Source organism: Geotrypetes seraphini, chromosome 6, assembly GCF_902459505.1.
Source record: "Geotrypetes seraphini chromosome 6, aGeoSer1.1, whole genome shotgun sequence".
Taxonomy (NCBI): Eukaryota; Metazoa; Chordata; class Amphibia; order Gymnophiona; family Dermophiidae; genus Geotrypetes; species Geotrypetes seraphini.
Genome location: NC_047089.1, coordinates 2,579,642 through 2,701,537, shown reverse-complemented (window position 1 = coordinate 2,701,537; position 121,896 = coordinate 2,579,642). Strand labels below are relative to the sequence as shown.

The 121,896-nt window shown below is 44.3% G+C and overlaps 1 protein-coding gene across 1 annotated transcript; it reads left to right on the top strand.

Annotated features, from left to right (window-relative positions):
* The first annotated feature begins 5,630 nt into the window (after positions 1–5,630).
* Positions 5,631–73,122, top strand: CCKBR (cholecystokinin B receptor). Its single transcript, XM_033947760.1, has 5 exons — positions 5,631–6,211; positions 47,604–47,855; positions 62,762–63,026; positions 68,526–68,653; positions 69,475–73,122. Exons 1-5 carry the CDS (start codon positions 6,037–6,039, stop codon positions 69,999–70,001), a joined length of 1,347 nt encoding a protein of 448 aa, XP_033803651.1. The 5' UTR covers positions 5,631–6,036; the 3' UTR covers positions 70,002–73,122.
* The last annotated feature ends 48,774 nt before the right edge of the window (positions 73,123–121,896 follow it).

Below are 121,896 nucleotides of genomic sequence, written 5' to 3'. Positions count from 1 at the left end.
AAACGAGAGCCGGTGTAGTTAAAAGGTGAAATGAAAGAGGCTATTAGAGCCAAAAAAACCCCATCTTTTAAAGAATGGAAAAAGGATCCAAATGAAGAAAATAAAAAGAGACACAGGCACTGGCAAGTTAGATGCAAAGCATTGATAAAAAAGGGGAAAATTAAAAGGGAATGGGGACTTGTAGACCATCTTTTTGTCGTTTTGGCATTTCTAAGCTGACATTCAAAGTGGTGGTTATTGGAGGATTAAGTGTCTTGCCCAGGGTCACAAGGAGCAGCGCCGGGATTTGATCTTACGACCTCTGGGTGCAGAGACAACAGATAAAGAAAGCTAAGAAAGAATATGAAGAGAAACTAGCCAAAGAGGCAAAAACTCATAGTAACTATTTTTTCAGGTACTTCAGAAGCAGAAAACTTGTGAAGGAATCTGTGGGACCGTTGGATGATCAAGGAGCAAAAGGGGTGCTCAGGGAGGATTAGGCCATAGCGGAGAGACTGAATTAATTCTTTGCTTCAGTCTTTACGGAAAATGAAAAAGATCTACCTGAACTGGAAATGGCTCCAAATCATTGAAAATACAGCAATAAAACTCATTACAATGCAAAAAATTTTGATCACATAGAAACATGATGGCAGATAAAGGCCAAATGGCCCATCCATTCTGCCCATCCGCAGTAACCATTATCTTTTTCTCTCTCCGAGAGATCCCACCATGCCTATCCCATGCCCTCTTGAATTCAGACACAGTCTTCGTCTCCACCACCTCCTCTGGGAGACTGTTCCACGCATCTACCACCCTTTCCGTAAAAAAGTATTTCCTCAGATTACTCCGGAGTCTATCACCTCTTAACTTCCTCCTATGCCCTCTCATTGCAGAGTTTCCTTTACATTACGTAGGTATTTAAGCATCTGCCCATCCGCAGTAACCATTATCGCTTTCTCCTTCTGAGAGATCCCACGTGCCTATCCCATGCCCTCTTGAATTCAGACACAGTCTTCGTCTCCACCACCTCCTCTGGGAGACTGTTCCATGCATCTACCACCCTTTCTGTAAAAAAGCATTTCCTTAGATTACTCCGGAGCCTATCACCTCTTAACTTCATCCTATGCCCTCTCATTGCAGAGTTTCCTTTCAAATGAAAGAGACTCGACTCATGAACATTTATATTACATAGGTATTTAAACGACTATCATATCTCTCCTCTCCCGCCTTTCCTCCACAGTATACAGACTGAGATCTTTAAGTCCGTCCCACTACACCTTATCACGAAGACCACACACCATTTCAGTAGCCTTCCTCTGGACCAACTCCATCTGTTTATATCTTTTTGAAGGTAAGGCCTCCAGAATTGTATACAATATTCTAAATGAGGTTTCACCAAAGTCTTATACAGGCAGGGCAGGATTAATTTGTCAAGGGCCCCTAGGTACACAAGTCCACTGGGCCCCCCTGCCCCATACCACCATGCACCACCCCATTCCACACCCCTGCTCTGCCCCATTTATTTACCCATTTTCTTCTTTATTTCCACTTTATTTCTTTTATTTTAAAATTCAAAACAAAGATTACCATACCAGTGCCAGTGTTGTTTTTCTTCCATGTAACCTCCAAACATCTCTGACCAAATCCCCCCTTCCTTCCTGGAGGAAGAGATCTTCAGCTGGCAGGCTTTGGGAAGCCCACCAATTTATATTTTGCATTTGGGTAGGAGGCATGGGGCATAGCAGGAAGAAAATTTAGTGCCATTTTATTGGACTAATACATTTCTCAATTAGCTTTCAGAGGTTAAAACCTCTTGCTTCAGGTCAGTAAACTATACTGCTGTTACAGTATCCCTGTCCTGACCTGAGGAAAGGAGTTATGGTCTCTGAATTAGTAAAAAATATATTAAAATTAGTCCAATAAACAGGATCACCTTATTTCCATTTTCTATTAATAAATGATTATCAACACAGCTGCAATAATACTTTATCCTAAAGCAAAAAGAAAGAAATAAAACAATAGGTCAGCAATTTCATGTTTGAGTTCTTTTAGTACCCTGGGATGTAAACCATCCAGTCCAGGTGATTTATCACTTTTTAACTTGTTGATTTGGCTTAGTACATCTTCCAAATTCACCGAGATTTCTTTCAGTTTCTCAAGTTTCAAGTGAAAAAAAAAACTAGGCAGTGTACAGTAAAATGTTTAAACGTAATTTAACAGGTTCAAAAAAGAGCGACCAAGATGATAAAGGGGATGGAACTCCTCTCATATGAGAAAAGACTAAAAAGGTTAGGGCTCTTCAGTTTGGAAAAGAGACGGCTGGGGGGGAGCTATGATTGAAGTCTACAAAATCCTGAGTGGCGTAGAACGGGTACAAGTGGATCGATTTTTCACTCCATTGTCTGACCCAGTGAGGATATTCTTATGTTCTTAACAATACAGAGAGTCTAGCAAACTGTGTGCCTCCTGAGATTCCAAGTGTGTCGTGGCTCACTGAGGAGGAAGACAGGCGCCTGCTAGCTGACTTCCCTATGCGGTACAGCGCCAGCGCTGCCTGATCCGCCGAAGGTCTACATGTTTCCCCCTTCTCTCTAGCATTCCCCTGGCCTCCCGATTTCACCTTTAAAGCTAATTACAGCAGCCTGCAGAGGATCGCCAGTAGGTAAAATGATTTTATTTTCAATATAGTGATTGAAATTTGTCAGTTCTGAGAATTTATATCAGCTGTGTATTTGAAAAATGAATGGAGAAAATTGCATTACAATTAGTAAAGGGGGTGGGCTCTGGGGCAGAGCTTGGATGGGCATAGGGAGGTCTGTGGTTGGGGTACTTAGTTCATATTTGTTAGACTGAAGTAGGTGAGAAACCCTGCTGTAGGCAATCAGATGGCACCAGTGCCTCTCCTTCTCTCCGGCCCTCTTTCCTGATGGCACCCCCTACTGGCGTCTCAGGACCCATCTGGAGGGCCTCTGCACATGTGCGGATGTCTACATGATGATGTCATGCAAATGCGTGATGTCATCACGGTGACATCCGCGCACTTCTGGGTGCCTCAAGCCGCGGCCACTACCTATACTGTGCCGTGGCTCGAGAAAGTTTGAGAGCCACTGAATTAGTAGTACTAAAGGTGTAAACCTGATGGGGGAACAGTGTTCTCTTGAGCCATGCGGCTGCCGAATATGGAGTCTGCCCCATGGAGAATAATACAGAGGCAACCAGAAGAGCATCCCAAAATATATAGGGGGCGCCAGAGGACTCCTTCTTAAAGGCAGGGAAGAAATAAAAGAATATTAAAACATACTTCAATACAGCCAGCCTGCTCCAATGAATAAGGGGGCGAAGCAATCACCGTAACTATGTGCCAGCTGGTATTGAACCCCCCCCTCCCCCGGAAACAGCTGAAGCAGCGAGCAGCCAAAGCGCTGCCCACCACCAGCCAAATAGTGAGAGGGGACTATGTCTAGTTGTGAGCAGTCGATCCAGCATCACCCCTTCCCTCGTGGATTCTGTCACTGTTTATCTGCTTTGTTTCAAGTTTTATTTTAAATTTGATTAATCGCTTAATCTTACTTCTAAGCGATGTACAAAAATTAAAAGATTTAAAAACATTCAGGGAGGTACAATATATGAGACATGGGGAAGGGAGGTGAAAAAATGCAATACGGAATAGGAAAAAAACCAATATGGGAAACACATTAGAGCACAGGTGTCAAAGTCGGTCCTCGAGGGCCGGAATCCAGTCGGGTTTTCAGGATTTCCCCAATGAATATGCATGAGATCTATGTGCATGCACTGCTTTCAATGCATATTCATTGGGGAAATCCTGAAAACCCAACTGGATTACGGCCCTCGAGGAGGGATTTTGACACCCCTGCATTAGAGAAAAGAAAAGGGCTGTGAAATTGAGTTAAGATCGGAAAGGAACTTCTAGCTTAGAGAGTCAGAGGTCGAAGAAAACATTTAAGATTGCTCTTGAACCTGTGGAGAAGACATTCCTCTCTTACCTAAGTGGGAAGAGAGCTCCATGTTTGAGGTGCAGTGACTGAAAAAACATTGGCTTTGAGGGAGGGGACTGTTAATAAATGTTGATCACTTGATCTGAGCGATCGAATGGAGGTCTCAGAAGTCTGTCAATGAAAGGTGGGGCCTTGGCGAGACGTAGGATGGGATGTTCAAATCCACATTGGACAGTAATAGCACCTTCCTTGCATTCCAAGCTTATGGAGATCTTCGAGCACATTCCTGGGTCTGGAGATAACAGGACGATCCATATAGCTTCTTCTTTCCTCATCTCAGCCACTCTTCCATCCTAAAAAGATTGTAGCCTGGTACAGTTGCACCCCCCAATGGGAATTATTCAACCACGTCCCGGTAACAATTTCCAGGGCTTGCAAATGCTGACTCTTTGACTTTGCTCATCATTTTCCAGCTACGTTTTATTGGTATTCTCGTTGTATGATTAATTTTTTGCCTGATGAGGGATTTGAGAAGATTAAGAACGTTATCTTCCCTACTGCTGTTGTGCGTTTGCTTCCACGCAGTGACTTCCCAAATGCCCTGCTTACTTTGTCACCCCCACCCTCTCTTTCCTGCCATCAGTACAGAATAGTCCTTTGTTTTTCTTCCAGCCACCTATTCAGCTTGTCTGCATGACATAGTCTTTCCTGGCCCTTTCCACAGGTAGGCAGTACTTCAGGAAAGGCGTCCATCTGTACCAAAGACTTTCGCCCCCTATCCCAGCTTCTGGAGGGCTTTCTACATTACAAAGGCCAAATGGCCATTATCTCTTCTTCTCTCTGAGAGATCCCACGCTTTCTCAAATTCAGACACAGCCTCTTCCGGGAGGCTGTTCCACACATCTACCACCCTTTCTGGAAAAAAGTATTTCCTATCACCTCTTAACTTCATCCTATGCCCTTCAACTTGGAGAAGACATAGTTGAGGGGAGATCTATAAAATCCAATGTGGACAGTTTATTCTTTTGAAAAGTAATAAAACCAGGGGCCATCCATGAAGTTACATTGTAGCACCTGTGTTTTTGCATATAGCTAAGCTTTGGAAGTCATTGCTGGATTATGTGACAAAAACAGGTGATGTCTGCCAAGGGTTGCAAGTTTCAAAGATTTCATCAGCACCTTCTGTCCTTTCAAGCGGCACGATGGGATTGGAATCATTTAATTATGTCTTCTGACACTTACCAACATAACTTTTTATTAAATCTTTTGGAAATTAAGTAATCTTGCTCGCCTTGTAAATTCTTAATCTTTTGTGAACCACATAGAACATAGCGGTTTTGCAGTATAAAAGTGAGTTTTATGTGATGTCATGTTTTTTTTTAAGTTCATAAACCACTGCTTATCCCTAGGGTCTTGCAGTTCGGACCTTTGCCCTACGGACTGCTTTACCCACAGCTTCTAGACTTTACCATGTGATGAATGCAAACAAATGTCTCTCTATTTGTTTTAAATGCTCTTTGTAACTTCAGTTTGTGTTGCTTGCTCCACTCCTCTCAGCAGGAAATCATGCTACATTTTGGGATCCTCTCAGAAACGTGGTCACTCTTTGGAAACAGAGGTTTAGGCTTAAGGGAGCTTTGCTCTGACCCAAGGAGCAGCTGGCTTTGTTGCAGTGCTGCTCATTGCAGGTAGAGGGAGCTGTGGCTCTGCTCATTCATTCTCCCTGGTCTCTGGGCTGTGTGATGGAATATATACTGTATCTCCCTCCACACATATCTCCCAGGGCTTATGTTGCAGACTCTTCACACTCTCACTCTCCTACCCATTGCAGAGGGGAATGAGCACCTAACAGAGGCAGAAGCAAAAGCACCACCACCCTGGAGCAAGAGAAGAGACAGCCTGCACTGTGAGAGGGCAAGCTTTCTGGACTTTACAGCTGTCTCTTTCCAATAGCAAAGACAACAGCTAAGCTAAAGTTTAGAAGTGTGTGAACCAGAGTCCAGAGCTCATCACAGACACAAAGAGAAATATTAAGGGAATTTTGCTCACAGATATTGAGAAGAAAAACCATTCTTGACCACCTCCAAACTATCCCCCTATGGGTAAAAGCATGGATATCTTGAAACTGACAGAAAATGCCACCATCTTGCAGGATCTGCTGTGCCGTCAGGGGAACTACTCGGTAAACTTCACAGGCAACCTGAGCACCTGGAACTTGACCTGTGACCACCTGCTCCAGAGGAAGAACTCCATCCTGCCCCCCGGATCCAAAGGTGAGTCACTGCCCTGGAGAATACGCAGGCCATATATTAAACCAAGAACGGGCACAACTAAGGCAAAATAGAGCCTCTCAGTGCAGTGTGTGCTGCTCTGATAAATCAGTTGCTTTTCAGTGTTATCACTGCAGTGTGTAATTCTCTGGTAAAACAGTTGCTTGTCAGTGTTGTGTGCGCTCCTCTTTGAAATCAGTTCTTGCTCAGTGTTATCAGTGCAGTATGTGCCTTTCTGGTAAATCAGTTGCTTTTCAGTGTTATCAGTGCAGTGTGCGCTCCTCTGTGAAATTAGTTCATGCTCAGTGTTATCAGTGCAGTGTGTGCTTTCTTTTGGGAAATCAGTTCCTGCTCAGTGTTATCAGTGCAGTGTTCGCTGTTCTGAGTTCCTGTTCAGTGTTATTAGTGCATTGTGCACTGTGTGCTCCTCTGAGCAAAGAGTTCCTATTCAGTGTTATCAGTGCAGTGTTTGTTGCTCTGGGAAATCTGTTCCTGTTCAGTGTTATCAGTGCAGTGTTCGCTCCTCCGGGAAATCAGTTCCTGTTCAGTGTTATCAGTGCAGTGTGCGCTGCTCTAGGAAATCAGTTCCTGTTCAGTGTTATCAGTTCAGTGTTCGCTGCTCTGGGAAATCTGTTCCTGTTCAGTGTTATCAGTGCAGTGTTCGCTCCTCCGGGAAATCAGTTCCTGTTCAGTGTTATCAGTGCAGTGTGCGCTGCTCTGGGAAATCTGTTCCTGTTCATTGTTATCAGTGCAGTGTGCGCTCCTCTGGGAAATGAGTTCCTGTTCAGTGTTATCAGTGCAGTGTGCGCTGCTCTGGGAAATGAGTTCCTGTTCAGTGTTATCAGTTCAGTGTTCGCTGCTCTGGGAAATTTGTTCCTGTTCAGTGTTATCAGTTCAGTGTTCGCTGTTCTGGGAAATGAGTTCCTGTTCAGTGTTATCAGTGCAGTGTTTGCTGCTCTAGGAAATCTGTTCCTGTTCTGTGTTATCAGTGCAGTGTGCGCTGCTCTGGGAAATTTGTTCCTGTTCAGTGTTATCAGTGCAGTGTGCGCTGCTCTAGGAAATGAGTTCCTGTTCAGTGTTATCAGTGCAGTGTTCGCTGTTCTGGGAAATCAGTTCCTGTTCAGTGTTATCAGTGCAGTGTTCGCTGCTCTGGGAAATCTGTTCCTGTTCTGTGTTATCAGTGCAGTGTGCGCTGCTCTGGGAAATGAGTTCCTGTTCAGTGTTATCAGTGCAGTGTTCGCTGCTCTGGGAAATGAGTTCCTGTTCAGTGTTATCAGTGCAGTGTTCGCTGTTCTAGGAAATGAGTTCCTATTCAGTGTTATCAGTGCAGTGTTCGCTGTTCTGGGAAATCAGTTCCTGTTCAGTGTTATCAGTGCAGTGTTCGCTGCTCTGGGAAATCTGTTCCTGTTCTGTGTTATCAGTGCAGTGTGCGCTGCTCTGAGTTCTTGTTCAGTGTTATTAGTGTACTGTGTGCTCCTCTGAGAAATGAGTTCCTGTTCATTGTTATTAGTGCAGTGTGCGCTGCTCTGGGAAATGAGTTCCTGTTCATTGTTATCAGTGCAGTGTGCGCTGCTCTGGGAAATCAGTTCCTGTTCAGTGTTATCAGTGCAGTGTGCGCTGCTCTGGGAAATTAGTTCCTGTTCATTGTTATCAGTGCAGTGTGCGCTGCTCTGGGAAATGAGTTCCTGTTCATTGTTATCAGTGCAGTGTGCGCTGCTCTGGGAAATCAGTTCCTGTTCATTGTTATCAGTGCAGTGTGCGCTGCTCTGGGAAATCTGTTCCTGTTCATTGTTATCAGTGCAGTGTGCGCTGCTCTGGGAAATCAGTTCCTGTTCAGTGTTATTAGTGCAGTGTGCGCTGCTCTGGGAAATGAGTTCCTGTTCAGTGTTATCAGTGCAGTGTGCGCTGCTCTGGGAAATCTGTTCCTGTTCATTGTTATCAGTGCAGTGTGCGCTGCTCTGGGAAATCTGTTCCTGTTCAGTGTTATCAGTGCAGTGTGTGCTGCTCTGGGAAATGAGTTCCTGTTCAGTGTTATCAGTGCATTGTTCGCTGCTCTGGGAAATCTGTTCCTGTTCAGTGTTATCAGTGCAATGTTCGCTGCTCTGGGAAACGAGTTTCTGTTCAGTGTTATCAGTGCAGTGTGCGCTCCTCCGGGAAATCAGTTCCTGTTCAGTGTTATCAGTGCAGTGTGCGCTGCTCTGGGAAATATGTTCCTGTTCATTGTTATCAGTGCAGTGTTCGCTCCTCCGGGAAATCAGTTCCTGTTCAGTGTTATCAGTGCAGTGTGCGCTGCTCTGGGAAATGAGTTCCTGTTCAGTGTTATCAGTTCAGTGTTCGCTGCTCTGGGAAATTTGTTCCTGTTCAGTGTTATCAATGCAGTGTTCGCTGTTCTGGAAAATGAGTTCCTATTCAGTGTTATCAGTGCAGTGTTCGCTGTTCTGGGAAATGAGTTCCTGTTCAGTGTTATCAGTTCAGTGTTCGCTGCTCTGGGAAATGAGTTCCTGTTCAGTGTTATCAGTGCAGTGTTCGCTGTTCTGGAAAATGAGTTCCTGTTCAGTGTTATCTGTGCAGTGTTCGCTGTTCTGGGAAATCAGTTCCTGTTCAGTGTTATCAGTGCAGTGTTCGCTGTTCTGGGAAATCAGTTCCTGTTCTGTGTTATCAGTGCAGTGTGTGCTGCTCTGGGAAATTAGTTCCTGTTCAGTGTTATCAGTGCAGTGTTCGCTGCTCTGGGAAATGAGTTCCTGTTCAGTGTTATCAGTGCAGTGTTCGCTGTTCTAGGAAATGAGTTCCTATTCAGTGTTATCAGTGCAGTGTTCGCTGTTCTGGGAAATGAGTTCCTGTTCAGTGTTATCAGTGCAGTGTTCGCTGTTCTGGGAAATGAGTTCCTGTTCAGTGTTATCAGTGCAGTGTTCGCTGCTCTGGGAAATCTGTTCCTGTTCTGTGTTATCAGTGCAGTGTGCGCTGCTCTGGAAAATCTGTTCCTGTTCATTGTTATCAGTGCAGTGTTCGCTGCTCTGGGAAATGAGTTCCTGTTCAGTGTTATCAGTGCAGTGTTCGCTGTTCTAGGAAATGAGTTCCTATTCAGTGTTATCAGTGCAGTGTTCGCTGTTCTGGGAAATGAGTTCCTGTTCAGTGTTATCAGTGCAGTGTTCGCTGTTCTGGGAAATCAGTTCCTGTTCAGTGTTATCAGTGCAGTGTTCGCTGCTCTGGGAAATCTGTTCCTGTTCTGTGTTATCAGTGCAGTGTTCACTGCTCTGGGAAATCTGTTCCTGTTCTGTGTTATCAGTGCAGTGTGCGCTGCTCTGAGTTCTTGTTCAGTGTTATTAGTGTACTGTGTGCTCCTCTGAGAAATGAGTTCCTGTTCATTGTTATTAGTGCAGTGTGTGCTGCTCTGGGAAATGAGTTCCTGTTCATTGTTATCAGTGCAGTGTGCGCTGCTCTGGGAAATCAGTTCCTGTTCAGTGTTATCAGTGCAGTGTGCGCTGCTCTGGGAAATGAGTTCCTGTTCAGTGTTATCAGTGCAGTGTGCGCTCCTCTGGGAAATCAGTTCCTGGTCAGTGTTATCAGTGCAGTGTGTGCTTCTTTGGGAAATCAATTCCTGTGCGGTGTGTGCTCCTCTGGTAAACCATCCACTTTTCAGTGTTATCAGTGCAGTATGTAATTCTCTGGTAAATTAGTTCTTTACTGCTTTCGATGCAGTGTGAACTCCTCTTGTAAATTGGTCTACTTTTGTAATCACTGCTGTGTGTGCTTCTGTTGTAAATCACCCCCTCTTCAGTGTTATCAGTGCAGTGTGTGTTGCTTTGATATTATGCACCCTTTTCAGCATTATCAGTATGGTGTGTGTTCTTCTGGTTTCAGTGCTTTTTGTGCAGTGTGCTCTTTGTGTTTGCAGTGTTTTTGGTGTGTTGTTCTTTTTTGCATTTTCTGTGCTCTGTAGTATTGTTTGTAAAATTTGTCCCTTTGGCAAATCAGGAACATAACATAAGACTTTATTTTCTATTTCGCAGCAAGTCTTACAATTGTATGTGAATAAGGAAAACAGAAACTGATCGTAATCGGGACTGATAACAGTCATGAAAGCACATTTTAATATCAAGTACAATGCCGCAGAGGTTGGACTTTGGGAAATAAGATGGTGCTTGTTTTTATAAGTCTGATGCAATGAATAATTTCCCAAACAAATATGTTTTAATCTGAGACCTAAAATTCTGGTAGTCTTTAGCAAACACTAATTAACAGCCTTCTGCTTTCTTTCTCCCCCCACCGCTACTCCTGGACTTCTGTTTCTTGCACCTGCTTTGCATGCAGGGCAAACACTGGTGGAACTGGTAAAGGCTGAGAGAGGGCCTGGCAAGGGGAGGCAGGCCGTCTGTTGAGGAAGTCCTCCAGGAAGAGAGGGACAGGGTGATGCACTGAAGCGGTGAATGGGTTATGAGAAGTGCTTATAAGCAGAATTATCCTTTGTTTTCTTTTTAATTTACATTGAACCGCATCTCCTTCCTGCAGTCCGGCATCTCTCTCTCCCCTCCTTCCCTTCCATTCTGTGGTCTGTCATCTCTCTCTCCCCTCCTTCCCTTCCATTCTGTGGTCTGTCATCTCTCTCTCCCCTCCTTCCCTTCCATTCTGTGGTCTGTCATCTCTCTCTCCCCTCCTTCCCTTCCATTCTGTGGTCTGGCATCTCTCTCTTCCCCCCTTTAATCACCCTTCTCTGGAATCTGACATCTCTCCTCTCCAGCACTAACAATTCTCCCTCTTCCCCATGTATACCATCTCTCTTTCCCTCCCTTCCTAACCCCAGTCCGTGCAGCCTCTGTCCTTCCCAAACCCCTCCCAACCTGTGTAGCATCTGTTCTTCTTGCTTTCCCAAACCCCCTCCCCATGCAGCATGTACTTCCCTCCTTCCCAACTCCAGCCCTCCTCTCTCAGCTGGATCCTACGGTATGACAGTCTCCAGTTTCTGACTCCCCTACCTACTACTTCCCCACTGCTGAAATTTTAAATCTTCAGGCAGCCGACGTAAAGCCGGTCTCCTGAAGTTGCCGTGCCCTAGAAGAGTTCTTTCTGCAGCATCTTCCTATGCAGGAAAAGGAAGAGCTACAGAAAGAACATTTCCGGGGTAGGGCGATGGCAGGAGGCAGGAGGTCTAGTAGCACAATATCTCGCCAATTACCTAGAAGACCACCACATCCTACACCTTACTCAATCCGGATTCAGAACCAATCACAGTACTGAAACACTTCTGGTTTCCCTACTAGACATAGCCCGTCAGCACCTCAGCAAAGGAAATAAGTTACTAATCATCCAACTCGATCTTTCAGCAGCATTCGACTTAGTTGACCATTCCATACTACTCCAGATACTAGATGCCATAGGAATATCAGGTAATGTTCTCAACTGGTTCCAAGGATTCCTCAAAACAAGATCATACAGAGTCAAGTCAAATGATCTTCTATCCGACTCATGGTCAAACCCCTGTGGAGTTCCACAAGGATCCCCTCTATCGCCCATACTTTTCAACCTCTTCATAGCATCCCTAGGCACGGCCCTAGACGCCCTAAACACTACATCCTTCAGCTACGTGGATGATATAACCATCCTCCTCCCCTTCGACATCCAAGACCCCACCTCCAATGGACGCCGCCTGAAAACAACATTGGAAACTGTAGAAAAATGGATGACGAACCACAAGTTAAAACTGAATGCGGAGAAAACCAAATTCCTACTACTAGAGAAGGAACAAAAACCATCCCTAACAGAACTAGATGTAAACACAATCAAATATCCAATACAGAATACTCTCAAAATTCTGGGAACACACCTAGACAGAGGCTGCACAATGCAAACACAAATACACAAAACCATAAAAAAAGCATTCTTCACCATGCGAAACCTAAGAAAATTCTTTTCCAAAGAACACTTCAAGATCATTGTACAATCCCTCATACTCAGCTCCTTAGATTACTGCAACAGCCTCTACCTACCTTGCCCAAATACTATGATAAAACAACTACAGACCGTTCAGAACACAGCTATCAGACTCATCTACTCGCTCAGCAAATTCGACCACGTCACACCCGCCTATGTAGACTCTCACTGGCTTCCGATAAAAGCAAGAACTCAATTCAAACTCTACTGCTTACTTTTCAAAGTAACCCATGGTATGGCCCCCAATTACCTGAACAACCGTCTTTGCCGCTACCGACTACCCAGATCAAGAAGAACTCAGAATCTTTTCAACTTCCCCCCTCATAATGGTACCCGACGTAAGAAACTTTACGACAGCCTTCTAGCAACTCAGGCAGCGAAAATTGACCCCCACCATCACCAAACTCATGATCAAAACAACAGACATCAAAGTGTTTCGGAAAGAAATCAAAACATTTCTTTTCAAAAAACACGTCCTTACTTAATATTCCCCTCCCCAATCGCACATGCACTCTCCCCAGCAAATAACACACTAGTCATCCCCTTGAACCTCATTTACGAAAAATATCCAAACTCTTAAATAAGCATCTCCGTTAGGTATCCATTTAACCTTCTCCTAAATAAGCATCTCCCTTAGGTATCCACTCAACTGATTCCTTCAAAGTTAGGTATCTTTCTTCAGTTGCCTATATTGTTTTCCCCACTGAACCTTGTAACTACTTGAACCCTGTCAAGTTATTCTATCGATAAATCCAGCTATCTTATACTTGTATTTCTATACCACAACATGTAATTTACTTAAATCGTTGTAATGTAATTCTCTCGGTAATGTCCTGATCTCTTTTAACTGTAATCCGCTTAGAACCGCAAGGCACAGGTGGAATAGAAATCACAAATGTAATGTAATGTAATGTTAGCCTTGAAGACGTATACAAGCAGATAAATAGATTAAAAACAGACAAATCTCCGGTCCCGGATGGAATCCACCCTAGGGTATTGAAAGAACCAAAGGAGGAAATAGTGGAACTACTACAGCAGGTTTGTAATCTATCCCTGAAAACAGGCGTCATACCGGAGGATTGGAAGATAGCTAATATTAGGCCCATCTTTAAAAAAGGATCGAGAAGAGACCCGGGGAACTACAGACCGGTGAGTTTGACTTCGGTTCCGGGGAAGATGGCAGAAGCGCTGATAAAAGACAGCATCTAGAAAGGAATAAATTGTTGAAAACAAGTCAACATGGCTTCTGCAAGGGAAGATCGTGCCAAACGAATTTATTACAATTCTTCGAAGGAATAAACAAACAAATGGACAAAGGGGACCCCATAGACATCGTATACTTAGATTTCCAAAAAGCCTTTGACAAGGTACCCCATGAACGCCTACTACGGAAACTAAAGAACCATGAGGTGGAAGGAGACGTACATAGATGGATCAAAAATTGTTTGGCGGGTAGGAAGCAAAGGGTAGGAGTGAAGGGCCACTACTCGGACTGGAGGAGGGTCACGAGCAGTGTTTCCAGAGGTCGGTACTCGGACTGCTGCTGTTCAATGTATTTATAAATGATCTAGAAACAGGGATGAAGTGCAAAGTAATAAAATTCGTGGACGACACCAAACTATTTAGTGGAGTTAGGACTAAAGAGGACTGCGAAGATTTACAAAGGGACCTGAACAAACTAGAAGAATGGGAGACGAGATGGCAGATGAAGTTTAATGTAGAGAAATGTAAAGTCTTGCATGTAGGAAACAGAAACCCGAAGTACAGCTATATGATGGGAGGCCTGGTAATGGGTGAAAGTACCCAAGAAAAGGACTTGGGGGTAATAGTGGACAAGACAATGAAGCCTTCGGCACAGTGAGCAGCAGCCGCTAAGAGGGCAAATAGAATGCTAGGTATTATCAAGAAAGGCATTACAACCAGATCGAAAGAAGTTATCCTGCTGCTGTATTGGGCAATGGTGCACCCGCACCTGGAGTACTGCGTCCAGTATTGGTCGCCGTACCTTAAGAAGGATATGGCGATACTCGAGAGGGTTCAGAAAAGAGCGACACGATTGATTAAAGGTATGGAAAACCTTTCATATGCTGAAAGATTAGAGAAACTGGGGCTCTATTCCCTGGAAAAGCGGACACTTAGAGGGGACATGATAGAGACTTACAAGATCATGAAGGGCATAGAGAAAGTGGAGAGGGACAGAAAGAGAGAGATAGAAAGAAAGAGAGAGAGAAAGGGAGAGAGACAGAAATAGAGAGAGAGAGACAGAGATAGAAAGAGAGAGAGAAATAGAGAGAGAGAGGCAGAGATAGAAAGAAAGAGAGAGAGACAGAGGGAGAGAGACAGAAAGAGAGAGAGAAAGAGAGATATAGAAAGAGAGAGAGAAATAGAGAGAGAGAGGCAGAGATAGAAAGAAAGAGAGAGAGAAAGGGAGAGAGACAGAAAGAGAGAGATATAGAAAGAGAGAGAGAGAGAGAGAGAGAGAAAAATTGAAGAAACTGGGGCTCTTTTCCCTGGAAAAGCGGAGACTTAGAGGGGACATGATAGAGACTTACAAGATCATGAAGGGCATAGAGAAAGTGGAGAGGGACAGATTCTTCAAACTTTTGAAAACTACAAGAACGAGAGGGAATTCGGAAAAATTAAGAGAGAACAGATTCAGAACCAATGCTAGGAAGTTCTTCTTCACCCAAAGGGTGGTGGACACCTGGAATGCGCTTCCAGAGGGTGTAATAGGAGAGAGTACAGTATTGGGGGTTCAAGAAGGGATTAGATGATTTCCTGAAGGAAAAAGGGATAGATGGGTATAGATAGAGGGTTACTATACAGGTCCTGGACCTGTTGGGCCGCCGGGTGAGTGGACTGCTGGGTGTGATGGACCTCTGGTCTGACCCAACAGAGGCACTTCTTATGTCTTATTTGAAAGGAAGCTCTGGAATGAGAGGGCATAGGATGAAGTTAAGAGGTGATAGGCTCCGGAGTAATCTAAGGAAATGCTTTTTTAAAGATGCATGGAACAGTCTCCCAGAAGAGGTGGTGGAGACATGATTACCATGCAGGGCTTTTGCTTTCAATGCACCTTGATAACATTTCTGCATGGGAAAAGGGCAATAACGATACTAGTCTCAAGCAAGTGTCTAGACAATGGCACAGGGACAAAGTTTGTCCCCGCTTCGCAGTTCTCGAGTGTGAATCTGACAATGGGACCCTGACAGTTGGAGATAGGACATTTCGGGGGTCCCTGCATCAGAAAACTGTCAATCTAATCTGAAGAGCGGAGTGGGTGGGGGGGGGGGGTCTGTTCTGGAAAGTGGCTCAATGGCAGACTGCAGGGGCAGAGACAGAGTGAACGCAAAAGGTAAAAAGTGTGTGTGTGGGGGGGCAGAACAGGACTAAACGTGATACAGCAGTTGATAAAGGAAAAATGCAAACAGTGAGGGGGGTAGAGGCACATGTGGATGATATTGGAGGGAGGTGAATGACGCATTTTTTCCTTTTGCAAACATCTTAAGTTCTCTGCATGGACTCCTTTTGTAAATCCATTAATGATGAAAGACAAGTCTTTATTTCAATGTTATACCAGTTTCTAGCTTTTTCTACCTTTAATTTCCACTCACTAATGTACTAGTGTGTGTGCGCTGAGAGGGAAGGCTGGGGGTGGGGAAGGAGGGTATTTATGGCCACAGTTACTCTGGGACCTTCTCATCCCCAAATCCCTTGCATTTTCATTTGATAGAACTTAATTGCAGCGGCCTGATCTGTGTTCCTAGTGAGGGATCTCCCCAGCCTGCTCCCTGACCAGAGGTTTGAGGAAGTCCCCTTTTGGGCGCCTTGGGGAAGGGGTGCATAAGAACATAAGAACATAAGAAATGCCTCTGCTGGATCAGACCCGAGGTCCATCGTGCCCAGCAGTCCGCTCACGCGGCGGCCCAACAGGTCCAGGACCTGTGCAGTAATCTTCTATCTATACCCCTCTATCCCCATTTCCAGTAGGAATTTGTCCAATCCTTTCTTGAACCCCAGTACCGTACTCTGCCCTATTACGCCCTCTGGAAGCGCATTCCAGGTGTCCACCACACGTTGGGTAAAGAAGAACTTCCTAGCATTTGTTTTGAATCTGTCCCCTTTCAACTTTTCCGAATGCCCTCTTGTTCTCTTATTTTTTGAAAGTTCGAAGAATCTGTCCCTCTCTACTCTCTCTATGCCCTTCATGATCATCTCATTCCTCAACTCAGGCAGCACCTGGTGGTACATTACACCCACATGGTTTCAACATTCACACTCCAACCCACAGCTTGCTCATGGTGTGCTATTCATTTGCTTTGGAGTGCAGATAATGGCAATCGAGTGATAAGTCTTGCTGATAAGCCTCTGCATGTGATCTGAGCGTGTAAGAACCAGGGCGACATGTTGTCCTTTCTGAAGTCTGATTACCCCGAGCCCTCTGACTGTAAATATAGCAGCGGGAGTTAGTAATATTTCCACAGCTGGTAGGGAAGTGATGAGAGATGTGACAGAAGGCAAACAGACTACGGACACATTCAGTCTTATTATGGAGAGTCTCTAATGCATGAGAGGCTCCGAAATGAGCCATCCAGCATCCAGCCCTCTGCTCCACTTAGGACTGCTTTTACCACTGAAGAGGTCCTGGGCAAACCTTTCCTCATTTCTTTTATGTGGTTAAACACATTTATGTTCTGCTATCCAAATCAATCAAAGTGGCTCGCACAAGTTATTGTACCATGTTCATGTCAGATAAAATACGGCAGCCTCCGCCTTCCGTTGGCCCCTGTTATGTTCTCCTTCCTCTCTCTCCTGAGCTCAAAGGGCTGCTCCCTCCATTAATCTGCTGCCGCGTTCATCCAATGCACGGACTCACACGAGGTCTATTGCAAGTTGCTTAAGTAAACCGCTTTGGTTGTATATCAAATCCACAACCCTTTACTTTTTCATTTATTTTAAGCATTTATATACTCAGGGCAGGATTAATTCTTTATCCATAGACCTCAGAAGTCCACCCGGTACTATCCTTGGGTTACAACTACTGGAGCTGCCTTTCCTAACCATCTCCTTTGCTGGATTCAGACCATAAAAGTTTGCCATTCATATTCTAGTTGAAGATCCTTTGTGTTCATCCCGTCACTGTTTTCCTCTCCACCACCATCTCCATGAAAAAGAATTTCCTGACATTACTCCTAAGTCTACCTCTTCACAACCTCAATATATGTCCTCTAGTTTTATCAATTTCCCTTCTCTGGAAAAGATTTGGTTCTATATTTAAATGTCCCTGACCCTCCTCTCCTCTGGAGGACACATATCTTCTCAGATGTCTTTTAGCTCAAACCCCCTTCCATTTTAATTGCTTCCTCTGGACCGCTTCAAGTCTTCTTACATTCTTGGCCAGATGCGGCCTCCAAAACTGAACCCAATACCCCAAGTGGTGCCTTATCATTGTCCTGTACAGAGATATCAACACCTTTCTTCTGCTGGTTACGCCTAGCATCTTCCGCCTTGTCACACAGCTTTGTCGCCTTCAGATCTTCAGACACTCAGCCCAAGGCCCCTCTCCCTGTCAGCACATACATCTCCTCCAGCTTCAGGACTCTGCTAACAGTAGAGAGGAGTTGTGTCCCCTTCTGCTACATCAGAGGTGGGAACCGTGGACTGGGCGGGACAAATGAGCCTCACCTTTGCTTTTTATGTGGGCCATAAGACCATGGGAAGTATACACCGAAAATATCATTAACCAGAGTTTTGGCAATTTTAAATACTGTATTTTAAAGATATGTTCAGAAAAGTCACTCTAGCACTTTGTTTCTAGTTAAATCTTTAATTATTTATTTATTACAGGAAGTCTGTGGAGCTCTGTGCAAGGCCTCCATGTATATTGGCTGACACCTCTGTGTAGGGTTACCATATGGCTCCGGAAAAAGGAGGATGGATTGAGACATCAATGGAAGTAAAACCCAGATGTCTCAATCTGTCCTTTTTTCTGGAGCCATATGGTAACCCGTCCCCTGCTGCAATGATTCTCCTAAGTCCATGTAAGGATCCCTAGAGAATGTGTGGTGGACTTTTAGTGGTGGAATCAGTAATTATTGGGAGAAAATAGGGTCAGTTTTTAGATCTAGCAAATTAATGTCCAATTTCACTGCTCCCTGGAGTTTAGTATCGTATATGAAGTACATGTTAGAGGGTTTTCCCCCCTTCAGCCACCTGACTTCAAAGTAGACGGAACTTAAGAGCTTCAGCTACACCAAATCAGTACTAGATCAAAGGCAGAAGGATGCTTGGGTGCAGGGGAAAGGAATGACCAGTAGGAAAAAGGAGGTATTGATGCCACTCTATAAGACTGTGGTGAGACCTCATTTAGAATATTGTGTACCTTCAAAAAGATATTAAAAAGGATGGAGTCAGTCCAGAGGAAGGCTACCAAAATGGTCGGTGGTCTATGTCAGAAGGCATACAGGGTTAACGATCTCAATATGTATACCTTGGTGGAAAGGCGGGAGAGGGGAGATATGATAGAGACGTTTAAATAGCTATGTGGCATAAATGCACATGAGGCAAGTCTCCTTCAACTGAAAGGAAATGTTGGAATGAGCTGACATAGGATGAAGACTAGGGGAACACTCGATGAAGTTGCAGAGTAATACTTTTAAAACCAATAGGAGGAAATATTTTATCACTCAGAGAATAGTTAAGCTCTGGAATGTGTTGCCAGAGGATGTGGTAAGAGCAGTTAATGAAAGTTATGGGCAAGTTCCTGGAGGAAAAGTCCATAGTCTGCTGTTGAGACAGACATGGGCCAGTAGCATGGAATGCTGCTACTATTTGGGTTTTTGCCAGGTACTTGTGGCTTGGTTTGGCCTCCGCGAAGACGGGATACTGGGCTAGATGGACCACTGGTCTGACCCAGCCAGGCTGAGAAATACTTCTTCACAGAAAGGGTAGTGGTCTCCTAGTGGAGGTGGTAGAGATGAAGATTTTATCTGAGTTCAAGAAAGATTAGGACAAGCAGATGATCTTGAGGGAGAGGAAGGGATTGTAGAGCTTGGTAGCTGGTATGAATGGGCTGAGTGGTAGGTCGTATGGACTTTATAATAATAATAATAATAACAGTTTATATACCGCAATACCGTTAAGTTCTATGCGGTTTACAATAGATTAAGTGAGGTACAAATTGACTGAATTTAAGAGGGGGGAAGAGGAGAATTAATAGGACCGGAAATGCGTTGTTGAGGAGAAAGAGATTAATAGGACAGAGGAATCACTATGGAGGAGAAAGAAGATGAGTGGGTCAGTTGTCTAGATACTTTAGACGTTTTCTGAATTCCTCATAAGTAGTGGGCGAAAGCAGTTGATCTAGGTCTTTATCTGCCATTAGTGTATATAAATTTCAATTAAAATAAATACTCCTTTCCCCAACCAGCACCTTTCTAACACAATCCTATGTAGTGGACCTTTGAAGGACATCCTGAGGCCAGTACACAATTGGTTTAAGGTTGGTGGCCAATGTGCTGTCCAGTTCTCCTAAAACTCTCTCTGCACAAGGTCCCGCATGAACGTCTACTTTGAAAAATTGTGAGCCATGGACTCGAGGGTGATATACTCACATGGATTAAAAACTGGTTGGCGGATAGGAAACAGAGAGTGGGGGTAAATGGACAATACTCAGACTGGAGAAGCGTCATGAGTGGAGTGCCGCAGGGTTCAGTGCTCAGGCCTGTGCTCTTCAACATATTTATAAACGACCTGGAAATTGGTACGATGAGTGAGGTGATTAAATTTGTGGACGATACAAAGTTATTCAGAAAATTGAGGACACAGAAAGATCGCGAAGACCTACAACAAGACATAAAGACACTCAAGGAATGGGCCGCAAAATGGCAAATGAGGTTCAACATGGATAAGTGCAAGGTGATGCATGTCGGTAACAAAAATCATATGCACGAATACAGGATGTCCAGTGCTGTAGTCAGAGAGAGCCCCCAGGAAAGAGACTTAAGAGAGCTTGTAGATAAGTCAATGAAGCCATCCGCATAATGCATGCTGGGGGCGAAAAGGGCAAACAGAATGCTAGGAATGATTAAGAAGGGGATCACAAACAGATCTGAGAAGATTATCGTGCCACTGTACTGGGCCATGGTGCGCCCTCACCTGGAATACTGCGTCCAACACTGGTTGCCGTATATGAAAAAGGACACGGTACTACTTGAAAGGGTCCAGCGAAGAGTGACAAAAATGGTTAAGGGACCGGAGGAGTTGGCGTACAGTGAGAGATTAGAGAAACTGGGCCTCTTCTCCCTTGAACAGAGGAGACTGAGAGGGGACATGATCGAAACGTTCAAGATAATGAAGGGAATAGACTTAGTAGATAAGGACAGGTTGTTCACCCTCTCCAAGGTGGAGAGAACGAGAGGGCACTCTCTAAAGTTAAAAGGGGATAGATTCCGTACAAACGTAAGGAAGTTCTTCTTTACCCAGAGAGTGGTAGAAATCTGGAACGCTCTTCCGGGGTCTGTTATAAGGGAAAACACCCTCCAGGGATTCAAGACAAAGTTAGACAAGTTCCTGCTGAAGCAGAACATACGCAGGTAAGGCTAGACTCAGTTAGGGTACTGGTCTTTGACCTAAGGGCCGCCGCGGGAGCGGACTGATGGGCACGATGGACCACTGGTCTGACCCAGCAGCGGCAATTCTTATGTTATTAATATGGGTCACCTATTAATAACATAAGACGCTGCGTGCGTCTGGTAGCACTATAGAAGTAATTCATAGTAGTGGTGTGAAGAGTTTCCGTCTTTGGGAGGCAGAGCTGAGATTGTGATGTCATAATGCCTCATTCCACCAATAAGAGCCAACCTCATCAGTGATGTCACAATGGCTTATTGTCCTGTGCTCCCCTCTGCCCCCTTAACTGTATCCATGACATCCTGTTTGTCTGTTTAGACTGTAAGCTCTTTGGGGCAGGGACTGTCTTCTTCTTTGTGACTCTGTACAGCGCTGCGTGCGTAGTGGTGGGAAGAGTTTCCGTCTTTGGGAGGCAGAGCTGAGATTGTGATGTCATAATGCCTCATTCCACCAATAAGAGCCAACCTCATCAGTGATGTCACAATGGCTTATTGTCCTGTGCTCCCCTCTGCCCCCTTAACTGTATCCATGACATCCTGTTTGTCTGTTTAGACTGTAAGCTCTTTGGGGCAGGGACTGTCTTCTTCTTTGTGACTCTGTACAGCGCTGCGTGCGTAGTGGTGGGAAGAGTTTCCGTCTTTGGGAGGCAGAGCTGAGATTGTGATGTCATAATGCCTCATTCCACCAATAAGAGCCAACCTCATCAGTGATGTCACAATGGCTTATTGTCCTGTGCTCCCCTCTGCCCCCTTAACTGTATCCATGACATCCTGTTTGTCTGTTTAGATTGTAAGCTCTTTGGAGCAGGGACTGTCTTCTTTGTGACTCTGTACAGCGCTGTAGAAATCATTCCTAGTAGTAGTACATAGAGCAGTGATTTCCATTTGTACAGTCATTTCTTTGCTCTTTTACTGTTAATCCTAGTTGTTAGTAAGCTCTAAGTGACTAAATGAAACCTGTGTTGAAATCACAAGTCTTCTTATTAGCCCACATTGTCTTACTTGCATTTGAGTTAATCTGGGCATCGCACCAAACTCAGGGGTGTAGATTTCAGTTTGAATTAGATCAACCTCCTCTTCTTTCTACAAAACAGCCCATAATTTTTGATATCGTACTGAAATCCAGGGAGAAACAGTAGCCAGAGCTATTACCCAAATGTGCTTTCTAGGGTGCAGAGGTAGAGGCCACTAAAATTTGGGGTCACACAGAGCTTTCAGGCAGCATTTGACTGGCTACTTGTTCCAAACGTTGGGATCTGGGACTTGCACTGGATGCATTTAAATGTTCCCTTGCCCAGACGTATCCGGGGGACCTGGCCGTACCTTGCTTAATAGTGTAGGACATTGGGACAGCATTTTATTCTGAGGAGAAGACGCAGAGGTTTTGTCTCGCTGTCCCAAATTTCTCTCCATAGCTTTTATTTGCTCTTGAAAAAGAAAATCAAGAAATGCTGTTGAAAGAGGTTAATGAAAAATTAGGGACATTATATAAGTGGTTTGGAGAGCATGATTTAGTGCTGAATGCGAACAAAATCAGTAGTAATGTAAGTATCACATCAGAGTAGACCATCATGGTCTATGCCTAAGATTAATGAGATGCATTTGATACCAGTAGAAAGGTTTGTTGTGATATGAGAGTGAATCAAAAATGTATTTATTTATTTATTCCGTTTTTTAGTCCATCCTCTCAAAAGAGCCCAGAACGGGTTACAAAGTACAGCCATAATAATCGGGACAGGACAGAGATGACATAATTTACATAAATTACAATATAGACATGCCAATAAAACATATGCACTGAGTAGCATCTGGTGAGATTAGGTGGCATAGGTGCGTTGACTGAGTGGCATCTGGTGAGATTAGGTGGCATAGGTGCGTTGACTGAGTAGCATCTGATGAGATTAGGTGGCGTAGGTGCATTGACTGAGTAGCATCTGATGAGATTAGGTGGCATAGGTGCATTGACTGAGAAGCATCTAGTGAGATTAGGTGGCATAGGTGCGTTGACTGAGAAGCATCTGGTGAGATTAGTTGGCATAGGTGCATTGACTGAGAAACATTTGGTGAGATTAGGTGGCATAGGTGCGTTGACTGAGAAGCATCTGGTGAGATTAGGTGGCGTAGGTGCGTTGACTGAGTAGCATCTGATGAGATTAGGTGGCGTAGGTGCATTGACTGAGAAGCATCTGGTGAGATTAGATGGCATAGGTGCATTGACTGAGAAACATTTGGTGAGATTAGGTGGCATAGGTGCATTGACTGAGAAGCATCTGGTGAGATTAGATGGCATAGGTGCATTGACTGAGAAACATCTGGTGAGATTAGGTGGCATAGGTGCGTTGACTGAGAAGCATCTGGTGAGATTAGATGGCATAGGTGCATTGACTGAGAAACATCTGGTGAGATTAGGTGGCATAGGTGCGTTGACTGAGTAGCATCTGGTGAGATTAGGTGGCATAGGTGCGTTGACTGAGAAGCATCTGGTGAGATTAGATGGCATAGGTGCGTTGACTGAGTAGTATCTGATAAGATTAGGTGGCATAGGTGCGTTGACTGAGTAGCATCTGATGAGATTAGGTGGCATAGGTGCGTTGACTGAGAAGCATCTGGTGAGATTAGGTGGCATAGGTGCGTTGACTGAGAAACATCTGGTGAGATTAGGTGGCATAGGTGCGTTGACTGAGAAGCATCTGGTGAGATTAGGTGGCATAGGTGCGTTGACTGAGAAACATCTGGTGAGATTAGGTGGCATAGGTGCGTTGACTGAGAAACATCTGGTGAGATTAGGTGGCATAGGTGCGTTGACTGAGAAGCATCTGGTGAGATTAGATGGCATAGGTGCATTGACTGAGAAACATTTGATGAGATTAGGTGGCATAGGTGCATTGACTGAGAAGCATCTGGTGAGATTAGGTGGCATAGGTGCGTTGACTGAGAAGCATCTGGTGAGATTAGATGGCATAGGTGCGTTGACTGAGAAACATTTGGTGAGATTAGGTGGCATAGGTGCGTTGACTGAGAAGCATCTGGTGAGATTAGGTGGCATAGGTGCGTTGACTGAGTAGCATCTGATGAGATTAGGTGGCGTAGGTGCATTGACTGAGAAGCATCTGGTGAGATTAGATGGCATAGGTGCATTGACTGAGAAACATTTGGTGAGATTAGGTGGCATAGGTGCATTGACTGAGAAGCATCTGGTGAGATTAGATGGCATAGGTGCATTGACTGAGAAACATCTGGTGAGATTAGGTGGCATAGGTGCGTTGACTGAGTAGCATCTGATGAGATTAGGTGGCATAGGTGCGTTGACTGAGAAGCATCTGGTGAGATTAGATGGCATAGGTGCATTGACTGAGAAACATCTGGTGAGATTAGGTGGCATAGGTGCGTTGACTGAGAAGCATCTGGTGAGATTAGGTGGCATAGGTGCGTTGACTGAGAAGCATCTGGTGAGATTAGATGGCATAGGTGCGTTGACTGAGAAACATCTGGTGAGATTAGGTGGCATAGGTGCGTTGACTGAGAAGCATCTGGTGAGATTAGGTGGCATAGGTGCGTTGACTGAGTAGCATCTGATGAGATTAGGTGGCATAGGTGCGTTGACTGAGTAGCATCTGGTGAGATTATTAGGCGTAGGTGCGTTGACTGAGTAGCATCTGGTGAGATTAGGTGGCGTAGGTGCGTTGACTGAGAAGCATCTGATGAGATTAGGTGGCATAGGTGGCATAGGAGGCGACACATTGGCCTCCAGTGACCACAACATGGTATGGTTCAATCTTAGGAAAGGTTTCACTAAATCTAACACGCTGAACAAGGTCCTCAAATTCAAGGACACAAACTTCCAAGACATGGGTTCCTTTGTTCACCAGGCGCTACAAAGCCAAGCAAAAACCGATAGCGTGGAAGAAATGTGGTCGACTTTGAAAGCCACCATACAAGAAGCGACAAACCGCTATGTTAAATTAGTAAGTAAGTGGCGAAGAAACAACAAGCCGCAATGGTTCACTGCGGAGATCTCGGACCTCATCAAGGAAAAAAAAAAAGCATTCATCTCTTACAAACAATCGGGGAAACAGGACTCTAGAGCAGACTACCTGACCAAGTCAAAAGCAGTCAAAACAGCAGTCAGGGAGGCTAAATTCCACATGGAGGAGTCTCTGGCAAAGAACATCCAGAAGAGAGATAAATCCTTCTTCAGGTATATCAGTGATAGAAGTAAAAACTCTGGCGGGATTGTACGTTTTAGGAAACCAAACGGAGACTATGTGGAAAAGGATTCCGAAAAAGCCCAGCTAATAAATGAATACTTCAGCTCAGTCTTCACCCGTGAAGCGCCGGGGCTTGGCCCTCAACTACAGACAAGGGCTGACTCAGTTGACCCATTTAGTAACTTCGAATTCACGCCCAGCAGTGTCTACGATGAGCTGTCAAAACTCAAGATTAACAAGGCAATGGGGCCTGACAACCTACACCCCAGGGTGCTTAGGGAGTTGAGTGATGTCTTGGCAGAGCCACTGTCGGCACTCTTCAACCTCTCCCTTAGTACAGGAAGCGTCCCGTTGGACTGGAGGACGGCTAACGTCATTCCACTCCACAAGAAAGGCTCAAAGATGGAGACAGCAAACTACAGACCAGTGAGTCTAACATCTATAGTGAGCAAACTTATGGAAACTCTGATCAAACGACAATTGGATAAGATCCTGGATGAGGAAAATCTACGGGACCCCCATCAACATGGATTTACTAAGGGGAGATCATGTCAATCCAACCTGATCAGCTTCTTTGACTGGGTGACAAGGAAGCTGGATGTTGGGGAGTCCCTGGACATCGTGTACCTGGACTTTAGCAAAGCATTCGATAGCGTACCACACCGCAGGTTGCTGAACAAGATGAGTTCTATAGGATTAGGTGACACATTGACGAAATGGGTTAGGAACTGGCTTGGTGGTAGGCTTCAAAGGGTAGTGGTGAACGGCACCCCCTCAGAAATGACGGAGGTGATCAGTGGAGTGCCACAGGGTTCGGTCTTGGGACCGACCCTATTCAACATCTTTATAAGAGACTTGGCAGAAGGGCTTCGAGGTAAAATAGCATTATTCGCCGATGACGCCAAACTAAGTAATGTAGTGGGAAAATGCACAACGGATGAAGATTCAATGCCCGACAACATGATGCACGACCTACTCCTACTGGAGCGCTGGTCTAGGACCTGGCAACTCAACTTCAATGCCAAAAAATGCAAAGTCATGCACCTAGGCAACCATAATCCATACAAGACTTATACTCTTAATGGTGAGATCCTAACAAGAACGGTAGCAGAACGGGACTTGGGGGTGATCGTCAGTGAGGACATGAAGGCTGCCAGTCAGGTAGAGCAGGCCTCATCCAAGGCAAGACAGATCCTAGGCTGCATACGCAGGGGTTTCGTCAGCCGTAAGCCGGAAGTCATTATGCCATTGTATAGATCCATGGTGAGGCCCCACCTGGAATACTGTGTGCAATTCTGGAGACCACATTATCGCAAAGATGTGCTGAGAATGGAGTCGGTTCAGAGAATGGCCACCCGGATGGTCTCGGGACTCAAAGATCTCGCGTACGAAGAAAGGTTAGACAAACTGCAGCTATACTCGCTTGAGGAGCGCAGAGAGAGGGAGGACATGATCGAGACGTTCAAGTATCTCAAGGGCCGCATCGAAGCGGAAGAAGATATCTTTTTTTTCAAGGGACCCACGGCAACAAGAGGGCATCCGTGGAAAATCAGAGGCGGGAAACTACAAGGTGACACCAGGAAATTCTTTTTCACTAAAAGGGTGGTTGATCGCTGGAATAGTCTTCCACTGCAGGTGATTGAGGCCAGCAGCGTGCCTGATTTTAAGGCCAAATGGGATCGACACGTGGGCTCTATTCACTAGGCAAAGGTAGGGGAGGGTCATTAGGGTGGGCAGACTAGATGGGTCGTGGCCCTTATCTGCCGTCTATTTCTATGTTTCTATAGGTGCGTTGACTGAGTAGCATCTGATTAGATTAGGTGGCATAGGTGCGTTGACTGAGAAGCATCTGGTGAGATTAGGTGGCATAGGTGCATTGACTGAGAAGCATCTGGTGAGATTAGGTGGCATAGGTGCGTTGACTGAGTAGCATCTGGTGAGATTAGGAGGCGTAGGAGCGTTGACTGAGAAGCATCTGGTGAGATTAGGTGGCGTAGGTGCGTTGACTGAGTAGCATCTAATGAGATTAGGAGGCGTAGGTGCGTTGACTGAGTAGCATCTGGTGAGATTAGGTGGCGTAGGTGCGTTGACTGAGAAGCATCTGGTAAGATTAGGTGGCATAGGTGCATTGACTGAGAAGCATCTGGTGAGATTAGGTGGCATAGGTGTGTTGACTGAGTAGCATCTGGTGAGATTAGGTGGCATAGGTGCGTTGACTGAGTAGCATCTGGTGAGATTAGGTGGCATAGGTGCATTGACTGAGAAGCATCTGGTGAGATTAGGTGGCATAGGTGTGTTGACTGAGTAGCATCTGGTGAGATTAGGTGGCATAGGTGCGTTGACTGAGAAGCATCTGGTGAGATTAGATGGCATAGGTGCGTTGACTGAGTAGCATCTGATGAGATTAGATGGCATAGGTGCATTGACTGAGAAACATTTGATGAGATTAGGTGGCATAGGTGTGTTGACTGAGTAGCATCTGGTGAGATTAGGTGGCGTAGGTGCGTTGACTGAGTAGCATCTGATGAGATTAGATGGCATAGGTGCATTGACTGAGAAACATTTGATGAGATTAGGTGGCATAGGTGTGTTGACTGAGTAGCATCTGGTGAGATTAGGTGGCGTAGGTGTGTTGACTGAGTAGCATCTGATGAGATTAGATGGCATAGGTGCATTGACTGAGAAACATTTGATGAGATTAGGTGGCATAGGTGTGTTGACTGAGTAGCATCTGGTGAGATTAGGTGGCATAGGTGCATTGACTGAGAAGCATCTGGTGAGATTAGGTGGCATAGGTGTGTTGACTGAGTAGCATCTGGTGAGATTAGGTGGCATAGGTGCATTGACTGAGAAGCATCTGGTGAGATTAGGTGGCATAGGTGTGTTGACTGAGTAGCATCTGGTGAGATTAGGTGGCATAGGTGCATTGACTGAGAAGCATCTGGTGAGATTAGGTGGCATAGGTGTGTTGACTGAGTAGCATCTGGTGAGATTAGGTGGCATAGGTGCATTGACTGAGAAGCATCTGGTGAGATTAGGTGGCATAGGTGTGTTGACTGAGTAGCATCTGATGAGATTAGATGGCATAGGTGCATTGACTGAGAAACATTTGATGAGATTAGGTGGCATAGGTGTGTTGACTGAGTAGCATCTGGTGAGATTAGGTGGCATAGGTGCATTGACTGAGAAGCATCTGGTGAGATTAGGTGGCATAGGTGTGTTGACTGAGTAGCATCTGGTGAGATTAGGTGGCATAGGTGCATTGACTGAGAAGCATCTGGTGAGATTAGGTGGCATAGGTGTGTTGACTGAGTAGCATCTGATGAGATTAGATGGCATAGGTGCATTGACTGAGAAACATTTGATGAGATTAGGTGGCATAGGTGTGTTGACTGAGTAGCATCTGGTGAGATTAGGTGGCATAGGTGCATTGACTGAGAAGCATCTGGTGAGATTAGGTGGCATAGGTGTGTTGACTGAGTAGCATCTGGTGAGATTAGGTGGCGTAGGTGCGTTGACTGAGAAGCATCTGGTGAGATTAGATGGCATAGGTGCATTGACTGAGAAACATTTGATGAGATTAGGTGGCATAGGTGCATTGACTGAGAAACATTTGATGAGATTAGGTGGCATAGGTGCATTGACTGAGAAGCATCTGGTGAGATTAGGTGGCGTAGGTGCGTTGACTGAGTGGCATTTCTGGGTGAATTAAAGGCAATTGTGAGCTAGTGAAGTGCAATATTTTTACTCGTACATTGCCCATTGGATAGTTTGTTCATGCACAGTGCAAGGCTTGGCCTTTAGTCATGTGGCAACCACAAGGTCAGAAACATGGACACTCCATTGCAAGATTGCACCATCGAAGAACGTGAGGTCTCTTTGGGCAGAAATTTACCGTTTGAGATTGACTCAGTATCGACATAGTACCATGAATCAATGAAAGGTTTACGAGTGGGTAAAAAGGTTTAACTGACAAAGGTCGTTCTGGTTGCCCATCATCATTACGAACGTAAGAGTACTTGGACAGGGCAGATGCCTCGATTAGAGAAGACCAACGGATAATGGTGTCTGGGCTATGGATCTGCATTTGCCATAATGAATGATGACTTGGGATCAGGAGATCTGCGCACGATGGGCTCCCAAACAGCTTACTGATCTGCGCAAGCAACAGCGTGTGGAAGTTGCGACCCAGTTCCTGAGACGGTATGAAGAAGATCTGAGTAGTCTGGAGAGAATTGCCACCAGTGATGAGACATGGGTGCATCGCTGCGACCCAAAGAGCAAAAGACAAAGCATGATGAAGTAAAGGAAGCGGTGCTCACCTGGCTTTGGGAGCAGCCGTAAAACTTCTTCTCTGCAGGAGAAATGCGTCGTCTTACATGAGAACTCTGTGGAAAAGTCATGTGTTCAGTTGCTCACTGTTACTTCTGTTGAAGCTGTTAGAATGTAGTTTGCCTTTACTTTTTGATTTACCCTCGTAGTTCTTTGGATTTTAAATCTCCAATAGGTATGGAGGTCAAGGGTCAACAACTAAGACCATTTTTGATGAATCTAATGTAGTAAAGATTGTGCATGCTTTAATAAGTAGTCAATTAGATTACTGCAATTCTTTGTACAATGGATTAAGTAAGAATTGTTTAGCATGACTGAAGTTAACGCAAAATACTGCTGCTAAACTGATAACAGCGGGATCTGGATAGCCCCTACTGTCTTCACCCCAACCACCCCATCCCCTTATCCTAGACCAAATAACTGAAACCACACACCATCTTGGAATATAGCCGCAGCTCAATTTATTAATAAAATATCAACAAATTTATTTGTATAAATTAACATCTTTAACCCAGTAACTTCATATAACAAAATCTGCCAGCTCCTCCCGAGCTACCCGGTGTGACCATCAATAAATGGCCCCCAACCCCGCCATAAACAGCAAGAGTCTAATCAGGTCAATATCCCCCAAGACACGGCTCCCCGCCGGCCCTCCGCTCATCGCCGGATGAGCCCCAGCACCCAGTAGCTCGGGAGATCCGCCTACCCAAGCCACTAAGGCCACTGAAAGAGGGTGGGTGGGCGGGAAAAAAGCCGCCCTGGAGGACCAGAAAAACCCTCAGTCCTCCAGGGTCCCGGCTTTTAAGACCTCCTCCGCAGCCACCCCCACTTCCTCCTCCAATCGTGCATCGTTTTTCCTCGCGCGCTCCTAGCAACCCCCTAACCTTGCTCTCTCTCCTCCCCCTAACCCCCCCCCCCCACTCGAAGGCGACACGGGGCTCCCAGCCCCGTGTTATCATTCGCCCTTCGAGACGGGCTCTCGGGCTACTCTTAACTGGAGAGAAGAAATCAGACCAAAGTAGTTCAGTTGCATTTTAAACTTTTATGCTTTGAAGCGGAAGGTCAGAGAGGATTTGTCAGAAAAACTTGCTTCAATTACCATCACTGGAGCATGGAAAGAGCATTCTGCTATGCTGGTCCTAACTTATGGACTGAATTGCAATCGATGGAAAGTTACTTGGGTTCTCGTTCTGGAGCTGATACTCATGTTTACAACAATTATATTGGTTTGGAGTGAGGCTGAGACTCAAATCTTTATTTCATTCAGATTTCTAGATGGATGTTTCCACAGGCATCCAAAGTAAGGATGAAAATTATTCTCCAGCTCTGCTGATTAATTGAATGGGGGCTGGTTGGATTTAGACTCCCCTATGAAGAAAGCTGGGCCTACCCAGTGGAATTCTTGAACTTTTTCCTTGAAGCACATGGTGAATGAATTTATGTTTGCCCTAATCCGGGAGATTTCTCAAGGCAGGATTGTGGAGTGCAACTATGGTTCCTTTGACCTATCCTATTTTGATTACATTTTCTTTACTGATTTTTCTTTAAAACATTATTATATATTGCATTGCATTTGACTGGCAAATAAAGTGAAACTTGGCTTGGAGAAGAGATGTCTGGGGAGGGGAGGGGGATGTGATAGAGCTCTAGAAAATCCAGAGTGGCTTGGAACAAGTATCATGAATCGCCTGCTTATGCTTTCGAAAGCTACAAAGACAAAGGGGAGAAGAATTGACATCACCAAGTTGAACATTTAAAACAAAGTGAAGAAAGCATTCATGGATTTCTTCCTGGAAGATATAGTAAAAGGAATTAGCATAGCTGGATTTGAAAAAAAGGTTTGAACACATTCCTAGCCAAAGGTGGAGGTGCAAATTAGGGATGGGAAGTCCATTCCCATAGATGTAATTTCTAGCTATCTGCATAGGAGATGTTTCTATAACAGGGATTCCAACATTTAAGCTCAATATTTCTATGGATGGTGAAGAGTTCTTATTACCACCCCAGCCCCGCCCCCTGCTGCCTGCTCTCATTGGGCAGGAGGGCGTCCATGCATGCACAGATGCCATGCGATGACATCACACACATGCATGCATGAAGTCATTGCATAGCATCTGCACATACACAGATACCCTCCTGGCCAACGCAATTTTGAGGAAGCTTTTGCTGGGTTTGGAAAAGCCATCTGGACCCCCGAACATGTCCTCAAAAAGGAGGAGCTATCCGGGACAATCCAGATTAGAGAATGACACGGTGACAAAATTCATCACCGTTCCCGTCCCCGCGGATAACCGCGGGAAATCATCTTCATGTCATTCTTTAAGGAGAGAGGGAAGAATCAGAGTATGAATGGCCACAACCACTGACCCACAAGCTTTGCTTTGAAGAATGCTGGTGTAGAAGGACCGAGGTTGAAACAGACACTACAGAATGACAGTCTCTGGTATCCAGAGCAGATATTGTGATGTCATAATGCCTAAGAGCCAATCACATCAGTGATGTCACAATGGCTTCATTATCCTTGGCTCCCATAAGAATCAGAGTATGAATGGCCACAACCACTGACCCACAAGCTTTGCTTTGAAGAATGCTGGTGTAGAAGGACTGAGGTTGAAACAGACACTACAGAATGACAGTCTCTGGTATCCAGAGCAGATATTGTGATGTCATAATGCCTCATTCCACCAGTGCCTAAGAGCCAATCACATCAGTGATGTCACAATGGCTTCATTATCCTTGGCTCACATAAGAATCAGAGTATGAATGGCCACAACCACTGACCCGCAAGCTTTGTTTTGAAGAATGCTGGTGTAGAAGGACTGAGGTTGAAACAGACACTACAGAATGACAGTCTCTGGTATCCAGAGCAGATATTGTGATGTCATAATGCCTCATTCCACCAGTGCCTAAGAGCCAATCACATCAGTGATGTCACAATGGCTTCATTATCCTTGGCTCACATAAGAATCAGAGTATGAATGGCCACAACCACTGACCCGCAAGCTTTGCTTTGAAGAATGCTGGTGTAGAAGGACTGAGGTTGAGATAGACACTACAGAATGACAGTCTCTGGTATCCAGAGCAGATATTGTGATGTCATAATGCCTCATTCCACCAGTGCCTAAGAGCCAATCACATCAGTTGAAACAGACACTACAGAATGACAGTCTCTGGTATCCAGAGCAGATATTGTGATGTCATAATGCCTCATTCCACCAGTGCCTAAGAGCCAATCACATCAGTGATGTCACAATGGCTTCATTATCCTTGGCTCCCATAAGAATCAGAGTATGAATGGCCACAACCACTGACCCACAAGCTTTGCTTTGAAGAATGCTGGTGTAGAAGGACCGAGGTTGAAACAGACACTACAGAATGACAGTCTCTGGTATCCAGAGCAGATATTGTGATGTCATAATGCCTAAGAGCCAATCACATCAGTGATGTCACAATGGCTTCATTATCCTTGGCTCCCATAAGAATCAGAGTATGAATGGCCACAACCACTGACCCACAAGCTTTGCTTTGAAGAATGCTGGTGTAGAAGGACTGAGGTTGAAACAGACACTACAGAATGACAGTCTCTGGTATCCAGAGCAGATATTGTGATGTCATAATGCCTCATTCCACCAGTGCCTAAGAGCCAATCACATCAGTGATGTCACAATGGCTTCATTATCCTTGGCTCACATAAGAATCAGAGTATGAATGGCCACAACCACTGACCCGCAAGCTTTGTTTTGAAGAATGCTGGTGTAGAAGGACTGAGGTTGAAACAGACACTACAGAATGACAGTCTCTGGTATCCAGAGCAGATATTGTGATGTCATAATGCCTCATTCCACCAGTGCCTAAGAGCCAATCACATCAGTGATGTCACAATGGCTTCATTATCCTTGGCTCACATAAGAATCAGAGTATGAATGGCCACAACCACTGACCCGCAAGCTTTGTTTTGAAGAATGCTGGTGTAGAAGGACTGAGGTTGAAACAGACACTACAGAATGACAGTCTCTGGTATCCAGAGCAGATATTGTGATGTCATAATGCCTCATTCCACCAGTGCCTAAGAGCCAATCACATCAGAGATGTCACAATGGCTTCATTATCCTTGGCTCACATAAGAATCAGAGTATGAATGGCCACAACCACTGACCCGCAAGCTTTGCTTTGAAGAATGCTGGTGTAGAAGGACTGAGGTTGAGATAGACACTACAGAATGACAGTCTCTGGTATCCAGAGCAGATATTGTGATGTCATAATGCCTCATTCCACCAGTGCCTAAGAGCCAATCACATCAGTGATGTCACAATGGCTTCATTATCCTTGGCTCACATAAGAATCAGATTATGAATGGCCACAGCCACTGACCCGCAAGCTTTGCTTTGAAGAATGCTGGTGTAGAAGGACTGAGGTTGAGATAGACACTAAAGAATGACAGTCTCTGGTATCCAGAGCAGATATTGTGATGTCATAATGCCTCATTCCACCAGTGCCTAAGAGCCAATCACATCAGTGATGTCACAATGGCTTCATTATCCTTGGCTCCCATAAGACTCAGAGTATGAATGGCCACAACCACTGATCCGCAAGCTTTGCTTTGAAGAATGCTGGTGTAGAAGAACTGAGGTTGAAATAGACACTAGAAAATGACATGGGATTATTTCCCGCGGTTATCCGCAGGGACGGGAACGGTGATGAATTTTGTCACTGTGTCATTCTCTAATCCAGATGTCTGGTAACCCTATATAGACAGTGAATCTCGGTCTGACTCAGCGTTCATTTTCCTGTGTTCTTATGTCCCCTTCTAAACTGCGTGTGCTGGGGGTTTTATACATATATACAGCAGCTTTACCAAATAGCAATTAACACTTGTGAAAGCTGTGTTAGCCATAGTTTCATAGGCCTGAGATTTCCAGCAGGAGCCCGCGGGTGACGAATTTTGATTTCTGCTAACTTAATGGAAAATGGTTTCATTTTAGTTGCTTATGACCCTGGTAAGATTGCACAAGCTATATCCAGAGTTAGATTGAACGATGGGGACAGATATGAATCTACAGAAGTACAATACTGTCGGAATGAATTTTTCAAATTGATACAGGAAATAACTGAAATTCTTCTACCAAGGGACCCTGGGCTTCTCTTGATGGAGAAATTAATTATATATTGTGTTACTGCTACACAGATGGATTCAGCCAGTTTTTCCTTCTGCAGAAAGTCTATTACGGTACATTTGGACTCTCTTTCTGCTCACTGAAATGTTGATCTGGGAACCATTTCTTTTCTGTTCTGGAAAGGAATGAGAGGGTTTTTATTTGCTATTACACGATGAGGGTTTTTTTTCTCTTATCCTACTGCACAGAATTTGCAATCTAGGTCCAAATCCATGCAAGCGCAGCTAGCGAAAGAGAATTCTTTGCAAAGCAAGAGTGTTGCCAACTGTAGTTACAAATTGGTTTTACTTTTCATGCGTACAACTCAATCAATAAAATCTAAATGTCAAGACCTCTAAGATTTCCACATGGCACAGACCCCCTAGTCTCTGTGGTGCTATGGCTCACTGGTAGAGCTGCTGCGGCACCCAGAGGTTAGAACATAAGAATTGCTGCTGCTGGGTCAGACCAGTGGTCCATCGTGTCCAGCAGTCTGCTCACGCGGGGGCCCCTAGGTCAAAGACCAGCGCCCTACCTGCGTACGATCTGGTTCAGCAAGAACTTGTCTAACTTTGTCTTGAATCCCTGGAGGGTGTTTTCCCCTATGACAGAAGGTTATGAGATCAAATCCCGGTGCTGCTCCTTATGACTCTGGGCAAGTCACATAATCCTCCAGTGCCCAAGCCACAAAAAGAATTGCATTGTGATCACTTTGAGCTAGATCCACTAAAAACAGTCACTGTGGGCCAATTTCTAAACAGCTTCCCGTGCAAATGTGTTTGTGGAAGGCAGCCGTAATCCCAACCAGATCTCACAGTAGGGGAAACCCCAAAGCAGCATCCTGTCACTCAGCTGATCAGGGCTTTTTTTTTTAATGGCACAGATGTGCAAGTGTTACATGTGCACAATATCTGCCCCATAAAAAGGGCAAGTTGAGCCACCCCCCAATGATGGCCCCCCTCTGACAATCCCTGGAAGAAAATTAAAGAGAGCTCCCCCCCCCCACCAAACCAACCCCCTCTGCTAGTACCCAAATTGACCCCCCTGGCATGACCCCCCTCTTCCCCTCCACTTCCCCACTTCAAAATGGCGGAACTTCCCCTTCCCAGTGCGTCCTGGGATGCACAGGGAGGGGCTTAAGGCCCTGATTGGCTCAGGGAGCGTTTGATTGGCCCAGGGGGCATCTGAGCCAATCAAAGCCTTAGGCCCCCTGCCCGGTGCATCCTGGGATACACTGGGTGGAGCCTAAGGCCCTGATTGGCTCAGATGCCTAAGGTCGATCGGGACCTTTGTACCCTGGCAATTCCTAGAACAAGGAAGGACTCTTCTGACCAGTGAGATATTGGTGTGAAGAGGCCTTCCTTGAAAGGAAACTGTACCAAAACGTTATCTGGGTCTCCTGTACCATCAAGGTACTTGTCTGGGGCTGTCGAATCTTTGACTGGATAAGCCAGGGCACTACTGCTAATGAAAAAGTAAAATCTCCGGAACAGAGGACGGCCCTGGATCTTACACAAGAGGGTTAGGAGCTGCCACAGGGCCTCACCCATGACCACATCTGAGTTCAGACTCCAGCTCAGCAGGAAAAGGAGTTAAGAGAGTGGAGCTTCACCACCTTGATGGGACAGACAGACATGCACAAGGTCACGTTACATTTCTTATATGTTTCTACTCTACCCCTCCCCCCAAAGACTTCCAATAACGCCTTGGTTCAGAACAGTATCTGACCTGGACTGATTTTCTGGGGAGGGGGATGGTGTAGAGAGAGGGGATTTTGGTGCCAACGATCTCCCAATTTTACTGGTCCCAACCTGGAACCCAGAATAAATTCCCAGTAAGTGAAATCTGCAGATCAGTGATACCTTCCTGAAGATGGAAATGAAACTCTTCTCACAATATTTCATGAATTAAAGAATAAATGAAAAATCTCAAGTGCTCATAAATAGTTCACAAGGCCCCATGCAGTCAAAATCTTTCACCAGTGCTGCGTATCATATTCAAATCATCGCACATGAACGTTTCACAAGTGCGCTTGAGGTAAGAAATGAAAACATCTCAGATACTTAGCTTGCAAAGACTATCACAGGGTTTCGCATTCAGTGCCTCAGAAAGCCGAGCAAGAACGTTTTCTCTAAAGTCAATAACAGCATAAAAAATAATCATATAACTCAACCTAAAAAAATAAATATTTGTTGTAAATAACTGAAAGAACAGCAAACTGGATGGTACCTTAATCCTTGAATGAATGAAAAGTCAGCTAACCGTGTTTTGGTGCTGGTTTCGTGGGGCCTTTTCATTCATTCATTCCTACAAAACTCAACAACGTAGAAGCAGACCAAATAAAGTCATCGGTGTGAATCCTTCACGGAGACTTAAAAGAGTCAAACCCCAACCAAAAGAGACCCAGCCCAGCACTCCAGCGTCAAAAGTTCAATAGAGAACTTCGAGCCCTATGGCACAGACCCTCCCAAACAAGAGCCCAGATATCCTTAAATTTCCTCCACTGGTTTATATATGTTTTGGAATATCCAGCAGAATTTCACAGCTGTAAGGTAGGACTTAACAGATTGTAAATATACAAAAATATTCTCAATAGACTCTAAATGATTGTTTGCTGGTAGTGAAATCTCAGCTAACAGAGTCTGGCTGTAGGCAAAAGACTGCGGTTTCAGGCCATGGAATTAAGGCATTTACAGGATCCAGTTGATGCAAAATTTCACAGTGAACGGTCTTCCATCAAAACTCTGGCAGAGTGACAGCAGTGTCCAAGCATTACATCCTGACAACATGCTGCTGAGTGTCTTGGAAATACTTAGCTTTCAGACTCCCAGTTGTCAGGTACTTCCAGTACACTTCTCCCTCTGTATTCGGGCTTCAGCAATTGCAGTTTCGATTATTCAGTTTTTAGTTTGCTGGCTTCTCCCCCCAAATTACATCAGCTTGCATAGAGAAATCGCTGATTCCCAGCACTTTCTCCGCTGTGTTTTGCCTCTCCTTCAGGAACAGGCCAGGAACCCACCATTTGCGGTTTCATGATGGTTTTTTAATAGAAAACAGCGAATAACATATGAAAAAGTTATTTGCGGTTCTGTTAATCCCCTATCACAGCGAATATGGAGGGAGAAGTGTATTGCAAAGCCCTGGGTAGAGGTGCACAGATTATACCAGTGCTGCCCGATTCAGGGAAACATTTTTCGATTCGATTCACTTTTCCTGCCCAATTGAGCGTTGGGTTTATTTTGTAGCCTCTTCACCCACCACACCCCCCTTTGCCCTCTCCAACTCCATGCCAGCACTGTAGTGCAAACAAAATAAACTAAAAAGAACATAAGAACATAAGAAACGCCCTCACCGGATCAGACCGAGGTCCATCAAGTCCGGCGATCCGCACACGCGGCGGCCCATTTAGGTACTCCTTTTTGGAGACCCGGATTTACCGTATCCCTCAATATGATATGCAAGAAGGTGTGCATCCAACTTGTGTTTGAATCCCAGAATAGTAGTCTCCTCCACAACCTCCTCCGGGAGTGCATTCCAAGCACCCACCACTCGCTGTGTGAAACAGAATTTACTGACATTTGTCCTAAACCTGCTGCCACTCAGTTTCAGTCTATGTCCTCTTGTCCTCGTCACATCAGAATATTTCAGTAATGCTTCTTTTTGGTCTATTTTATCAAATCCTTTTAATATTTTAAAAGTCTCTATCAAATCCCCTCTCACTCTTCTCTTCTCAAGGGTAAACAGCCCCAGCTTCCTGAGTAGATCTTTCCCTTTGTCTGTTAGGTCCTAGCTCACACTCGCTGTCTGGCAGAATACACCTTCCAAATCTGAGATATTGTACTCACAAAATAGAAAATCAAATTATTTTGTTTCTTTCCTGATATCTACCATCTATCTCTCTCTCTCTCTCTCTCCCTGCCTTGTGCCCTGGGTCAAACCTCTCTATTCCCCTCCATGCAGCATCTCTCCCTTCCTCCACCATATGTCCAACATTTCTCCCTCTCTCTTCCCATGCATGTCTCCCTCCCCTCCACCATATGCAGAATTTATCATAAGAACATAAGAATTGCTGCTGCTGGGTCAGACCAGTGGTCCATCCTGCCCAGCAGTCCGCTCCCATGGCAGCCCTTAGGTCAAAGACCAGTGCCCTAACTGAGACCAACCCTACCTGCGTACCTTCTGGTTCAGCAGGAACTTGTCTAACTTTGTCTTGAATCCCTGGAGGGTGTTTTCCCCTATAACAGACTCCAGAAGGGCATTCCAGTTTTCTACCACTCTCTGGGTGAAGAAGAACTTCCTTACGTTTGTACGGAATCTATCCCCTTTTAACTCTAGAGAGTACCCTCTCGTTCTCTTTACCTTAGAGAGGGTGAACAACCTGTCTTTATCTACTAAGTCTATTCCTTTCATTATCTTGAATGTTTCGATCATGCCCCCTCTCAGTCTCCTCTTTTCAAGGGAGAAGAGGCCCAGTCAGTGGCGTACCAAGGGGGTGGGGGGGGGGGGGGCGGGCAGTCTGCCCCGGGTCCACGGCTTGGGGGGTGCACAGCCGGCCAGGTCCGGGTCTTCCTGCCCTTCCTTTCCCGATCCTACCTCCCCCGCCGACAAGAAGTCTTTCCAACGTCAATTCTGACATTGGGGAGGACGTTCTGGGCCAGCCAGGCAGTGATTGGCTGGACCGGAACGTCCTCTTCAACGTCAGAATTGAGGGTGGAGGTAGGATCGTAGCGCGCGGGCTGGGGGAAAGGAAGGGGAGAGGCGCTTATTTTTTTTCTGCAGCAGGGAGGGCAGGAGGTAGGCAGGCAAGCTGGCTGGCTTTAGCGAGGGAGGGAGATAGGTAGACAGGCAGGCTGGCTTTGGGGTGCCCAAAATCTGGAAGGTAGTGGGGGGGACATAAGGAGACATTAGGGGCACCATGGACACGAGACAGAGGCACTGGGGGCACCATGGACATGGGACGGAGGCACTGGGTGTACCATGGACATGGGACGGAGGCACTGGGGGCACTATGGACACGGGAAGAAGGCACTGGGGGCACTAAGGACACAAGTCGGGGGCACTGGGGGCACTATGGACACAGGACGGAGGCACTGGGGGCACTAAGGACATGGGAAGGAAGGAGGGAGGGAATAGAAAGGGACAATTGTTGGGCCTGAGTGCAGAAAGAAAGAAATGAAAGAAAGGATACACAGTCAATTAATAGATGTCATCTTTTGATGAAAAAAATAAATGGTCACGTTACCTCTGACTTACTTTCGCTGCAGCAGAGTCGGCAGCCGTGCTGAGGTGCAGGATGGTCCCGCGCTGACTCGTCTGCCAGCTCTGCTCCGGAAGAAGTAAGTTACGTCTGAGGGGGTGGACCCGGCAGACACAGTTATTGCTGGACTTTACCACAACTCCCTGCATCTGCTGGGTTCACCACCTCCGACGTAACTTACTTCTTCTGGAGCAGAGTCAGAAGACGAGTCATCGTGGGACCTTCCAGCATGCGGCTGCTGAGTCCGCTCCAGAGCAAGTACGTCGGAGTGGCAGCCGGCAGCTACAATCATCGTGGGACCTTGCTGCATGAAGGGAGAGAAAGGAGCAGGATTGCTGGAATGGAAGAGTGGTGGAGGGAAAGAAAGGTATGGAAGGGTGGTGCTGATAGTATTGATGTACAGAGAAAGGGGAAAGACATAAGGGGGAAAGATATTGGAGGGAGAGAAAGGGGGCAGATGCTGATTGAAGAGGGGTGGATGGCGAGAGAAAGGACAGACATTGGATGGTAGTGGAGAGCCTATGCTGGATGGAAGTGCAGATGGGAGAGATAAGGGAGCAAATGCAGGAAGGAAATGGGAGGAGAGAAAGAGGGGAGCAGACGCTGGATGGAAGTGGACAGAGAGAGGAGAAGGTACTAGATGGAAGGGTTGGAGAAAGAGGGTACATGATGGAAGGAGGGAATAAATAAAAGGAGGGCACATGATAGGGAGAAAAGGATTGAGTTAGGGAAATACTGGAGGGGTGAGGGAAAGAGGTGGCAAGCTTTAGGTAGACAGTAAAAAAGAACATTGATGAGAGGGTAGTAAGAATGTAATCTAGACAGATGCAGAAAAGGAAAATGAGGGAAAAAAGGGAAAGGGATTGCAGAGGAGAGGTGTGGGAGAGGGAAGGAGAGGAGAGAGATGCCAGACCAATGGGGGTGAAAGGAGAGATGGAAGGGGGAGGCATACAATTTCTAGAAGGGGCATAGAAGGAGAGAAGATGCCATATAGGGGAAGAGAGATGGCAGACGATGGAAGGAAGAGAGTTATAAGAAGATGAGGAAAGCAGAAACCACAGAAGACAAAGGTAGGAAAAAATTTTGTATTTATTTATTGATTTAGGAGACATGTTACATTACATTACATTACATTAGAGATTTTTATTCCGCCTGTGCCTTTCGGTTCTAAGCGGATTACAAAATTGGAAGAGAACTGGACATTTCCAGGAAGTTTACATATCAGGAATATAACAAGTTTACATATCAGGAATATAATATGTTTACATATCAGGTTTAAATCACAGGTAAGGATAGCAGTACATTCAAGTTAAGGAGATTATTACATAGCGCTGAGGAAGAAATATTGGTTACATATGGAGGTTGCTTACATGGCGTTGAGGGATGTTGTAGGAATGATGAATATGAAGGAGTAATTGTGTGTGTGTAGGCAGGAGGTTAGAGTGATGGTAGGTGTTTTTTAAATAGAAGCGTTTTGATTTCTTTTCGGAGAACTTTGATGTCTGATGTTTTGGTCAGCAGTTTGGAGACTGTTGGGTCAATTTTCGCTGCCTGTGTCGCTAGAAGGTTATCGTAGAGTTTCTTTCATCTGGTACCATTGAAAGGGGGTATGTGAATAGGCTTTGAGCTTTCCTTGTTCTGTGTGTGAGGTTGCGGTATAGGCGGTTGTTTAGGTAACTTGGTGCAGCTCCGTGGGTTACTTTGAATAGAAGACAGTAGAATTTGAATTGTGATCTTGCTTTTATTGGAAGCCAGTGAGAGTCTAAGTAAGCATTTGTGATGTGGTCGAATTTGCTAAGCGAGTAGATGAGTCTGAGGGCTGTGTTCTGAACGGTTTGTAGTTGTTTTATCATGTAGTTTGGGCATGATAGGTAGAGGCTGTTGCAGTAGTCTAAAATACTAAGTACCAGGGATTGGACAATGATTCTGTATTGGTCTCTGTCGAAGAATTTTCTTATTTTTCTAAGGTTTCGCATGGTGTAGAAAGCTTTTTGGATGATTTTGTGAATTTGTGTCTGCATTGTACAGCGTCTGTCTAGTTGTATTCCCAGGATTTTGAGAGTGGTCTGTATAGGGTATTTGATTGCATTTATTTCCAGTTCTGTAACGGATTGTAGTTTTTCCTTCTCTAGTAATAGGAATTTTGTTTTATCCGCGTTTAGCTTCAGCTTATGGGTGGTCATCCAGTTTTCTACTGTTACCAGTGTTGTTTTCAGGCGTTCTGTGGAGCTGGGGTCTTGGATGTCGAAGGGAAGGAGGATGGTTATGTCGTCCGCTTAACTGAATGAGGTTATATTTAGGGTATCTAGGGTTGTGCCTAAGGAAGCTATGAAGAGGTTGAATAGTATGGGCGATAGTGGTGATCCTTGTGGTACTCCGCAGGGGTTGGACCATGAGTCTGATATAAGCTCTTTTGACTTAACTCTGTATGTTCTTGTTTTAAGGAAACCTTGAAACCAGTTATGAACTCTACCTGAAATTCCTATGGCGTCCAGTATCTGGAGTAGTATGGGGTGGTCTACTAGATCGAAAGCTGCTGAAAGATCAAGTTGGATGATTAGTAGTTTGTTTCCTTTGCTGAGCTGTTGTCGGGCTATATCAATTAAGGATACCAGTAGTGTTTCTGTGCTATGATTAGTTCTGAATCCTGATTGCGATGGGTGAAGAATGCGGTGGTCCTCTAGGTAGTTGGAGAGATATTGTGCTACAAGACCTTCTATTAGTTTAACGTATAGTGGGATAGAAGCGATTGGTCTATAATTTGTTGGATTGTCTATTGGTCCTTTGAGGTCTTTCGGTATTGGAGTAATTATAATTTCGCCTAGTTCTGTTGGGAACTGACCTTCATTGAGAGTGGTTTGCAACCATAATGTGAGATTAGCTTTGAATTTTGTGGATGCTGTAGCTAGTAGGTAAGATGGACAGTTGTTCAAATCGCATGAGGATTTGCTGTATTTTTTGTAAAGTCGATCTAGGTCTGACCATTGTATTGTTGGGAAGTTGGTCCAGATCCTATCTGCTGAGATGGCATCGTCTGTTGTGGAATTTATTAGTATTTCTTCTATGATGTTTTGTGAGTTATTGAATGTGGATCTGATTGTGTTGATTTTGTGTTTGAAGTGATCCGCTAATTGGTGAGCTGTTGGAGGCTGGTTTCCTTGGATGGCTAGGAAAGGGTTGGTATCAGTGAGATTTCGTACCAGGTTGAAAAGTTTTTTTGTGTCTGGTTTCTCGGTGCCAATGAGTTTGGAATAGTATTCTTTCCGTTTTTCCTTCAGTTTGATTTTATATTGTTTGATTTGAATTCTCCATTCTGTTTTGGTGTTGTCTTGTTTATGTTTTTTCCATGACCTTTCTAGTTGTCTGCATTGCCTTTTTATGTGTAGGAACTTGGTGTCAAACCATTTGTCAGATGGCCTACATATTTTATTTTTTGTTTTTATTGGAGCTAGATTATTTAAGGTAGATTCACTTAGGGACCGCCAGCTGTTTATGAATTCTATAGGGTTATTGGATTCTAATGCGGGGTCTACTGTGTCCCAGAATTTGGTTGGTTCAATTTTCTGTCTAGTCTTGATGCTTGTTTTATGTGGAGTGTTTTATGTGGGTTTGTTTTTACTTTGCATCCAGTTGATATAGAAGGTATATATGTAATGGTCTGACCAGAGGGTAGGATGCCAAGAGCCCTTGGTGATGTGGATGTTTTGTGTGTTGAGGTCGAGATACGCGTACGCAGCAATGTCAAGCTGATGACCCTTTTCGTGTGTGGGATCAGGGTTGAGGATTTGGTAAGATAGGGAATTGAGGTATGATATAAATTCCGCTACTTGTTTGGAGGAGTGGTCTTCTAGGTGGAGATTTACGTCTCCTAGGATCAGGTTATGTGTGGAGGAGAGGGAATTCTGGAATATGAATTCTTCGAGTTTTTGTTTTGAGGTGTTCCAGTTTCCTGGTGTAACGTAGCAGAGAAGGCAGTTCAGGTTTCCTGTGAGCGTGTTGTCGGAGAGTTGGCAAGCTAGCAAGTCTAGGTGAGGGGTGGAATGCTTGGCTAGGATTTTAATGTTGAGATTGTTTTTTACTATGATTGCTAGGCCGCCTCCTCTTCTGTTTTCTCGACATACTAGCTCTAGTTTGTATCCTTTGGGGCAGAATTCAGTAATGTGTGGGTCTGCGTCGGAAGTGAGCCAGGTTTCGCTTAAGAAGAGGCAGCTTAAATGATCTTTAATCAGCCAGTCCTTGATTAGTTCAGTTTTTGGGCTGATAGATCTAATGTTCATATATGCGCATGTTAATGATGAGTATTTTGTGTGAGATAGGGGAGTAGTGACTATGTTGATTGTTCTTGGTAGTGTTTGATGTTTTTGTGTGTTAGTCTTGGGTTTTGGTGGAGGTAGTGGGTATGCTTTCGTAGTCGTATGTAGGGCAGGGGATCAGGGTTCTGTGTGTTTGGAGTTTCCTGGATGGTAAGACTGGTCTGTGTGATGTTGTGTGGATGGGTATGGAGTGTGTATGGTATCCTGCTATTTTCCGTTTACTTATGAATAAGGAGAGCAGTAGTAGGACAAGGATGAGTTTAAGTGTGCGTGTTGCCATTTTTGTAAGTAGTAAGGACGTTGGTTCACTCACCACTTTGTTGTATGGGTTGCCGCTTTGGTTGGGTCCGGGTCTTTGATAGCAGTGCTTAGCGGGCATCGGATTCCCTGCGGTTTTTACTGCAGACGCTGGATTGGAGATCGACAGGAGATTGGGGATTCGGTAGAACCGGAGGTCCAAGTGTCGTTGTAGAATTGGGGTTGTAGGCCTTTCATGTTGGCTTTTCACGAAGGCGCAGGCGCCTTTGTCGTGCGCCGAACGGCAGTGCGCCGTTGGCGCTGGGCCTTTTTAAATGTGTCCTCTGTGTCTGTGTCCCGGCTGGATCGGGGGGGGGGGGGCGGAGCAGGGCTCCCACGCTGGACCCGATCTGGCTGGCTGGCTAGGTGCAGGCGCTGGGCCTTTTTAAATGTGTCCTCTGTGTCTGTGTCCCGGCTGGATCGGGGGGGGGGGGGGGCGGAGCAGGGCTCCCACGCTGGACCCGATCTGGCTGGCTGGCTAGGTGCAGGCGCTGGGCCTTTTTAAATGTGTCCTCTGTGTCTGTGTCCCGGCTGGATCGGGGGGGGGGGGGGCGGAGCAGGGCTCCCACGCTGGACCCGATCTGGCTGGCTGGCTAGGTGCAGGCGCTGGGCCTTTTTAAATGTGTCCTCTGTGTCTGTGTCCCGGCTGGATCGGGGGGGGGCGGAGCAGGGCTCCCACGCTGGACCCGATCTGGCTGGCTGGCTAGGTGCAGGCGCTGGGCCTTTTTAAATGTGTCCTCTGTGTCTGTGTCCCGGCTGGATCGGGGGGGGGGGGGGGGCGGAGTAGGGCTCCCACGCTGGACCCGATCTGGCTGGCTGGCTAGGTGCAGGCGCTGGGCCTTTTTAAATGTGTCCTCTGTGTCTGTGTCCCGGCTGGATCGGGGGGGGGGCGGAGCAGGGCTCCCACGCTGGACCCGTGTCACTGTTTCTGTGGTGTTGCATTGTATGCAGAGTCCAGCTTCTTACTGGTTCAATTTAACCTTTGTCTATGTATTTCTATTTTATCCCCTCTTTTACAAAACTGTGGAGTGTTTTTTAGCGCCAGCCGTGGTGGTAGCAGCTCTGATGTTCAGAATTCTATGAGCGTCAGAGCTGTTACCACCGTGGCTAAAATCCACACTACAGTTTTGTAAAAGAGGGAGGGGTTAGTTTGTGATGACATATTCCATACTAAGCAAAGGTGTTTTCTGTGTTCTGTGTGTTCGAAAGACATGGTTTTCTGTTAGGATTGACGGTGTAGGATTGATCTGTACTAGTAATGTAATGTAATGTAATGTAATTTATTTCTTATATACCGCTACATCCGTTAGGTTCTAAGCGGTTTACAGAAAATATACATTAAGATTAGAAATAAGAAAGGTACTTGAAAAATTCCCTTACTGTCCCGAAGGCTCACAATAGTCTGGCTTATTTAGTTTTACAATGGGTGTATTGATGTTGTACTGCTCACTGCAGCATGTAAGATGCTGCCTTTTCCTATGTACTCATGTGTGACTTGTGGCTTGTTACTAAAAATCATGTTTTTCGTACAGATGGGGGGGGGGGGTATCAAAAAATGATGGGCCCCGGGTGTCACATATGCTAGGTACGCCACTGGGCCCAGTTTGTCTAATCTCTCACTGTACTGCAACTCCTCCAGCCCCTTAACCATTTTAGTCGTACCATGTCCTTCTTCATGTGCTCCCTCTCACCCTTTCTACCTCTTCTCTCCCTTCCTCTCCTCCACCCCAACAGTTCTTTCTCTATTCTCTCACCCCCCATGTACAGTAGCTTTCCTTCCCTCTAATCCCCCTGAGCAGCAGCTTTCCTTTCCTCCCACCCATTCCCTGTGTAGCAGCTTTCCATCCATCCCTCTCTCCCGCACCCCACTGACTCTCCCACCGTGAGGCATGACATACCAACGAGGTCTCCTAAAGCAGCAGCAGAAGCAGTGGGCGGTCAGCAGCGGCATCACTCTGAATGGGCTACTCATGGCCTGCCCCGCTAGGGCTTCCCTCTGCCACATTATTAGTGATGTGGCAGAGGAAAGGCCCCAGTGGGGCAGGCCGTAAACAGCTCTTTCAGAATGATGTCGCTGCTGACCGTCCATTGTCATGGCTGCTTTAGGAGGCTTCAGAGGTATGTCAGGTCTCACTGGGGGGTGGGGGGGGGAGAAGTTGGGGTTTGGGGGAGGCGTTGTTGAATCAGTGAGTCCAATTTTCTCAGCAAATTGATTCAAATCAGCAAATTGGGCGGCACTAGGCTATAATGTCTCAGGCTACGAAACCCCAGGACTAGGTCAGAAGCTGCCCTTGGTTGAGAGGAACCCAGGAAGCAAGGCTGTGGTTATCAGCAGAGAGGCAAGACCGCTGGTCTCCAGAACAGGAATGCTACCCCTGTTCTCATGCGACTCCTTTCTTCTTCGTAATTCTGTATCTGAGCCAATGGAGGGTTAATTGAATTGCTGAAGGCCATAGGCAGTGACTGTGCAGTTTGAACCCTGGTCTCTGTGGTTCCCAGTATAACCACTAGCTGCTGTAAATGGAACCCCTAGCATTCCTTTGTCATTCAGAAGCCGAATCCACATGTGTTCTCAGAGGAACTTATTCCAGATTCTGCCAGTAATTAAGACTTTGAATTGAGCCTTTTTTCATGTAACTTTATCAGAAGATCCAAAGGCCATTAATGCTATTTTATAGTCCACAAGAGGTGTAAAGCTTTCTTATTTAATGTGAGTCTAATTTGATGAGTTCTGTTGGGGAATGTACTATGATTGTTTTATTAATCATATGTTTATTGCATGGTAGTATAGGTTTCAATCTACCCTGTAAACCATTATCCTATATATTGGGAAGAGAAAGCAAAAAAAACAACCCAAAAGCCTCTTACACACAGGAGGAGAAACCCAGATCCCAGATAGGAAACAAATCCCCAAATGACTTAAGTTTTCATTTATAAACCCTGCGTGGGGTACTAGGGTGTAAATACAAATTCCTTCTCCATGTCTTGTTTCAAGCCCTGACTGAAAGGAGTACTTTCCAAAACCTTATGCCTACCTCAAGGGACATGCAAAAGCCAACGGGGGCATTTTTTGAACTACAGATACATTTGCCATTGACGAACAGGAAATAGTTGTTGAATTTTGTTGACTCTCCCAAAGTACCCTCAAATGCATGCCCTTGAGATCTGTGCATCTGGAATTACCATTAGCATGTATTCAATCTACACAAATAAATGGTGTTGATATAATTTGACTCTCCCAGAGTCCAAGGCCTGACACTGTCTCTTTTCCTTTCAGAACTGACCCAGTGGGTTCGGATCCTGTTGTATTGCATCATCTTTCTCCTCAGTGTCTTCGGGAATACCCTCATCATCGTAGTGTTGGTGATGAACAAGCGGCTCCGAACGGTCACCAACTCCTTTCTGCTCTCCCTGGCGGTCAGCGACCTGATGTTGTCCATCTTCTGCATACCCTTCACTCTTATCCCCAACCTAATGGGCAACTTCATCTTTGGAGAGGCCATCTGTAAGATCATGGCATATTTTATGGGTAAGGAAGGACACATCCCCACCAGTGACCTCAGAGTCAGATAGTGAGAAGGTCATGACAGTACAAGTCCAGACTAAAGCTTAGGATCTTCTTTTGTATCCCTCCCACTCATGTTGAATGTCATCACAAGGACTTAAGAGGAGAAGATGGTAAAGAAGGTTACATTTCATTCTGATACTTATATTCTGCATCTATCCTGAGTTCTATGGCCATTGTGAGAACCAGGCTACTGGGCTTGATGGACCATTGGTCTGACCCAGAAATTAGACCTTCCTAGGAAATAACATTATATAGTTCAGTCATAAATACTTCTCAACCATTAATATTTTAACTGCCTTCCTATGTGACAGATAGTTGGATAATGATCTAGTTTCTAATTCCACATTTTTGCAGCTTGATATGAAAAAGATACAGCAAATAGTCTTTTAGATTGAATTCTACTTGGATTTAGACAATTTAAATCAAGTTTTTTTCAATAATCCCAAACCAAAATTGTGTAAATGTGAATCCTGTGAAGTCAGAATTATGATTATATGATTTGCAGCCAATGTCAACCAATAGAACATTGATCAAAAAGATCATCCATTTTTATTAAAAGCTGTTGAATAAAATGAACTTACCAAAAGTTCTTCAGCATGTCCAATAAAGCACTTCAATTCGGCACACCTTCCTCAGGCACACAGAGCTGAAACAATTAAGAAAACTTAATATTCAAACATCAAAAGGTCTACATATTTCATCTGGAGGAGTGAATGGTGACAGTGTGATCTCGTTGTTGCCTAAGCTCTGAAATAGGTGTCATGACATAACAATCTTCATTAAACTTGTAATCCATTCCACTACAACATTATGTGGTGTATCTGTTATGGTGTCCCTGCCAATTGAGTTATAAAGGGCAGATCAGGCGTCCTTTAAAATCTAGGATGTCAAAACACCTCTACAATATTGAACACATAAGGAGAACATAAGAACATAAGAATTGCCGCTGCTGAATCAGACCAGTGGTCCATTGTGCCCAGTAGTCCACTCACGTGGCAGCCCTTAGGTCAAAGACCAGTGCCCTGATTGAGTCTAGCCTTACCTGCTTACGTTCTGGTTCAGCAGGAAGTTGTCTAACCTTGTCTTGAATCCCTGGAGGGTGTTTTCCTCTATGACAGACTCCGGAAGAGCGTTCCAGTTTTCTACCACTCTCTGAGTGAAGAAGAACTTCCTTACATTCATACAGAATCTATCTCCTTTCAATTTTAGAGAGTGCCCTCTCGTTCTCCCTACCATGGAGAAGGTGAACAATCTGTCCTTATCTACTAAGTCTATCCCCTTCAGTACCTTGAATGTTTCGATCATGTCCCCTCTCAATCTCCTCTTTTCGAGGAGAGTTGGGTGAACACTGTTATGAAATGAGGCATGTTTTTCAAGATTCAAAATGTTTTGTCCTGGACTCGATCATGCACACTCGATGTCGTGGTCATTTAAAATGTAAACTGCGCCAGAGAGAACAACAAATGATTTTTGCATTGAACACAATTTGGCCCTTTGGGTTAAACCAACACATTGAATGAAACACATTTTTTTTTTAAGGTTTACATTTTCGTGGGCCCTTGAAATGACGTTAACAGTTTGAGTATTTAAGCTCCAGTTATCCCCGCTGTTCTGAGCTGCCATGCAGTTTCTGTCGCTGCACAACTAATTCATTCATTTTCCCTGAAACAGCCATTTTGAAATGGCAAAACCAGGTTCCTGTCATCGGGAGTTCTATTGGAGCCAGAGAACGGGACTTGGAAAGTTTTGATCAATCTCAGTGGAGGTTTTTTTTGCTTATGATAAAGAGCAAAATAGAACAAAACACAAAAGACCCCCCTCTCATCAATATTGGGCAAGTTTCTCAAATAATATCATCATATAACATTTAAAGGCTTTTAAATATTTAAATGTGCTCATAAGCTCTTCAGCAAGGCGCCACAGCAGCGGTACAATGTCGCTGGAAAGGTGTTTGAATTTTAATCATAACATATTGCATGGAGCAAGGATTCTTGCTTCTACTGGAGTGGCAAATGTTATCTGAAAAGGTCAGTTCACGGCTCCAACACAGTCTGTGTTTCAATAAAGAGCAGGCAGCCTTATTTACTGTGGTAAAGTGATGCCGACTGATACCTTTGAGGCCTTTTTCTCCACTTAAGAAGTGTTTCTAGAATGTCCGTGATGGGGCTCATGTGAGACAATCAATCTGTTTAGTTTTAGACTAAAACATTCATAACATGAGGTTTCACAGTGCCAAGCTCAAAAATCCAATATTGTTCCTGCAAAGTGAGATGAGAAAACCTGTCCCCTTCATAAGCAATAGGAATCTGTTTGACCATAAACCATCGCAATTGCATAAATTTTATATTTCACTTCAGAACAACGAGGAACCATAGGAGCCATTTGCTGTTGGGTAAGTAAACAGAATCCTGGGGTGACAATGTCCGAAGATCTAAAGGCAAAGAATCAGTGTGACAAGGCGGTGGCTGTTGCCAGAAGGATGCTGGGCTGTATAAAGAGAGGTGTAACCAGTAGAAGAAAGAAGGTGTTGATGCCCCTGTACAGGTCGTTGGTGAGGCCCCACTTGGAATATTGTGTTTAGTTTTGGAGACCGTATCTGGCAAAGGACATAAGAAGACTTGAAGTGATCCAGAGGAGTAAGACGAAAATAGTAGGAGGTTTGTGTCAAAAGATGTATGAGGAGAGACTGGAAGCCCTGAATATGTATACCCTAGCAGTGGTAGGCAATTCCAGTCCTCGAGAGCCGGAGCTAGGTCAGGTTTTCAGGATATCCACAATAAATATGCATGAGATAGATTTGCATCTCAAGGAGGCAGTGCATGCAAATCCATCTCATACGTATTCATTGTGGATATACTGAAAACCTGACCTGGCTCCAGCTCTCGAGGACCAGAATTGCCTACCCCTGCCCTAGAGGAAAGGAGGGACAGGATACTCAGACGTTCAAATACTTGAAAGGTATTAATATAGAACAAAATCTTTTCCAGAGAAAGGAAAATGGTAACACCAGAGGTCATAATTTGAGGTGATAGACTCAAGAGCAATGTAAGGAGATTCTTCTTTACGGAGAGGGTGGTTGATGCCTGGAATGCGCTCCCAAGGGAGGTGGTGGAGGGAAAAACAGTGACAGAGTTCAAAAAAGCATGGGATGAACACTGAGTATCTAGAATAAGAAAATAATAGTAAATATTGAAGAAGTAAGGCCAGTACTTGGCAGACATGCACGGTCTGTGTCTGTATATGGCCATTTGGTTGAGGATGGGCTGTGGAGGGCTTCGATGGCTGGGATACATATAAGGACCCTGAGAGATAGTCATATATTTGATAGACAATCCATTGGAAACAGCCATGTTAGAAAGAAATACATTGAAAAAAGACAGTAGCATCATATGGACTTCACATGAGTAAGTGCCAATCTCGTAACATGTATGTGTGTTTGAGGTAATTACACGTGTAGGTAATGATTTCACAAAACTACATACTAGAGCAGGGGTGTCCAATGTCGGTCCTCGAGGGCCGCAGTCCAGTCGGATTTTCAGGATTTCCCCAATGAATATTCATGAGATCTATTTGCATGCACTGCTTTCATTGTATGCTAATAGATCTCATGCATATTCATTGGGGAAATCCTGAAAACCCGACTGGATTGCGGCCCTCGAGGACCGACATTGGACACCCCTGTACTAGAGGGACAAAGTGACATAACTCTTTAACATGTTTATAAATGATCTGGAAATTGGAATGAGTGAGGTGATTAAATTAGCAGATAACAGTAAACTGTTCAAAGTTATTAAAACATAGGTAGACTGTGAAAAACTGCAGACAGACTTTAGGAAACTGGAAGACTGGGTGTCCGAATAGTAAATTAAATTTAATGTGGATAAATGCAAAGCGATTTACACTAGGAAGAATAACCCAAATCATAGTTACCACCTTGGGGGTTAGCGCCCAAGAAAAGGATCTGGGTATCATTGTAGACAATACGATGAAACCTTTCGCCTAATGTGTGGTGGCTAGGAATTATTAAACAAAGGGATGATTAACAAGACTATGAATGTCATAATGCCCCTGTATCGCTCCATGGTGTGACCTCATCTGGAGTATTGTATTCAATTCTGGTCTCCTTATCTCAAGGAAGATATAGCAGAGCTAGAAAAGATTCAAAGAAGAGTGACCAAGATGGTAAAAGGGGATGGAACTCCTCTCATATGAGGAAGGACTAAAACGGTTAGGGCTCTTCAGCTTGGAAAAGAGATGGCTGAGGGCAGATTGGATTGAAGTCTACAAAATCCTGAGTGGAGTAGAATGGTACATGTGGATCGATTTTTCACTCCGTCAAAAACTACAAAGACTAGGGTTGAGGTCTGATGACGGCACCCCGGAGAACCCCGGTCCGAAGACAAGCCTCGGGAAAAGGAGGCAGGGTCCCCCGAGGTCGGCTCCTCCCGGATCGGGGTACCCAACCAGACCGGCGACCTCAGCAGACTCGGGTTGGACAGGGTGAGGTCCGAGGTCTTAACGGAGCAAGTAGTGCGAGGACCTGGGGACCTGCCCCGCCTCGGGGGTGAGTCCCGGGGACGCTTCGCAAGGCGCCTTGATCGGTGCCTCGACTGAGGCCAGCTCGAGGGAGAAGCGTTAGAACATAAGAACATAAGAACATAAGCAATGCCTCTGCTGGGTCAGACCTGAGGTCCATCATGCCCAGCAGTCCGCTCACGCGGCGGCCCAACAGGTCCAGGACCTGTGCAGAAATCCTCTATTTATACCCCTCTATCCTCTTTTCCAGCAGGAAACTGTCCAATCCTTTCTTAAATCCCAGTACCGTACTCTGCCCTATTACATTCTCTGGAAGCGCATTCCAGGTGTCCACCACACGTTGGGTAAAGAAGAACTTCCTAGCATTTGTTTTGAATCTGTCCCCTTTCAACTTTTCCAGATGCCCTCTTTTCTTTTATTTTTTGAAAGTGTGAAGAATCTGTCCCTCTCTACTCTCTCTATGCCCTTCATGATCTTATAAGTCTCTATCATATCCCCTCTAAGTCTCCTCTTCTCCAGGGAAAAGAGACCCAGTTTCTCCAATCTCTCAGCATATGGAAGGTTTTCCATCCCTTTTATCAGACGTGTCGCTCTCCTCTGAACCCTCTCGAGTATCGCCATATCCTTCTTAAGGTACGGCGACCAATATTGGACGCAGTATTCCAGATGCGGGCGCACCATCGCCCGATACAACGGCAGGATAACTTCTTTCGTCCTGGTTGTAATACCCTTCTTGATTATACCTAGCATTCTATTCACTCTCTTAGCGGCCGCTGCGCACTGTGCCGTCGGCTTCATTGTCATGTCCACCATTACCCCTAAGTCCCTTTCCTGGGTACTCTCATTCAATAACATCCCTCGATGGAAGAGGCGAGGAATCAGATGAGGACAGACGCCGAGACCGGCGTGCCTTGCTCCGAGAAACCTCGACGCGACGCTCAGGCTGGTCCACAAGGCGCAAGGTCGAGGCCGGAGTGAGCTGAGCCAACACCGAGGAGAGCTCCAAGGAGATGATAGCCTGAACATCGGTACCGCGACCTTATTCGGCCGGGCAGGTGCAGCAGTGCGTTCCACCAAGGGCGACCTCGAGGATGAGTATTCCCGTAAGGTGGAAGCATGTTTGGAGGCTTTGGAGGGTGGTCTCATCGAGGCCGGCGGGACTACACTCACTGCCTGGATGGCCAGAGACTCCGAGGAAGGCTTCTTCGGTAGCTGAGCTGAACCTGAAGGAGGAAGAGGGGACTTACTCGGAGCCGAGGTCTTTGAGGCCGAGGCCGCTGAGGCCTTCGAGGTCAAGGGAGACTTGCCCGGGGCGGAGGTCTTCAAGGCCGATGTCGAGACCAAGGCCGAGGTCGAGGCCGAGACCGGGGTCGAAGCAGGAGCAGCCTCCATGGCAAAGAGCTCCGCAATCCTGGCCCTAAGTCGCCGAAGAGCCCGAGGCTGAAGGGTGGCACAACGAGGACAGGAGTCCGTGGGGTGATCAGACCCAGGCACAGAATACACCAGCGGTGCGGGTCTGTGATAGAAATAACCCGACCGCACTGGGAGCACTTCTTAAACCCGGTAAGAGGCCGGGATATAAGTTTCAGACGGCTGCAGCCACGCGAGGCCAAGCGGCCATGGAAACCGGGAGCCCCCGGTCACCGAGACGAAAACAAGAAAACACACGATCAAGTAGTCAACGAAGGAAAAAACCGCACAGCGACTTCCAATGAAAATAAAGAAACCACGGTGCAAGAAAGGCACTTAGACGAACGCAGAGAAGAGAGACAAGGCTTTCTGGCTCCGCGGAAAACTAAGAACTGAAGACCATGAGGAGGGGATGCACCCTCTAGTGGAGCAGGAAGGCACACACATGTGTGGGCAGCACTAGCAAACTTTGAGATCTTCAATCAAGTTTGCTTGAAAAGCTGTCTGCGACGGGGATCCGTGGATGACGTCACCCACATGTAGAGAATATGCTGCCTGCCTGTCCTGGGATAATAAAGTTTCTAGAAAATTACCCCACCCCTTTAGTTAGGGGGGGGGTCTGTTATTTAGCCTGCATTAAATTTCATTAATGCAGGTTAGTAAATATGAGCCTGCATTTATATATGAGGTAGAACTGAATGGAGAAACTCACCCAAGGTCAGAGAGATTTAAACTCTGACTGCTCTAACTACTGGGTTACTTCTCCATACCTGATTCCTTAAGCTCAAGGCTTCTGAGGTTGTTATAGAAAAGTGCACAACACACCAGATCGGGGTTGTTCCAAACCAACATCCTTGTTGCAAGTTGCAAAATCTTTACATGGAGTACAGTGGGTCCCATACATTTCCAAAGAAGAGGAGAACATGATGTTCTGAACAAACAGTTTTACTAATGTATCTCAAAGTCAGTTATGGTTTCGACAGCAGCAAAGGCAAAATATATGTAGCAAAGAGAACATTAACTGTACTAAAAGTCTTTACTGTGTTTGTGCAGAACTTCATTCTTCTGTATCAACATACTATAATCCTTTATGCTACCACTAAGGGTTAAATGCAGTTCTTCTTCTTCTTCTTGCTCTTACTGCCAGGTGCAGATAGGATTATCAGTGAACCCTATTAGGGTCATCAGTTCTGTTCATAGAGGGCCTTCATGATATAAATTCTGTTTAATGTACCAGGACCCTTTAGAACCCCAACCGAGGTTATAAGGAACGATGTTATCCTTCAGCCATGAATTGCCTCGTTATTCACTAGAGAATCTCAGTTTTCTCCTTCTTCTATCTGATTTGAAGGAATGAGCAAGTTTATGGATCCTGTGTATTTTTGATTTATTTATATGGCTAAATGACTACAGCACTGGGTGTCAGTAAAAAACTCGATATTTCTGAACCTTTCATGAATAAGGCTTGGCTTGAAAGCTCTCCCTAGCAGATGGAGGGTCAAAGGATGGGAAGTGTCAACCCTAAGACATTGATCCTCAGTTATAGAGTCAGAGGAAGATTTTGCTGCCACTGATTAGACTGGACACTCCTTTCGTTCCTCTACTCTCCTGCAATTTCCAGCTTCATCTGGAAAGACAGAAGTTTCAAATTTATTATGTCTCGATATATCGCTTTTCGTACCAAAGCAGTTTACATCTTTACAGTGTTAAAAAAAATTAATAAAAAGTCAGGGGATTGGACAAACAAACTAACAATAACTATTAAGTCAAAAATGGAAACAAAGGGAGAAAGGGTAGGAATACAATATTAAAACTAAAAGGAAAGGGTATAGGAGAAAACATCAGGGAAGTTGGGTTGTCTGGAACAAGCCTCTTCGCTCTTTTATTATCAATCGTAAATCTCATAAGTGTCTTTGAAGAGAAAAGTTTTAAGACTGGTTTTCAAATTAGTTAAACTAGTTTCTTGCCGTAGGGGAAGGGCATTCCATAGTGTTGGCGCAACTACTGAGTACATGGTTTTTTGTGTTGTATCGTAGAACAACTGTCGGATTGAGGGGATATTACTATTTATCACTTATATAGCGCTGAAAGGCATATGCAGCACTGTACATTTTGACAGTTAATTGATCCTTGCTAGGAAGAGCTTACAATCTTTTTTTTTTATTAATTCTTTATTCATTTTCATATTTGACAATAAGTGCACAAAATATTATATTACAACAAGTTCTTACACAACATCACTTTGATATCTACTACATAAAATCTATTAATATGGTTAACCCCTCCCCCACCACCCACCCTTCATCTACTTTCCAACCAAAATATACACATATTGCAAAACATATTATAACATATTATGTAACATTATTACCAATGCCCTCCCCCTTTGGTGTGCCAAAAAGAAGAAGAGAAGAAGAAGTGATGACTATTCACTGCAATATTTTGTCAATGGCCCCCATATTTTTATAAATTTAGTATATGTCCCTCTTTGTATTGCTATTACTCTTTCCATTTTGAATATATGACATATTGTACTCCACCAAAATGTATAACTAAGGTTACTATGATTCTTCCAATTGTTGGTTATATGTTGAATGGCAACCCCTGTCATGACTAATAAAAGCTTGTTATTCTCTGGTGAAATTTGACTTTTTTTCCTCATCATCATTCCAAATAATACTGTGTCGTATGAGAGTGCTACATGATTTTCCAACATTACATTTATTTGAGGCCAAATAGCATTCCAAAATATTTTAATATAGGGACAATAATAAAGTAAATGATCTAATGTCCCAGGTTCCAGATTACAATGCCAGCATCTATTAGACTTAGAACTATCTAATTTTTGCAAACGTACAGGGGTCCAAAACACTCTATGTAACAAAAAGAACCAAGTTTGTCTCATAGATGCTGACACTGTACATCTCATTCTCCAAGACCAAATTCGTGGTCATTGAGATGCAGTAATTTGGTGCTTGATCTCAATGCTCCAAATGTCTCTTAGACCATTTTTTGGTTTTTTATTCAAGTATCCAGATAATAATTTATACCACAATGCGGCTTGATGTCCTAAAGAGCTTACAATCTAATACCAGTCTGCTTGTCTAGGAATGAGGTCAGCCAGAGGGTTTAATGCTATTGGTGGACCAGAATAGAAAGACTGAGAATTTAGGTAAACACTCCTCACTGTTGAGGAACAGCATAATCTCTGGCAGGTAACAGCACCATTGAGTGAAAAGTAATGAGCAGCCTGGCTGGTGAGACATGCTGACACCTACTGGTAGGAGACCAAAAGTTCGCCCCAGCAAAACTTTCCCAAGAGCTGGGAGTGGTAGTTCACAGTAAGATGATATCGGTTCCTTCAGTTGGCCTGGCTATGCCAGTTGTAGAAGCTTGGTTGTCAAGTTACAATCAACTAGGAAACGGAAATATTTCTAGAGATAAATGATTAGCTACAGCTGATTAACAACAACCATCTTATCCGATGCCTAGATGTATTTTCCTAGATTCTTCCCTTTTCCCCCATCAGTCATCCTACCTCAGCTCTTTCTCCTTTCACTGACATATGTGAAAAATGTCTTGTTCTATTGATTTCCTGTCTTGACTCTGCTCTTCTGCTTCTGCCTTCGCTGGTTCTTCTTTCTGAGACCCTTTGTACTTTTTGAAGGATCTTCTTTTTTTTTTTTTAGCTTAATTAAAATCAGACCAGTCTCTTAGATCTGTTGCGTTCTTATAGCATCTTGTACTTTAGTTCACTGCTCAGAAAGGGATTGCTTCCAAGTCAGCAGTTCTGGAATGTATTTCCAGTTGCTGATAAAGTTGTTACTTCTAAAGATACACAGGAAAGAAATAAACCTTAGGGTGATTTTCCCTGATGATCCAAAGACAGCAAATCTGTGTGATAATGCAGTGCTGAAAGCCAGAGGAATGCTAGCTTGCAAAGGTGAAATGCGTAATCAATAGAAAAAGGGAGGAAGTAATGCTGCTGTACAAGGTCTGGGGTCCGTCTTTGTGAATGAATATGGTGAGGCCAGAGATGGACCACAGGAAGGCTACAAAAGGTACAAGGCTTACAGGACATAAAAAATCATGAGACTGAAAGAGACACATACATGAAATGTTCAGAACTTCAAAGAAAGAAATAATGCGCAAGAAGCAACAAGAATATTCTAGAACAAGAAGTCAAAGTATGAGGCTCCAGGGGGACTAGATTTGGCAACAACATTGGAAAATACTTCTTCAAGGAAAGAGTGTTGGCTGCAGGAAAAGACCTTCTGTGGAAAGGAATATAGTCCAAGCAAGTTCAAGAAAGCCTCTGGGGATCCTGGATGCTAAGATATAGTGATATCAGAAATCCTATAGGGTCTATGGCATAGTGCCAGAATGAAAGCATTTAGTCCAATAAAAAAAGGTATCACCTTTTTTAACTTGATATTTTGTTTTATATCTTATATATGAGCGGAAAGTACACTGCCTAGAGGGTAGTTCCTAGCTCAGGCTCACTTCCCACCATACCAAGGTGATACTCGCCTTCCAGGTGAAGGTGAGCTCTTTATACCTTTTTGCCTTCCTCAGCTCCTTCAAGTCTGCCACTCTAACATCCAGAGATCAGACTCATTCTCTGAGAACCAGGAGCTTTTTGAATTAGGTGCACATGTGTAACTTATCACCAACTGGGAGATACAAATATGTGACACTTGGTAGGATACATTTTTGTATCCTTTGAAATGTTATCTAAAGTTCCTAAGGGATTGGAGATACTTAATCTGTTAAACTTCTTTGGGCTCCTCTCCAGTTAAACCATGCTGAGCAAGCTGATTGCTAAAAGCACTTAATTGAGCATAAGAACCTAAGAATTGCCGCTGCTGGGTCAGACCAGTGGTCTGCTCATGTGGCGGCCCCTAGGTCAAGGACCTGGGTCTAGCCATACCTGCGTACGTTCTGGTTCAGCAGGAACTTGTCTAACTTCGTCTTGAATCCCTGGAGGGGGTTCTAACCAGCCATGCCCAAACTGGACAACAGAGAGGCAGTCTGGAGTTGATATGAGTGTTGTCAATATTCAGTGTTGGTGCTTGCATACTTAAGCAACTAGATAGAACAGTGATACTGGAACAGATCAGTGGTCCATCTAGCCCAGTTTACAACAGGGACCAATCTAGGTCACAGTACCTGGCAGAAACACAGTTTAGAATCGCAAAGAGTACCAACATTCCATGTGGAGTTCCTAAAGTATAGCAAGATTCCAGGTGGAATCTCAAACAATAGCAAGATTCCATGTTGAATCCAAAAGAGGAGCAACATCCATGCTCCTATCTAGGACAAGCAGTGGCTTCTCCAGGACTTGTCCAGACCTTTCTTAAACCTAGCTATGCTAACCACTGTAACCACATCCTTTGACAACGACTTCAAGAATTTAACTATTCTTTGATTAAAAACTATTTCCACCCGAACAACCAAACTTTAGCTGTGCCAGCACCCACACAGCTAAACTTTGGTTCTATGGCATAGAATATTGGCTGGCAGCCCTTTAACTTCCAGGTAATAAGCTGAAGATTCCTTTGCACTGCCCTTCCTACTTCCAAAGAAAATGCCCCTTCCTGCTCAAACTGCCCCAACAAGAGCTTGGCCCTCCCCTAGCCCCCTGAAAAGAAGCTCTCCACCCATGTCCCTGCCATCCCTGGACAGGAGTAGGTCAAGTAGGATCAAACCCCAATTACTCCTGCCCATTCTGACTCTGGGTACAAAATATTGGCCACAGCCTCTAGTACCAGTACTAGCACTAGTAACCTTCCGTGTAAGAGTAGCAGGACTGTGAGAGAATTCCTATAAGTCATGATCACCTTTTTGCACCCATGAACAGGAGTGATTGGCGTTCTCACTTGCCTGTACTACTCCTTAAGTGCTAAGGTAGGCCTGGGGAGCCTACAGGGATATGGGATTGGCTTCATGAAGGGGGTGCACATTATAAAGGCTGGGGGGGGGGTCTAGGAGAAGTCAGGCTCATATTGGGAGGGTTGAAGGGAGTACAGTCTTGATGGGGGAGGGATTGGGGGGAACTGGAATCATAGGGGATGAAGAAACAGATTCTATATGCAGGTCTTGGCCAATATTCAACTGGGACTGGCATCAACGACTCATAGGATTCTTGGCTGATATCGACCAGGACTTGGAGGTCAGCACATGTCCAGTCTAATTTAGGCAGCGATGGTCAGTGCTTTAACTGATGAGTGCTGCAGGCTGAAAATGAACTAATTTAAGTTTCTTTGGTGTCATTTATGTTAGTTTGGAGTTGTAGCACCAGTGGAGATCATTGACAGATACAAAGATTGGAAAACTGTTTAAGATTTTCGTAAGATTTCTGTGCCAGCTGAGCTGGATCAAGGATAGGCAATAGCTATATTTGTCCTTCTTCTCCAGCCCCCTGTAGCCACCAGAATTGGACATTTTAAAGTTTTGATTATGCCCCTCATAGGGCATAAGAAGAGTAGATAGATAATCAGAGGCAGTTGTAACAAGTCCCTTATGTACCAATGATAGCAGTGTATATTGTATATGTTCTGACAGAAGGAGCCAGTGTTCTTTTCCGAGTAGTGATGTGACATAGGCGAATTTCTGTGCTCCGTGTAGAAATTTAACTGCTGTAGATTGAACTAATTGAAGACGCTTGAGAGGTAATCCAGAATATAGTGAATTATAGTAATCAGTGTGGGTAATTACTAAAGAAAGACTAAGAGAATGTCAGAGGGTGGTGGTTAATGGAAGTCGCTCGGAGGAAGGAAAGGTGACTAGTGGAGTCCCTCAGGGTTCGATGCTGAGGCCAATCCTGTTCAATATGTTTGTGAGTGACATTGCTGAAGAGTTAGAAGGAAAAGTGTGCCTTTTTGCAGGTGATACCAAGATTTGCAACAGAGTAGACACTGAAGAGGGAGTGGAAAATATGAAAAAGGATCTGCAAAAGTTAGAGGAATGGTCTAATGCCTGGCAACTAAAATTCAATGCAAAGAAATGCAGAGTAATGCATTTGGGGATTAATAATAGGAAGGAACCGTATATGCTGGGAGGAGAGAAGCTGATATGCACGGATGGGGAGAGGGACCTTGGGGTGATAGTGTCCGAAGATCTAAAGGTGAAAAAACAGTGTGATAAGGCAGTGGCTGCTGCCAGAAGGATTCTGGGCTGTATAAAGAGAGGCGTAGCCAGTAGAAGGAAGAAGGTGTTGATATCCCTGTACAGGTCATTGGTGAGGCTCCACTTGGAGTATTGTGTTCAGTTTTGGAGACCGTATCTGGCGAAAAACGTAAGAAGACTTGAGGCGGTCCAGAGGAAGGCGACGAAAATGATAGGAGGCTTGCGCCAGAAGACGTATGAGGAGAGACTGGAAGCCCTGAATATGTATACCCTAGAGGAAAGGAGAGACAGGGGAGATATGATTCAGACGTTCAAATACTTGAAGGGTATTAACGTAAAACAAATTCTTTTCCAGATAAAGAAAAATGGTAAAACCAGAGGACATAATTTGAGGTTGAGGGGTGGTAGATTCAGGGGCAATGTTAGGAAATTCTACTTTACGGAGAGGGTGGTGGATGCCTGGAATGCGCTCCCGAGAGAGGTGGTGGAGAGTAAAACTGTGACTGAGTTCAAAGAAGCGTGGGATGAACACAGAGGATCTAGAATCAGAAAATAATATTAAATATTGAACTAAGGCCAGTACTGGGCAGACTTGTACGGTCTGTGTCTGTATATGGCCGTTTGGAGGAGGATGGGCAGGGGAGGGCTTAAATGGCTGGGAGGGTGTAGATGGGCTGGAGTAAGTCTTAACAGAGATTTTGGCAGTTGGAACCCAAGCACAGTACTGGGTAAAGCTTTGGATTCTTGCCCAGAAATAGCTAAGAAGAAAATTAAAATTAAGTAATGTTTGGCCGATCTAATGCGTTATAAAGGAGATGATAGAACTTTGGGTTTTTTTTGCAGTTTGAATGTTAGCTTTTGATTGAATACTCCACCTTTTATTATTCTCAGAGAAAAGTAGTGTGTGCTTTGGATAGATGGGGGAGAAGAAGTGAGACAATATGAGGTTGGAAAATGGATGGCCTGGCGTTTAATGACATTTAGAAATAATGTATGACTCTCTGACCAAGAATGTACTTTATTCAGGCAGGTGTTCAGGGGCAAGATATCAATGGAAAGGGCTGAGGTTGGGGTGGGAGTGGGACAGAACCCAAATCTTTACTTGTATTTCCCATTTCAGGGGAAGGGCAATGCCGGCCTTTGGTTGATGTTGGAATTTCCTGCTGCTCCCAGTTTCAACAAAGGTGCCTGATGGTGGTAGGAATAATACATAAAACCTTTTAAAATTAAGCTCCAGAATCTTGTAAAGCTAAGCTTCATTTTACGATAGTATTAAGGAAGACATCATCTATCAGTTTAATCTACCACCTGTCTTCTCCCTAAGTTTCCTAGCAATTCAATAGTCGCAAATCCAGCTTATTCAACAGCAGAAGCAGGTTGTGTCTCGGCACTCATGAAGACTGGACAAGGAAAAGTCTGTAAATTGATATTAACAAAGTAGACTTGGGGAGAGCCACTGGATATCCATGGGGATAAGGCAAATGAAATGATGGACTTGATGGATCTGACCCAGTCTGACAGCTTGTACTGTGTATTCTCATGTTAGGAAGTCAGAAGCAATATTTAAAGCAGTGATAAAACAGAACAGTAAGAAGGACTATTTTAGGACTCTGTCCTCAGGACCATCTTCCATCTTCACCCTCAGGACTTTTCTCCATATCCCCTTCTCCCCCATCTCAAAAAGCCCTTCTTCATCTTCTCTCTTTCCCTTTGACTATCCTTTCTCTTCCAATCTCTCTCCAACCCAAAGCTACCTTATGTTTTGTATTTCTTTTCTCTCTCTCTCTCTGCAGGTCTGTCCGTCAGCGTCTCTACTTTCAGCCTTGTGGCCATTGCCATTGAGCGTTACAGCGCCATCTGTAACCCGTTGAAGTCCCGGGTCTGGCAAACACGCTCCCATGCCTACCGAGTCATAGCCGGAACCTGGATCTTGTCCATCATCATCATGATACCATATCCTATCTACAATGCGCTGGTTCCCTTTACGATGAAGAACAGGAAGAGCCAGGGTTTTCAGTGCCGCATGGTCTGGCCCAATAACACAGTGCAGCAAGGCTGGTAAGTCATGGCCCAGCCTCAGGGGCTCCCGCCCTGGGCATGGGAAGGGTGGGGTACTGGGTACCGCCAATCCTTTATCCAAGAAGGTGGGCTACAAGAGAACAAGGTAACACAAAGTGACCTGGAAAAGATATTTGATGCGACTTAAATGGGCATAAATGGTTTCTGATGGGTTAAATCACTTATTTGGGTCTATTTTTCAGCAGCACTTATCTATGTCTTTCTGGGTTGATATCGCAGCTGTGTCTGATCCACAGATGGGTTTTAGATTGAGGTTTAATATTTGATCATCCTCTATTAATCAGAGATTTCTAGGCAGAGTACATGAAATCATCATAATGAATCTAGCTAAACCATACAGATTTATTTACTGCCTTGTTTGCTTGTTCATTTATCCCCCGCCCTTATTCGAGGCGAGTTATATAATTACATACAAAATAAGGCATTACATTTAACGTACAAATCACATCGACATGAACACACTATAAAACAAATTGCAAACTTATACACCAAATATAAAATGACATGTAACAAACAAGTCACTTCAATGACGAACATAAGAACATAAGCAGAGCCTCTGCTGGGTCAGACCAGAGGTCCATCATACCCAGCAGTCTGTTCACGCGGCAGCCCATCAGATCCAGGACCTGTATAGTAATCCTCTATCTATACCCTTCTATCCCCTTTTCCTTCAGGAAATTATCTAATCCCTTCTTGAACCCCAAAACCGTACTCGGTCCTATCACACCCTCTAGAAGCGCATTCCAGGTGTCCACCACCCTTTGGGTGAAGAACAACTTCCTAGCATTGGTTCTGAATCTGTCCCCTCTTAATTTTTCTGAATGCCCTCTCATTTTTGTAGTTTTCAAACGTTTGAAAAATCTGTCCCTCTTCACTTTCTCTATGCCCTTCATGATCTTGTAAGTCTCTATCATGTCCCCTCTAAGTCTCTGCTTCTCCAGGGAAAAGAGCCCCAGTTTCTCTAATCTTTCAGCATATGATAGGTTTTCCATACCTTTTATCAATCGTGTCGCTCTTTTCTGAACCCTCTCGAGTATCGCCATATCCTTCTTAAGGTACGGTGACCAATATTGGACACAGTACTCCAGATGTGGGTGCACCATTGCCCGATACAATGGCAGGATAACTTCTTTCGTTCTGGTTGTAATACCTTTCTTGATAGTACCCAGCATTCTATTCATCTTCTTAGAGGCTGCTGCGCACTGTGCCGACGGCTTCATTGTGTTGTCCACTATTACCTCCAAGTCCTTTTCTTGGGTACTCTCACCCAATAACAGCCCTCCCATCGTATAGCTGTACTTCGGGTTTCTGTTTCCTACATGCAAGACTTTACATTTCTCTACATTAAACTTCATCTGCCATCTCGTCACCCATTCTTCTAGTTTGTTCAGGTCCCTTTGTAAATCTTCACAGTCCTCTTTAGTCCCAACTCCACTAAATAGTTTGGTGTTGTCTGTGAATTTTATTACTTCGCACCTCGTCCCTGTTTCTAGATCATTTATAAATACATTGAACAGCAGCGGTACGAGTACCGACCCCTGCGGAACACCACTCGTGACCCTCCTCCAGTCCAAGTAGTGGGCCCTTCACTCCTACCCTTTGCTTTCTATCCGCCAACCAATTTTTGATCCATCTATGTACGTCTCCTTCCACCCCATGGTTCTTCAGTTTCCGTAGTAGGCGTTCATGGGGTACCTTATCAATGGCTTTTTGGATATCTAAGTATACGATGTCTATGGGGTCCCCTTTGTCCATCCATTTGTTAATTCCTTCAAAGAAGTGCAATAAATTTCGTTAGGCACGATCTTCCCTTGCAGAAGCCATGTTGGCTTGTTTTCATCAGTTTATTCCATTCTAGATGCTCATCATGCTGTCTTATATCAGCGCTTCCGCCATCTTCCCCGGAACCGAAGTCAAATTTACTGGTCTGAAGTTCCCCGGGTCACCTCTCGATCCTTTTTTAAAGATGGGCGTAACGTTAGCTATCTTCCAATCCTCCGGAATCACGCCTGTTTTCAGGAATAGATTACAAACCTGCTGTAGTAGTTCTGCTATTTCCTCCTTTAGTTCTTTCAATACCCAAGGGTGGTTCTGTCCGGGCATGGAGATTTGTCAGTTATTAATCTATCTATCTGCTTGTGTACGTCTTCAAGGCTTACCTCCATCATTATAGCCAAGAAAACTGGCCAACCCTAAAATGCATTAGAATCTAAAATGGCATGAAACATACAAGTCGCCTCAACAACGAACATCTCTAGGACCAATAAAACAGCCCAGACCATCAAATAGATCCATGACCATAACTCTGCACTCAACAGTCACCACTCCTCCTCCCTCAGCCAATCTCAACCTCCATATTTCATCGAACAGAACAAGTATCTTTTCAGTACTTTTGTTGACAAAAATCACCCACAGCAAGAATATTCAAACATAAGAGGGAGGCAAGTCCAGCAGTAAAAATATTTTAATAACTATACAGAGTCCCTCAAAGTCTAGAAATGGCATAAAAATTGCAAGTGAAATTTAATGCGGCAATGAGCCAATTAATATTGGCTCGTGCATCTTCCTACTCAATATTCTATAAAGATACGATTGTAACTATTTAAGCACAGAGACAAAAGGGGTTGTAGCCATAGGAGAGGCCTTCCTAGAATTTGCACGCAGTGTTGTAGAATATGTGCCTAATTTAAGTTTGAGGATTTCCATCAGGTTTCACTTGGTGTAAATTGCCTTGCCTGAAATTGGGTGAGGATTTTGGCACTAAAGCCCAGATTCTGTACACAGCGCTGTTTTTGGCAGCCGTCTAAAAAAATGGCCACTGATTGTGTGTCAAATAAGAACATAAGAATTTCTGCTGCTGGGTCAGACCAGTGGTCCATCGTGCCCCGCAGTCCGCTCATGTGGCAGCCCAAAGGTCAAAGACCAGTGCTCTAAATGAGTCCAGCCTCACCTGCGTACGTTCTAGTTTAGCAGGATCTTGTCCAACTTTGTTTTGAATCCCTGGAGGGTATTTTCCCCTATAACAGACTCCAGAAGAGTGTTCCAGTTTTCTACCACTCTCTAGGTGAAGAAGAACTTCCTTACTTTTGTACGGAATCTATCCCCTTTCAACTTTAGAGAGTGCCCTCTCGTTCTCCCTACCTTGGAGAGGGATGAACAATCTGTCTTTCTCTACTAAGTCTACTTCAGTATCTTGAATGTTTCTATCATGTCCCCTCTCAGTCTCCTCTTTTCAAGGGAGAAGAGGCCCAGTTTCTCCAATCTCTCACTATACGGCAACTCCTCGCAACTTTCATCAGATAGGTGCAGGAAATGTAGGGTTTTAAAGGCCAAAAGTAGTGCAAAAAACCTCCACTTAAAGGTAACTGAGAGTCTGCTCAAACAGAAGAAAGAGCCTCAGGTTTTATTGGCAGAGCTGAAGCTCAAATCACCACCTCCACATCATTGGCTAAAAAACTTCCATAGAGTGATAACTCGCTGTTGAGGTTTAAAATAATTGAGGACTAAGATATTTTGTGAGGGTTTAAAGCAGTCTGTTCAAATGCCAACATTTCACAGCCCTAAGCTGTTTCTTCAGGGCTAATATGACCTTGCTTGAATCTTCACAGAGTGACAGTGTTGTGCTCACGATCTCATCAGTGACATAGAATAACGAGCCTTAAGTAAAGGTTTTGGGTGTTAAAGGCCTACCTTTGATGAGAATTGACGGAGCTGCCTTAGAATTCCTCAGCTTGTTTCCAATGTTAACCACGCCTAGTTCAATCTTGGTGTTCCAAGGCGCCTCCCCCTTTACAAATCCTTAGCGCCAGCCTTGGAAGTAACAGCTCTGAATCTCATAGAATTCCTATGAGCATCGGAATGGTGGCACTATAAACCACACTACGATTTTGTAGAAGGGGGGGGGGGGGTAAGTTAGCCACCTGTAGGGGGTCTACTGATGTCTAACGTAAGGAGCCATTTATAGAATATGGACCTAAGAGCTGTTCTGTAAACGGTGCCTAACTTGAAGTGCTCATTTTTATCAGTGCCCAATCTGGACACCATTTAGTGAAGTTAGCCTAGTGTGGCATAGGGCACTGCTTGGACATGGCTTTCACACCAATTTCTTCTTTATTGGGTTTGCTAAACTGCCTGTCCTGATGCACAAGACTAAGTGATTTACAATCTACAGACAACTGGTTATGAACAAACTGATTCACAGAGAGTATTTATACCAAGATCTCAAATACCCAGGACACTACTTAATTGACTTCATGTCCTTACTGGGGTAATGTATTCATCATCGGTCTTGTTAAGTTATTTTAATGCAGGTAATACCCTAATACATCAATGTGGTGCTGGAATCAATATTAAGAAGAGCACTTAACTTATAGCCCGATGGCTACCCAGCATGTTTCCTCAGGGGCTGGGGCTCTTCACTCTCATTCTATTGGTGTGAGGAGAGCCTACGAAGTATTTCAAATGAAATAGAATGAGAGTGAAGAGCCCCAGCCCCTGAGGAAACATGCCGGGGAAACGTCTGGGTAGCCATCGGGCTATAAGTTAAGTGCTCTTCTTAATAATGATTCCAGCACCACATTGATGCATTAGGGTATTACCTGCATTAAAATAACTTAACATTACCCCAGTAAGGACATGAAGTCAATTAAGTAGTGTCCTGGGTATTTGAGGTCTTGGTATAAATACTCTCTGTGAATCAGTTTCTAGTAAGAAAAGTTGAACAAACTATTTTTCCATTGCCAATTGGGATTGCAATCTACAAAAGCATAATCCAGAAGAGGAAGGAATGCCAAGCTTCAAACAGGAAAGAGAAATTCATTCACGCTGCTTACCAGACCACCTTCAGGGTGGCATCCCTCAGTGCCTGCCTCACACAAAGTTCCTGGAAGCTTTATTAAATAAGAGAGAGTTCTGCACCAAGAGGAGTTGGAAGAAGGAAGAAAGAGTTATGAGGTATAAATTCGTAGGATGCAGAAAAGACTCCGGTAGTACTAATCTGTGGTCATTCTATGATCTGAGGATATGAGAAGGAGTATATGGGAATCTTTCAATGAGCAATAAGAATAGAAAGATAAGAGAGTGGACCGGCACGGAATGCCTTAAATGTCAGAAACAGAATCTTAAATGCTACTGGAAGCCAATGGAGGCGGTAGAACAACCAGATTCCATAAGCTCAGGTGGTATAGCTGTATTTTGCAAAGTCTGTAGCCTTTTGAAATGAGATTGCATAATACTTGCGTACAGAGTATTACAATAATCCAAACACGAGGTAAGAAAGGCGTGAAAAGGGAAATGTAAAGCATTACAATGAAAACATTTTCTATTTAACCAAAGTTTCTAAAGGATAAAAAATCCAGTCTTAACAGTAATGAAAGCTGGAAGTCAATAAGGAGGTTATTAACTACATTGAAAGGCCAGTTGATGCTCATGGTCTGAGGGTTGTGTATCTCTCCCATCTCTTTGTGCTTTTGGTCTCAGGTACATACTGCTCCTTACCATCCTCTTCTTCATCCCGGGACTGGTGATGATCACAGCCTATGGACTCATCACCCGAGAGCTCTACCGAGGAATGCAGTTTGAGCTGGGTCTGAAAAAGGAACCAAAAGGTTTGTTCCTCTACCCCCCTGGGCAGTTGACTTGTGCTAGAAATTACAGCCAGCCAGCCATGGCTTACCAACCTGTTGACTACGTAAATTTGTCTGCCAAGTTATACTATAAATTTTATCTAGGGGATAGGAAGTGAAAAGATTTGAGTAAGATACCTCATGAAACATGGAGTTTTCTCTGGTCTTTGTCTAGATGTAGCACTAGGTGCCGATAGGATGTTGACAAAAGGAGTGGATTCTACACAGAGAATCCCCGATTTCTCTTTCTTTCAAATCTCAAATTCTCTTAACAGTATAAAATGTATTCTCTTCCCCCATTGTTTCCTCAGAGGTCCCATATTTTGGGCGGAGAGACTCTGGGACTGGGGACAGCTTCCCCTGCTCTTCGTCACTGCTCCTGTGATTGAACCCTGCTCAACAGGTGGGGCTGTGGATGCTGCATGCATGGGACATAGGCATCCGTAATTCTGGAGTAGAGTCATCCCTAATGACAGAGCATAATTATGCCTGGCTCACATCGGAATGGAGGGAATGTTTCATGGCAGTCGTATCAAGGCTTAGTTTTATCAGAGACCTGGGTATAGAATGGTTATAATAGAGACATCAGGAGATCAAGTTCTAGTATTAAAACAGTGTTTTCCAACCCTATGCTGAAGAACTATCAGGGATAGATCTGCTCCCTATCCTGAAAACCTGGTGGTCCTCCAGGACAGGGTTGGGAACCACTGTATTAAAAGGTTGTTATACAGTAGAAGCCTTGCAGACAGCAATAGAGTGCAAAGCTCCTTTCTTTTTTTTCATGTATCTTCTCTTCTCCATAGTTCACAAGAATGGCCTGATCAGTAGCATGTCCTTGGCAAGTGATGAAGGGGACGGCTGCTATATCCAGATCACCAAGCGTCGGAACACCATGGAGATGTCCTCCCTAACCCCGAGCGGGGGAAGCTGCAGCCTGGATCGGGCCCGCATCAACAATTCAGAGGCCAAGCTGATGGCCAAGAAACGGGTGATCAGGATGCTCATTGTCATTGTAGCCATGTTCTTCATCTGTTGGATGCCTGTCTTTGTGGCCAATACATGGAAGGCCTTTGATAATATCGCAGCTTTACGAGCCCTCACTGGAGCCCCTATCTCCTTCATCCACTTGTTGGCTTACACCTCAGCTTGTGTTAACCCACTCATCTACTGCTTCATGAACAAGCGTTTCCGTAAGGCTTTCTTAAGCACTTTTTCTAGCTGCTTCAAACCATGTCGGCGCTTTCCAGAAATGGAGGAGGATCTGGTGGCTACAGGTGCCTCTCTCTCTAAGTTCAGCTACACAACTGTGAGCAGTCTGGGACCCTCATGAGCGGCAGTCTTCGTTCTGGACTCTGGAGAAAGAAAGCATAGCCAGAATCTGCTCAGACCTTCCCCAGGAATTTTGAAGAACTCTTTTCTCACCTTGCTTGTGCCAGAGCAACCTCTAAGCCTTAGTGTGGCATGGTGCTTCATACTGGCGTTCGCACCCTGGGGAGCTGGGATCTGGCTCTCACCTTCTTCTCCTGCTTTCCATGTTTGCCTCTGCCGTCCAGTCCAGTCACCACTCACTGTGCTTCCTGTTATGCGGTCTAACGTATGCACTGCTGCCATGGAAACAGTGAAAGACAAGACCACCTCTTACCATGAAATCAGCAGTGCAGCAAAGTCATTTGATGTTTTGGGGGCTGAGCTGAGTCTCCCGTTTGTATCTTTTGAGGTGGACTTTTGCTATGAAACAGCAACACCAGCCATTTTGGAAGAAAAGGACATGCATTTTTCTTGAAGCTGTCACAGGTATTCCTCGCCAAGTTTGCTTTTGGGGGAGGGGGACATAAGCCCTGGGGGACTAAGGGGGCACCCTCCTCTATTCCCTCCAGTGGAGGCAGCGCAGTGACAGCTCTTTTCTGAAATCCAAATGTTCCGGGTGCAGGTCTAAATCCTGGTGCAAATCTGTTTGGAAACATAAGTGCATTCCCCTTCTGAAATGGGAAATTTACATTTTATATCCCCACCTCAACCCAACCCAAATCATGCCCACATCACCCCCTTTTGTCAAATGCACATTGTTCCGTTATAGATGTGCATATCCCAGCTTTGTAATATTCACATGAAAATGCTGGGTTATGCAAATAGAGCTCCCCAAATCACCTTAATGCGTAGATCCCTTTTTCAGTAATGATTGGGAAGAACTTGTGCTTGCTGGAATCACTTTGCAGCATCTGGAGACCCTCTCCATAACCTGAGCAGAGCTACTGCTCACCTTCGGGATCCCAGTCATCCAGGAGGGACAAAACCAAGGATGTGGGCTCAGCTGGAGTGCTGAAGTGGTCTACAAGACAGATTTGACTTGCTGAATCCCACTCAAGGAGAAGGAGAGCAATCCAACTTCAGCACTATGAATTCTGTGTCTGAGAAAACGCCAGAGGATGGGATGAGTGCTGCACATTAAGAAGGGAGGGGAAGATGGCAGTGCATTTACTTTTCGCGTCTTCTCTACTTTCCTCCTTGTTGCTATGACTTTGGCTGGTCTGCTGCTGGGTTCCTAATTCTCTCTTTTGCACATCCTGATCCTCAGCAATCTGGAAACCACTTTGCAGGCAACGACTTGCTCTATTCTAGCTCGAATATCCACATGGGTAATGATAAGGATTTAATGAGAAAACAGAGCCCTTGCACAGGGCAATCCAAAAGCAGAAGGAGAGCATAAAATGTCCCGTATTACTACTGGTTCTCCCTTCTATAGGGCTAGGACAGAAGAGACAGTCTCTGCTCATAAGAGCAGATGAATAGCCTTACTGGGTCAGACCAAGACCACATTGGCTCAGTAGCCCATCTTCATGGTGGCCAATCCAGGTCACTAGTACCTGGCAGAAACCCAAATAGTAGCTGGACAGAGCTGACAATCTATTTGAGACAGAAGGGATTAGGTGGTTATTTCTTACAAGAAAAGTTCAAACTCCCTTAGAGATGCTGCACTCTTAGCCCTAACTTATGAACTGAGAAAGCTTGGAAGAAGTACGTAGCATCTGTAAGGGAGAGGAAGGGAAATAGATGACAGCCTGGATAGGCCAGATGGTCTTTAGTTGCCTCTGTTGTCTTGGTTTCTATCCAGACTCTCTTTATTTTTGCTCTTCTTTACCATTTGGCTCAAACTGGCTTGGAAGATATTTTCTCCTTGTTCAAGGCCACTCACTGTTGATCCTTAGCAGCTCTTTTAGGATCCAGCAGCTCCTGTCGTGCACCAGCACAGGAATTATCCCTATCCCAGAGCATGAACACCCACTAGACAGCGGCCCGTTCTCCAATATGCTCTCTCATTAAGAGTAGGGACTCCAGAAATCTCTCCACTCTAAAGGCCGAGGAACATTCTGGATGCTTTTGTTTTATTTCTTAAAAAAAGCATTAATTGTGCATCTTCTCAGAGTGGATGAACTAATCCGATCTTTCTCTGTCATCATTACCATGATACCCTAAGACTGAGCTTGAAGAGACTCAAAGCAATAGATGTGTCCAGACTATAGGTGGAAGCAGTGGGTTTAGAGCAGTGCTAGGCCAAAGCTTGACCCTCTTACTACTGTTGGGGTGCATCCTGTCCCTCCAGCCCTCTGACCAGCTCTGTCCTATCCCAGGATAAAACCCTATAGCTCAGCTCCAGCCAGCCAAGAGCTGCTCTCATTTTGATAAGTTTGGGTCAGAGGAGGAGTCAGAGGAGAAAAGCAGCTCTGTTTTAATTCATGTGGAAGTGATGATACTTCAATACATTTCACTGTTAAGACAGTAGTAAGCGAACGGAGTTACACTGCAAACCTGTGTCCCCCAACCCACACTGCTCTCCCTACCTTGGAGGTTTGCTGTCTGCACTCCAACCCCGGGATTGGGCATCATAATGTGCTGTGCCCGCGGGTAGTCCCATCTCTCCCATCTTTGGGGCAGGGTCTTTGTGGTTTGTCTGTGTGTCAGTGTCTGTTTGGATTTCTGTGAAGGCTTGATGTGCCAGTGTGTACTCATTGGTTGTATATTTATGTGGTGAGATGTGATTCCTGCACTCTTGAATTGTCTGTCTCTATGTCTGCAGTGGGGTCTCTTGTTCATTCCCATTCCACTATGCATTCTGATTGATGGGTGAGACTGGTGACCCTCCTGGTCACAGCTCCTTTCATTATAACCCCGGTTCCGTGGAGGGGGTTGTGTGCAGCCCCTGGAACCCCTCTCCTGTATCTGTGGGAAGGGTGGCATGCACAGTCTTGGGAAGAAGGGAGAGGGGTACCTCAGTGGCAAGGGGGTCCCAGCTTTCAGAGAACATGTGCCCCACCTTGGCAGAGCTTCACATTTGCAGTAATCTCTTCATCTGCCATGGATCACATCAGTCTGGCTGCTCCTATTCTCAGAGACCAGAATCATTAAAAAAACAACCTTCTGCACACGCTGGAGTGACATTCTTTTCATGCATTTTTGTGGCAAAGTATTAATTATTGTTCAATAATAAAAATATTTTGCATGAAATATTCTGTTATTGCTTTTATTCATGCAGCAATTGAAAGTGTTTTAAAATTTTAATACATCGGAAACAGACATACAACCACCTCTGGGCTGGATGACTTTCCATTCTGAGGCAGCTTTAGGACAGCTGCCAGAAAGAGGAGGTAGGGAAGGAGGACACAGAATGACAGTCCAGGGTCACACATCAAGAATCGAGACAGAAAGTGAGTCAGGAACCAGGGCTACTTATAGGTAGACACTGACACAGCAGGGGCACTGAATTGAGTGAGTTGGTGGCAGAGCTGGGATTAGAACTGAGGCAGAGAGAGAAAGTGACCCATCCCAAGGTCACCCAGAATCAGTGACGGAGATGGGATTAGAACTAAGGGATGTAGAAAGTGACCCATCCCAGGGTCACCCAGAGACTCAGTGACACGACGATAAGATGACTCGCATCGAGGTTATTTCACCAATTCAATTAATATTGGATGTTGTTTCTTCTTAATTTGTCTTGTTCAAATATTTATTGCAATGTTTTTAAAATTTGCATATTTTAATTCTAGGGTTTGCCCAACCTTTTTATAAATGTGAGCAGCACTGATCCAAATGTAAAGATAAGCCACTTCACCTTCCCTTGCCCTGGGTACAAATATAGGGTAGATTTACTAAGATTCACAACCACGTTACTGTGCAGTGAAGTTAGACTTTTGATGGCCTGTCTAGCTCTTCCACCTTCCCCCACACTGCCTCCCACTTCAAGGTGCTCAGGCTGGGATCTGAAGGACAGAAGGCCACAGGACTTGCTGTCAGGTCAGCCTGGGGAAGCAGTTTCTCTGGGAGAGAGTTTGGATCTCGGAGCAGAAGGAAGACCTGCCTTTGATGGAGGATGGATTAGGCTGAGGACACAAGATCCCACTCCCCTAGAGAGACCCCTGGACAACCTGTTCTGTCCTCCCTCCTGCCCCAAAAACCACCACCTGCAGCACCATTCCTCTGCCACATACCCAGTGTGCAGGTAACACCTCTCAGCAAATCTAGTCCCTAGAGTCTAAAGCATCAAATGAAGGGATTTCTCAATTGTACTTCAATTCACAAGTCACCTTGAGTTTGCATTGAAAGGCTAAATAATTACCTCCAAATCCTGATTAAGGGAGAGCAATAGAGAAAGCCCCATTTCATATTCTGTATCTGCCATGCCAATGATATCGATTTTTGCTGCGTCCCAAGAATGCCTTCATAGAGACATCACTTCCTTTCTATGCAAGCTGAAAACACAGTGAGATGAGCAGAAGTGGAAGAAATCCTAAACTGAGCTTAACACTTTATGAATGATGCACGAATGGTCACAGAGAAATTAATCAGGCTGTCGTCCAAGGGCTGTGGATTCCAGTCCTACTACTGGGAAGCTTCCTTGGTTCCCTTTGCAAACTTGCTGGCATGCTAGAGACTGAACGGAAGAACCAGCAGACTAATGTAATGGTTTTTACAGAAGGCAGACTTAATTCAGAAGAAAGGTAGCAGTAAGGGACAAGGAGGCGGTAGAACTGCTTGCAATGTCCAACGGGGCTCCAGAACCCCCTTCATCAGGAACAGGCACCATTTTTCAAAGCTGCCTCTTTACAATTTGCTGGGACATTTCTAGAATTGAGCGAGCAGAGACAGCAGTACTAGTTCCTGAGGAAGGGGGTTTCGGTGCCCCGTTGGACATTGTAAGCATGCAGTTCTACTGATTATTTAGTGCACTTGATTGTTTAAACTCTTGGGTTTAGTCCTGGGATGTTTACAAGTGTGGCGGCTGTGCATATAGGAGTTGTGATTCCCCATTGCGAGCTGTGAGACTGAGGACTTTCCCCATTTCCACCTTAATCATCTAGATTTGGAATTTTCAGGATCGTCTCTGCCCACACAGGGGCGAGGGGAGACTTTTTTTGGACTCCTCCTTCTGAGTTTTTGGGTTTAAAGTGATAATGGAGGCAGGTGCTCTGATATTGCCAACGGGGTTACACAATCAGATTTCCTTGCTCCATCAATTAATTGACCTGCTGTGTTTTGTATCGGTTGAAGTCATCTGCGTTCATATTGTGGGATACCATGTAGCAGTGAATTGCAGTAATTCAGATCAACAAATGAAGCGAGATGGGACTTCTGGCCTAAGGATGATCTGGAAAGAGAACCTTGTGGCTACTTTACTTCGATTTGATGGACCTTTTGTCGTCTTATTGCTTTCTTATCCTTGCGAAGTTGCCACTGTACATATGTTGGCTCAAGGCCTTCTCGTTTTCCTTTTAAAACAGGGTTCTCAACTCAATCTTTGGGACACACCAAGCCAGTCAGGTTTTCAAACTACCCCCACTTAATATACATGAGAGAAATTTGCATGCACTACCTCCATTGTATGCACATTTTTCTCATGCATATTAAGTGGGGGTAGTGTGAAAACCTGACTGGCTTGGTGTGTCCCAAAGATTGGGTTGAGAACCCCTGTTTTCAAGTGAATAAACCACTTCAGAGAACACTTCAACTACTGTGTAAGTTTGAGGGAAGGACTGTGAAGTGTTTTGTGTATTTGGGCCAGTTTTTTGTGTATTTTAACAATTTGTTCATTCACCAGTCTCTAGGGTCAACCCTCCTCCTCCTCCTACTTTCTTTAGCAGTGCCAGACATATGCAGCGCTGTACATTACACATGGAAGACTATGAGACAATCCCTGCTCGCTTAGCCGAGGTTGGCTACAGTGCAATTAAAAGATTTGAATGCATGCTATCAACTTAACATGCATTAATGTAAGTTCATATGCATTACATAAGAACATAAGAATTGCCGCTGCTGGGTCAAACCAGTGGTCCATCATGCCCAGCAGTCCGCTCCCGTGGCGGCCCATAGGTCAAAGACCAGTGCCCTAACTGAGACTAGCCTTACCTGCGTACGTTCTGGTTCAGCAGGAACTTGTCTAACTTTGTCTTGAAACCCTGGAGGATGTTTTCCCCTATAACAACCTCCAGAAGAGCGTTCCAGATTTCTACCACTCTCTGAGTGAAGAAGAACTTTGTTACGTTTGTACAAAATCTATCCCCTTTTAACTTTAGAGAGTGCCCTCTTGTTCTCTCTATCTTGGAGAGGGTGAACAACCTGTCTTTATCTACTAAGTCTATTCCCTTCATTATCTTGAATGTTTTGATCATGTCCCCTCTCAATCTCCTCTTTTCAAGGGAGAAGAGGCCCAGTTTTCTAGCCTCTCACTGTACGGCAACTCCTCCAGCCCCTTAACCATTTTAGTCGCTCTTCTCTGGACCCTTTCGAGTAGTACTGTGTCCTTCTTCATGTACGACGACCAGTGTTGGACACAGTATTCCAGGTGAGGGCATACCATGGCCCGGTACAGCGGCATGATAACCTTTTCCGATCTGTTCGTGATCCCCTTCTTAATCATTCCTAGCATTCTGTTCGCCCTTTTCGCCATCGCCACACATTGCACGGATGGCTTCATTGACTTGTCGACCAGTACTCCCAAGTCTCTTTCCTGGGGGGAGCACACTAACAAATAGAAATTTGTCCTTTTGAAAGGTAGAGTAAACAAGAAAACCGTTTGAGATGCTCCTTATTTCCACTGCAGAACTTGAGATTGAGTTGGGAAAACCGTATCCTGGATATTTAGGCCCCGTTGATGTATGGACTGAAAACCAAGAGCCAGGATCTTCTATTTTGTTCAGCTTCTCCTGAACTGATGGGAAATGATCTCCAGTCTTGCTCGAACTAGAACTCTCATCAATGTGTTCTGAAGGAACTGGAGGTAGCCTAGGGTTGTTATTTTTTTTTTATTATTATTTTATTTAACCATTGATTGGCATGTATAATTGCACAATTTGAGCGGGCTCATTATTAGAGCTTGAAAAATAAGAGCTAGGTCCTTCCTCCCCCAAAAGGAAAAAAATTGTCTGATCTATGTTCTAGTACTCCAAAAGACCAGACCACCTATTTCCAGTATAGGTCCACACTTTTCCATAAGATCTCAGACTTTGCTAGATTCAGCTTAAGTTTAAACGAGTATAAAGCGAGTCATCTGGAGCACTTTAGCTCAACAGGCATTAAAATTCCCTCTCTCTATTTCTCAATCAATCTCCCTCTACAGAGATGCACAACTGAATACAGTCTGAGCCAATTTAACACTCAATAAAATCAATTCATGGTTGAAGCTATGGACTGAAAAGGAGGAGGGACAGCAAAAGCCTTAGGGAAAAGCCAATGCAATAAGTTTTGGACCTGGGAAGAAGATATTTCAAATGACCTTTAGCACTTTGTCTTGCAAAAAAAAGCTAAATCATGTCCAGACACTGCCCTGTAAACCCATTTCCTCAAGATACGTCAGTAATAGCAACACTATAAATCCTTTCCAAATGCCAGAGCTCAAATATATTGTATATTGAAAATAATAATTCAAAACAGCACTGCTGTATCTTTTCAATATGACTAGATCTAATCATCGAGTGACCAAAATGTGATATAGTTGTGATAGGTACAATGTCATGTATATTTATTTATTTCAGTTTATATCCCATCCTCCCAGAAAGCTCTGGGCGGGTACGGTAACAAGCGAACATACACAGTTTCTAAACAGAAGACAGCCCATCAAGTATCTATGGGCAACAGGGTTACAGCAATCTACTTCACAGGGTGGATCAAACAGACAGGATAATTGGTCTGTGGACATGAGGGATCGTGGGGACACTTGCATACAGGGACAGTACACGAAAGGTCTTTAGTTTACATATGGCATGTCAGGTCCAAGGCTGAGTTCTTAGGAGAAGGAAGTTTTCACTTCAAGGCCCGTGGATGGGTCAATGGAAGAGGAAGGTTTTTACTGCTTTCCTGAAGTCCATCCCACATGTTGCACAAGCCATAGATGTGTCTTTCAGTTGGCTGTAACTTCTGTGGTCTCGTTGATGTAATGTTCCCTATAAAGTCTCTCTGTCAGCTGGTTGGAGCATCATTTCTTTCCTAGCTTGATTTAGAGATTGTTTCTATAGGAGAAAGAAGATCTAATGTTCATCTAGAGGATATTGATGCCCCTATATATAGTAACATAGTAAATGACGGCAGATAAAGACTTGAACGGTCCATCCAGTCTGCCCGTTAGTTATACCCATTAAAAGTACATGATTAAATTAACTTGTCTCTTCTTTGATATTTCTGGGTCATAGACTGTAAAGTCCACCTGGTATTGTCCTAGGTTCCAAATGCTGAAGTTGCCGTCCAAGCTCACTCCAGCCTATCAAACCATCCTGTTTGCAGGATATCTACCATAAAGTCTGGCCAGAAACATCCTCATGTTCCAAGTTAGTGGAGTTCCCATCGATGCCCTCCCCAGCCCAATCCTACACCAAATCATCACATATGGGACACAGACCGTGCAAGTCTGTCCAGTACCGGTCTTAGTTCTTTAATTTATATTCTTCATTTTCTAATTAGAGATCCTCTATGTTTATCCTATGCTTTTATGAATTCCATCACCGTTTTCCTCTCTACCACTTCCCTCGGGAGGGCATTCTAGGTAGAGAATGACATGGTGACAAAATTCATCACCGTCCCCGTCCCCGCGGATAACCGCGGGAAATAATCCCATGTCATTTTTTAGTGTCTATTTCAACCTCAGTCCTTCTACACCAGCATTCTTCAAAGCAAAGCTTGAGGGTCAATGGCTGGGCCCATTCATACTCTGATTCTTCCCTCTCTCCTTAAAGAATAACATGAAGATGGTTTCCCACGGTTATCCGCAGGGACTTTACGGAGAGGGTGGTGGATGCCTGGAATGCGCTCCCGAGAGAGGTGGTGGAGAGTAAAACTGTGACTGAGTTCAAAGAAGCGTGGGATGAACACAGAAGATTTAGAATCAGAAAATAATATTAAAGATTGAACTAGGCCAGTTACTGGGCAGACTTGTACGGTCTGTGTCTGTGTATGGCCGTTTGGTGGAGGATGGGCAGGGGAGGGCTTCAATGGCTGGGAGGGTGTAGATGGGCTGGAGTAAGTCTTAACAGAGATTTCGGCAGTTGGAACCCAAGCATAGTACCGGGTAAAGCTTTGGATTCTCGCCCAGAAATAGCTAAGAAGAAAAAAAAAAAAAAATTAAATTGAATCAGGTTGGGCAGACTGGATGGACCATTCGGGTCTTTATCTGCCGTCATCTACTATGTTACTATGAATGGTGATGAGTTTTGTCACCGTGTCATTCTCTAATTCTAGGCATCTACTACCCTCTCCCTAAATCAATAAACATTCTCATTCACTCTTTAGTGATTTCTAAATTGGACTACTGTAATGCTCTTTTTAAGGGGATATCACTAAACGAAATTAAACGTCTTCAAATTATCCAGAATGTATCCATTAAGCTCATCACTAAGTCTAGAAAATATGACCATGTTACACCCCTCTTGATAGATGCAAATTGGCTCCCAGTTAATCATCGGATAACGTACAAACTCTGTCTGCTTGTTTTTAAGTCTCTTCTCTATAAGACCCCTGCATTCATATTTAAACATTTAATACCTTATCATTCAAACAGAACCCTGAGGTCTAATGAGCAAAACTTATTAACCATTCCATCACTTAAGATTATTAATACTAGACGTCAGTTTATTTTTTCTGTAACTGCTCCTCAAACTTGGAACGCTCTCCCCATTTATTTACGGAATGAGCAGGATCTGGGAAAATTTAAAAGTAATCTAAAAACATTTCTTTTTAAAGATGCTTTTAATATTTAATTAAACAGTTCTTAAACCAGCAATTTTATTTTATTGTATTATGCTCTGTGGTTATTTATTTCCCTATTGTATTTTTCCTTTGTTTTGCTTTTCTTTATTAATTGTATTTCAAACCCTTATCTTATCTTATGTAATGAGTGTAATGTATAATGTATTAGTTTTCTACCCAATGTTATTATTTAAAGTCTGTAATGTTTTGTCTCTATTTGACTATATTTTAATATGTTCATCGCTTAGAATTTGATTAAGCGATCAATCAAGAAAAATAATAAACTTGAAACTTGAAAAAGAATTTCCTAACATTGCTCCTGAGTCTTCCTTCCTGCAACCTCAAATTATGTCCTCTAGTTTTACCATTTTCTCTTTTCTGGAATAGATTTGGTTCTATATTCATGTCTTACAAGTATTTAAATGTCTATATCATATCTCCCCTGTCCCTCCTCTCCTCCAGAGTAAACATGTTTAGGTTTTCCAGTCTCTTCTCATACTTCTTTTGGTTCAAACCTCTTACCATTTTTGGCACCTTCCTCTGGACCGCTTGATGTCTTTTTATAACCTTCACCAGATACGGCCTCCAAAACGGAACACAATACTCCAAGTGCGGCCTCACCAACGACCTATAGAGGGGCATCAACACCTCCCTTCTTCTGCTGGTTATTCCTCTTTCTATATATAAGACTCTGCTAAAGACCCATTTTCATCCCTGGATTTGCTCCTAAACTCTCTTCATTAAGAAAAGTGGCTTATTCCAGCTGTGGTCTTCTCCTTTTATTTTCAAAAGTCAGAGAAAAGATAATGGTCAGTAATAGCCCATGGGTGAGGAAAGGGGTCAGTGTCCTCCACTACTCCGGGTTCATTTGTACTTTCTGCCAGCAAGTGATTCCCTCCTGGAAATAGAATGCTGTACTGGGAATTTCCTGGGGCTTTATTAAAACATCCGGCACGTAAACCTTTGCTAACATATTCTCTGCCAGGAAGACCAGGGGTGCCTCTCTCGTAGAAGAATCTGGCCCTGCTTCCCTGACTTCTTGCTTACAGGGTTCAGAGACATGAAAGGCTCCTTGGCTTTATCCTGTCTGGTGCAACCATTTACGTCCAGGAATGAGGGCAGAGCTATTTCTGAGTACTATCACAGCAGAGGGTGCTATGAGGCATGAATGAGGTGCATTGGCAGAGCCTTGATTTTAGAATAGGTAATTGAGGATGTTCAGTTTCTTACTTGCATGGCAAAATATAGAAATAAAACAAGAACAAACAGAAAATAGGACTAAATGCATTTTATGATGAGCTGTCCAAGGTCAGCCTTCTTCAGATCGGAAATAAGAAAATGTTGAAAAAAATCAGGTATATCTGCATGAAATATTAACGTATTTGTATTATAAAGAAAGGCAAAAAAAGAAACCTGGCATTTTTAGGCAATCTGATCTGGCACCTGAGATAAGGAAAGCTGGAGACGGATGAAGCTATAAGCAGCAAGTTAAACAAACCCCAGAATAGCCGGCTGTGCCAAGGAATCCATTAGGAGCAGAAAGGACTCTGGATCCCAGACAACACAATTGAAGAGGTCACTGCAGAAAGGCACCAGGTAGAGCCAGAAGATTAGCCTGAAAAAATACAGTTTAAAACGCTGGGATGGGAGCGAATGTGACTCGTAGATTCCCTTTTTGTGGTTATACATTCAAAGTGGTCTACATCCAGTATAGACAGGTCCTTGTTTTGTACCTGACTTGCCCAGGGTCACAAGGACCTGCGCTGGGATTCAAAAGGTTGCTAGGATATAAATGGTTCAAGGTGGCCAGCAGAAATCTGGCAGGTACAAAGGATGGTTTTAATGATATTAATAACCTTTCTGATTTCGTAGGCAGTGCTCTCTGGGAAGCAAATGCCTGAGACAATTAGAGAGAAAGTGACCCAGTGCTGTTCAAATAGGGCCAGTGACAGAGGTTGGTTGTTTTTTTAGCACAGTAGGGTTGCCAAGTGGCCTCCATTTCAGACAACCAGCAGCTCTTGAGGGCAGTGGCTTATGTGGACCTTTGCTCTGGCACCGAAGAGCAAACCATAGTTCTTCTGCTCAAGGACAGCCAGGAGTGAGCTTTGCATCCAAGCTACTGCGTATAGGATCCTCAACTGGATCTAGGCTTGCAGGATAGGGTTCTTCCAGTCCTGGATTTACTCTGTTGCATGCAGGGACTTCTAGTTCTCATGTCCCCATTGTAACGGCAAGACTACAAGTTCCAGCATGCTCTGGGGTAAACCCTGTCATGTGAATCTGGATCCAAAACCCCAGAACCATAGTTCTTCTGCTCAAGGACAGCCAGGAGTGAGCTTTGCATCCAAGCTACTGCGTATAGGATCCTCAACTGGATCTAGGCTTGCAGGATAGGGTTCTTCCAGTCCTGGATTTACTCTGTTGCATGCAGGGACTTCTAGTTCTCATGTCCCCATTGTAACGGCAAGACTACAAGTTCCAGCATGCTCTGGGGTAAACCCTGTCATGTGAATCTGGATCCAAAACCCCAGAACCATAGTTCTTCTGCTCAAGGACAGCCAGGAGTGAGCTTTGCATCCAAGCTACTGCGTATAGGATCCTCAACTGGATCTAGGCTTGCAGGATAGGGTTCTTCCAGTCCTGGATTTACTCTGTTGCATGCAGGGACTTCTAGTTCTCATGTCCCCATTGTAACGGCAAGACTACAAGTTCCAGCATGCTCTGGGGTAAACCCTGTCATGTGAATCTGGATCCAAAACCCCAGAACCATAGTTCTTCTGCTCAAGGACAGCCAGGAGTGAGCTTTGCATCCAAGCTACTGCGTATCGGATCCTCAACTGGATCTAGGCTTGCAGGATAGGGTTCTTCCAGTCCTGGATTTACTCTGTTGCATGCAGGGACTTCTAGTTCTCATGTCCCCATTGTAACGGCAAGACTACAAGTTCCAGCATGCTCTGGGGTAAACCCTGTCATGTGAATCTGGATCCAAAACCCCAGAACCATAGTTCTTCTGCTCAAGGACAGCCAGGAGTGAGCTTTGCATCCAAGCTACTGCGTATAGGATCCTAAACTGGATCTAGGCTTGCAGGATAGGGTTCTTCCAGTCCTGGATTTACTCTGTTGCATGCAGGGACTTCTAGTTCTCATGTCCCCATTGTAACGGCAAGACTACAAGTTCCAGCATGCTCTGGGGTAAACCCTGTCATGTGAATCTGGATCCAAAACCCCAGAACCATAGTTCTTCTGCTCAAGGACAGCCAGGAGTGAGCTTTGCATCCAAGCTACTGCGTATAGGATCCTCAACTGGATCTAGGCTTGCAGGATAGGGTTCTTCCAGTCCTGGATTTACTCTGTTGCATGCAGGGACTTCTAGTTCTCATGTCCCCATTGTAACGGCAAGACTACAAGTTCCAGCATGCTCTGGGGTAAACCCTGTCATGTGAATCTGGATCCAAAACCCCAGAACCATAGTTCTTCTGCTCAAGGACAGCCAGGAGTGAGCTTTGCATCCAAGCTACTGCGTATAGGATCCTCAACTGGATCTAGGCTTGCAGGATAGGGTTCTTCCAGTCCTGGATTTACTCTGTTGCATGCAGGGACTTCTAGTTCTCATGTCCCCATTGTAACGGCAAGACTACAAGTTCCAGCATGCTCTGGGGTAAACCCTGTCATGTGAATCTGGATCCAAAACCCCAGAACCATAGTTCTTCTGCTCAAGGACAGCCAGGAGTGAGCTTTGCATCCAAGCTACTGCGTATAGGATCCTCAACTGGATCTAGGCTTGCAGGATAGGGTTCTTCCAGTCCTGGATTTACTCTGTTGCATGCAGGGACTTCTAGTTCTCATGTCCCCATTGTAACGGCAAGACTACAAGTTCCAGCATGCTCTGGGGTAAACCCTGTCATGTGAATCTGGATCCAAAACCCCAGAACCATAGTTCTTCTGCTCAAGGACAGCCAGGAGTGAGCTTTGCATCCAAGCTACTGCGTATCGGATCCTCAACTGGATCTAGGCTTGCAGGATAGGGTTCTTCCAGTCCTGGATTTACTCTGTTGCATGCAGGGACTTCTAGTTCTCATGTCCCCATTGTAACGGCAAGACTACAAGTTCCAGCATGCTCTGGGGTAAACCCTGTCATGTGAATCTGGATCCAAAACCCCAGAACCATAGTTCTTCTGCTCAAGGACAGCCAGGAGTGAGCTTTGCATCCAAGCTACTGCGTATAGGATCCTCAACTGGATCTAGGCTTGCAGGATAGGGTTCTTCCAGTCCTGGATTTACTCTGTTGCATGCAGGGACTTCTAGTTCTCATGTCCCCATTGTAACGGCAAGACTACAAGTTCCAGCATGCTCTGGGGTAAACCCTGTCATGTGAATCTGGATCCAAAACCCCAGAACCGTAGAGAAGCTGCTCGTTTGCTGTTTGCGTAGATTCTCTCTTCTGGGCTTATTTTGGACTGTGAATTGTGAACTGAATTTCTCTATTTGGAGATCTCATGTGTGTATCGGAGCTGCCAAGTTACACCGTTCCAGGAGGGAGATTTTAGACCACTTCTGCATTTCTGCCAACCTCATCCTCTGCAGCACTGAAATGCAATGGGGTAGAATCAAGGACTACAAATCCCACGCTGCTTTGGGGTGTAAGTTTAAAACCAGGACTGACCGAAAAGTCTCCCTCCTGGAACTAACTTGGCAGCTGCTTTCTTATGCCCTGGACATGTATCAAGACCAGCTGCACAGTGTGTAGACCAGGGGTGTCAAAGTCCCTCCTCGAGGGCCGCAATCCAGTTGGGTTTTCAGGATTTCCCCAATGAATATGCATGCGATCTATTAGCATACAATGAAAGCAGTGCATGTAAATAGATCTCATGTATATTCATTGGGGAAATCCCGAAAACCCGATTGGATTGCGGCCCTCAAGGAGGGACTTTGACACCTCTGGTGGAGACAGTGTCTTTCTGAAGAAGCCCAATCTGGTGTACTTGATCCCAAGAGGCCTCAGGCCCCAAAAGACTGTCTCTCCCTGTTCAGAAAAAGCCCCAGGAAACAAGGGGAGCGAGGGTTCCCTGTCTGTCTCAAACGTGTTGCCAAAAGACTCCAGACTTTGCGTAAAGGCTGATCCAGTTCTGCTTTTACCCCACTGCCTGCATAAGCTTGGAGTCTTGCTTTGCTTTGGAACCAGAAGTCCAAGTTCATGCAGGCTGCCCAGGAAGACCAGGACTGGATCAATGTGACTGCATGAATCAGGCTGCAAGACTCCTGCTCTCTCCTCCCCAAAACATTCACTCTACTAAATATTAGTTATCTGCAGAGTGACAGGCTGTAATTAACATGAAATCTTGTCAGCTAAATTAGCACATTGCTCCAAGACACATGCTTACTGAATGAAAAATAAGGGAATGTGTTTTCCCAGGCTGCAGAAAGCCCTCACTGGGACCAGAAAAAGGAAGAAAAAAGGAAGGACCAGAAAAAGGAAGATGGATCGAGACGTCTGGGTTTTACTTCCATTGCTTTCACTGGAAGTAAAACCCGGATATCTCAATCTGTCCTCTTTTTTTCTGGAGCCATATGGTAACCCACATTAAGGTATTCAGATGGTCCTGGTTATAACTTCTTATAAAAAAAAAAAGCATAAGAAAAGCCTTGATGGTCCAGGACAAGATCCATTAAGTCCAGCATCCTGGGTCAGATCAGAAGAGATGTACCATAGATCTATTTCCTACAGTTCGAGATGGCAGTGGCTACAGCTAATGATTTCGAAAGGACTTTGATTAAGAGCATGCAGTGGATTTAGTCTGTCCTGCAGAACAAAGGTATCAGCTGAGGAGTCCTTCTAGGCAGCTGGTGTGAGGGGAAAGCTGGTTAAAGTTCTGGCCTATGACAAAGAGGCTCTGGGTTCAAATCCCAGCTCTGTTATTGACTCATGTCTCCATGTGTCCCCATTCTAGTTCAGTTTTGTAAACTGGGATTATAAGTGTAATCTTAACTAGAACCAGTGATATGCAGTTAGGGCCTTCAGGAGATTCATCCCCCCTCCCCCCCCAAAAAAAAAGCAGGGCTCTTGGGCTAGGGATTCTCCAAACCGCCTGACAGTACTGATCTGAATTTGATTGGCTGAGAAGCACCTGCCTGTTGCCTGCTTCATCAATCAAATTCAGAGCGGTGCCTGGGGGGGGGGGAATTACTTTTTTGTTTGACTGGGTGAGCAGGCTGCCCTACTCAACAAATCAAACTGCATCTTGCAAAAATAAACAAAATACAGGGCTGTAGAGCTGGGGTTTCACTGAATCCCCCAAAAGCCCTCACCATACACCACTGACCGTGGGCAAGCTGTTTCCTAAATATACTAAACATTTCAACAGCACTACCACACAGGCAGTAAACAAAACAGAAAGACTGTGAAAAGGTTTAAAACCATCAAAGTTGTGATTAGAAGAAACAAGGCTTCTGCTTTAAAAGGTGAAATCCAGCACTGGCCCAAAGGTATCCAACACGCTAGATAAAATTTTAGTCATGCGACCCTCTAGGCCCTACCCTCACACCTTGGGGTAGCTAAAGGCACTAGCCCAATTCCCTGCAGGCCAGCTCAAGGCCCTACTCCATAATCTAATTTTACCCTTGCCCTTGTTACTCCCATTCAGAGGTGGCCATTATCTCCCCTTCTCCTCCTACACTCTCTATCTCCCACAGGTGGCTAGCATCTCCCTTTCCACTCCCTATCTCATCCGGGTGGCTAACATCTCCCCTTCTACCCACTATGTCAATAAGTGACTAGCATCTCCCTTTCCACTCTCTCATTCGGGCGGCTAGCGTCACCCCTTCAACCTATCTTGCCTGTGTTAAAAATAATAAAATTACTTCTGCCCTTGTAATTCTATGTGTGTGTGTTCTTTATCTTTTTCGCTATGTTTCATACCAGAGGTCAAGTTTATTGCAGAGTTAATATCAGGAAGCTTACCCAAACATGACAGCAGAAAGCAGTAAGGAGCCTAAATAATCAACTTGGTTTATTAAGAAAATTAATTTGATAATTACAAGGGAAAATTAAATACAATGAATCTGTATACAACTGGAGGCTTCACATATGTGTCACGGCTTGTGATTACAGAAAAACTCTTATTCTATGAATAAACTGGTTTCTTTCTATAAATGTAACGAAATTCTTTAAAACAGATCCAAGGAAAAACCATACATTACCCACTTCTTTCTCTCTCTATGAAACAGCTCAGGATCCTGCAGAAGAAGGGGACCAAAAATGGACCCCAATAGAGCAAGCCTCCCCCCTACTTCCCTGAATAGTCTTTTATGCTTAAATTTAGACCATGGGAAGGGTGGAAAATCCCCAAATCATTCATATGTCTTCAGGACACATGTTCTTTTGCACAACCTCTCCAAGGGTGAGGAACAGAATACACAAACACATGTTCAATTGCCAGTTTTATCAGACAGTTCAGGAAAAATCTTTCTGATGGTCTGACATACCTAATTATGAACTCAGGGTCCAGCCATTTTACAGAGAGGAAAATAAATAATCCTTCTGCCCTCCACTTTAATTCCTTACTAAATCTATCAGCCTGCTAACCCCGGTCATGTTAATAAAATAATATGCTTAGTTTCTTACACCTGGATGGCTAGCATCTCCTCTTTGGCCTCTACCTCTCTAAAAAGATAAAGTCCTAGATTCTGTATAGGATGTGTGGTCTCAGAAGCTGCCTAAGTGGCTTTTGAGAATTGCACACAGGCAGTGGCGTACCAAGGGGGGGCGGGGGGGTCCACCCCGGGTGCATGCCTTAGGGGGTGTGCACAGCCGGCTTGGTCTTAGTCATCCAGCCCTACTGTGCAACAGGACTTGCACCTCAGCACGGCTGCCGGTGAACCCCCTCTGACTTACTTGCTCTGGAGCAGAGTCGGCAGCTGCGCTGAGGTGCAGGAAGGTCCCCCAATGACTTGTCTTCTGGCTTTGCTCCAAAAGAAGTAAGTTACGTAAGAGGTGGTGGACCCGGCAGACGCAGTCATCGTGGGACTTTGCCGCAACTCCCTGCGTCTGCTGGGTCCACCCCTTCCGACGTAACTTACTTCTTCCGGAGCAAAGCTGGCAGATGAGTCATCGCGGGAGCTTCCAGCATATGGCTGCCGACTCTGATCCAAAGCAAGTAGGTCGGAGTGGGGTGGACTGGCAGCCGGCAGATACAGTCATTGCGGGAAAGGAGCAGGACTGCTGGAATGGAAGAGTGGTTGAGGGAGAGAAAGGGGGCAGGGTGATATAGAAGGGTGGTGCTGATGGAATTGATGTACAGGGAAAGGGGAGAGAGACATAAGGGGGAAGGATACTGGATAGAATTGGATTGGAGGGAAAGAAAGGGGGCAGATTGAAGAGGGGTGGATGAAGAGAGAAAGAGCAGACATTAGATGGTAGTGGAGAGGGTAGAGGGGGAGCCAATGCTGGATGGAAGTGCGGATGGAAGAGATAAGGGAGCAAATACAGGAAGGAAATGGAGGAGAGAAAGAGGGGAGCAGACGATGGAAGTGGACAGAGAGAGGAGAAGGTACTAGATAGAAGGAGTAGAGAAAGAGGGCACATGATAGAAGGAGGGGATAAATAAAAGGAGGGCACATGATGGGGAAAATGATTGAGTTAGTGAAATACTGGAGGGGGTGAGGGAAAGAGGTGGCGAGCTGTAGGTAGACAGTAAAAAAGGAAATTGATGAGAGGGTAGTAAGAACATAATCTAGATAGATGCAGAAAATAAATTGAAAAGGAAAATGGAAAAAAGGGAAAGGGATTGCAGAGGAGAGGTGTGGGAGAGGGAAGGAGAGGAGAGAGATGCCAGACCAATGGGGGTGAAAGGAGAGATGGAAGGGGGAGGCATACAGTTTCTGGAAGGGGCATAGATGGAGAGAAGATGCCATATAGGGGCAGAGAGATGGCAGACAGTGGATGGAAGGAAGAGAGTAACAAGAAGATGAGGAAAGCAGAAACCACAGAAGACAAAGGTAGAACAAAAATTTTCTATTTATTTATTGCTTTAGGAGACATGTGTCACTGTTTCTGTGGTGTTGCATTGTATGCAGAGTCCAGCTTCTTGCTGGTTCAATTTAACCTTTGTCTATGTATTTCTATTTTATCCCCCCTTTTACAAAACTGTGGAGCGTTTTTTTTAGCGCCAGCCGTCGTGGTAGCAGCTCTGATGCTCAGAATTCTATGAGCGTCAGAGCTGTTACCACTGTGGCTAAAATGCACACTACAGTTTTGTAAAAGAGGGAGGGGTTAGTTTGTGATGACATATTCCACACTAGGCGAAGGTGTTTTCTGTGTTCGAAAGACATGGTTTTTTGCTAGGATTGACTGCAGGATTGATCTGTACTAGTCTGGCTTGTTTAGTTTTACAATGGGTGTATTGATGTTGTACTGCTCACTGCAGTATGTAAGATTCTGCCTTTTCCTAGGTACTCATGTGTGACGTGTGGCTTGTTACTAAAAATCATGTTTTTCGTATAGATGGGGGGTGTCAAAAAATGATGGTCCCTGGGTGTCACATATGCTAGGTACACCACTGCACACAGGTGTCCTATACAGAATCACACCTAAGCCCGCCTAAGAACCTGATTCTCTAACTGTCGTCCATGACACAGGCACCGGTTAGAGAATCGGGTTGCTGCTGAGCTTATTGTGGCAAGGGATCCGCTGAGCAAGGGAGCTGCTGAGCTTAACTCGGTAAATCAGGCCCTTAGGCCCCTCCCTGTTGCAGGCCTGCCATTGCAACAGAGGTGGGCCTGCTGGCTGAATGCAGGCAGATGCCGTCCATCCGGCCAATGATTCCAGGTTAGGGTGGTCTGGGGGGTCCTGGTGGGGTAGGGGGTCCATGTGGGGTTAGGGGGGGCCTGGTGGGGGTAGAAGGAGGGGGAAGACTTTCAGGGGGGGGGGGGTGTTGGCAGGAGGGACTGGGCATCGATCATTCGGCGGGGGGAGAGTTCCAGTAGGAGGGATTGTGCATCTCTCCTGCCAGTGATGGGTGGGGGGTGGGAGGGGAGACAGACGGCCCCTAAATATATCAAGGCAGGGAGATCCCATGCCGTGACAAGCTCAGTGGCCATGTCTACTTACAATGTAGGCCAGCATTTTGCTGGCCTACATTGTACACGTCTACTGCTCACCTATGGAGATGCATATGGCCGCCTAGGTTTGCCTAAGGCTACTTCCTGGCCAAGCCACATCCAAGCCTAGCCTTAGGCAAGCTTAGGTGGGCTTGCACACCTCCCTAGCCTCCCAGAGGCACCTCCAATGTAGGCGGCCTGCCTTGGGAGGGGTTTTTTTAGAAAACGTGCTTCCCGATTGGTTGGTTAGGCAGCAGTTGGCCGCCTACAATTGGGATGCCGTTTATAGAATACGAGCCAAAGTGTACAGGTTCTTCCTCCACTTCCCTGCCGGACTGAGGTCAACCTACATTTTCATCGTGCCCATTAATTCCTTATGCTCCTTCCAGGATGCTCAGATCCTCTCAGCAAAACTGTCTTATTGTCTTTTCTTTTCTCAATATGTCTGGCTACTATATGAATGCATATTTTTAGTGTAACCGGACTCTCAGTTTGAAACTCTCTCCCTTCCTAGCTGTGATTGTAGTTTTCTGCGCAGAAATCTAACATGAGCTCAAAGACTTATTTCTAATTTTAGGACTCATAAAATGGAGGGTTGGTTATGGACGTGTGATTACTGGGTTTGTTATGCACTACGTAATATCTTCCAATGCTTCTCTCAGGGTGTCTGCAGTTGGCATGATGCATGTTGCAGGTTTCCAGACATTGAATTATCACGAGCAAATAAGTTCATTGATTAGAAGCTATTTTTATAGGCTACGGATGATTAGATCATTATCCTCATTCCTTGACGAATCATCATTGAATATCTTAATACACTAGTTAGTCATATCAGAAATAGACTACTGTAACGTCTTGTACAAGGGAATAACCTTAAAAGAAATACGTAGATTACAAATCCTAGAAAATACTGCAATAAAAATAATTACCAAAAGGAAAAAATTTGATCATGTGACTCCCCTATTAAAGGAAAAACCTTGGTTACCTGTAAATTATAGGATTACATACAAAATAGCATTACACACACATAAAACGTTAATGAATAAAGCTCCTGCATTTTTAGAAAGGCTTCTAATCCCTTACGATCCAAGGATAAATCTCTCCTCTTAGTCCTTTACTCAAGGAGAGACACGATCTTCTCTGTTACGGCACCTCAAACCTGGAACTTAATAAATTCAAAGGTCTCCTGAAAAGTGGCTTTTTAAGGACATTTTCAACTGAGATACTCAAATTCTATATAACTCAAACATCTTATAGCGTACTATTTTTTTTTTTTTTAATGAAAATTAAATGGGTAACTTTCCCATCCTATTGTATTGACACCTATGTTCATCTTATTTGTTTATGAATTGCATTTAAACTTATCCTCCTTTTGTGTCCTGTAGTGTCTTACCTTTATTAATTGTGTGGTTTTTATTCTTAGTTGTTTTTTACTTTTACCCTGATTTTATTTGTAAATCACATTGGATTGTGATATTGTGACCAAATCAAACTTTTAAATAAACTTGAAACTTAAACTCATCCCTGAGAGAACATATGATCCAACTTCAAGGGAAGAACATCTCTAAACTTGCCAGAGACTTCCATTCTATGGGAAACCAACAAACTTTCCCACCAAAATTCAAATTCATGACCAATGGACCTCCCTGTTCTCAATAATAATAATAATAATTTTATTTTTTGTATGCTGCCTTACCCCAGGGAGTTCTAAGTGGTTCACATCAGTTAGTTGAAATACAAACAGTGCAGTCATTGAAGTTAACATGTTAAATGCATACGATAAGAGGAAGGAAAGGAGGAACTTACAGGCCCAATGTGGGGGGTGGGGTACAACAATCTTAAGGGATCGAATAATGAGTCAAATAGTAGTAAAAAGATTGTAGTAAAATACAAAATTAAGAAATTCAGTCTGTGGAATAATTGAGTTTTGATCAGCTTTCTGAAGTCAAGATAAGAGGAGGCATCAAGCATAATTTGGGCGAGCCATGAATTTAATTTAGCCACCTGAAAAGAAAAGGTTTTCTCAAAGAAATCAGATCAGCGGACCCACTCGTATATAAAGACAAACTGCAGACCTCACAGCATACCCTGAAGAAAGACACAGCAGTTCTACCTGACAAGACGCAGCGAAACCCGGAAACCTGCAACAAGTATCTTACTATGCTGTCTACATGTTAATGGTTTTTGGGGGAGATTTTCTTCCCATCTATTAGATGTAATACAGTATGCATAATGCTCAAAAAGGTCTTCAATGAGCGGTATATTAAGCATTAAATAAACTTTAATCAATTTCACCGGCACTTGCTATACTTCATCTGCAGTTTTAGAGAGAAGATGTTAAAAGGTGCCAGATTTTAAACCCAAATTATGTTTATTTAAATTAACATCACTGCCTTTAAGGTCCTAAGAGAGAATGCTCCCCACTACCTAACAGAGTTGGCCACCCTACTCCAGGGGGCCTTCAACAGATATTTTACCAGAAATAATTTCTAATTAAAATTCCCAGCATGCAACAAAAACAAGGAATGGCTGGGTAAGTTGCAGCTTTACTCACTCGAGGAACGCAGAGAAAGGGGAGACATGATCGAGATGTTCAAATATATGACGGGCTGTATCGAGGTGGAAGAAGACATCTTCTTTCTTAAAGGACCCACGGCAACAAGAGGGCATCCACTGAAAATCAGGGGTGGGAAATTTCATGGCGACACCAGAAAATATTTCTTCACCGAAAGGGTGGTTGACCGCTGGACTAATCTTCCACTACAGGTAATTGAGGCCAGCAGCGTGCCAGATTTTAAGAAAAGATGGGATTGGAATGTGGGATCTCTTCATGGAGGAGGTCCAAGTGTGGGTAGACTGGATGGGCCGTGGCCCTTTACTGCCGTCATTTTCTATGTGTCTATGTTTCTAAGGTCATGCATTTGGGCTGCAAAAATCAGAGGGAGTGAAGAACTTATGTGCACGACAGAAGAGTGGAACATGGGTGTGATTGTATGTGATGATCTTAAGGTGGCCAAACAGGTTGAAAAGGTGCCAGCGAAAGTTAGAAGGATGCTAGGATGCATAGGGAGAGGTATGGCCAGTAGGTAAAAGGAGGTATTGATGCCTCTGTATAAAACTCTGGTGAGACCTCATTTAGAATATTGTGTACCTTCAAAAGGATATAAAAAGGATGGAGTCAGTCCAGAGGAAGGCTACTAAAATGGTGTGTGGTCTTCGTGATAAAGCGTATGGGGACAGACTTAAAGATCTCAATTTGTATTCTTTGGAGGAGAGAGTGGAGATATGATAGATGTTTAAATACCTACGTGGTGTAAATGCGCATGAGTCGAGTCTTTCATTTGAAAGGAAGCTCCGGAATGAGAGGGCACAGGATGAAGTTGAGGTGATAGGTTCAGGAGTAATCTAAGGAAATACTTTTTCACAGAAAGGGTGGTAGATGCATGGAACAGTCTTTTGGAAGAGGTGGTGGAGACAGAGACTGTGTCTGAATTCAAGAGGACCTGGGAAAGGCAAGTGGGATCTTTCGGAGAGAGAAAGTGATAATGGTTACTGTGGATGGGCAGACTAGATGGGCCATTTGGCCTTTATCTGCCGTCATATTTCTATGTTTCTATGTAACATAGTAACAAAGTAATATGGGGTCTACCAGGCAAATTACAATATCCATCCAATATCAATTAGCAAAATGCAGGAACCAACTACCACTTACACTACAATCTTATGACCACTATCTCAGGTTCAGAAAAGATTTATCTACCAAAACGGGGAGCCATCCCTGAATTAACTGAATGGCAATTCTAAAAGCCCATTTCTAAACAGCCTACTGCCACCCCTGAGACAAAATGAAGAGCCAACGATAACCTACTTGAAACTATGACCTAACTGTATTAGTAAATGTTATGATCTATCTGTACTTAGCAACCTTTTTGAATGCCCATGTCAAAGTGTCCATTGTAACTTCCTGGATAACTGACCCAAACTCTTGTAATGTAATCTGACCTTGAACTGAATAGGTAAAGGCAGAATACAAAACTTGATTAACATAACATGGTGCAATTACAGAATGCCGTCAAGGTGTAGAAAGATCCCCTCAACCATAAGTTTTAAGAAATACTACTAACAGCCTTTGGTAACCTTTTCAAAAGGCAAGAATTATAAGAATCAAGGGGAAAGAAGAAAAGTGTAAAACCCACTGATAACTACCAATTCTGAAAAGGATGGGGAGTAGTCAGAAGTATCACGTTGTCTAGAATCCAGAGTCAGACACTGATTGAAAAAACTCAAGGCCTGCCTTTGACCTTAATATATTCACCCAACATTTCTCTATCGCACACTCTATTTCCTCAGTTTCAAACCTTGACACATCAACCTTTTCCATAAAAAATGAATATATTTGGAAAAACCAATTTTAGGACTGTTTCCTGACAATTGATCTGCAGACAAAAACAGTTCCAAAATTGAATAAGAACATAAGATTTGCTGCTGCTGGGTCAGATCAGTGGTCCATCGTGCTCAGCAGTCCACTCACACAGCAGCTCTTAGGTTAACGACCAGTGCCCTATTTGAGTCTAGCCTTACCTGCATATGTTCTGTTCTAGTAGGAACTTATCCAACCTTTTCTTGAATCCCTGAAGGGTGCTTTTCCCTAGAACAGCCTCCGGAAGAGCGTTCCAGATTTCTACCACTCTCTGGGTGAAAAAGAACTTCCTTACATTTGTACGGAATCTTTTCCCTTCTAACTTTAGCGAGTGCCCTCTCGTTCTCTTCACATTACTCTTTCTCAACTTTCACTGTTCTTGCAAAATCACAATTTTCCAACATTCTCCACTTTTTCCTATTGAAGTCATCCTCATGGACAACCTTGTTCCTAGCAACACAGAAACATGACAGCTTGTCCTGAGCTTTCTTGAATCCAGGCACAGTTTTTGTCTCCACCACCTCCGCTGGGAAGCTATTCCACATATCCACCACCCTTTCTGTAAAAAAGTATTTCTTGAAAGGGAGACCTCAACAGTTGGGAAGACATAGCCTTGGAAAGGGTGAGATGGAAGCAGCTCTACTATTTGGGTGTCCAATGAATGAAAACCAAGGGGGTAATATTCAGCTGCTGGCAATCATCATTTTTTTTAGACACTGGGTACTGGCACTGAACACTGGGGTAGTTGGTAGCCTGTAGGGAGTTACTTGAATATGCCTGATACTCAATGGCAGCATCTGGATAGATGCCTGATTAAATTAGGACAACCTTTCTCCTGTGCTGTTAAATATTGGTGGTGCCTGAGTAACTCCCAGCTCTGCTATAACTCTTTCCCGGTCCTATGATACAGCAGTCTCTCCAGATTGTGGGAGACAATATCCAGGGGGGTCACATAATTAGCAGAAAATAACTGGGTAGAAGTCAGTCCTACACAGTTACCTCCTACCAATGTCAACCCCAAGTGAGTTCAAGCATAACACTAAGAAACATGACCGAGGAAAGGCCGACTTCACAGCGTCATCATCTGCGAGTTTGTTCATCTGTGATCTCACGTGTGGGTCGAGGATTGGACTTCTGTCATATCAGCAGGCACACAAATTTACTCAGATAAAACTGCTGAAAACTCAGATGCAGTCAGAGACGAACGTCCATCATCATGCACTATGTTACCATGTTACTATCAATGCCTTTTATCAATTTCCTCGCCCTTCTGTAAATATAGGGCGAAAATTCTCATTTAGGATCTATCTGCAGTCCTTCTCTTTGCAAATCCTGTTATCGCTGTTGAGCTTACTGGTTCAGACCTTATTTTTTTCACTTGTTTTTCTAAAGAAGGATTGAAATCAATCTGGAGGGGGGCAGGAGAATGAGAAGTAAAGTCTGGGATAAGTACGAAGAATCCTTAGCTGTGGGTATTGAGGAGTGAAAGACAAAGCCTGGGTCCCTGAGATTAGTATAGAGGATCCTTAACTGTGGTAAAAAGTAAAGCCTGGGATTAACTCTTGGGATCCTTACCTGGAAGGGGAGAGTGAGGGGTAAAGCCTGGAATAAATATAGAGGATCCTTAGGGTGGGTGGGTGGGTGTTTTATATATACATATCCTGGGAGAGGCACATGGGATTTCTTAGAGAGAGGAAGAGATAATGGTTACAGTGGATGGGCAGACTGGATGGGCCATTTAGCCCTTATCTGCTATCATGTTTCTATGTATCTAAGCCCAGAAGATCCTAAGCTGTAGGGAGAGTTAGGGGTAAGTCCTGGATGCACAGAAGTTCCTTAGCTGTTGTGTGAGGGGATTTCATTAGATCTAATTAACACATCTTGTCTCTTTCGATTCATTGACTGACAAGATTTTCACCCAATCAGGCTTTACACTACCCTGCAACAACTCATTTCCTGCCAAAGTCCCTCCTCCAGCCACAATGGAGCAGTACTTTTAAAGGTCTATCTAGCTCCATTCACTGGTGCGAGCAGAAAAATTTTACCCTTCCTTATTTTTACTTTTCTGTGGCACTCTCATGGCTATGGCCTTTGTGCGTGGACTCTCCCTGGTGAGTTTACTTTAAAAATTTACTCTCCTTTCATCTTATCAGACTTGCCACCACCATTCACCCACCCCATTCATCTGTCTTGCACCATCATATTCAAGATATTTCTCACTGTCCAATTAGGAGGCAGGTACTACTCCCTCCCTCCCTCTTCTCAAAGACCCCTGTTTACCAATTCCTCTTGTTTCTACTGCTGACCTTCCCCATCTCAAGCCTCTTAACTTGCCTCCACCATGCCACTCACTTGTCAACTTCACCACCTCACCCTCCATCTTCTCCCCACCCTTTTCTCAGCCTTACAGCTACTACACTTTCTCCCTTTCATCTCAACCATGGCGTGTAGCCCACATGCCTCTCCCACACTCGCTCACATTCTCCTACTCCTTCTCTTGCTCTCTGCTGAGGACATCAATCCTAACCCCTGTCCTCCCAATCATACCTCAGCCTATTCATGGGGATCACACCGCAACCTAACCAATCTTATTTCTGTTCCTCTCCTCTCCCGTTCCTTCCTGCCCTTCTCATGTGCCCTGTGGAATGCCCGCTCTGCCTCCAACAAACTTACCTTCATCCATGATCTCTTTATCTCTAGAAAGCTCCACCTGCTAGCATTAACTGAAACCTGGATCTGCCCTGAAGACTCTGCTTTGTCATGGAAGATACCTTTTCTCACACACCCCTCACCCAGATGGACTCTTACTCTCACCATCTTGTAAATATCAACCCTTTCTTCTGCTTCAATCTCACTGTTCTCTTTCCTTTGAAGTTCATTCCATCCGTCTAGTCGTTCCTCTGTCTCTGAGAGTGGCAGTGATAAGTCTTTCTCCTCCTTCTTCACTGACTTTGACTCCTGGCTCTCCTTTTTTTCTTCAACCCTCATCTCCCTCCCTTATGCCGATAACTCCTCTGATTCCTATACGTCCAGGTTTCTTGTTCTAATGTCCTCGTACAATCTCCAGCTGTGCTCCACTGCCTCTAAACACCAGAAAGGCCACTGCTTTTACATTACATTTCTAGACCGCAAAACCTTTCGGATCGATGCGGTTTAAAAGAAATAGAAAACAATCCCAGTGATCTACAAAATAATCATTCACCCTTTTGAATTTGATATTTCTCAAGTTGTTAGTTGTTCTTTTCATTATCTTTGTTCAATTGTTTCTGATTTTGCATAATTGCTGTATGATTTTGGATTGTTGTATTGTATTGTTTGTGGCTCTGCCAGCTAAAAATGTTGAGACTTCACTGGTGCAAAATGCAGCTGCTCGGCTCTTATCCGGTTCTACTATGTCCTGTCTTATTATGCCTGTCTGTTTGCCTTTGCGCTGGTTACCTGTCGAGAAGCGCTGTTCCTTCAAATTGTTGTGTTTGGCTTTCAAAGTTTTTCTTTTGTCAGCGCCAAAATATCTTTTGAAGAAATGACCTGTTACACAGTCATTTTTATGTTCTCAAAGTCAGAGGTGAATGGGAGTGGCAGTGCTGGGCCTGAGAGGTACAGGGAACTTGGGAACAGCAAAACTGGGTAGATGGGAGAAGGGAAGGGACAGTACTGAATAATGGCAGTAGTAAGGTTGAGCAGCAAAGCTGGAGCTAAAGATTAAAGTGGACAGCAGTGCCAAAGCTGATGGAGGAGGAGGAGGAGGAGGGGCAGAGGCGGGCGTGTGGGGCAGTATTGATGCCATTCACTGGAACAACATAATAGCAACACAGGGACTCAGAGCCCTGACCCACCCTCCCCATTCTAAGGGGGAGATGGATTGGGGGGCCTTGCAGACAGGACAGTAGATGGGGAGATGGACAAGAGCTAAGGGGGGGGACGGGAGCAGAAGAGAGGGAAGGAGAGAACAGAGAAACTGCAAAGAAATAAATCAGTAATACATGAGGAAAGGTAGGGAAGAGCTGGGACAGAAGGAGCAGGAAGGAGGGAAGGGCAGATGAGAGCAGGGAGAAAGGACAGCAGAATGAAGGCTGGGGGGAGAGAGGAGCAGGAATTAAGAGGAAGGGAGAGAAATGTAGATGAGAGCAGAGAGACCATAGCAGAGCAGAGATAGGAGAGGGGACAGCAAAGGAGGAAGAAGGGAGTCTGGGTCGAAGTGGAAAAGTGGTTGAAGCACTTCAAAGGCAGCGTCTTCCAAATGAATTCACTGGCACAGAATCCCCTCTGCTTGACTAAAAGCTTCTGGGAACTATATGAAGTCACTCAGAAATTGATCTTCCTGATTTGTGTATTAGCAAAATGTCTCACTGCAGTTAATGTGCTTATGTACTTGGCAGGGGATACACTTTTCCTCATTTTACTATTTATTTTTAAACAGTAAACAACAGGAGATAAAAACCTGCATGCTCCATCCAGTCTATAAAACAAGGTGTCCAGAGCTCCACCAGCCCCACTGTGCAAATTGTAGTCATTAATTTGGCGGGAAAGTTCATTGGTCACAAATTTGAAATGTTGGTTACAGATTTGAATTCTGGTGGGAAGTTTGGATTTTGGATTCAACAGACGTTCCTACCATAATTCAAATTTCCCATCAGAATTTAAATCTGTGACCAATGAACTTTTCCACCAAAATTCAAATTCATGACCAACAGACATTCCTGTTCTCAATCAGGTTAGTGAACCCACTATATATAAAGACAAACTGCAGACTTCACAGCATACCCTGAAGCCACGACTTGATGGCTGAAACGTTAGTTCTACCTACCCAGACATGGCGAAACCCAGAAAACAGCAATAATTAAAATCAAGTTGAATATCAAACTTGTCTTTTTTGGTACAGACACTGGAAAAAGCTGTCATGGTGCAGTTAAATTATTTTTTCAAGGAAACTAGGGTCTTCAATCCATGTCAAACGGGTTACAGAATTAATCACAATACCAAATTTTTGCTGCTAGATATTATTGATGATTTCTTGGTGAAGATGGAAAAATGGTTAGATGTTTTGAGGATCCAACTCGATTTAATAGCTGCTTTTGACACTATTTCCCATTCCAAGTTGCTGGTAGTGAAGTTGGTGAAGGATCAAAAGTATTAAAATGGTCCAAGTCTTACTTCTGAGTACTGGAAAAATCAATTATCCTCAGAGTACACTGAAGTCTGCAGTCCCTCAGGGATCTTTGGTATCCTCAGTTCATTTCGATCCGTACCTTGTGCCTTTGGCAAAACTACTGAATACTAAGATAAATTTATTTTTTTTGTCGATGACATCTAGTTACTTTTTCTCTTAAATGATGATCAAAAATCAGCCATAAGAAATCCTAATAGCAAAAATTAACACCCCCTTTTATGAAGCCATCTTAGGCTTGTTTATCATTGACCGCAGTGGTTAAAGCTTTGATGCTCATAGAATTCCTTTGAGCGTTGGTGCTAATAAAGCCTACCATGGTTTCATAAATGGGGGCCTAAGTCATTTAGGTAGTTGGCTATTTGAACATAATCTGGTATTTAACATTGATAAAGTGTCAGCAATGTGGATTTTCCGTGGTCACAAAATTTTGAGAGTTTTCCAGAAATTCAAGGCACAGTTTTCTTCTACTGTTACTATTTTGGGTGTTCATTGTTATTCCAATTTAAGCTTCGATTCTCAAATTAAGCAGAGTTTTTACCAATTTAAACTGATTTTGGAATTAGAAAACTTCACCAAGTTGATACATGCCTTCATAACATGCAGGTTGGATTACTGCAATAACTTTTCTCTCGGCTTCAGTCAGGCCAACATACATCTTCTGCAGTTGGTTCAAAATACTGCTACCAGACTATGGACATGCAGTAAAAGAACAGATCATATGACTCTTGTGTTGCACAAACAGACATGGGGGAAGACACCGCTTGCCCTGGATCGGTAGCATGGAATGTAGTGAGGTGAGAGGCACCCCTTCCCCTCCCTTGTCTCTGCCCCCACTCTTTCCCTTCCCCCAGACATCTAATTGTTCCAAGTTTATTAAAATTTGATATCCCGCCTTATCAATAAAGCGGTATTCCAAAATTTAAAATAACAAAAGGGGAAAGGACAGAAAACTGAGAGGCAAAGACAAATGAATAGACAATAACTAACTGGAACAAGAGGAAAAGGGGAAGAACTACAATATTTGTATAGTAAAGAACAAAATCGTAATAAACGAAAGGTGCTCCTTCTGACTCCATAGGTTCTCCCTCTAATGTCACTTCCTATGCAGGCACCCAGAAGTGACATCAGCTGGAGAGATGACGCAGTTGCCCAGAGCACGTTGAAGTTGTTGCTCGTGGGGGTGAACAAATAGAGGTAGAGGGGAAGGGAAGGCGGCTGTGCACATGGCAAGGGGAGGAGTGGAGGAAGGGTGCCAGCGCCAACATGGCGCCCCCCCCCTCTTACTACGTCACTGGTTGCTACTCTTTGGGAAGTAGTGGAGAGGAAAATGGTGATGGAATGCAAAAAAGCGTGAGATAAAAATAGAGGATCTCCAATTAGACAATGAAGGATGTAAATTACAGAACTAAGGCCGGTATTGAACAGACCTGCACGGTCTGTGGTGATTCGGTGTAGGATGGGCTGGGGTGGGCATCAATGTGAACTTCACTAATATGGAACAGGAGGATGTTACTGGCCAGACTTTACGGTAGACGTCCTGCAAACAACGGGATGGTTGGATAGGCTGGAGTGAGCTTGGACGGCAACTTCAGTATTTGGAACCTAGGACAATACCAGAGTTTACAATCTACAGCCCAGAAATATCAATGAAGAGACAAGTTAATCTAATCATGTATTTATTAAATGAGTATCACTAATGGGCAGACTGGATGGACCGTTCAGGCCTTATCTGCCGTCATTTACTATGTTACTATATGTGGAATCTTGTTACTCTTTGAGATTCTGGAATGTTGTTGCTAATTGGGTTTTTGTCAGGTACTTGTGAACTGGATTGACCATCGTGAGGATGGGATTCTGGGCTAGATGGACCAATGGTCTGGCCCAGTAAAGCTAGTCTTATGTTCTAAACTGTGGACCAGTGTGCATAATGTTCAAAGCTTGGCATGCAAAATCTCCAAAGTACTTGGCAAACAAGTTAATTAGATGCTGCCCACCAAGGTCTCTGTGCTCCCCTCAAAAGTTGCTGTTTTCATTGCCTAGTCTTGGTCAAGTTAGAGTAAATTAGCCTCGACAAGGAGTCAAGCTTTTACATCTGTAGGTCCTGCTTTGTAGAATTCCTTGTACATTTTTTGATGGCATATTGTACTTATCTTTCAGGAACTGCTGAAAACACTATTTGTTTCAGCAACACTATGAAAATGCAGTGTTTAAATAGTATGTTATAACTAAAAGGGTACTACAGACCACTGTATGCTGATGTAATTTGAGTCATATTGAATGAAGATGTATTTTGCATTTGTATGTTTTCAATGTTCACCGCTGAATATTTATGTCAACAGCAGTAAATCAAGAGTAATCAATCCAATCCAGAAATATTTTGTCAAATGAAGAGTGTTGGAGGCCCGAAACAACTTCTTGGAGGGACTAGTTAAGGCAAAAACTGGAAGAAAATTCAAGGCAGTCTGGGAGGAGAAACAGCAGCATTACCAGAAAAACATGCTGTGTCCTGTCACCAGACCAGAAAATGATCAGCTCCGGGGCAATACAGATCAGCATCAGAACCTGGGAATTTTCCTCCGTATCCTCTAATGTTATTTTACTGTTATTTTCATTGTAACGTTCTTCCCTCTTCTTAGGTTTTCTGGTTTATTAATTTGATATACTGCTTATAAAACAGATTTACTTACTTAACCTACTTAGTTTTGAAAATGGCTGTTGAAAATTCCCCATCCCATGTATGCCTTTGGCAACACATGTACCGTATGAATTGTGAAGTCCCATAAAGTTATCTATATCAGAATCTCAGGATCACAAAAGATCTTAAGGATGGAGATAAGAGGGTAGCATTTGCTGTATTGTATCAGAAACTGGGTAGACTCCTTTTCAGCTGTCAGATTCAATGTTAGCCATAAGCCCGTTCCTCCTGGCTCTCTCAAATTCTGCTACTTCACCCAGCCTTGACTGGAGCTGTTTCCAGGACCGTCAGGGACTGATTTATGAGAGGGATAATTATGGAAGTGGAAGACTCAAGAGCCAGAGCAGGAAGAAAGTGTTGAGACAAAAAGCATGAAATGTTTTTACTAGACCTATTTAGCTCTTAAACCAAGGGGCTTTCTGCCTATATTAGTGGGAAGCCTACAAGTGTTTGAGAACGAAGGGCAATGAAGCCATTCTTGATGACATTCTTCTCCCATATTTATCTACTATATTTACATTATTGTAAACTAAGTTGGTTGAAGATCCGGTTGGAGTGGGGAGACTAGGAGACAAAGAGTAAAGGACCAGGAATGTGGACAATATACCCCAATTATTTCTGGTCTAAAGAGGGCAGATACCAAGCAGATATTCAAACAAAGGGAAAGACTCTAGTAAATGACAGCAGTGAAAGACTGACGGGACTCATCCAGTCTTCCCAATGAGAAGCCTCAGGTTGTATCTGCCACTCTACAGGCTACGCCTCAGCCCCCAATGCCTCCTTTTTAGGGTGAATTGTTACTCTTGTAGGCTACCCCTCCCCCATGTTTTCTTTGAAGTGGAAGAAGTTTTCACCTTTTTACCCTGTAGAGCGTCCTCTGCATGCATACCACTCCTTTTTGAGTTCTAAGGGTTACTGGGTATCACTAATTTAGTCAATTTTGGGTAGAAAAAAAGTATGTCTAATACGGTATTTCTAATACGGTCTAATACGGTATTTCACTGATAAATATTCTAGAAAGCAGCGTTCCCAGCACAGACTTCTGGGGAACCCCACTATTTACCAGTCTCCATTGAGAATATTGACCATTTAAACCTACTCAACCAGTTCTTAATCCATAATAGGACATTACTTCCTATCCCATGTCTTTCTAATTTCCTCAGAAGTCTTTCATAAGGTAATTTGTCAAAAGAAAATGGAATGTAATCCGCCTTGAACCGCAAGGTAATGGCAGAATAGAAATCACTAATGTAATGTGAAATGCAATACAATAGATCAAGAAAGAGACAGAATGCTCCAGGTCCCCGATGTCCAACAGATCCTAGGGTCAGCTGCAGACAATCTGTATTATCAAACTACTTTATGGATTGAAGCCTAATTGAAATACATACTGTATGTTTTAATAACTCTTTAAATGACACTGTGAATGTAGAGGCATTATAATGTCCCCTTCTTATTAATTCCTAGCATCCTTTTTGCTTCGTTGGCCACTGCGTAGTGTCTAAAATGTCACACAGATCTTATTCTCGGGTGCTGACTTATAAGATGGACCCTGGCATCTGGTAAAAATGATTTGTATTATTCTTCCTGATATGCTTCTGTCCACATTAAATTTCATTTGCCATTTGGATGCCCAGTTTACATTTGGATTTTGTTTACATGTTGGCAAATTATAAATAATCCTAAATTACTCTATAATAATTCATCCTCCCTGTGAACATTGAAATTAATGTACAGTGCTGTGTTACGTATGGAGCATTATAAATTATAATAAGTGATCTGTGATTGTACAGTGCTGTGTGTGTAGATGGAAATGTAGAAACATGATGGCAGATAAAGGCCAAATGGCCCATCCAGTCTGCCCATCCGAAGCATCCACTATCCCCTCCTCTCCCTATTGGCTAAGGCTCTTAACATTTGCATCTCCTCTTCCTATAGGCAAAGGCTCTTTACAGCTGCATTGTGATGTCATAGAGCTTTATGGTTATAGAAACATGATGGCAGATAAAGGCCTAATGGCCCATCCAGTCTGCCCATCCGCAGCATCCACTATTCCCTCCTCTTCCTCAGAGATCCCACGTGCCTGTCCCACACCATAGGTTTGCTGGTAACCCAGAAGATGCAGAACAGGAGTGACTGGGGATCTCTCCTGCCTTTATAAGTAAATCCTCTTCGTGCACCGCTATCCTTTCAACTTGCATTTCTTGTTTTGCTCTCTCCGTCTCCTGTTAATTAACTTCCTCAAGGCCTATTCTCACAATTCCTCTAATACAAGTTCAATAAGGAACTGAAGGAAGCATCCATAACATCTCTAGCTTAACAATGCCCAAGGCCACCTTTATGCCTTAGTTGTTTCGTTTTCTGAAAACTAGGTTGAACTGAAATTGGAAATCAAGATTTATTGTTTTGTTCTTTGTTTCCTGCAAACTCAGTGTTTGATTTTACTAAACACACCCAAGTTAACTCATTTTATCAAATCATTAGCTACAAATAAATTGCCTAACAAGAACTTAGAAACAGGCACAAAAAAAAACAAAGGCTCGGATTCTCTAACCAGCACCGATATTTTTAGGCGCCTAAGCTCAGTACAAAACACCATTTAAATGACATTTTTAACTGAGTTTCAAGGCGCCTATCAGCACCTAAAAAAATCAGTGCCACTGTGGGCATGGCTAATACCAGAAGTGGTGTTAGGGAGCCAAAAGCACCTACAGAGATGTGATTCACATCAAAAGGTAGGTACCAGAAATGTAGGCCTGGGAAACCTTGGCCTACATTTCCAGGGCCTACCTTTGCTGGAGGCTGTTGCATGATCGACTCGTGATCGGCAGAAGCTTTCAAGGCGGCTGCTGACAATGGTAGCGTTTACAGAATGCGGGCCTAACTGCCACCGATTTTTAGGCACCCAAGCTCAGTAAAAAACACTGTTTTTAAGTGAGTTTCAAGACGCCTACCAGTGCCTAAAATATCAGTGCTGGAATCATGCCTCCATAGGCACTTTAGGTTGCTTAATGCCACTGTGGGCGTGGCTAATGCCAGAGTATAGGATATTGAGAGAGGTAATACCCCATATTCAAGGTTATCATTTACCATGTGGTGAGTGCCAATGGTGTTCCTAAACTTTGTTAGGTGACATTTGGATTCATAATGTTACTGGAAAGACATCAGACTAATTGTAACTCTGACCACATTATTTATCTTATCCAATGCCCCTGTCCCAAACTCTATGTGGGCTGAACGACTCGAGCGGTCAAAGTTAGATAACCAGAACATAAATCTAAGGTTCATACTCAGAATGAGGTTTCCCCTCTGGTTCGTCATTGGAAACTGTGTGGTCATAAATGTTCAGATCTAAAATGGAGAATCTTAGATGTTAGAGTGGGAGGGAGGGAACCCTTTGAAGCAGCAACACTATCTGTACCCTCACCAAAAGCAGAAGGGATACACTTTAGCATACAAAGGGTAGGGTGGGCTGCCCCAGCTGTAGGCAGTTGGGGGGTGTCTGCAGCAGTCATGGGGTTGCGGTCTACATGTGTGCAGCTGTTGGTTCCACCGACCTCACCCCCTTGATGTCAACTTCATACTCCAGGACTGGGGCCAGCGGAGCCAATGCCACGCATATGTGGACAATGGAACTGTGGCCCCACGACCACTCCATGCATCCCCTAGCTGCCTGGAGGAGGGGGTGCTTCATCCTGGCTGGTTGCTGAGCCAGATATGCAACTGGGACTTTATCTTCAGGAAGCAGGTGAAAGCCTAGCTCTTCGCCCAATCTTTTAAAACATTTGGCAGCTAAGCATCCATTCTGAGCTAGATCACCATGCACCTTGTAGGACCAGGTCCATATAATGTTCAACCGCACATTTGCCTTCACTTTAGCCACACATTTGCTTATCCCCTTTGTCTCGACTGCAGTTGCCCCATCGGCTAATAAAATATATCACAGAATGGCCTGGACGCTATTGCAGTACTTTTCAACCTTCTCCTGGGGGCACAGTGAGCCAGATGGGTTTTTAGGATTACCATAATGACTATGCATGAGATACATTTGCATATGTTGGAGACCGATATAAAGCTCTCACCCAGATGCTGCATTGTGTAATACGATATATTTTGTCAGGTCTATAGTGTCAATTATGTCATCTTGTCATATCTTGACTATATTGTGAATGTAGCTTTGTAACCCATTCTGGGCTCCTTTGGCAGAACAGGCTAAATACATGAGCAAATAAATAAATATATATTCATTATGGTAATCCTGAAAAGCGGAAAGTGGAATTCTGAGGCATGTCATTTGTACTGTGCTGACATGGTGTCTAATCCGCTGCCTCGCTGACACTGTGTTATCCATCTTACCCTGCTGACGTTGACCATAGTTCTAATCTAATCTTCCATTTGTGAGTCGCAGAAACCTCAACAAGCTCAAGGCAACTGAACAGAGGTCAGGAGGGAAAAGGAGAGGGAAGGAAAGGGGGGGGGGGAGAGGAGAGACAGGAGGAGGGGCCTAGGTGGCCAGGGGGTAACAGTAGTCGTCAAAGAGGTGAGTCTTCAGGTTTTTTCTGAAAATTGCATTCCAGATTTTTACTCCCAGCTACGTTCTGCTATAGATTGTTCTGCAGTGATGTTGAACCGTGCTTTGGGTGAATCTCTTCTTGAAGGCGGTTAATAAATCCCAATAAATAAATATATATCTATTTCCTTAAAGCAAGGACCAGGCGTGGTTTATGCTATTCATCTCTTATGTTGCCCTGAAGGATATCAAACTTGCTAAGGGTTTATTTTAACGTCTCCAGCAGGAGTCTAGAACTGTTTTGTTTACTTGGGAACCGATTCTACATCAAGGTGAACAAGAAGAATAAGATTCTTCCTTCAATATCCAACTGTTTATTTATTTAAGATTTCTAAATCTCCTGCTGCGTATCATTTGCAGTGATTTATGTTCTCATAAGAAAAAGGAAAATTGGACCTAGGAACCATCCAGAAACTCTGTCTAAATAATAACCAGTAGCTTAGAGAAGCTTCGCCTACGTAACTCAACCCTACAACATATGGAGTGAAGAAGTGCCCCAAGGGTTCGATTCCCACCACAGCTCCTGGTGACTCTGCCCAAATCACTTAAGCCTCCATTGCCCAGGTACAAGATAAGTAAACTGCTTTGATTGTAACCACAGAAAGGCAATATATCAAGTCCCATCCCCTTGATTGATTGATTTGGGTTTAAGTCCCATCCTTCCAGGAGAGCTCAGAACAGGTTAGAAGTTTATATTCATAATAAAGCAAACATTGTCTGACAAAGATGTCAAAACATCATTACAGCATGGTTGCTAAGAAATGCAAGGTCATGCATTTGGGCTGCAAAAACCCGAGAGAATGGTACAGTTAGGGGGTGAAGAGCTTATGCGCATGATGGAAGAGTGGGACTTGAGTGGGATTGTATGTGATGATCTTAAGGTGGCCAAAGAGGTTGAAAAGGTGACAACGAAAGCTAGAAGGATGCTACATTGGATACTGACAGAAAAGCAAATAGAATTCAAACTATGCTGTTTAGCTTTCAAAGCACGATATGATGACACCCCTAATAGCTTCCCTAGATTAACTGAACTACTTGGTGGATCTGCTAATCAACGTAACTGACCACTTGATGTTGTCATTCCCGAGCCTGAAAGAAAAAATCCAAGACACCTGACAGCAAATCATTTAACTACCAAATTGTAACGTATAGAACTTACTTCCAATTGAAATCCCCCAAAGTCTGAAACATTGCTTTTCAAGAAGTCCCTGTTAGGGGCCAAAGGAGACTGACTTCTTAATAAATGTTAGTGGTTACGTACTGTTTTAGGTGACTTATCTCCAGTGGCGTAGTGAGGGTGAGAGGAGCCCGGGATTGTGGCGTTCCTCCTCCCCTGTCTCTGCCCCTCTGCTCTTTCCTTGATCCTGCCTGTCACACGCACCCCCTTCCCTTTCACCTCTTGTTGAAGTTATTGCTCGTGGCGGCCAACAGCGTGCTCCTCGCGACACCATCAGCTCTCCCTCTGACATCACTTTCTAGGCGCGCCACCTAGAAGTGACATCAGTGGGAGAGCTGAGGGAGTCGCAAAGAGCACATTGTTGACTGACGCAAACAACTTCTTAGAGGTATGGGGAAGAGAAGGGGGGCGCGTAGTGGGGAGGAATGGGAAGAGGCAGAGAGGAGGAGGGATGTCAGTGCCCCACCAACATGGCACCCGGAGTGGTATGCCATCCTCTCCCCCCTTATTATACCACTGCTTATCTCGCATTACATGTATTCCATAACCCTATGTGACAAGTATGATTCTATGTAGTGATATGTTGCTTGTAACCCACCTAGACCTCTGATTTGCAAGGATTCAGTGGGATACAGGATTACACATAACATCATATAACATGTTTGCTACAGGATGTTTGGCGTCTAAACTCAGATTTAGATGTGGGTTCGAAAATGCCCCTCTTTATCTGCCATTTGGATGTCTAATCTTCCAATTTCCTAAGGTCACATATGTTTTGACTGCTTTGAATTGTTTTGCATCATCTACAAATTTAATCACCTCACTTGTTCCAAATTTCAGATCACGTATAACTATGTTACATAGCACTGGTCCCAGTACAGATCCCTGTGGCACTCTACTACTTACCCTCCTCCATTGAGAAAAATGGCCATTTAAACCTACCCTCTGTTTTCTGTCCCATAACCAATTCCTAATCCACAACCAAACATTGTCTCCTATCCCATGACTTTTTCATTTTCCCAGGAGTTTGTCAAACACTTTCTGAAATTCTCGATAAACTACATCAACTGGCTCATATTGTATCATAAGGACGTCTCCATCAGAGCCCAAAAACAAGCCATGTAATTTAATATTGACAATAAGGCAGTCTTTTCCTTCATGAAAGTCAGCTTGACAAGGAAGTACAGAATTAGCTTCCTCCCCAAACCTCAAAAGCTGAGTGAGAATGTCTTTTCTGCTGCTTTTCTCTAAAAGGTAAGTTGGGAATAGGACAAAACTTACCAAAGATCAATCTATATTTGGTTTCCAAGGGTCAAGATCAAATTAATGCTTGTTTCCATTGTGTAGAGACATGAGGCAAGTCTCAATTGAAAGGAAACACTGGAATGAGGAGGCATAGGATGAAGGTGAAACGAGATAGACTGAGAAGTAACCTCAGAAAATACTTTTTCACAGAAAGGATGGCGAATGCTTGGAATGACCTCCATTACAGATCTCTAAGGGAGAGGAAGGGATAGAAGATGGCATGGAGAGGCAGACCAGAGAGGCTATATGGTCTTTATTTGCCTTCGTGTTTCTGCGTTTCTAAGTCTAAGACGACTGGCATCAATATAGAGGAACAAGCCAGTATCTCTCACAGAACTGGAAAGATTTTCCAGCTTTACCGTAGAGTGCTGCAGAAGCCTGAGCATAGTCTAACTGGTATTGACAGGTACAGAAAGATAGATGGAAGAGAAATAGACAATAGGGAAAAAACCCAACTAGCAAGAACAGAAAGAGCCGATAAAGAAGACAGTTTTCCAATTAGAAAAAGAACCAGATGCATCAGAAGACAATCTGGGGATGGAGCAATGAAATGGAGAGCAGAGCGTAGCTGATTCACGGTCTGAAACAGCTGATGGGGATAGTTGGTGGCGGAATTGATTTTCATAGGAACGTATGTCTTTTTCACCTGTCCTTCTGAAGAGATTGACAAGCTGAAAGATTAAAGGAAGCCTTATCTTTCCTCTATTGTCTCTCTGCTCCCTGAAATGCTTTTCTAAACAGACACAGTTCTGAGGAAAACCAAGGCTTGTGTCTGGATGAGGAATTAATAACATGTTAGAAAGGAATAAAATAGTCTAAAACAGGCTGAAGTCATTCTGAATAAACAGAAATTTTATTTTCTAGGATCAGGTCAGAAAAATCTACAACAATTATACAAAACGGAGGCATTACATGTGGAAGGGGATTTTCGATAGAAACATCTCTCCGACTTTGTTGGTTTAAATGTCATCATTGAATTTCATAAAATACAATAATTCAACACAACAATTAATCTAATGACATTTAAGCCCTCCCCCCTCCCCCAACCAAATGTCCATTTTCGAACCCACACGATGTCTCTTTTTTTTCTAAAATGGCCAAGCTATCCCCCCTCTACGAAACTGCGCTAGCAGTTTCTAGCATGGGGAGCTGCGTTGAGTGGCCTGCACTGTTCCCGATGCTCATAGAGTTCCTATGAGTGTCGGGAACAGCGCAGGCCATTTAGCGCGGCTCTCTGCGCTAGAAACTCCTAGCGCAGTTTCGTAGAAGAGGGGGTAAATGTTTTGTCCAGATAATCATCTAATTTTTTTGCCAATAATAAAAAAAATCCAAATTAAAAATGTTCAAAACAAGCCATCTGCATGTAGGAGGGGCCAGCATTTTTAATAGACTGGCCACAGAGACATGCCGGCAGAGCAGAGGGGCACTGTTGTGAACGTCACATTAAGGATGCCAGGTACACATCTCACTATAACCCCTGTACATTATTGTACCCACCTGCCTACCACCCCAAAAGCCCTCATGCCTGCAGATGTCACCTATTTGGCAGTACAGTGGGTTTTAGTAGGCTCACTCTTTCCACCATAAGTGCACTAGTTAGGGTGGCATCGGGGCCTGGGTCCACTGCACTGCCCACCACTTGCTTGGAGCTCTGCGAGGACTGGCCACAGTATCTGCAGCTGTTTCTCATATTTGGGTGCGTGTGTGGGGTCCAAATTTTTAGCCTTCCAGTGGTCATCTGGTCAGTTTGGGGATCTTTTTGGCCCTTATTCATTTTAAGGTACTCGGAAGTCAATGCCATTTGCTATCCCAATGATATGTCAAGAACAGAAAGATCACTTGACAGACTTACTTGGTTCTCTGGCAAAAATAAGAAATCAACTGAATACCCCAATCTTTCTTCAGCCATGAGACCAGTGCCTCATGAACACAATCTTCTGGTACCAAAGCCACCAGAGAAATGAAGCTTAAACGAAACTGATGAAGAATCGGCAATGCACTAGCCAAGCACTGAAGTTGCATCGATCCTGATTTTGAACCCTGCACGCCTGGTGAGCCTCATCTTATAACACGGTCAGGGTCTTAGGTTTGTCAAAAGCAAAAGCAGAATTATTGGGTTCAAGACTGCAGGGATGGTGTTTGTTTTCACCAGGTCCGAATATTTATGTCTTTTGAAGCCACCAAGATGATTTAACAAAATTCTTTCCACAGGTTGAAAACCTTTGTGTCTGCACTTACGTTGAAGGGTTGCTCACAGTTTTGGGTTGTACAAATGACCCCCAGCCGTGGCATCTTTTTATTGATTCGTCAGCATTAAGCCTCAAGGCTGTTTTGTTACACAATGGCAATGTCTTACACTTTTTGAGGACAACGGCATGGAACGAGGCGGTTACGGAGGAAACTCAGATAGAACACTGGCACTGTTTTTATCTTTTTTATTTATATTTATTACATTTTCAGCTACATAAAGAAAACAAATTACAATTGATGGGAAAAATAATGGAAGGAAACAGAAAAACCTTAATACAACACCACGTCATGCAGATCTGAGCTTGACTTGCGAGCCAGAAATTGTAAATCTTTCATTTTAGATAGAGTTGCAAACAATTTAACCTCAGCCTCCTCTACAAAAAGAAAAAAAATCAAACAATTCATTAACTACTTATCCAGCAAGAGAGCTTCCAACTGAGAAAGGCCATTAGAAACACAAGTTTCGCATCTTGGTATGCAATTAAACATCTACCTGGAAAACATAATCAGAAAGTTCCACCCAACTATTGTGATATTGTTTAATCCAGGGGTAGGGAACTCCGGTCCTCGAGAGCTGTATTCCAGTCAGGTTTTCAGGATTTCCCCAATGAATATGCATTGAAAGCAGTGCATGCAAATAGATCTCCTGCATATTGTGACCAGCCAGGCATTCTCCCTGCCAATCACTAGGTCAGACACCAAAGAAACCCCGGAGAGGAATCAGGAAGGTACATGTGGTTCCTGATACTGACAATATCTCCTTGGACCAGCAGGGGGAGCCTGATCTAGCTGAGTATGAGTTAGGTGATCTATACCCAAGTCGCCACCGGGGGAGCCCAAGAGGCCCCCTGGAACACTGCTGACTCAGACAGAGTAGGGCGTGCCCCTACAGTATTTAAACCAGCAGTTGAGAGCAGACAGAGAGGTCAGCTAGGGAGAAGGTTTAAACCTTTTCTCCCTAGGGAGTCCCCTGGGCCAAGCAGGAGCAATGAACTCATTCCCATGGAGCTGTTAGAGGCTGGACAAGCTGAGGAGCTGCCTATTCCAGAGGAGGAACAACCCATGGATTGTGAAGAAAGTCTTGCTGAATGTGCTCCTGGCTTTCCTGAGGCCATGCAGGTGGTCTGGGCCTCAAGCTGCAAACAGTGAGTTTGGTTTTTCACTTGACTGTTTGGACTATTTTGTTTGTTTGCAAAGCTAGGAGTGTGAATTGTGGGGAGAGGTTTTGCTACCACCCAGGGAGGGAATTTTGAAAGCCTGTCTTGAGGCCTTTATTTTTGCAAAACCTGTGACACTCTCCTTTCCTGGCAGTGGACTGAATCTGCCAGAGGCTTTATTGGAACTTTGGGCACTGTGGTGTGGTGAATAAGTGTCATGAACTTTATTTTTGTTTATTGAAACTACCTGTTGTGGAGCAGGCAGTGCTAGCTCTGAGGAGAGCTGGAACCTCAGGTGCAGCTGGGACTAAATGAATACTGAGAGCAAGTTTGGACTTTATTTTGTGCTGTTTCTTTTCTTGCTTCTTTTTGTATTTTGGTTTTGCTGCTGTTTGAAGTTCTGACAATTCTTCTGCTGCATTGATGAACTACTTACCTTTGTGAAGAAAGGAATAAAATTGAATTATTTTTCTATGAACTACAATTGTTGTAGCTTTGATTTGTGGTTCCTGTCTAAAGTCCAGTCCTGCAGGGTGACTCCATTTCGGGTCACACGCTGTTGTGCTATTTTGATGTAACCAGTTGGTGGAGCTGTGGAGTCCCAGTTGGACCACAGTCCCGGTTACAATATTCATTGGGGAAATCCTGAAAACCTGACTGGAATACAGCTCTCGAGGACTGGAGTTCCCTACCCCTGGTTTAATCAGTAGTGACAGATCAAAGTGATAAAATGGAAAGGCACCTTTGGCAAACTAACCATGGTATGAATCTTCGTCAGTTACTTTCAGTTCTGAAGGTTTGAGACGGGACCTGTCGCTTCTGCTGCTCAGGGAGAAAAGCTGCACCATTGACTTCTACTTGCTGGGAAATTGTGTTCAAACACGAGACAAGATGGAATTGATGCCAAATAGTTTCAGTCTCTTTTTATATCATTCTGATTATTTAACCAATTCAGCGTCTGATATCATAGCTGCCAAGGAGGCCAACCCACTCAGCAGATTCAGAGTCCACCTCCCACGTGCCCCGTCCCTCTCATCACTGTACCCAGCCTTGCCCATTGCTCCACCCCTGATACAGCTGATTGGGCAGCAGGAGAGGCCTTCATGACAGGGGATTAGCGGAAGCAGGAGGTGATGTTTTATGAAGGCCTCATTGGTGGGAGGGCGGGAGAAGACCTGCGAAAGTGGGAGCCTCCTTCTGAAAGTGGGCAACTTGGCAGGTCTGTGATGGTCAAAGTGCTTGATGGCCCCTTAAGTGGCATTCCATGGCCCAGCTGCAGATAATTCAGCGACACTTAAGTGGGTGATGCCACAGAATTGGCAGAAAATGGCCATCCAGGAGCATTACGGGGCAGAGTGAGGGAAGTGGTACAACTATACAATGGGAGGGATGTTATTGAATAAGAGTACCCAGGAAAGGGACTTGGGGGTAATGGTGGACATGACAATGAAGCCGTCGGCACAGTGTGCAGCGGCCGCTAAGAGAGCGAATAGAATGCTTGGTATAATCAAAAAGGGTATTACAGCCAGAACGAAAGAAGTTATCCTGCCGTTGCCGATGGTGCGCCCGCATTTGGAGTACTGCGTCCAATATTGGTCGCCATATCTTAAGAAGGATATGGCATTAGTCGAGAGGGTTCAAAGGAGAGCAACACGTCTGATAATAGGTATGGAAAACCTGTCATATTCTGAGAGATTGGAGAAGCTAGGTCTCTTTTCCCTGGAGAAGAGGAGACTTAGAGGGGATATGATAGAGACTTACAAGATCATGAAGGGCATAGAGAGAGTAGAGAGGGACAGATTCTTCGAACTTTCGAAAAATAAGAGAACAAGAGGGCATTCGGAAAAGTTGAAAGGGGACAGATTCAAAACAAATGCTAGGAAGTTCTTCTTTACCCAACGTGTGGTGGACACCTGGAATGCGCTTCCAGAGGGCGTAATAGGGCAGAGTACGGTTGTGGGGTTTAAGAAAGGATTGGACAAATTCCTACTGGAAATGGGGATAGAGGGGTATAGATAGAGGATTACTGCACAGGTCCTGGACCTGTTGGGCCGCCGCATGAGCGGACTGCTGGGCATGATGGACCTCGGGTCTGACCCAGCAGAGGCAGTTCTTATGTTCTTATGTTCTTAAGTGCCAGCACCTGCGTAACTAAGCAGAAGGATTTAGAACTGCTTTTAAGGAGGCTCAGCAAACTCCGGTAAAACTTTAGCTTCCATTAAGTGGGGACCACTTCCATATGCACCAGAGGCTGGAAGAGCTTAAAAAAGTGCAAGAGGTCCCATCTATCCCAAGTGACTGTATAAGAGATACCAGGCTAAAAATCCATCAAAATGACTCACTACTACCTTATATAGCATAAGAATAGCTGCTGCTGGGTCAGACCAGTGGTCCATCGTGCCCAGCAGTCCGCTCACACGGCAGCCCCCAGGTCAAATACTAGTGCTCTAAATGAGTCCAGCCTCACCTGCGTATGTTCCAGTTTAGCAGGAATGTGTCCAACTTTGTCTTGAATCCCTGGAGGGTGTTTTCCCCTATAACAGACTCCGAAAGAGTGGTCCAGTTTTCCCACCACTCTCTGGGTGAAGAAGAACTTCCTTACATTTGTACAGAATCTATCCCCTTTCAACTTTAGAGAGTGCCCTTTCGTTCTCCCTACCTTGGAGAGGGTGAACAATCTGTCTTTATCTGCAAAGGGGGAAAAAGGTGGAATGTGAAAATGATGTGGGTGTAATCCCTTCTCAGCGTACAAATATTTATCTTTCCCCATCCTCTCTCCACTTTTATTCAGTCTGTACATTCTCATCTTCAGGGGCTGATTCTTTTTTATTTTTCTCTTAAAATTAAATACACGTTCAGGAGACATCTTGAATAGTAATGTGAGTTAATATCACAGAAATACAAAGTCAAGTCACATTATTATGACCTAAAACAGCTAACCCAAGTAGTTTAAATATGACAAATCACACAATATGTATAATACCACTTAATTTGAACAGTACACATCAGTGTTATCAGCCCTAATGACTCCAGGCTTTGTAAAACCGGCCTCAGAATCGGAGCTGTGCGTAGGCCGGTATTACAAAGCCTGGAGTCATTAGGGCTGATAATACTGATGTGTACTGTTCAAATTAAGTGGTATTATACATATTGTGTGATTTGTCACATTATTATGACCACCATCTACCTCTTGACGTCAGGGATGCACAGCCAATGAATGAATGCACGTGTTGCGTGCAGACTTTATAGATATATAAGGTGGGATGTCAGCAAGTTGCCAATATAGCAACCGTGGCTGTCATGGGGGAAAAGCGTGATTTATTAGACATTGAAAAAGGCATGATCATCAGCTTCCAAGCCTAGGGTGGCAGCTTTTCAGAAACAGAGGTTTTTAAAATTGTTCACGGGCTGCTGTGTTTGAGGTGTACTGTGAGTGGACAAATGGAACCTTTTTGATGACCCGACATGATAACTGTGAGGTACCATGAGCCATTGATGCGAGGGGTGAATGTTGGCTGTGCAGGTTAGTGCAGGCTGATCGGCATGCTATTGTGGAGGCTTCCAGATGTGTGTCCAAAATGACTGTTGTGAAGGGGCTCTGGAGCAGGCAGCTGGTGAATGAACCCATGCTGACGAAGGTTCATCGTAAGAAACGGCTGCAGTTTGCACAGGAGTACTGACACTGGATTTGCACTGACTGGTAAAGGATTGCCTTCTCCAATGAGTCATGTTTTGAGCTCTATCAAACAGATGAACGTTGGCGTGTCAAGTGTGAAACCACTGAGAACAAACACCCAGCAGACATTGTTGAACGTACACAAGCTGGTGGTGGCAGTGTTATGGCCTGGGGCCCTTGATACCTCTGGAAGGCACTCTCAACCGATATGGGCATCTCTCCATCCTTGCTGATCAAGTACACCCGTACATGTTGAAGTTTTCCCTATGGCCAATGGGATCTTTGCAACATGTTATACTGCCAGAATTGTTAACAAGTGGTTCGCAAAGCACAACCAAGACTTGCAGCTACCTCCATGGCCTCCAAATTCCCCAGACCTTAACCCCCAGTCAAGCACATTTGGGATCATCTTGATTGACAAGTTCAACAACTGGATCCACCACCACACACCCATCAGCAACTGTCGGACGCACTGCAGTCTGCATGGCTCCAGATACCTCTAGCAAACCACCCACAATCTTATTGAGTCTCTCACGTGGTGTCTGGCTGCCGTCCATGCTGGCAAAGGCGGTTATTCTAGATATTAGCAGGTGATCATAATAATGTGACTCAACCATGTATATAGATAAATTATTATAACAGGCTGTGAGGAAGTCTATAGGATGTTGTCACTCCCCCCTACTGGATACTCCCTCACATTGCCAGAGCCACTTTGACATATGTAGCTCCTCCCTAGAGGGAAGTGACACGGTAGAGGTGGAGTCAGGGAAGCAGCTGCTAGGAAATATAAAAGGCGGGGCCAGAATAGTACAACCACTAAATATTCTGCTTGGGTTAGGTCAGCAAATCTCTTGCTTGTTGAACAAAGAGTCTGTTTCTTGTATGAAGTATCAGGATCTTTGAATTAATAAGAGGTTTTTCTTTACTACCTGTGAATGCGCCTGGCTGTGTTTGCACAGGCCCACACCCAACCCTTGCTCACACTATTAAACAGGCAAAATCAAAACTTACTGACACAAGTCAAGCCCAAAACAGAGAGAAAATCTACTACTAATCATTTCTCTAGCGCTACTGGATGTACTCAGCACTGTACACATTAGGGGCAAATTGTACAAATGATGCCTTAACTTAGGTGCTGGTAGGCTGATAGGGAAAAGCCATTTGAAATGGCAAATAGCTGTAAATTTAAAGCGCCTACCTACGCCTTAAGAAAAGGCATCGTAATTGCGTCTAACACCACTGTGGACGTGGCTAATGCTAGAAGTAGAATTAGGCGTGATTCATGACAAAGATAGATGCTGGGAATGTAAACCCAGAGGTTCGATTCTCTATATGGTGCTGTCGCCTGATTGACACGTGATCGGCAGTCGCCAACATCGGCGCACTATAGAGAATCCGAGCCTATATGCAGGTCATTTTTTGTCCCTAGTAGGCTCATGATCAAAGCTTTTGCAGCTGGGACAATGGAGGGTTAAGTGACTTGCCCAAGGTCACAAGGCGTTGCAGTGAGATTGAAATTCCCCCTGGATCAAAGCCTTTTTCACTAGCCATTGGGCTACTCCTGAAACCAATCCACATGAGCCCAATGAAAACACAAACGCTATCACACACTGAAGGCTCCATCTGCTGCAATCAAATAGGATGTCCGATGAATTAAAAAAAACAAACAAACGTATTTAACAGAATAAAGCCCCCATCTGGTGGAGCCCCAGGCCTAAGAAATCAAAACTGCTTCTTCCTCAGGATAAATCTTTGAGTAATGACTGAAATAGAAGCATAACGGTCAGCCAAAGACAGAGTTACCAGCAATATAGTTAAGCTGCCACTGAGCACATGTGAGGTTTCTCCTGCGCCGTATTAAAGTCATATCTGTAGCGTCCAGGGAGGAATAATCTTCCTCAGGCTGAAGCGTGGTTCAGCAACAGATCTGGGTTACAGGAGGTATAAGAAGAATCTCAGGTGATATTTTGGGAATGTATTCTTAAGCATGATCACAGGTGATTTAGAAAAATTAACAAGATAAAGGTTATAACACTTAAAATGCTGATCTCCAAATTCTGAACTTTAAACTGAATGCTCTGAGATCTTTCATTGCAGTATAAGAACATAAGAATAGCCTTATTGGGTTGACCAGTATCCAGTTCAGGTCACCAGTACCTGGCAAAAACCCAAAGGGTAGCAACATTGATCCGCTCTTCTGGTGGCCACCAATATGACCCAACCCCAGCCCTCAACCACAAATGGTACTCCATAGCAGACCCCGTTCATAGAATCCCCCTCCCAGTGTCCCTCTCAATCAGCCATCTGTAGACTTCCTCAGGGCCCAATTAGTCTAGTGGTACAAGCTGGGAAGGAATGAACCATGCTTACTCCTGGCCCCCAGTGACTCCATCTGTAAAATGGCCTCTACAAGCTCTACTGGAAGTACAGTGAAACCTCTACTAGAGTTCGCAGTGGCCATTTTATAGACAGAAGTGCTAGAAGCAAGAGCGAGAGGGGCTCAGTCCTTCCTGACTCACATCATTGGATCATCAGTCCTACAGGTGGGTGAGGGAGGTGGGTCACAGGGGGAGGGGGCCACAAACTGGGGATATATTCATAGAGTTGGTGCCACGAGAAGGGTCTGCTATGACGGGGGGGATGAAAAAGGAGTGGAAGAAAATGACTGACGCCTTTTTGCAGCCCCAGCTGATATTCAGCTCTATTGTATATGGGGGTCCCGGCAGAACAGTGGCCAGAACTTGAATAAGTTTAGGCGACTAGCATAAGTCCAGTGGAGGAAAAGTCCAAAGTCTGTTATTGAGAAAGACATGGGGGAAGCCACCGCTTGCATGGAATGTTGCTACTCTCTGGGATTCTGGAATTTTGCTATTCCTTGGGTTAGGCCAGGTACTGGTGACCTAGATTGGCCATCATGAGAACAAGCTACTGGGCTGGAGGGACCATTGGTCTGACCCAGTAAGGCTTTTTTTATGTTCTTAACCAGATAATCAATGCTGGTGCCCAGACATGGCCTCCCATTGAATGTTTTGGGTTCCGGTGCAGTGTGTGCCCCATTTTAGTGTTATCGGTGCAGTGTTTGCTGCATTAATAAACCTGCTCCTTTTCAGGGTTCCGAAGGATAAAGTGGAATTCTGGGGGTAAAAGTCAATGCAATTTAAATCATGTCAAAGAGCGAGAGTAGCTGAAGGACACTTTGGATGCAGAGAGCTGAAAGAATGCTTCATCTGTCTGAGGCTTTGTTTTCATTGTCTGTAGAGCTAAACATTTCCAAGAAGCATATCCGAGAATGAAACCTTGTTGAAAGAGCACTGAGAGGTGTCAGTCTGGACCGATTTCAGCCAGGACCCCTCCTACCATCTGGTTGTTTAGTTTCGTTCTTCTGTGGAGTTAATTGGGTGGAAATTCAATCTTTTTGGAGGGGATGGGAATGAAACCATGCTCTTTCATTTTATTTATTTATATTTTACACCTGAAGGCTCCAAGCACAGTACCTAAAATCATACAACACGATATAAAAATGCCTAGTAATCCAGCCTAACCGCAGGAGAAAGGGTTAGCAAAAAGCTCTGCTTTTACCGGCTTTCTGAGATAGAGAGCAAAAAGGCCATTACCCTGTCTTGGTTCTGAATTTATGGATATGGGATTTGTAGTGCCTGAGCCTGCCCATTGAAATCAGTGCTGCAAGTCCCATAATGCATCAGAGATTTAGGACTGTCCCAAAATCTCCATCCTGGAACTGGGTAACTTGACATCTTGGAGAGAGTCCCCCTATTAATTGTAGATGCCATGGAAGCTTATTTAGATATTTGGTCTTATTGGTAATGTAATTCTAGAAAGAGTGGGGAGGAAATAGGAGATAGGATGGAAGCGTTTGAGCAGGTTATAGAGGCTCAGGTAAAGTAGATGCTAAGAGGGGTGAAACTAGGCCCTTCTTATTTAGACATCTGCCCGATATACCCGATGAGAGATCTAGAAGGCCATGGACTAACCTTTCTGACAGCCCTTGTTAATCATTCTTTTGAATAAGGACAGGTCCCAGATAAATGGAAATACTTGGTTATAAAGCCCATTCCACAAGGATATGGAGAACCTCTTAAACTACAGACCAGTAGCAAACCAGCCATGGTCATGGATATCCAAATTACTGGATAAACTAGCTTGCCAGCGGATCTCATCCTTTCTAGAAGATCAAGCCCAGTCAAGATTCAGAAGACATTTGAGCACTGAGATTCAGTTCTCAAGCACCAGGCAAAGGGGGAGGATGTGCTACTCAGCAGCATTTGACTTGGTCCAGCATGCACTGCTGTGGACACAATGTAGAGAACTAGGTCTGGGGGAAAGGGTCTTAGAATGCATAGAACAGGAGAGCAGGGGGATAACAGCAAATGGAGAGAAATGAATATAGAAGTTCCACAGGGATCAGCATTATCCCCCATTCTGTTCAATTTATTCCTAAAACCTTTGGGGGAATTCATAAGTAACTTGGGCTAGGAATGCTACATATATGCAGATGACATCCAATTGATCAACCCAGTGAAAGAACCTGAAGTAGTGGCTAAACAGATGATGAAGATAGAACTGGAGAAAATATTTGGATGCTTTCGAGCCAACAGACTAGTAGCAAATAAAGAAAAAAGAGAATTACTTTTCTTTAATAAATGAGGAGGACAGAGTATAAGATATCAACCGACGCTGAATGGCAACTTAGCAGAGTCATCCACAGATGGGGTGAGAAACTTGGGAGTATGATTAGACCCCAGTTTTGATATGTCTACACAGGTCCAACACATTGTAGAAAGCACATTTGGAAAACTGTATTAGATTAGAGGTCTGAAACCATATCTTTCCTTTCAGGCGATGACCAATGTAGTCATCTCATTAGTTCTCTCTTTGACTACTGTAATGCTGTCCTGTTGGGTTTACCAAAGTGTATGATCAAGACAGATGCAAACAGTGCAAAACATAGCAGCCAGGTTTTTGCCAGGTATTGTGACAGGGACCTGGCAGGGCACAGTATCACCTCAGAATCAGGTGCTTATCATTTCCCAAGTTCTAACCCTAAGCATAGCCTAAAGGAGATAGATTCCGTACAAACGTAAGGAAGTTCTTCTTCACCCAGAGAGTGGTGGAAAACTGGAACACTCTTCCGGAGGCTGTTATGGGAGAAAACATCCTCCAGGGATTCAAGATAAAGTTAGACAAGTTCCTACTGAACCAGATCGTACACAGGTAAGGCTAGTCTCAGTTAGGGCACTGGTCTTTGACCTAAGGGTTGCCGCGTAAGCGGACTGCTGGGCATGATGGACCAATGACAGCGGCAATTTTTATGTTCTTATTCCCCAGGAAGGAAGAGAGATGCAGCATACAGCTAGCAGGTTTAATACTGCCCCTTAAAGAGGCACCAGACCAGAGCCCAGCAGGAAAAGGAAGGCCCCTTTAAGAAGGCAAGAGCTGTGAGCAAGGGGTGGGGCTGAGAAGCAG

What these genes read in the sequence shown, in the direction of transcription:
- CCKBR (XM_033947760.1), top strand. Translation starts at nt 6,037, where the DNA reads ATGGGTAAAAGCATGGATATCTTGAAACTGACAGAAAATGCCACCATC. An exon ending in CCTGCCCCCCGGATCCAAAG is followed by an intron (nt 6,212 to 47,603) that starts GTGAGTCACTGC and finishes TTTTCCTTTCAG; the next exon opens with AACTGACCCAGTGGGTTCGG. An exon ending in AACACAGTGCAGCAAGGCTG is followed by an intron (nt 63,027 to 68,525) that starts GTAAGTCATGGC and finishes TTTTGGTCTCAG; the next exon opens with GTACATACTGCTCCTTACCA.